A 120195-nucleotide genomic window follows, 5' to 3' on the forward strand; every position below is an offset into this window, starting at 1 on the left:
GTATCAACCGAACCACACAGCTTGGTGTCATCGGCAAACTTGCTGAGGGCGCACTCAATCCCACTGTCCATGTCACCAACAAAGATGTTGAACAAGACCGGTCCCAACACCGATCCCTGAGGGACACCACTCATTACCGGTCTCCAGCCGGACATCGAGCCATTGACCACAACTCTTTGCGTGCGGCCATCCAGCCAGTTCTTTATCCACCGAGTGGTCCACCCATCAAATTGATGTCTCTCCAATTTAGAGATAAGGATGTCGTGTGGGACAGTGTCGAACGCTTTGCACAAGCTCAGGTAGATGACATCAACTGCTCTGCCCCTGTCCATCAGTTCTGTAGCCCCATCATAGAAGGCCACCAAATTGGTCAGGCAGGATTTCCCCTTAGTGAAGCCATGCTGGCTGTCACCAAGCACCTTGTTGTTTTTCATGTGCCTTAGCATGCCTTCCAGGAGAATCTGCTCCAAGATTTTGCCAGGCACAGAGGTGAGACTGACTGGTCTGTAGTCCCTGGGTCATCCAGTTCTCCTTTCCCTTTCTCCTTTCCCTTTCCCTTTTTCTCTTTCCCTTTCCCTTTTTCTCTTTCCCTTTCCCTTTTTCTCTTTCCCTTTCCCCTTTCCTTTTCACTTTTTCTCTTTCTCTTTCCCATTTCCCTTTCCCTTTTCCTTTCTCTCTTTCCCTTTCCCCTTTCCATCTCCCTTCCAGCCATGCCAGCACCTCTGGAGGGGTTCCCTGAGGTCCTCCCCATGCACAGACGCTGCCAAAATGGGGCCTGTCCTCCCCAGCACGTACAAATTTACCACTTCACCCATGTTTTAGCCAAGAACGAGGTTGTACTTTAAGACCTGGGTGGTGCATGAGCAGAGGGGCACGGCACTGCCGGAAGGCACAGGGCACCACCAAAGTATTTCATATTTTGGCCCAAACCATGGCTCTTATGCAGCAGCTCTCCCTGGCTCCCTTCCCTCTCCTGTGCCCATGAGAACAGAGCTCAGCATGAGGCACAAATGCTGCACTCACCGTTTTTAAACAGCTTTTTACAGGAGTCTATGAATTTAGTAAAACTTCCTAAATATTCATGAGCTGCTCACCAGCCACATGAGCTGATGAAGGATGGAGCGGGCTAGATGGGGTGGGATTTACTATTTTGAAGAGTCATCACATCAGTTATTCAGCAGCCCTAATCTGACCAGCTGTATTTACTGCTATAGGCCAAGAGCTCCGGAGGCTGCTGCCTCCATCACTGGCCACGGATTTCACTGCTTTTGCTTTGGGCAATGGGTTAACATGAGACCTGACCCAGGCAGATGGGTAGGAGGATGTAGGGGGGCTCATCTGGCAGCATCCAGCCCAGTATCTCCGTCAGGCCCAATATATATTAATGATCTTTCCAACAGGCACTCTTGTGCATTGCAAATGAGCGGTGACAATGACAGAATTGCAGCGTCCCCAGATGTTTTGTATGTTTCAGTCTTCATTTATTTGTTTTCTGTGCTGAGTTACTTGGGATACTGAAAAATGTAAATAATGAATATGTGATCAGCAGCAAGAATGGAGCTGTGCCCTTCCAAAAAGGCTAATTAAACTGAGTACCAAAATAAAACCTGCTTGAGTCTGCTCCAGCATCAGCCATGAAAGAGTGCTCATGAGCAAATAATTGACAATTAAAGTCTGACTTACAGAAAAGAAGAAAAAAAACCCCTAATCATGTATACAGCTGATGCAAGTGCTTTCCAGCAGGGAGGATCTAAGCAAGGGTTGTGTTGATTGGAAATTAGCTATGGCTGGGATGGGGGCCTGAGCGTGCTTACACCCAGGTGCCAAAAACTGGCTCAAACCCTGAGTCAGAGCCACTGGTTTAAATTAGAACTGTTTTGGCGGGTTTTTTCATCTGAGGTTTTTAAGCTTCTTGTTGGTAAAAACATCATTGTGGTGGTGGTTTGGAGATGGGGAAACAGGCAGGGAGCACAAGCAGTGCTGGCTGCTGAAGGGACGACTGTGGCTGGGACAGGAGAGGATTTGTTCGAAATCAGTGCTAATATATACATTGCCTAATATACACATAGCCAGGGGTAGGCTTGTCCAGGGTGATGTTGATATGGGAGCTCAGTCTGGAGGACTGTATGTTTGACTGTATGAATTATAGGTGTGTGTATGTATAAATATATATATACACACATACGTATGTGTATGTATGTATATACAGCGATCTGATGTGCACTCTTCATAGTTTAATGCTTTATTTAGACTGAATTAACTTGCTTCACAGGGCTTTGTTTATCCATTTTAATAAATCAGTGCTCTCAGCTAAATCTTGCCTTAAGGGTTGATCATAACCAGAGCTTCTTAAAGAGCAGCAGATATAAATATTTGCTTTTACAACGGGAAAAGTCTCCTGAGAATGCTCAGCAAATGCTGGGTTTGCCTAAAACAGGGAAGCTGGTAATTTGCTGGGTTGTTAATAAGAAGTGGAGAAGCAGAAAGGTGGAGCTGTAGATAAGCGGTCTTTGGTCACAGAGCTAAAGGGACAGTATGTCATCAGGTAGGTTAAGCCTGAAGGCTTCCTCTGCTCCTCCCTAGAGAGGATGAAGCTGATGCCATTGCATGGAGGGAGACACACAGCACGAGTCCAGTGTCAATGGACAGAGGCAGCAGACTCAAGTAACTTAAACTTTCCCATTTTTTCCCTATTCAGAGGTCCAGACAGGCATTCTCATCGCTAGAAGTGACAAGAATAGTGTTTTGCTGTCTAACAAATGAAACACCAGCATCTAGCAGTACCTGCCTGGTAGTACAAGCTTGCTTTCAGTATTGTAAAACATTGAAATAGCTGTGGAAAATGGGAAGGTTTTTCTTAGGAGAGACTCTGGCAGGTGCCAGTGGGACTCTCCAAAGCGAAACTACTTCTGTGGTGATTCCCGCTTTGGAGACTGAATTAAGATCCAGCTCTTACAAGAAGAAAAATGTTATTATTAGGTACAGGTTATAAATGCACTGATATGTCACTTCTGGAAATAGGAGCCAGATCTCTAGAGATTTGTTCATGGCCCTTTATGTCCTTGGCTACCAACTCTCCTTTTCTACTCAAACAGGAGCTCAATTCCTGAATAGTTTCAAGGATCTAAGTTGAAAATGTGTTGCATTAAAATAAACCCCTTTAAAATAAAGTCCTCTGAAATTGCTCTTAGCTAATGAGCTTTCCCCTGGCCATGGACTATGGTCATCTAATAGGTGGCTGATAATATCCTGGAGAATGAGGACAGCCTAGATTTCTAGAATAGCATAATTGTATGTAAATGCAAGGAACTGGGATCTCTTTTTTAAGCCTGAAAGAGCAAAGTTCATCAGGTAACACAGCAGCTCCCAGCCCAGGAGCCCAGATTAGCAGTGCTGAGTTCAGTGCTGCCAGCCCCGAATGATGCATGGGAAGGTCTTTTTGGGCTATTAAATTGTGATGTTAAATATATGTCTCTTTCTCAGCAGCCCTCAGCCATCATCTAACTGCTCTCATTCATTAAACCATCACTCAATGCCGCTGTCTTTAAACTGTTCATAGGCTCTTCTTCATGAGCAACTGGGTATTTCAAAGGCATGGAGCACTTTGTGCTCCTGCACACCCCAACAGTACAGGCTGCTCACATCCTTGCTCGCTTCTGTGAGCTTGGCACAGGTTGTGTAGCCAGAGCCACTTGGGCTATTTGCAAATATGAGATTATCTGCATATAACCACTGCAGATCAGGCTGCTTCTGATTATTTCTAACCTCATACTTCCCATCTCTGCATCTTTCTGCAGAGGCTCTGCTCGTCCGATTGTAATTTATCTACACGGGTTCAAGGCTGTGTGACTTTTGGCTTCCCCAGAAAACAAGCCTCGAGTGCTGGAAGCTTCTCTGCACAGATCCAGTGGCTTCTAGGCCAACACATTGGCCACATCGAGGTGTTTCGTTCCCGGCGCAAAAGCCACGGTCAGCATTGCCAGGGTACTGCTGAAGCCAACCCTGCCCTGGAGGTCACACTGGGTGGGTCTTACCAAGGAGCTTTTTGGGGAAAAAAAGGAAAAAAAAAAAAAGATATTTTAAATGGAAGAAAATCATGGCAGCAACAGACCTCATCAACCTTTATTCTATTTCTTTTTAAGCAACATTGATAGTGCGACTCTGGGAAAGCAGTTCTCTGGGGCCCCAGCAAAACGCTTCCCACTCTTCAGGTGGTGTCACCTTTACTCAGGGATGTGAATGGAAATGGCTGTTCGTGCCCCCCGCTCCCATGGGGTGCTGGCACCACAGTATGCTCAGAGGGGTAAACCAGTGGGGCCAGATGGCGACGGAGCAAGATTTGACAGACGTGTAGCTCCATCCCTCAAGCTCAGTGGGTTTGTCAGGAATGGTTAATCATCCTCCAAATGGGCTAAGAAAAAAAGGTTTTTTTTCCTTTAAGCACGTGTAAGGGACTTCTGAAGCCCATACGAAAAATAGAAACAAGTTTGGAAGCTGCATTAGCACTTTTATTGTACCAACTCAGTGTTTGCCAGCACTGATTGTCTTGTAAAACGTGATCTGAGTCCTTCCTATTGTGCTGATGAAGGGCCTGGTGGAGGGGAGCATCACCCAAGATACTCTTATCTCCCCACTTTCTCGTCCATCTGTTCTGATTCCACTGTTGCATTAAAGCTCGGTTGCACACCAGTGCTCTGCAGGGATGCAGAGATGCTCACTGGCGAGTACTGGGTTTTGAAGAGCCATTTCCAACATGCACAAGGGCACTGGGCCCTGGATTTTGGTACAGAATTACTCAGAGAAAGGTGCTGCAATTCTGCTGCAAGGAGTCTTTAAGCTGTGTTAAGTTACCCCAGGGAGAGGCAGCAAGCCGCTGAAGGGGAAAGGCTGGGGATTGTTTCTTTCCTATTTGCTGAGTGATCCAGGATCCTGTTGTACAAAGAGCAGCTCAGCTGTACCAGGGCTGGTAGATAACACTCATTGTGCTTTTAATCACTGACAACAAATTAAACTGTACGTATTAAATGCCAATTATATAATAACCTGTAGTTATAGTGTCATACTTGCCGCTGAAAGCAATACCTCTACCTAACTTACCAGGTCTGTTTTGGAAAACAAGGAAAGATTTGTGATCTTCCTAAGGAAAAAGCCATTATTTATAAATTACATGTTGAAGTCTCCCCCAGCGTAAGCCCGAGGCCTGGCACCGATTTTGGCTGAGCTGTGCTGACTTACACCAAGTGAAAACTCCGCTTTTTCTAACACCAAAAAATGGGTCTGGGTCACCAACCCTGAGGAAGGAGGTGTGTGGTGTCCAGAAGATGCTCCTCTGTCAGCTTTCCCTGCCCACTGAAACCATGTCAGGATGGGACTGGGTTAGTTTGTGTGCTTTTATTGTAAGACCAGCTAAAGAAAAATCAAGTTTTCTAGTCAAAATTAACCAACTCTCCTTAAGAGCAAAAAACATACACATGAGACTTCCCTTTGGATTAATACTTCCATTTATTCCAACTGGAAAAAAAACATTTTCTTTTTTAAATATACTTAAGTGTCATTTCCTTTTTTTTTTGCTTTTCTTCTTTAAAGGAATAATAATTATCACATTGTCTTTTACAAACAACAAAAGATTTCCTAGCAATAGTCTGTGGTATGGAGACACCCATCTTCAAGATTTGTTTCTGCATCTGCTGCTTTGAGTAGGCAATGGGGCATCCCTGTGTGTGCTCAGGGGTGCTGGTGCCATCCCTGCACAGGGATCCTCATCCCGGCATGCAGGAGCACTCAGTGGAGGTGCAGGGGTATCCCAAGATGCTGGCAGTGCATGGGGCGAGGGTGATGTTGGCTCAAAGCCCAGCTTTATCTTAACACCCTCAAGCACTAGCCCACATCTCTGGGTGCCAAGAGCCCCTTTCGCAAACCTGCTCCTTTCCGGGAAGCACCAGGACAACCTGGCGTTGGTTTGCAATTCTCTGTTGGGATGTGCCACAATGGCAGTACCCCAATGGTTTAAAGCATACAGAGAACAAACTCACATCCACCATAATACAATACAGCTGAGCCCTATATATAGAACATTCTGCCACGATGGGGCTGGCAGCGGCTGAGCCCCACCCCAAACAGGGCAGGATCATGCCCATGGGGAGCGGTTTGCGGTGTTCTCTTATGTGTTAGGCAGTAGGCAATATTGAGACTTCCACTTCGTAATGAACAGCAGTTAACATAACCCAGGAGACTAGAGCACCATAAGACAAGTCTATATTCAAAACAACGTCATGCTGACATCACACAATTGCACCATTTACACTTTTATTTACTCCAAATAATAGTTCAACGTTTAGTAACTTCAGCGTTCTCTACAGAGGTGTAAGATTCGTTCTCTGGCTTTGGTCATTTACAAATTTGCAGACATTTGGTAGTTCTGTTCTTTCCTATTTAATAATAATAATTAAAATAAAAAGAAGTCCCTTTTGCAGCTATCAGGGTTCCTGTATCTGACTGATGGAGTGTAACCTGCAAATCACAGGCGTGAGCAGAACCGAAAATGCCACCAAGGCCTCTACAAGACTTAATGAATCAGGAAACGTTCCCTTTATTGACCAGGATCAAAAGAAACAAACAGAAAAAAAGGCTTAAACCAAACCAAAACACCTCAAAACAAATGACAACTCAAACTCTCACTGATAGACTTAAGAAGCTGGATGACAGAATGGAAAAGAGGGGGGTCCAAAGTACTGTTTGGTCAGCTCTGGCTGAAAACAACTCTGAATGTGCATGCATTTTCCCAGTGACTCCTAAGATATAGAAATTCCTCTGATATTACAAAATACAAAAATATTTTCTCCAAACTCTCATTTACATTGCATTTACAACAATCATGGAAATAACTTAGGCTCCCACACCGTCCGAGAGACAGATCACCTACCAACATGGCTAATGGAAAACAAAATTGTGGTGGAAAGCAAAAGCTACCGGCAAACTGATGCTGAGAGTCAACAGTGGTAACCCAAAACCTATGGACAAACAGAACTCAAACGGGTGGCAGTATCTGGGAGAAAGAGGAAAAACTACTGGGTAAGTATTACAGGCTAAAGTGAACTTTTCTGTGTTCTTTTATTTCTCCAAAGTAAGATGTGCAAAATATATTCACCGTGCCCAGGATTATGACTATTTCTAGAAGCCAGTCTACAACCTTCTCACAAATCCCTACTCTTTCGGGTCTTTTTTTGTTACAATAAAAGCACTTACATGATCTAAGCCAGTGCAAGTTTGTGAGTTAATTTACATTCTCCCAAGGTGCCTGGCAAGGATGCCATTAGGATATGATACAGTTTTTGCTCTTCTGTCTTTTCCGGCTGTGTAACTGTCCCCTGCCACCCAGTGTGGAAGACTTGGGCATGCTGTATGAGCCATACTTGTGCAGGAGCTCCTCACTGGTCACATACCGGAGGCGAGTGGGCTGGGGAATTGGCTCCCCGAGGAAATAGCCCTCGTTGTCAGACTCTGAAGAGGAGGAGCAGGTTGAGCACCAGTCGTATTCGGCAAAGTAGGGCCCCCACCTCTCACCCAAGTGGTTCTGCAAGGCGAGATCCGACACTGTCCGGGGACAGTGGCCGTAGACGTCCCTCCGGGGACCCTGCTCCACCGTCTCTCTGCAGCTCCTCTGGTGCATGAACTGGTCGTAGTCTTCCCTGGCTCGAAGCGAGGGTCTCTCCTTCAGCCGGTAGCACTGCTCGCTGGCCAAGTGCAGGGCGTTATCTGAGCGGGAACGCCGCGACCGCCGGGGCCGGTGTGGGCGGTAATGCCGGTCATCATCCTGCAGGTTAGTTCGGCGGCGCGTGCGCTCGCTCATGGGGGCATGCCTCAAACCTTCCTGTGCCCCTAGCTTGCCCCCGGGCACCCCACTGCCATAGTCAAAGCTCTGGTGCATCCGCCCGTGCGCCGCCCGCTCTCGGTACCCGAGGGGGCTGGCGAGGTTGTGCAGGTTGGGCTCCATGTCCTGGTACTGAGGCACCGAGAGCAGGCTGCGGACAGACTCGGCACTGCGAAACTGCACGGAGGAGTTCAAGGTGCCCATGTTGCTCATCTTCTCCGAGACGTTCATGCCCGAGTCTTTACTTAGGTCAGGCATTGAGAACCTGGAGAGATGCTCTTGGCGCTTGGCTCCACCATCTGCTGAGAGGCCTTTGCAGGGAACAGGCAAAGGAAGAAGAAAAAGAGAGTTAAGAAGGAGTTATTTCTATCAGTAGAGATGGGGGGGAGAAGGCTGGTTTTGGCCTAATACTTTTGCTTTAAATAATAACTCGATGGTTTAGATGCTGTCCTGAAGAGCCCTTTTAAGAGGATGATTTTATTTTTTCCTAAAGAGCAGGCAGTTCCTCCTTTGGGGAAATCACACCAATTTAAGGTGTTTCGAGTTGGACTCCGAGTTGCTTTTCACGACTTCCCTTCCCCATATGTCTACACTGCCTGCAACTTGATAGGAATAACTAGCAATGCCAGTGAGAAATTCTGCATCAGAGGTAACCTGAGGCCTCCTGCATGCTGAGATAACCAGGGTGCCATGATCCAGCACCCACACCCTGTGCAACAATATGTTTTGGAGGACTGAATAACAACAGGAGCAGCTTAAAATGGGGCCGCTAATTCAAGCTTGTTACTATGCTGCACAGGTCCCATTGAACGCGTTGCCCAGAGAAGCTGTGGTTGCCCCATCCCTGGCAGTGTTCAAGGGGAGGTTGGACACAGGGGCTTGGAGCAAGCTGCTCTAGTAGAAGGTGTCCCTGCTCGTGGCAGGGAGTTGGAAGTGGATGAGCTTTAAGGTCTCTACAACCCAAACCATGCTGTGATTCTAAGACACCACTGGTTCTTTCCCATGTGCCAGCCATCTCTCAGCTCCTGCAAGATGCTTTCCTCCCACCCAGAAAGCCTTCACCTGACAGCAGAGAAGTGGGGCATCTGCTCAGCAACCTGCCCATCAGTGAGAAACTCAACACACCCCACACTGCCCTAGTCCTTGGCCTGTTTTAAGGGTGTTTCCTGCCTATTTTGTGACTATCCCCATGTTAGCTTGACAACTGGCAGCAGTCAGCGCTTGCACTGCAAGCTCAGGACAACACGTTTAGCAAGCTATTTCAAAAGAGATCCATTTCATCCCAAATCAAACGCAGAGTGTTTGCTTTGGCACTCTTCTCCCAGTCCCTCTCCGACAGCCTCCCTATGCAGACGAAACACAGAGAGCTCTGCACCATCAGCAGGATTTTCCCCATGACGCACAGCCCTTATGCAATCACCAGGAATTTATGACTTTGTAAATTAATTAAATAAAACAACAACCCAGCCCACAATTCAAGAATAAACTTCTTTTTTTCCCCCTTCACAAAAGCTGCTTACATTTCATCGAGAGCTCAGCTCCTTTGGCATTTGCTGCTCTTGCCAAACCTGAACAAGAACAACGGCTGCTGTCACTAACCCTGCTCACGAGCTGCTTTAGGGTTTCTTTGGACTCAGACTTAAAAGATCAACAGATCCTGCAAGGATGGGCAGAATGTTTCCAAATCCTCCCCTCGGTGGCACCAGGGTGAGCTTTAGCACTTGAGCCCAAGCTGCTGCAGGGTTTCACACAATTTGGCTTTGCTTCCTGAATCCCAGCTGCCATGGCCATTTCTCTCTGCTCCTCTGCTTTTCTGCTGCTAATGGGGATGTTTCTGGAGTTTATGGAAGGTAAAGCAAAGGTGATCCCTGAAAGCTACAGGAAAAGGAGGAGGCTAAGTTAAAAAACCAAGAAAAAGCCATGTTTTGCTTTGAAAAGGGCACACTTTCCAAGCCAGCTTGACACCTTTTATCTTTTCCTAAGCCACACTGATTTTCAGTGACCCAACCCAACCTGCCTACTGCCCTTTGGAAACAGTCCTGCACAGGTTCTGTGCAGGTTCCCCATCCCTACATTCCCTGCTCCCATTATAGGAGTGAGTGATTCCTGGCACTCCTCCCTGCTGGACCCTCAATCTTCTGCCTCTGATTCCAGTGATGCTGTTCGTCACATCAGGCACTGCTTCCCATGTCCTTCCTGTGCCACCATGGAGGAGCCCAGTAGCACCTCCAGGAGGGAAAAGGAACTCGGTAACATGCACAAAGACCTCTCCAAAAAGCTAGAATAACAGTGGGATTGACAGCGGAGCTAACCCGAATGTGAATCATGGCTGCTGACAGCCGAGTGTTGCCTTAATCGGATCTGTCAGACAATAGCTGACGCCAAGGAAAATGAGCCTTTGGTGACATTTATGCAACCCTTTGTTAAGAGAACTGCAGTAAGAATGAGCAACAAGAGCACTGTGCAGGAATACAGCTCTAAACACCACAGGATGCTTCTGTGGTGTCAGCAGATGGATTTTGGCAGCATCATTTGAAAGGGACCAATCTCATCCTGCCTCAGGGGCACAGGGTGAGCTGGTGCTTCACCCCGGTGCACAGCATCTGCATTGGATGGTACCCGCAGGTTTTGGCTCTCCCACCATGGCCATCTCTATCCAGCCCCTGGAAAGGCACAGCCAAGGCTTCCACAGGTTTAACTTACACAGGATAAGGGTCTCCAGCCCCTTGCACACACTGTGAGTGCTTTTGCCTCTTTCCCTTCAAAGTGCTGGTCAGCACAAGGGGCAGCAATTCCATATGAGGAGCCTGTAATATATGTACAGCTCGTGCTTGGAGCGCAAGGTTTAATCAGTGATTATTAAGTCCAGGGGATGTTTCTGGCTGTTCAACCAGGCAGCCTAATTATAATTAAGCACACAAATTTTAAGGTCTAGAATTGCTGGGAAAATGTTGATTATAAGAGGAATGGCAGCACAGAGCACACACAGCTTAGGGTGGGATGGAGCCCATGCTCCTGAGGCTGCACCCAAAGCCCCCTTCACTTCTCAAGGATGCAACTTCTAACCCTTGTGAAACACAAGCCTTAACTTTACATTAACATCAATGCAAGGTGTAAAGCATCACAACTAGAGATTAGGCTCAGATTAATCTTTCAAAGCTCTCTAAATGATCCTGCCCATCCCTGCGGAGCCACAGAGCCTCAGCAAGGCATGGTGGGAGCAAGCCAGGAGCCCTCCGGTCTGACTGCAGTGAGTTCAGAGGATGGCAATAACCATTTGTCTAAAAAGTTTCATCTAGAAAATATAACCTAGGAATAAAGTTTGAAAGAGCAGGGGTTGTTTAGTCTAGAGAAGAGAAGGCTGAAGGGGATATAATAACAGCCTTCAAACACGGAAAAAAATGCTTGCAAAGAGGAGAGGAACACATTATTCTCCAGGTCTGCTGAACTCCTGCAAGGAAAATTTCAGCTTGGAAAAGCATAAAACTTCCTGTGCAATCACAGCGGATGGCTGGGGCAGGCTCCAGCACCTGAGGGTCTCCAGCACCCAAAGGCAGTGGATGTCTGGGCACGCGTAGGGTGCCTCCAGGTCTCCCTGGACAGGGTGAAGGTGGCACCGACCCTTCTCTTATGCAGTCACTTGCCATTTCAGAGCTGCACCAGTGCACTGAGGTCCAATTTTCCTGAATTACCAGTATTTATTTACAGCCGCTGCAGCTCCCTCTTAATGAAGTGTTTCATCTGGGAAACACAGCTAATACCCCTAGCAAGTCCTAACCTGGAAGAAAGAGCGTGTGAGGGAGCCACCACGCAGTGGTGACTATTTGCTAACAAGGAAACTTGAGAATCGTTTTTCCAAGGCCATCCAGGAGAGCAAGAGCCCTGATTTGGATGGTTCTTACCCCATCACCAAGCCCTTTCCATGGGTGCAAACCTTGGGGTGATGCACTGACCCCACCAGACCTCCCCTGTGTAGAATGATGCTCTTGAGCGCATCCACTGGCAGCTGCCCCAGAGGTTCTTGCACTGGAAGAGGAGAGATGGTACCTGCGGCGCATCAGCTGGGAGCTGTCCCATGGCCAGATTGGAGCCAGCACCGTGGCGCATGTGGACACAGCAGGTTATTTTGCTGCTGTTCTCCGCTGCGTGGGGCTGCCAAGCTCAATATTTCACTCTGGAGCCATGGAAACACCCGCCTTTTGGATGAACACAAGCCAAAGCTGCAGCTTGTCTGCAGGCATTCGATATAAAACTGGTACAGAACCAGGAACGCAAACCAGGTTTCTGCTTAACATTAAGGTTTGATAAGAACATGCTGTATGATCCCCTCTGAAGTCTTTCCCCACCCCTATTAGAACTATGTTTAATCCCATCAACATTGCCAAGGGAAATAACAAACAAATAAGGCACAGAGATAATCCTCATAAGCATCACCTCTACAACTTTGCCACAACAAAGCACTCGAAGGCGTGAAATCTCACTGGGTGCTTTGCTAAACTGGGGCTGCAAGTTGCAGTAATTATGAATTATTAAACCACTTGGTAAATGACAGCAGAGGGGCCGCAGGGAGCACGTACACTGGGTGGGAGGCTGGGAATGAAGCCCCCTGTGAGGGGAAGCAGCTTCCAGCCCTCATTACATTCAACTCCCAGTGAAGCTGTGCTAACACAGGGTGAGGCTCTGCTGCAGCCAGACATCCACTGCACAGATAGCATCGTCTGCTTCACCCTGCCTGGGGAATGCAAAATGCCCTGACTTACGATACTGCAAACAAACCAGGCTATGCTGACGCTTGCTTCTTGCCTTTACATTTATCATCGTGTACACATACACCTGTGCATCGCAGCCCTCACCACCTGAGCCCCTTATGGGTGCCTGCCTGCACCAAAACACTGCATCAAACCCAATGTTTAAATGCAGCTATAAAGATACAAGAGGGGACAGGATGAATCTCTCTTGTCCAGCCACCCATGTCAGAGCCTTCTCTCTCTCATAGCACCAGGTGGGCACATTCTCACCACCCCTGAAACAGGGTTTATTTCAAGTTCAACTCCAAGAACTAAAAAGGAACTGAAGGAGAAACAGCCTGCCCAGGGCTTTGTTTATAGCTCAGCCTTGTCTCACTTCTGAGTGACCTCGGGCCATGCAGAAATAAAGCAGAACCCTTATGTAACTGGAAATGAAGGAAACTAAACAATTCTGGGGAAAGCAGAGTACTCACCAAGTGGGTTGTGGTGCTGAGAGCCTCTATGGTGTGCCCCCATGTGCCATCCTGTGTGCGTCCACGTGCCGAATGGGGTGAAGGCATGCTTATGGCTGGCTCTCACAGTAAGCACGCCAAACCTCCCACTGCTGAGTGGCAAAAGGCGGGTGAGGGGGAGAAGAAACATTCCTGGCAGCTTTATAATGTTTTGGAATTGGTCATTTGGGATGGAAGACCTCTGTCTTCATGTCTGGTTTCAAAATGACTCAGCTTGGATTAGGGAATGTTGTATCTAGGTCTCAAAATCACAAGAAATTCCACCAGGGATTCCATCTCCTGACTTGGAAGCAGTTTTACACTGCCCATGTCTAGAGAAAAGAGGATGGTAGGAGCGTGTTGGAGAGCTGGGAGCCTCCTGTTTCTCAGAAAAAGTCAGGAACAGACGATGTGTCATTTTCTGGCTTGCATAACTCAGCTGAAGTGCCTGGGGCAGCTCACCTCTCCAGCCCCGGGGGAACAGCAGCACTGGTGGGATGCGGTGCTATGAGGACACGGGGATGGGGACCAGCCACTGGATCACTCACCTCCAGCCTCTTACTACCATCCCTGAAGGTGTCCCAAACCGTTAGTGCAGGAAAGGCTGTGCCATTGTTTCTTTGGAAAACATAACCCTGGCCCTGAGAAATGGGACTTTTTCTTCCTCCCACCCCAAACCTTTCAGCTCTTCCTCAAGCAGGAGGAAGGGGGTCTGGAGCCAGACGATGCTCTCAGGTCACTCTGCAATTCAGATGTACGGTGATCAGCACTAACTTGTGCATATAGATAGGGTTTTTTTCTCTCTGCTTTCTGGGTATATCCCAGTGGTTGTCTAGCCCTGGAAAAACAAGCTTTTTGGGGCTTTGGGCATCTCATAACACAGATGACAGGAGAAACATGCACCACACATGTGAAATCACATTCCACCCTGTAATGGCACCAGTTTAACATCTTTTTTTCCCCTGGATTATGCCTGTGACAGATGAGACTGTTACTCTCACGCAGACTCATTTTCCCCAAGGAATGCTCAAACTCTGTTTCTCCTTTTGCCATTCAACGTGTCACCATTCAACGTTACTTCTCCTTCCAAAGTACTCCCTGCAAGCTGCAGACAGAGACTGCTCCCAGAGAATAACATTTAGCATTCTGGGCTATTTGACCAGCTGGGATTTTGTGGATTTGACTGCCTGGAATCAGCAGAGATCAGGTCTGGGTTTCTAATTCAGCTGCTAGGCACATAAAGCACCTGCAAAGCCCTTTTAGAGGGCAGTGCGAGCACAAGCGGAGCAAGGAGGAGCACAAGCACTGGGAGCACGGCTGTGATGGACCGAGTATCTTCTGGGAAGTGATTAACTTCTGGTAGGGTCCTCCTCATGAGAAAAGCTTCCTGGACAAACTCCATCTCAGCATCATCCTGATTGCTTCATGAAGGGAGCTACAGGGTAAACATTGCTACAGCATCCACTGATTTGTATTGTTGCTAATGCCGTAAAAAAAAAAAGCCCCAAAGGAAATACAATATAAAAGGAAATATAAAATCAGCAAAAAATGAGCTCTCTTGGAGAAGGTGCTGGGAAATAGTTTTCGCTCTTTGCCTCTCAAGCTAATGGCCATGCTGGGCAGGAGGACCACTCAGTCTGCAAGAAGCTGTAGCAGATCAGTCTGTCACAACCTTCAGCTATGACAGAAAAGGGACTTTCAAACAGAAACATGGAAGGAAAGGAGAGATGCCCTCCACCAGCAGGAAACTGCCCTTTTTCAGTGGATGTGTTTAAAACGCATCAGCATTTGTGGCAATTACACAAGCAAAACCTAGGGGATGGTAGAGATGCTCCCATCTAATTTGAACCCCGAAACAGAGCACAACGAGGGTCAAAGCTACCACTGCAACTCCAGTGTCTGCTGGTGCACTACTACCCATGGTGAGACAGCAGAGCACAGTCCAGTGCTTTAACGGCAATGTTCAGGATTAACACGGTGTCACACAGCTTTACTAATCCACAAGGAACTGGCTTTCAGGTGATTGAGCCTGGTTGATAAAGAGAAAACCTGGGGTCTTGCAGGACACTTGGGATCACAGAGATCTTGACCTATCCAGTGGGCGACCCTGAGTCTGTCACTGAATGCATTACAAATATTATAGGGACAACATCTGTTTGCAGGAGGCAGCCTTCTGGCGAGGGACACAGGGACTGATGCTGCACACCCTATGAGTTATCTGCTCTTACTGATCTCTCTGGCTAGTTAGTTGTAATAGAAACATCACAGCAAAATTTGCTGCCAGGGAGGGTCCAGCTTTTAACATGTGCTCTGCAGCTCAGGGACTGTTTGCCCTTCAGCTCCCTACAAAGAAAAAAGGGGTTTCAGTGATGCCATAAAATGTTAGATGGATGCAGTGTTACTTCACTTTATAAGGTGGAGCAGCTGTAACTGAGGCATCAGCAGCTCGAAGGGACCTTGTGTGGAGTTTACAGGGGGAGCTTCATGGGGTGCCTGCTAGACCGCTTGCTGAGTGGCAGTGGGGATGGAAAAAGCATTGGGGTGCTGCACCCTGACATCCCCACCCTCAAACCACTGCCATTTAAATGGGATGATAATTGTGTCCTCCATAATTGCACACACAGCCCTGGTGGAGCTGCCGGTTAGTGCCCAGTGCCCGCCAGCTTGAGCTGAGCCAGGTCCCAGAGGAAGGCAAGTTATTAGAATCCTACACCTCAATAAAAATGTTATCACCTCACTCTACAGAGGAACTGCTTCAGTTCACTGCAAGCCCCATCACGCTGAGCCTCTGCTCTAGAAAGCAGGAAAGAAGCCAGTTGTTACAGCAGGCTCTGCCTGTAAGGAAAGTCATGCTTTGGGAACGTATGGGACAGGTCTCTTTGGAAGCTTTCCTCACAGCATTTTAAAAAGGGGTTTCTAAAATGAAAGACAATGATTTTCACTCTAATACCAAGGCTTTGCCACGTTTCCCATCTCTTGACCTGTATCCTCAACAACTTGTTAACACTTCACCTTCAAAGCATGCAACAACCCCTCCAATACTCAGGGATTGCTCATCTGAACTTGGTGTTGCTCAAGACTTCGTACTGATGGGGTTATGCAATAGGTGTTTTCAGGAACATGAACAGCTTTGGAAATGTGGAGCTTTGCTAATGGAAACCTTGTTTTGGAGAGCAATTCCCAACCCCCTCACCATTTCACAACTCTTTTTCCTCTGTGCCTATCTGAGGCTGTTTGAGCAAAACCCTCTCCAGCTCATTAGCTTCTCCTCTTCCCCTCCACTGCTTTGCCACTTGTCAGTTAGGGAGACCCTGGCTGAACACAGGAATCATTTCACATCTTGGCACAGGGCTGGCAACTTCCCTAAACAAACACACCAAGGAGCACGGTGAGGAGGAAGCACGGGTATAGCAGAGCAAACCTGTCTGTCCAGGCAAGGCAGAGCATGGAGCTCGGATTCAGCAATCTGGGGACCCGCTGCCAGCATCCCCATCTCTCTTTCCCAGGAAGTTTTCTGCTGAGGAACATGGAAGCAAGCAATAGCTCTGCCAGATGAGCTCAGCCATCTGGTAATGCAAACTACATGCATGAAGGATGGAGCTTACAGAGAACTCAGATTCCCCAGTGCTGAGCCGTGGACCAGAGCCTGCTGCAGACACGTCTGTGCACGCACAGCCAGCCCCGCGGCCGCAGAATGAAACCCAAACATGTTTGGGGTGAGAGGACTGAGAAATATTACCCTGGGATGTGCTCATGAGAAATGGGTTCAGCCTGACGGGACAAGCATCTCGCCTGGCTTTCCCCTGCAGTTTCTATCCGGGGACTGGGGAAGAGGAGAAACAGCCATGCATACAGCAGGAGGAATTTCTTTTAACTAGTCATATGCTCGAGGAGTGTACAACATGCAAAAGGGGCTTATTTCAAAGCACTTTAAAACAGTTTTAGCCTGCAAGGGCAGCTGACAGCAGTCCTTCAAAGTGCTGAAGGCTGGAATCTGCCTCTGCATTAGCAGCTGGCCTTGATTTCCCCTCCCTCTTCATAAAAGGGAGGATTAAAGAGCTTGAAAACATTTGTTTTGAGCTAACGTGGAAAAGCCAGCAGTCCATAAAGCCCTGCATTTGGTAGACCAGCAAGCAAAGCAAGAGGGGGGGTACCAGGCACTGAGCAGCAGTCCCCAAGGTGCTGGTCACCCCTGTAATGGGAAGACACCAGCCGTGACACTGACCCCATCACATGGAGGAGATCAGGGATGGTTGCAGGGTGGTACCCTGGGAGCAGGGGTGCTGTACCTGTTGCATTGGAGAGGGCGAGGGACTCCATGGAGCCACGGGGAGTCTGCTCGGTGGGTGTCAGGTCCTCCGTGAACTTGAGGGCATTGATGGGGTGCCGGGTGCGGCACTGAGGTGTCGGCATCTCACCTTCCTCTTCTTCTTCATACTTAGGGACTTTGAGGCTTCCTCTGGTCTCAGGGAAGCTCTGGCTGGACATGTCACTGTAGCTCTCCTGTGAACGAAGCCTGCCCGAGTAGTAGTCCTCTCTGCAGTCCTGGATGAAGCTGCCACTGTGGCTCTTCATGGCCAGCGAGGAGCTCCTCTTTTGATTGCTGAAATGTTTCGGCCATAAATCCTGCTGCGAGCCTGGGACCTGGCTGGGGTTATAGGAGGTCCTTATGTTGCACTGGCTGAGAAGCTGCAAAGGGCTTTGAGACTGACTTTGCTCCATTTTGCTCCCATAGTGATAGAGCTCGTCCCTGCTCCTCCACAAGTGCTCCCTGTTGAGGCTTGGCGTCTGGCTGGCCAGGCTCAGCAAATCCATCTGCAGAGACAGCGGGTCCACGTCGGTGGAGAGGCGGTTGGAGGTGACCTGCAGCTGGTTGCATGGGCTGCGCGCTCCCTCCTCACCTTTCCCCTTGTTCTTGCCGATCTTGGCGCTGCGGCGGGACTCCTTGGCTCGCGCGCTCTGGAAAGCTGAGTCGGAGGAGTCGGAGCCATTGGGGTCATCGCCAACACTGCAGGCCCTGGAGCAGAAGATCTGCCCCTGCTTGGGCAAGAAGGGCCGTCCCAGCAGCGACTTCTTGCACTGCGCGCAGCAGAAGCAGGTCTCAGTGGCGTGCCAGTGCTGGCCGTCGTATGTCATCTGGCCCTGGTCGATACCTTGAAGAGGAAGAGGCACAGCATCAGAGTCAGCCCGTGTACATCACCACACACTGCACTTAACATGTGCATCCCTATGAATACAGGCTGGGACAGCTGGGTCTGTTCAGCCTGGAGAAGAGAAGGCTCTGGAAGGCCTTACAGCAGCTCCAGTGCCTAAAGGGGCTGACAAGAAACCTGGAGAGGGGCTTTTCACAAATGCCTGTAGGGACAGGACAAGGGGAACGGCTTTAACCTGCCAGAGGGGAGATTTAGATTAGATATTGGGAAGAAATACTTCCCTGTGAGGGTGCTGAGGCACTGGCACAGGGTGCCCAGAGAAGCTGTGGCTGCCCCATCCCTGGCAGTGTTCAAGGCCAGGTTGGACACAGGGGCTTGGAGCAACCTGCTCTAGTGGAAGGTGTCCCTGCCCACGGCAAGGGATATGGCACTTTAGGTCCCCTCTAACTGAAATCACTCCATGATTCTGTGATCAACTACAAGCAACATGCAGCCTGGTTCACTATTGAAAGCCTTCAGCAGGGTTTCTCTGATGTGTGAAGTTAAGCCCATTTCTAATTCCTTGCAGGCTGCAGGCCTTTGCTTGGGAGTTACTCAACTCTGGGAAAAGCAGCAGAACTGAGCCTCAAGCTATTTCGTATTAAATGGGGATATTTCCGTTCATAAAGCAAAGGAATGCAAGAAGTTCTCCATAAAGTCCTTGAAGTCAAAGCAATAATATGCTGCCTATTTAAAAAAAAACAACAAAAAGCCTCCAACTGAACTGCAATGAGGAATTCCTACTGCCCTGGTTAAGTATGCAACAAAGCAGATGACATCCCCATCCCTCGCTGCTACCACGACCCCATCCTAACTTTATTTTGCTTACTGGGGCCCCTTCTCTAAAAGGGAAAAGAAAGACCCAGCCCCAGTGATTTGAGTGCACACCCCTGCCTTCCCCCCCTTGGCTTAACTAAAGGAATTGATGCAGCAAGCTCGTTCCCCACCAGCCAAACCCTGGGGAGCACATGCCTGCTGCATACACATCGTTCTTGGTCCGAGCTGTGAGCAAAAGCTCCTGAGGTTTCAACTATAACATTCATTTGCTGGTTTAAGCTGCTGTTCCTGGCAACAGCCACCGTTACCTGAGAAACTGCCTTGCATAGGGTGGGCTGGCCGGCATGGTGGGGTGCTGCACCACGTGTGCAGCGCACGGGCTCGCAGTTTACAAATGAACAATACATTAACAGCCTGTTTTATTCCAGACTAGGTTTGGTCTGGTGCAATTGGGCTTTTTCTTTCCCTTATAAAGAATGAAATGCTTTTAGACAGACTGGAGTGCTACACTTGCGGACGGTGGGTGGGATTTTATCAGCTTCTTTTCCAATGCGCCCAAGCCATCTTGCAGAGGAAGGACTTTACATCCTCAGCTATCCAACCCCAAGCCTTATGTCTTGTCTTTGATTTATGTAGCTCTTAAGCACAACCCTCAGTGACTACTACAAGCAACTCGCAGCAAGATGGCTGCAGTCCTTCCTTTGCTAGAAATGTGCAGATACACACCAAAACAGGCATTTTTTTCCCCCAAAACCTGAGAGTCAGCAGGCTCCAGCTGGCTGGATGGAGGGGAGAATAGCAGATGGGGGAAGCAGGAGAGAAGGGAGCATGTGAGAAGCATTAACAGCTGCTTCCTCACCGCTCCGCAGCTGAGCTTTGGGGAAAGATGTGATGCAGGTCACAGCAGAACCATCCTCCAAGTGCCTTGCTGAGCACTCAGTGCCCCCCACTATGCCATCTGGCTGCTGCACAGGAGCAAAATGGTTGGTTGGGGCTTTTTTCTTTCCCTGCAGCCTATGAAATACTGAACACGTGAGCTCACCTCTACGGACAAAGAAAGAGCTGCCCATGCACCCGCAAGCAAATGCTCAGCCAAGTGGCAAACAGGGCTGGGGAGATCAGCAAGGCAGCTTCCCAGTCTGCCCAGCTTACCACCCCCGAGTGCTGGGGTTCAGCTAGCCCCCAGAATAAAGCATATTTCAAATCACTGTTCTAGAAACCAAAACTGATTCTGGTGTGTTATTTCTTTCTGTGTGAGAACAACCATTTTTGGGTTGACTAGAAAAGGCTAACAGAAACAATAATGATGCCTAATGAACAAGCATCTTTCCTATCAGTAGCTCGTTAATTCATGTGATCCTTTGGCAAGCTTGGCTGGGAAATATCTGTGAGTTGAAGAGCCAGGCTGTTTACAGGAAAATGGGATTTAAAGGAAGAGAAGCATGCATTATATTAGGCCAGAGAAAGCTTTCAGTGGCTGCAATAGTTCATGAGGTTACTCTCTGATAGAGAAGAAACAAGAAGGGACAAGCACTGGTTTAACCAAATAGATTATTGTGCTAACTCCCTGGTGGCATGCAGTCCTGCCTGCAGCCCCAGGTTGCTGTCAAGACTTACTGCAACAGCTTTTCTTGCTAGAAACCACACCGCAGGCTGCAGGACAGAGGCACTTACCAATGTGCTGGGCGCAGGTATCACAGTACTCAGCATAAAGGGACTCAAAGCAGCTGCAGCAGTAGGGCCTGCCGTCCTTCATGATGTACCTCTGCCCCCCCAACACCGTCTCACATTCAAAGCAGCAGAAGTGCTTCATGTGCCAGTGCCGCCCTTCAGCCTCAGTGCATTCATCAGCAAAAATGATCTGGGGAGGGAAACACAAATATGGAGCAGAGGTGGTCAGAAATGGGATCTGGGATGGGGGGCAGCAACCTTCCTGTCTCCTGCCTGTGCACAGCAGATGTGCCCTTTGCTCATGCAGCCTCCCAGTTTTACAGCTAACCCCCTCATGATGCATGGGAAACTCCTGTTCTTGCAGGGCATCCCATCACTTCCTCAGGAAAGCCATTAAAATGCAAATACCTCAGGATCACGTTAGCGCAAGGACTATGAAGTGTTAAGGCAGAGCTCGCAGTAATGTGCTCCTAAGCACATCCATCAGCAGAGGGGTCGATCAGGGTAATAAACACACTTATATACAACCGATCGATCTGGTGGGCTTTTGAAGAACAGAGCAGCCACTTACTAAAACACATTTATCCATCTCTGACACAGGGACCCAAGTACAAATGATAAGCAAAACCACAAGAAGTGGCAGCTCTCTGGAGGAGAGAGAAGACAGAGCTACAAGGCTTCTCACTGTTGTCTCTTCCCCAGCCTGTGTGCTTATAAAGATGATCGCAGCCATTATACAAGCAGGAAAACTGAGGCACAGAGCGCTGTTAAGCGTGGGCTGGTGAAGCAGCCATCTCAACTGTTTTCAGCAGATGCTTTCTTGTTGTCTCTGCTTTACATCCCCACTCCCAAAGCCAAGCCAGAGGAGTAACAAGCGGCACAGCTCTGCTCCCTGGCTCTCTGCCCCAGCACAGGTCACACCAAAAGCTTTTCCTCTGCAGTTCCTCTTACTCCTGAGTTACTCTTTTCACAGTTAGCACTGAGTGTTTCAGCAGAAGAAATGTGCATTAAAGAAGGAGCTGAATGAAAGACTTACACGAGAATTTGCAGGGATAAAAAATACATGAAAAAAAAATTACACAGCCTAAGCCACAAAGAACTAGGGCCAGTTGAACGGTTAGGAGTTGTTTCTTTACTGGTAATGCTACATATTTAATTGGATACATATGTCAATGCTCTTTATATTTGAAGTGCCTATAGCCTTGGATATTTACTATTACATGCTTGCATAGATGGGGACGTGGTATTTTATAGTACATATGTTTTTCCACACTATGGCTTTCATAACTTTAAAAGCCAGAACAATTTCCTTCACCAGCTTTTTAAACAGAGATTGACACTTGAGAAATGCTTAGAGGCAACTCTGTATGGTTCTCTCTATTAGTTTTGTATTCCATTTGTTCAGCTTCCTTTAGCCCATTAATCACCTCTCTCAAAGCCTACTTCAGCTCAGCGCTCACTCAGTCACTACCATCTTGTAGGAAACACAGCACTCATCCCACCAGAAGCTTCCTCTGGGAAAAGAGAGGAGAGGGAGGACCACCACACACAGCTGGCTAGAATCAGAATCACGAAGGCTCTGCTGTTACTGGAAGTACTCACGGCATGTGGCAGAAGCCAGGGTGAGCTGGCTCTTACCTCGTCACATGCCGCGCAGCGGGGCTTGAGGCACTCGGCATGGTGCCTGCCGCAGTAGATCTTCCCATCTTGGTAAAAGTAGATCAAGTCGACCAGCAGCTCATTGCAGATGCTGCAGATGAAGCAGGGAGGGTGCCAGCAAACACCATGTCCCGCTCGAGAGGCGAAAACAGCCATATCCCCTCCATTGATCTGGCCACCGCACTGTCAGAAAACCATAGAATCATGGAATGGTTTCAGTTAGAAGAGACCTAAAGGTCATATACTGCCACATCCCTTGCCATGGGCAGGGACACCTTCCACTAGAGCAGGTTGCTCCAAGCCCCTGTGTCCAACCTGGCCTTGAACACTGCCAGGAATGGGGCAGCCACAGCTTCTCTGGGCAACCTGTGCCAGTGCCTCACCACCCTCATAGGGAAGAGCTTCTGCCCGTTATCTAATCTAAATCCACCCTCTTTCAGTTTAAAGCCATTCCCCTTGTCCTGTCCCTTGCCAAAAGCCCCTTTCCAGCTTTCTTGTCAGCCCCTTTAGACACTAGAATCTGCTCTAAGGTTCTCTCCTGAGCCTTCTCCAGGCTGAACCAGCCCACCTCTCTCGGCCTGTCTCCATAGCAGAGCTGCTCCAGCTCTCGCAGCATCTTTGTGGCCTCCTCTGGACTCGCCCTAACAGGTCCATATCCTTCTTATGTTGGGGGCTGGATCCAGAGCGGGATGCAGTACTCCAGGTGGGGTCCCAAAAACCTAGTGTTTACAAAGGAGCAGTTGAGCCCACTGCCGCCCATCACCAACAAGCTGCTTTCACAACCACAGCAGCAGAAGGTGCTAACTCACAGCTCCTTTCTGGTATCTCTCAATCTCTTTCCATCCCCATTTTGTGGCCAGGATATAAACAGCTACCCCCCTGCACAAGGCCAGGAGCTGAAATGACTGCTCCATGTGAAATATCGTGGGGTGCTCTTGGCAATGCACCCCAATGGACCCCAGTGCTCATAGCTGGTGAGGGGCATGGGGTGGGTGCTACTCCTGAGAGCTTCACCTAAGTGCTGATACAAAAGCTGCCCCCCTTGCACCAGTTCATTAGTTACTACCCACCTGCTCACAGATGGCTCCCGTCATGGTTACAGGGAACGGCCGGACATTGCCTCTCCCTAAATTTTCCCTCTTCCTTTGGTTGCTGAAGAGTTTGAGCTCCCTCTTCTCCTCCTCATCCAATGAATTGCAGTAGCGGACCTAAAAAAGACCAGTGATGCTCAGTGTTATGGGTGTCCCTGGCCAGTGAACCACAGTTCCAGGGGCTCTGGAAACCTCTGCATGTGGGTTACAGAAACAAACTGTGCCCTTGGCTTGGGGGAGGCTGAAGACAATCAGCTATCTGGGCTTCAGTCATTGCAGGGTTTGGTAAAACATATCAAGAGGCAGAAGTGAGAAAAGAGGGCAGGAGGAAGGTTGCTCTTCAGGTGCTCAGCTTGTAGGAAAATTGGGTCCTCAGCATCCCACCCAGACCACTAATCAGACAGATGGCTTCCATGCTTTCTCCACCAGCCTCCTTATAGCAAAGGTCTTACAGCTTCAAAATACTGAATTAGCATTTTAAGAGCACAGGCCCTTTTCCCAGTGCAAATGATGGAGCTATTTAGGAACTCCAGCTATTCTTCCAGCATGGGGTAAAGTCTGCACATTTGCCAGACCTCTACATTGGAAGGTAACAAGGAAATAAGTAGAATAAAAGAATACAAACAATGAACGATGCAATGTTTCCAAAGCTTATAAAACTCTGAGGTTTTCCTGACTATTTTAATTCTGCTTAGCTCTTGGCTGGTTGCATCTCAACGGAGAATCACAGAATGGTTTGGGTTGGAAGGGACCTTAAGATCATCCAGTTCAAATCCCCCTGCCATGGGCAGGGACACCTCACACTAAACCATGTCAGTGTGAGACAGAGCTCAAGGCTCCATCCAACCTGGCCTTGAACACTGCCAGGGATGGAGCATTCACCACTTCTCTCGGCAACCTGTGCCAGCGCCTCATCACCCTCACAGTAAAGAATTTCTTCCTTATATCCAACCTGAACTTCCCCTGCTTAAGTTTGAACCCATCACCCCTTGTCCTATCACACCTTGAATTTTCAAAGGAGCAAAACGGAGCATGAGGGGAAACTGGAAGCAAACCCTGCCGATGTGCACTAAACACATGGAGACTTGTGCCTCCAATGAGTCTCTGCTGCAGTAGCAGCGTTCATGTGTATCTGCTCTTACAATTTTCACCTGTTGGAGGCTGTGGGTTCTCAGTGGCTGCCAAGGAAGGCGGGCAGGCAGGTTGGGGCTCGAGGGTGTGCAGGAAGAAGCCCCTGCCCGGTGCCTGGAGCTCCCCTGGTGCTGGAAGTGCCACGCTTTGCCCATGGCACCCAGCCACGCACAGGCAAACTTGTTAAAATCTGACCTAGATCAAACACGTTACCTCATGTACTTTCCAGAGTGGTTTCTTCAGAAAGCAGCATGAAAATAAGTCTTTTTCTGTTGTTTACACAGGGAAATTTCATAGGCTACCAGAGGCCAATGTTATCACTGGTGAGAATGGGATGTCAAAGACTGGACCCTTTCTGCTCCCTCACATCTTTCTCGTGAGATGTGTGAAGGTTTGTTTACTCTGACTGGTTTTGGCTCAACACCCAGCTTGCCAGGCTCTCCCAGCTCACACGGCTCAGCCCAAGTGAAACCCCTCCTCAGCACATGTACTCCAATTCCCAAGGTGAATCGGAAGCAGCATTTGGAAAAAAGGCTTTGGATCTGGCTCTAGCTGATCTCAACAGCATTTCAAGTCACTCACAGCAAGCTCTGGCCTCCGCAGGCTGAGAAAATGCTTTTAATTCAGAGAACTGAAGAAAGATGATTTAAAAAAAGCTAACTTTGGAAACAAACAACTCCCTCCCCACCTCCAACACCATCGAAGCAGGGAGTAAATACAGCACTTACATAGCAACATGACCGAACTCCAAGTAAATAAACTCAAAAAGCAGAAAGGACTGAGAAGGGACCAGCCACAAGTACTACAAACAACTCCAGGAGGTGCCTGCCCACCTGCAGCCCTGAGGGATGTCCGAGGACCCTTTTTGGCTACTAACCTCATTGTCGTGTGGTGGCAGCTGGTGCAAGAGCTGCTTTATGCGAGATTTTTCTCCTGGGCTGTTGACGTAGGGCACCTTGTCCTCAGGCAGGCAGCTGTAGTACTGGTGCACCTATGGAGCAAGAGAAAGGACTGCAGTGAGGCTCCCTGGCCAAGCCTGTGCCCAGCCACCAGCCAACCCCCAAGCCAGCAGGCACTGGGTCTTCCCCGTGATTTCAAGCAGGGAAAACACATCCATGCTTTGCTTTGGTTCTATTGCCTTTTCCCCATGGAGAAAAGAGGCAGCAGAGCTTGTTACCGTTTGCTCGGTCAGCCTCCATAGCGTTAGCATGTTTTGCCAGCTGCAGGGATGTGTCGGCACCTGCCTCAGCAGGGGAGGTTAAAAAGGCTGCGCCCCAGCAGCCTCCGTGTTGCAGCTATCTCAGCCTCCACCTCCATCAAAACCCTCCGGGCTTTCTTCTGCAGCAATTTGTGGAAATAAACAGCAGATAAAATCTGTTGGGAGGCTTCATTTTTTTTTCTCTTTTGTCTCGAAGGGTGTAATTAAAACCTGCTATTATAAAGGCAGTGTGGTGGGGCACGGCACTGGAGGAGCCTGGTGGCAGCCCAGAGAGGAAGCACACCCTGAACCCCAGCGTGTTCTCTCCTCTGACTGCCACACCTGGGATGCGCACCTGAGGGCCGGGCCAGGCACCGGGATGGGACTCACTGGCCAAGGATCAGCTCTGAAATGGCAATGGTGATGTTGATGGCTTGGGAAGAACCAGGAGAAGGTAAGGGAAAGCTTGGCTGGGATCAGGAGCCTTTGCAGACCTGGATGCCTCTGGATGCTCAGGCAGGAGCAGAGGGCTGGATGACTTCCTTAAATCTGCACTTGGCTAAAGAGATGCAAACTCTTTTCCTGGTGCACACAGCTTTCTGCCTTTGCTGCGGTGAGATTAACCCCCGTAGATGCTCCCTTGGCTCTGAGACACTGCAGCAATTCATCTCAGAGCAGCTGCACTGCCTGCAGCTTTCGCAGGGCTTCTCCCAAATGATGTTTTGCAGTGGCTTCTGATCAGCTTTTCCTCCCCCTGTGTAGAAAGCAGCACTTGGGCTGGCTTTCCCTAGAGAAGCTCTCTCTGTCCACACAACCCTAGCAGCATCTGCAGGACGACAAGCCACCATGGGTGCCTGTGAGGGAAGGGGATATGGGGACACAGAGGCAGGGCTGGCAGTCAGGAGAGCTCACCCATGGGCTCGCAGGCTGCTGTAACCTCCCACGAGACATTTTTTTTATTCCGGAATAAATATCCAAACCTGGCATTATTCAGGAATAGTTTCTCTGCATTCAGCTCACTCCCTGGTCTCACTCAGAGCTGTTGCACTGCTTGCAGTTGCTTTTCTCAGTTCCCAGTTCCCCCAAACCAACTCTAACATTCACCTTTCCCCATCATTAGGTTTTGCAGAAAGGGTGATTTTTAGCAGATTTCTGCCCGTAACTCTGCGGGGTTGATGACAAAGGAACTGCTCGTGTCACGAAGCTGAGAAACAAGCTGAGCATACACCACTTCAAACCCTGAAGTTTGTTTTGCTAAGTCACAGCAGAAACAGACCCACCAGCTACAGAAACTGCCAAGGAACGGCTGCTAAGTATTTTGTTATGTTAAAAAGAAAAAAGCTATGTACATTAGAATACTTACTTTGCATTTATAGAGCATCCTTCACCCAAGGACATCAAAGTACAATAAATACACTTAAATTCTTATGACATGCTACATGAGGTAGCAAATACAGATGCTGGAAAGGACTATTTGCAGCATAATGGTGTTAAATCAGCTCCATGAGTTCATGCAGCTAGTCTGTAACAGAGCTTGAAGCAGATAGTCTCTTGGTGATGGCCTGGCTGCTATACCTCTTACCATGCTGCCATGCTGAGACTTCCCAGCTGGTACGGACACCTCCTGACTTCTCTTGCCAAATTCCTCACAGGCTGCTCACCTTCCCCTGCGCTCACGTTGGTTAGTTTGTGTTTTTATTCCTTTCAATGGCGTTTTTTTTGCCCACTGAGTCCTTGAAGTTGGCAGAGACCAGAAATTACTTTTCTTTGTTTTGAAGAGCTGCCAAATTCCATCACGCTGCTCTAGTCCCTAAAGCAATGAGCTACAAGACGCTCAACCCTGGGCGAAAAGCAGGGATGTGAGTTCTTCCCCGGAGCCCGACGCAGCGGGATGTACGTGCCTAGCTCCGCTCTCCTGCTTCCGCTGGGAAGTTTTCCATTTAGCCTCAGCAGGTCCGCGGGAACTGGCTCCCATCACACCAGCAACGCAGCTCAGCAGGGATTGGCAATTCGGTTTGAAAAGCAAAACAAAATAAATATTACAGGCTCCAACCTGTGTTCTGTTGCCTGAAATAACCTGAAAGGGTTTGCTTTGCATTTGCATCAGCCAAAGGGAACTTCTGCAGGGGTGCTTATGGAGGGGATGGAGTGGAGGCTGCTGCCAGTCCTCGACCAGCATCTGCAGGACAGCTTATGGGGAGAAAACCGTTTTGTCATACCTCTCAATGGCTTCCTCTGCTCTTGCCTTTACATGCATCATCCTACCTGGGGACAAATCTGAACCAGGAGGATGCACAGATCCTTGCACCAGGAGAATCACTCCTGTTCCGAGAGGTCCACCCAGAGTGTAGATAAAGAGCAGAAGGGCACCACTTCCCTGGGCTGACATTAACCCAGACTTGTGCAAATATGCTCTCTCATCCATCACCTATTCCTGACGCAAGGCACCCAAGTCTGTGGATGGGAGAGCCGAGCCTTTGAGGGATGGGGTCACAGGCTGCCAGAGTCCCTTGCCTCTGTGCTCAGCCAGCTGCTGACAGCATTCTCAACTCCACAGGTAAGCGGCTGGCAGTTGGGTTGGCACAGCCCAGTTGGGATGCTCAAGAACTAGTTACCATAAAGAAGGGAAGGGGGGATTCTCAGGTCAATCTGGCTTTGCAGGGAAAAGGCCTACAGAAAATTTTAACTTGCTGGAAAACTAAAACTGCTCAGTCTGCACTTTGCTTTTGTACAAAAGGTCACTGTTTTCTGCTAAAACAACTCCTCCACCATCCAGCTCTGGTCCGGAGCACGCACAAGCCTTTGTAACTAGCGAGCCATGCAGGGCCAAAGGGCCTGATCCAGACCCCCCAAGCACCAGCAGATGGCTCCTTGCTGACCTTATAGGCTATTCAACATGAGCTGCACGCAGATAAGGCAAACAGTGCGGGGCAATGACCCAGGATGGATAACATTTCCCTTCTAAATTGTGCAGTATCTTTTACTGTTTTATTATTAAATAGTTCTGCCTTAGACCACAGCAGCTCCACATCCTGCTGCTTCCCCTCACAACAGATCTGCTCCGCCCATGCTTACCCTAACAAGCATCACTAACACACAGGAGACACTTGTGGGGCCAGGCTTTCATCCTCAACTTCCCCGCATTGCCCCTCTTCTCTCTGACCTCTGCTAACATCTGGATGGGAGAAACCCCGGAGGAATCTGGAAAACATTAGGCTGGGTTAAAATAAGGCTTCAAACAATGTCATGAGGCCCCAGATGCCACGGGGATGGGCTGGCTGTGGGTGCTGTGGACAGCCAGGCAAGCCCCATCCTGCCTTGGGGAGATCTCCCAGGCACTCGAACAGGCTCTGTACCACAAGAACCGGCACAGCAGATATTCATCTTCCCATGGTGTTATTCTCCCCTTCAAAAGGAAAGTGTCCAAACACCAATTTTTGCTAACAAAAACCAATACACATTTTGGAAATTAACAGCTGCTTGGAGCTAAACGGGGAGGGCAGAGGGAAGGGAAAGACAGAAATTAAAGAAAGAAAGAAACCAGGAGAAAGGAAAGAACGTAACGTAAAATGAGGGTAGGAAAAAGCCTTTAAAGTGAAGCCAACTTTATTCAAAGGCACTGCGGAAAGTAATTACATTAAGTTTACAAATGCCTTTGTGTTCTGCAGTCTTCCTAAGCTTGGGGTGTGTTTCCAGTTTAACTTTGACAGTTTACAAACCTACCCCTGCTCCATAAAGGCAGGACTGCAGCTTCTCCTGGCAGCCCCACAGGTGACAAAGACAAAACGCACCTGACCATATTTGTGAGCCAAGTCTTACACCTTCTCCCAGAAGGAAAAGTTTGCAATCAACTTCTGAATTTAAGCCATTGATGAAGGATCTCTTTGATCAATAAATTAAAGGAGATGGGGTAAATATGTTTCTCATGCCACGAATTACTGTTGGGAAGTAGCATTTGGTTGTACTCGCCCTAGCACAACACTCCGACCGAAAGCACCCACCAAACCTGGCTGTTTGGGATGACTGTACCGCTGGGATGGACTACAAAGGAGCACGCGGTGTCCTGGCATGGCTCAGCTGATGAGTGCTGACTTGCTCAGCCTTAACATCTCCGGCACATCCAGCGGGGCAATCCCACCCAGCTTTCATGAATAACAAACTGCAAAAACAGCTCTAAAGTGCCCACTGAGAGCAGTATGTGCTGGCCTGTGTGCAGCAGAATGCCTGAACATGGGTGAACCCCAAAAAGAGGACCATGGAGGGTCAGCCACTGCTTAGGCACAGCAAACTATCACACCCAGTGGAGTTGGTTCACAACCCATGCATGCCAGCATTCCCCAATGCCCAGGACAGCATTGCTTTCCCTGGTATCATGCGCAGCAGCCCAGCCCATCCCACCCAGGGATGTACCACAGTGGTACAGCATCATGAGCTTGTGCTCACTCATGGCTCCATCCCTGCCTCGCTGCTCGTGAGCTCCCACGAGCTTTGGCTGCAGGAGGAGGAAGGCGGCCAGTGGCTTGACAAGCCTGTGCTGGCCCGGGCGAGCAGGGCTGCTCCTGCAGCTCGCCTGCTCCTCCCCGGTGTTGGCTTTTGAATGACACATCAGGCATTAAATGATCTTTAACACCAAGTGCTTAGAATTGACAGAGAAACAGTGTATTTGGTATGTCTCTCATTCCTGTTGGCCTCCCTTGGAGAAGCAGAGAGGAAAATACCTGAACAAGCCACATGCAAATAACCCTTTCTATGCTGCAAGTGGTTGTACACGCAGGCTCATACATGAGCTCCACAGATGATAGCACGTGCAAAACTGGAAAATGGGTTTAGTGTGCTTTGGCCCGAGTCTGGCACGTCCTCCTTGTCTGTGGCTATTGGCATACAAAGCACTTACTTATTTCTTGAAGCAAAACAATCCTTGCAGCAAGGCCAGATGCTCTGAAACAGAGATGAGAATGGGAATTGCTGGCTGGGGTTGCTGAGCGCAGGGTCCCAGCCAGGCATGCATCCCAGGAGGGAACCAGGGTCCCCTTGCAACCCTGCAGCCCTGGTTGGGAGCAGACTCTTATCACCCCCAGATCCATGTGCCAACATGCAGCAGTGGGAGGTGGATGTACCCCCGGCGCCAGGCAGTCCAGTGCCCCACAGTGCTGGGTTTGTTCTTGGAAACCCGCTTCCCAGTTGCAGGGACAAAGGCAGGGAACAAAGGAAAAACCATTTTCCTAAGTGCTATTTGTTCTGGCATGCTCTTGCGGCTCTCCTCGCACTTCTCTCCCATGGCTAACGGCAGCTGAGTTGTTTGAGTGTTGCTGCTCACCAGTTGACATCCACTCGTGCCAAGCCTTTGGAGCAGTTCTTGGTCTGTAAGAGATCCCACAGAAACACTGCTTCCTGCTGGCATCAAAGAGCAGTATTTGAATGAAGGCTGTATATCCACAAGTTTTAGACTTGTCAAAGCGCATGCCATCATTTTTCTTTTTTAGGCAGAAATTGAATTTGGATTAAAAGGAGCAAGAAACAAGTGTCTTCAAAAGCATCTGAGAGTGGCCTTTGTGCTGCAAGGTACTGATTGGCAGTTGCACCACTCACCGTCCCCTGGAGCACGAGCAATTATAATGATCATCTCTGCATTGACCAGAGCTGATAATTCATAGAATACATAGAATAGTTAGTGTTGGAAAGGACCTTAAGATCATCTAGTTTCAAACCCCCTACCATGGGCAAGGACACCTCATACTAAAACATGGGTTTGCCACTTAAACTGTTCTTGTGCTGGTAAGGCCAGGGGTAGCATACTAGAATAACAGCACAACAAGGAAAAGCTGCAATTGTATACTGGAATAAAGCTCCAGGACAAGTTCACTGCATCACAGAATGGTTTGGGTTGTAATAGGCCTTAAAGCTCATCCAGTTCCAACTCCCTGCCATGGGCAGGGACACATTCCACTACCCCAAGTTGCTCCAAGCCCCGTCCAACCTGGCCTTGAACACTTATATGGTGTAGTCCAGGGTTTGTCTGCTTTCTTTTCCACTCCCTGCTCATTCTCTGCCTCTTACCTCTGCTGACCACCACATAGCTACTTCAGAACTGAACAAACCACGTCGGGTGAGTGGTTTTGCTTCCATGCCCCACCAATTGAAGCTGATTCCCTCTCCAATAATAAGATTGTTCAAGGATTAAATAATTTCTACATTTGCTCACCATGACTAGGAAAACACCCAGGATACAGACACACAGCAAAATGGTTTTGTCATGGCGGCTATTTTGCAGCATGGGATGCACTCACACCTCCTCCATCTGCTCTGCTCCAGGGCAGAGAAAATAGCTCCAGGATCTCCTAACTCACCCCGGCTGCCCCCAAGTCAAGCAGCACTGGGACTGCACACTGAAAAAGCATTTCATGTGCGGGATTGCTGCTCCATCCAGCTGGGAAGCATTCCACACAGTCCTATGCCTGGAGGCTGGATTAGAAAGCTCCAGCCTCGAAATAAGAGTTACTAACTGCCGGCTATTTAGATACTGAAAGAGTTCACCGGGGAGGTGAGTCGGGGAGTTGATGGACTCACCGCTACCTCAAAGTGAAATCGGAGAGCTTTGAAAAATGTGCTGAAACACAGGGTTTGGGTAAAATACCATAGCGTGCATGTGTGCAAGGGGGCAGAGGGAGAGGCAGCTGCAGCTTGTGGCACCAGTGTACATGAGTTACAGCTCCTTTTCAGTACCCTCAGCTTTGCATCCACTGTGCTCTCCAAGTCAGGATCTATCAAGGAAGATCGTCATGAGGCCATATATACCTTATCTGCTTCCCATTTTACTATGCACGCTTGGAGCACAGGGTTGCTATGGTCTATCTTGTTACTTCCTTGCTTTAATCTCTGGAGGAGTGAAATAGTTTGTTGAACTTAAAGGGCTCAAGAAAGGATGAGAAGGTAAAATGCACTTGACCGTGACAAACAGGCATAACTGAGGTACACATCCCCCAGAGATGACTGGCCCAGATAATGTACTTTCTATCACACCAAGGTGGTGAAAATGGGTATCTTTAGGTAAGCTGCTAATGCATGTTCCATGTAGGTTCATCTCCGCTCTCCTTTCCCCACTTCGCAACTTGAACAGCAACTGATGAAGCCTGGAGGTTTTATAACTCAAGCCCTCGCTAAAGGTCTTGCAAAAGATCCAGGACAGGAATCAACACGTACGTTAGACTCTGAATAAATTCCCTGTGATAGCTACGAGCTTCACACCATACTGCAAAGCTCTTGAGGTCCAAGCTCTAATGTTTGCCTTAGAGAAAAACAGTCCCTGAACCTTCATGCTACTAATTTTAGCTCAGATGAGACATTCATAACTTTTTAAGGGACTTGATCAGAGCAACTGTGCTGACAGCTAGAGGGAATTAAGTTCTTACAGCACATACAAGGGTCTTGAATGTTGGCATGCCGGAGCTATACAGAAAGCCACACCGCAGCTGAAGCAGAGCCCCATCTTTTGTTTCATTAGAAATCTGTGCCTATAACCAGCTGCTCCAATTATTGAGACACAATCAAGACAGAAATCCTCAAAAATCCCTTGTATTCTGAAATTCAAGCTGGCATGTTCTAACCCCTTTGGATTTCTCCAAGCCACAGGCCCCAGGATTCCAAGGCTACACATTCATATGTATTTACATATGCCTTGCCTAAAAATGTGAAAAACACATCTTAAAAGTACTTATTTTTAAGCATCTGCACTCAAACTTATGTCAGAGGAAGGAGGATCAGCTGTTGGACTGCCAGCCTCAGCAGACAAACTGGCTCCTGAAGCTGCCTTCCCCTGTTTTTGCAGCCAGGTCTGGGATTTTGCTTTGCTAAGTATATGTTTCTCCTGGTGTCTGCCCAGTGCAAGACTTTCACACTTATTTCTTCATCTGGCCATCAAATGGCAGGAGGAAAAAAGAGCATTTGTCAAAGCCCACGTCCTGAACGTCTACTTCCCCTCCCATACAGCCATCTCTCCCATTCCCATTTGCATCCGTATCTTCCAGAAGAGAAGTCCCTCTTCCGCATGAAACAACTTCTCATTGAGGTCCAATCCAAGTGGGAATAGAGCCCACAGGAGCCTCTTGGCCATCCCATGTAGCGACTGCTATTACAAGAAACCACATTTTCTAATCACGTTGTAATTTATGGAGCTCAGTGCTGGGTTTTTACCCTTCGCTCTCCCTGTTGGCAGGTTGCCGCTGAGCCTTACACCTCTGATGGTTTGAAACCTCTTCCAATTTCCTGCCTGAATGCATTTGAAGCCAGTTTATATCTATGTTCTTGTGCCAAAGTTGGAGCTTGAATAACTGCTGTTCCTCCTCTAATGCACAGGGATTGATCACAACCCTTCGATTTGCTAGGCTGAACAAACAAAGCTCTTCTAGGCTCCTCAATGAAACATTTCTAGCCTCCTTCCAGTTTATACACCTCTTTCTAGAGCAGAGACGTCATAAATTTGAGCCACTTTTCCAGATGAATTTTTACCATACTTCATGCAGTGATATTACACTTCTTTATTTTACAATCTTCATCCCTGTGTTATAAACATATTTAGAAATACATAATATTTATGGCTGTTGTGTAAAACATTTTGCAGTCCTGCACACTGATGAGCCATAAGGGACAACTTCTGGCTCTGCTCTTCAATGCAGTGTCTGTGAACATTGGACCAATGCTTTGTTTTCTCTTCAGGAGTGGACATTAAGTAACCAAGATGATTTTCAAAGAGTTGACATGTACCACAGACCAGATGATGCCTGAATTAGTCTCCGGGAATCCAAAGAGACCTTGTAGGTTTGAGTTGATTCCCCTTTAGATTATACTTAATAATTTAAGCTCAGGACTGAAGGGACTCTCCAAATTCTGAAATGACCTACCGATACTGCCAAAAACCGATGTCATGTTTGCTGGCCAACTTCTCTCCCTGATACTCTGTAAATTGCTGCTTTGAGTGACACATGAACACTGTCTCCCAAGAATAGTGAGGTTGGAATGCTGTCGTCCAAGCATAATAAGAAAATTGCGTTAGTCTTTCTGGGGACCACTTACCTCCCCAGCTCATATGCTGTGTAGAGATTTTAATAAACTAGAATATTGCAGAAAAAAAGTTGTTTCATTTCATCTGTTTCATGTCAAAGAAATGCGACAGCAAAACAGTGGAAGGCGGAGAAAAAAAAAATCACTGCCTGCAAATCTGTATTTCCAGCACAGGCTGACAGCAGTGTCCTTCACCCGGAGCAGAGGCCATCAGCTGCTCCACAGCAGACATCTGCCCTTCAGAGGCTCCACATCCTACATGCACACCGGGCTCATCCACTAGAAAGCCGCTCCATCTATCTGGAGCCTTGCTAAAGTAAGTCACTGTAGAAGTACCTCATACCCCTGTGGGAGGCAAAGGGCATTCTCCTGCATCCCAGGGCACCTCCCAGCCGTGCAATGACACCCCATGGTAACTCCCATAGAAATTCATGGTGTTGTTCTGCACCCGGGGACACCCCCTAGCCCTGCATCATGGCTCTTTTGCAGCCCAGAGAAGTCACACCTCGCTTTTGTTTCCTTAGTGGCTCATCTGATGCGTGAAAGGTCCCAAAAAGGCTGTTGGATGAGCTATGCTTGAAGGATCTCAGTGCCTGTCTTCGGCTCTGCTTACGGCTCCTCTTCATCTCCATAGTGATTAGAAACAGCTCTGAAGTGGCAAATCTGCTAAAAGGCTCAGCAACGCAGACAGAGGAGCGCAGACAGAGGAGTGTAATTAGAAAGCAGGTGACTGAGGAGCACCGTGACCTCTGCAAGGAACAGATGCTGGAAGAACCTAAAAATACATTAACCTGAGTAACGCATGAGACATCAGTACCAACTGCTGGAGCTAATGGACTTTTATTTGCTCCTGAGCATCCCAAACTCCCTCACAACATGCCATTTCTGAAAAGGCACCCAAGGGATCAAAGAAGCATCCATGTCTTCTGGAATATGTCATTGCCACACTAGAAGTGGGCTTAAATTGCTGTCCATGACATGCTGGACTCAACAGCAACCATGTCTACCTGGACAGGTGCCACCTGGCACTAAATACCAGTATGTCCACCCAAAGCTACAGAGACATGGGCCAGCTTGGGCTCCAGAAGCCACCAACATGCCTGGACAGAAGGTGATGCTGAGAGCAGGTGGCACCAGCATGGGTATGGTCCTGCGACCGGATTCTTGAAACCCAACTGGTTCATGTCCCCACAGCATGAAGGACCAGCAGAGCTACTTCAGCACCATCTGCATCTCTCCATACACCGTGTCTTGTATCTCCTGGGGGGCACAAAGGAAGCCTCTGACATAAGGAATGTGACAGAAAACAAGGCTGCTGCCTGATATGCATGGTTGGATGGCACCAAATGAAACACATAGTGCTGTGCAGTTTCAAACAAACACTGAGCAAGGCTTGTAAAGACAAGCAGAGAAAAACCAAACCACCAAACAACTGGATTTTCTCTAATCAGACAGATAGTATTTACAGCCTACGGGTGGTGCCAAAATATTTCAGGAAATGCCTAAGCCCTTCTGAATAAAAGCTCAGGAAAACACAATATTTAAGAACAGAAACTACAACGGTAAGAATGAAAGCTTTCCACCCTCTCCCAGCCTCCTTACACAGTTTAAAATGATTGCCATAGCAATTATCAAGACTAAGCTCATTTTGCAATCTCCTCTGCAAATTAAGTTCTGAGTTGAACACATAAAAAATCAGCATAAAAAGCAAACGAATCATGTAAACTGCAAAGAGCAGAAATCAATGCGTGCTCTGCCCAGACAGCATGCTGAGGTCTAATCCATCCTGCTCAATTCCTGTTCTGAGAGACCTGAACAATTTGAGCAATTCCTTCCAGTAAGGCACAAACACTACGCTTGAAAAAGCCAATCCCAAAGATTCTAGCTTGTTTTTCAGTGTCTTTTACCAGCTTTGACTGTCTGCCCTGCACTGATTGCAGAACGGAGTGGTCAGGAGGGCAGAACACAAGCACTGAGTCCCTGGGGAACACTGGAGTCCCACCACATTTTTCTCCAATGAAGCAGTAGTAGGTACATCTGTATCCATTCCCTTGCACAACCACAACAAATGCCACCCTGGAATCACTTTGTTTCCCCACTCTCAATTACATCTACAGACACAGAAAACCACAAGTCCTGCAAGGATCGCATCTCTATTTTGTTCCATTTGTGCATTCAGACCAAACCTGTCTCTGCGAGTCTCTATAGTGCACGCAGAAACAGCCAGATGCAACAAGCGTTTGCCCCCGTAGAGAAAAATCAGGGCATCTATTTCCAAAAAGCATATTAAACCAGTTTATTTCTGGTGGTTACAACTGGGTGGTGTCAGCTTTACCTGCTCTGGCTTCAGGCCAGGGGGGACCCACGCGTACTCTTCCAAGGCACAGCCCGAGTCATCATCAGAAGTCGAGTTCCTCTGGAAGTCAAACATGAGCTTTGTGACGGTCTTCTCCATCTCCAGAGGCATAACTGTTACAATGTGCTCTTCCTGGGAGCACTTACAGTGAAGGCAAATCTTCCTGCAAGGTGAGGAGAGAGGAAAAATAGGAGGTGTCCCGGTGAGTTGCGCTTGAAATAAGACAGCAAAGCAATTCCTGCTTTAGTAGCCAGCAGCTGGCTTGCAGATCCTAAACTCAACCCTTTTTTATGCTCGTGCATTTTCTAATGCAGGATTTGTCTCTCTTACAAGGAGGAAATAAAAATCCATATTTGCTGTAACAACACTTGGCAATCAAGCTAAGTCAGGCTGCCCAATGTTTAGGGATATGTAATTGCTCTTCCCTTCAGTACACCATAAGGAGCATTTCCAGGGGCCAGTATGGGCAAGGGCCACATGCCCTCCTGGTGCAGATCACCATGCCAGCCAATAATTGCTGAGCACTTCCCGAATTTAGGACAGCTGAGAATTTCTCTAATACAGAAAATGGTGGTTTGACTGGGAAGCCGTGAATGGCGAGTCCCTTTAGCATGCTGATAGCATAAATTTGCTTATTAAAGTAGCATAAAAATTGATTATAGTCTGAACATATAAAGCTAAATTAAATTAAGTGAGGCTACAAAAACCACAGTCACACTACAACAGCATCTTAACCGCCTGGCTCAGCAGCACACCAGGTTGCATACTGCCTGAGAGCTGGATGGGGAGAGGGAAAGCACAAGAACTGAAAGAACAGCCCACAGGTTGCAATTTAACAGCCATTAACCTCATTCACTGCAAATATCACTTTTTAGCACTTCTTCTAAGGGTCTGCTCTTGCAGCTGATGGTCCATGGGGGTTTTCTTCATGGGCTTGAACCTGAGCATGTATCTGCAGGGCTGCAAGGACATTGCACCCCTTCACCTTCCTTCACAGCAAAGGACTAACCTGGTTGAAAACATCACCCAGCCCCACAAAAAAAGAGGTTAAAGAGAACACTGATAAATTGGCTTCTATTATAAAAACACAATGCTCTCCCACAATATGGGTCAATGGTATCTATTTTAAAGTAACCACACAGGATTCTGAATTAATTTGTGCTAATGACTTATGAGGAACGAGATACGGTTTCACCTGGGTAGCAGAAAAGAGACATCTCAGAAATAAAAAGGTACCACACAAAAATCAAGGGAAAAATTACCATTGCCATTGCAGATATAAGGTAAAGTGAAGAAATTCATAAGGCAGCAACAATTAAACAACCAGGGGCTGTGATTTTCAAATACCTTCCCTTCTTTTTCATCACTGCATCCGAGCCAGCTAAGCATACCAGTGCTCAGACCCAGATTCGAGTCTAGCTTTCCATTTGGCCACTGCAGCACAAAAAATGCACTCTAGCAAAAGTCAAGAGGCTCCGTTAAGTCAAGCCACGGAGATTTGCCAGATTTTCCCATTTCCTGCCTTTCATCAGATCTAAACCGCACCGCAACCCCCACGCACCCCTCGCATCTGGTTTGTGTCCAGTAAGAGAGTTTCAGCATTGCCTCTGGCTGTTACCTTAAGAAATAACCAAGGCACCATTTCATGTGAACACTTTAATTAATCAGCTACCGTGCAAAGGGCCCTCTGCCTCACCAAAGCTGCTCGCTCCTTTACTGTTTCCATCTCATTTAGCAATATGATGCAAAAAAATACGCAACAAGATGCTAAGCATAATTAATAGCTCCAGAGCTCCAGGTTCATTGGAGATGGTTACTCTAAGAAGGTTTAGGACTTCTTAGTTAAATTTTAGTTTTCAGGTATCAATAACAAGCTTCAGAGGGAAACAAACCCAACAATCAATGGTCGGAGAGCCAGGAGCACGAGCAGGGTGATGGGGAAAAAGCCAGACTGCACGTTTTTCCCTCCTCCCCGTTCCAGACACATCCCCTCCAGGAGACGGAAGATGGCAGGAAAGCATTGGAGGTCTTGGCTTTTAATAAATGACATAAATCAACTATCTCAAGAACTTTAAACAATGGTGTTAAACAAAAAGACTTAACAGGTGAGGTGTATGATTAATCAGAACTCACACAACCACCATCCCAGAGCTCACACCACATACAGCCAGAAGTGCAAGGATTGGGTCAGGAAGCTGATTTACTCCTGCCCCATCCAGGCAAGTAGTTACCAGCAGTGGATAGCTTCTGCTAGTCAGAAGAGCAAAGGATGAAAAGGACACAGGTAGCCTGTTTAGTCATCAGCAATGTCCTCATGCAGGGCCACAGGCTCTGTAAAAACTCTGCACCATTAAACACCGAGCATTTCCAGGCATGGGGTTTTGCCACCTCCCTGGGCAAACTGTACAAACTTCAAGATCTTGCCCCTGAGACATTCAGTTCTCTTCCTTTCCCCTCATTAAATGCAGAAGATTAACAGCTTTAATTACAACTCTTTTCTTTACATTAGGATATATAATTTCATGGGAACAATACTCAGTGTCCTAAGAGTGTCTTTCTACTTCTATCATATGGTTTCCATGACTTCTTCACATAGGTCTCACTTACTCAACTTCATTTTATCATCTTCCAGCTCGCTATAATTAAAAATAATTCCCTGCAGTAAAAAGTTAATATAAGAATGTACATTTCAAATGTGAGATGAAATTGAAAAAGCAGCATCCCCCCAATGCACTTAGAGCAGAGCGGGATGAAGTGAGATGATGCACATGCCAGTGCTTGGCCGTGCACACAGATGCTGCAGGGATCATGTGCTGTGGGTGCTGGTGCTGTGATGGAGAGCTGGTGGGTGTGGGAGAGGAAACAGGGCCATGGCCAGCAGTATGTCCAGCTGTTCCTGCCAGCAGTGGCTCGTTATGTATTCCCTTGTTACTTGTGGGAAGAGCGTTGGAGCCTGGAGACACTCAGTGTGCTGCATTCCTTACCATATAAAGGGAGCCACAGTCCAGGTGGAGTGGCATGTCCTGCAAAGTGAAACCTGCTAGCTTGGCTCTCGACAGACACAGCCTCACCTAACCACCACCAAGCTTCATCAACAATGACTTCAGCTGGCAGTGGGGCCAAGGAGCCCCACACAACTTGAGAAGAGTGTGGGCAGCTTTGCTGTTTGAGTTTTTTAAGCAAGAAGGAGCCAACACAAACCACTCCCTGGAAATCCTGTCTTCATTCTTGAGCCCTTCTCTCATTGCAGAGAATGCCAGCCTGGTTTGGGTTGGGAGGGACCTTAAAGCTCATCCAGTTCCAACCCCTTGCCAAGGGCAGGGACACCTTCCACTAGAGGAGGTTGCTCCAAGCCCCCTCCAACCTGGCTTTGAGCACTGCCAGGGATGGGGCAGCCACAGCTTCTCTGGGCACCCTGTGCCAGCGCCTCAGCACCCTCACAGGGAAGAGCTTCTGCCTAAGAGCTCATCTCAGTCTCCCCTCTGGCAGGTTAAAGCCATTCCCCTTGTCCTGTCCCTACAGGCCCTTCTCGAAAGCCCAGATCTCTCATAGCCCCTTTAGGCACTGGGAGCTGCTCTAAAGTCCCCCCAGAGCCTTCTCTTCTCCAGGCTGAACAACCCCAGCTCTTTCAGCCCATCTCCAGAGCAGAGCTGCTCCAGCCCTTGGAGCATCTTTGTGGCCTCCTCTGGACTTGCTCCAACAGGTCCATATCCTTCTTATCATGAAGAAGGGTCTGCAAGCTCATCCCAGGGAAATACTTCCCCTGGTGATTAAGAGAGGTCTCCAGCACTGGGGAGGACACAAAGCTGGAGATACTTTGGTGCTGTTGCTAAAAGTAACATCCTAGAGCATCACTTGAGGAGCTGAGGGCTGTTGAGGAGAAACCCATTGATGCTGCATTTCCCAACGAAGCAATGACCGCTGCCAGCACAACCACCTTCAGGCATGCAGGGTAAAAAAAGGAGCCGTGGAGCAGCTTGTGGAAAGAAGCGAGGGTACCAGCCATCAGTCATGCTGCTGCAGGAGGCACAGGATGGGGAGCACCTCGGAGCACTGCAGGGAGCTGCCCTGCAGTGGGGCCAGGATGGCGGGAAGCAAATGAGAAGAACAAGAACATTTCCTGGTGTCAGATTTAGCTGGAAAGGAGCCTGCCTTGAATTGACTTCACATGGTATAAAGCAGCAACTGGCTCAGAAACAGACTGAAAAGTTTGTTCTCCTCAAGGCCAGTGCCTGGCGTGAAGAAGTTACAAGATGGATGTATTTCACTTTGCAACGGCTGCTTTTACGTGGTGCTCTTGGCAACTCTCCTTAGAGGAAGCTCTAATCCCCACCTCCAGTTATATCCCTACCCATCCACTGGTGCAGGGGGATGGTGCTAACTGGATCCAACACCTCTCACATCATCTGCGGATGAAAACCAGCACACGAGGGGAATCTGAAGCAAACAGGGCCCCACACAGAAAGCGGAGAACCTGGCTTCAGAGACTCTCTTGTTTAGGATGCAGAAGCACGCTTCCAGCCCAGCTCCAACTACATACAGCTCAACACAAGCCCAATTGACCTGTGAGGTCTCTGGGATGAGGCAGTCTCTTGTTGTATGCCATGGTTACTGAAGCACAGCCTCTGCCATCTCTGGAGCCTCCCACAGCCCTTTCATCATCACAGTGGCACCAACAATAAGTCAAACAACGCTGAAAACACGAGTGCTGTGCAAGAGGCTCTGGAGAGAGCTGTGAGCGTGCCCCCAGCTTTCTGAAGAGAGCTGAGGTCTCTCTGCTGTGAGAATAAACAGGAAAAGCACAAGCAGAGCTAAAAAAAGAAGGAAGAAGGACCAGGGCAGCCTGAAGCCAAGGCAAAGTGCATCCTTGCAAATGCTCTGTAGCTCCAACAGAGGAGCATCTCCCAGCAAACAGTCTGCATGTGTTGCGGTCTGGGTGGCACAGGCAGGACCAGACCCTCTTGGGGCTGTGAGGGCAGCAGAATCCTGCCTGCAGGAAGAGCTCCTGGCCATAGAGCTCTTACAGACACAGATGCTGGCCCGGCTGGGTGGGCATGCAAGAGGGAAATACCATCAAAGCCAAACCTGCTCAGGCTGGGTGCCGCAGCTGTGTTAAACAAGGGCAGCAGAAGAGCCCATCACCTCTTGGCAACAGCAAGATTGAAAGTAGACTTTGAAACAGTGGCAGAAATGTAAAAATTCCTCTCAGACAAAGAAGGAACTCAGCAAACAGGCCTTATCACATCCCCCCAAGGGCTGCTTATCTCTGCTTCTCAGTTGTTTCTTCTGGGATGGAAACAAATGGGCTGTATCAGGGAGCAGCTCTATCTCCAGGCAATGCGAGGAGCATGAACGCCACAGCCCACAACGGGGCAAGCGATGCCTCTGCTGAGCCTGTAATAAAAGATTTGCATGTATTTGTGCACATGTTAACATGCAAGATTTGGAATCCCTCAAAAAAGCAACTGTCTGCTCAGCTCGGATGGGGTGCGTAACTCAAAGGAGCGATTCCCTTCCTGCTTGGCTTAAGACACACAGAGCAGCCTGATTTTTTTCCATCATCCTGATTGCAATGAGGCTTTTGGGTCAGTCACCAGTCAGCAAATCACAAGATGTCTCAGAAACAGGAGAGGCTGAGGATTTGGGGCAACTCATGTGACCCCTGAGTTTCTTAACAAGGGCATCTTATTATCCCTGCCTGTTATCTCCTCCCCTCATTTGAGAGTTAATGAGGCATCTTTCCACCCTGAGCAAGCTCCAGCTATGCAGAACCATTTCTCCACACCCCACAGGCATGGCAAACATTTATCTAACTGAAAAATTAACACAGTCCTTCACTGCTATAGGGAGAGCACAGCAGTATGGGCACCACTCTCCTATTTCACAAATGGGAAGCTGAGGTTTGAGGATACCCACAGGCAGCACCCAACCATGGCCTCCCCTCAGCATTAGCATCATCAGAGGAGCCCCAAGCTTTTGTGATCAAAACAGGCAGTGCAAGCTGAAGCTCTGCCTCCTTCTCCCACTTCTCTAACACTGTATTTTGAACCAAAAGCTCCTAGTAGCCCCAGACGCCATGAGTAGCACAAGTAGCTACTCATCTCTGGAAAGGTGTGCAACAGGCAGGGAAACACAGAAAGGATGGAAGAGTTGCAAGTCAGACTCTCATCCATCTTCCCCATCCATCTTCCCTACCCACTTGATGTGTTTGAGACACGTTATATTTCCAGTGCTGCTTTGTTTTAAATCTCCTCTGACCCCCACAGTACCAACCGCAGCAATTGCAAATGCATTCAGGGTGGCACTGAAGCTTTTATTACAAACCCCATTTCCACCCCTGGAAAAATCCTCCTCTCTGGCTGAAGTTGCTCATGCTCAGCCTCAGGTTGAAGTCTAATTTTATTTTTAAGACTCTTTAAAAATCCTTTACCATTCCAAAAGTTATTCTTGCTTAATTAAGAAAGGGAAAAATAGAACTATCTACAGTATTGCCAGTTGTAGCCATGTATGAGCAAAAGCTGTCTCCAAGTTGGTCTGCCTTCATAGTGAATCAGGACCATCAATTCAACAAGCAGACGGAACATCTGCCTCTAGGTCCCCACTGCCCGTCCCCGAGTCCCTGCTTCCCTGTGGCATGGCTCTGGGCAGCCTCCAGGCTGCTTCCAGTTTTGCTGTCTGGGGTCTTTGGCACAACATTGCAGACAACAATCACCAGCACACCAGGCTGTGCTCCTCCCAGATGAGACCAAGAAACTGGGAGGAAACACAATACAACGTACAGACCCCCAAATCCTTCATCTAGGCTATCTTGGTGCCCTCTTGGGCAAAAAAGGAACCAGGACCATAGCTCAAAACCATGGCCAGACGTTCCAGCAACACCCCAACATGAATTCAACCCCAACCAACATTTCCAACCTGTGGTTAAATCACACTGTGGGAGCTGGGGAGTGTCACAAGTCATTCTGTGCTCTGAAGTGAACAGAGGTCCCTGCTTGGGCTCCAGTTTCTCCTTGTGAGTTCGTAAGAGCCCCACTTACTTGACTTGAACCACATTGCCAGGCTGCTCCTGTGAGCTGCAACCCATGGCATGAATCGTGAAAACTCTGATGTATAAAGACGAGATGGTTAAATTAAGGGATATTAATAACTCAGCAGATCTCAAAAGAACTCTGTATTTGGAGCCGTCAAGGTATTTTGCAGTATAGAGGTTAGACAGAGGTGGGAAAAGTGCTATACCCATGTGAGCTGCAGATCAAGCAAGGGGAATAGAGAGAAGAGGAAAAACAAGGTGCTGTGAGCCCCAGCCTGTTTCCCATCCATGCTACCAGGAGAAAACATGTCCAACAGGCTGCTCTGTCACATCTGAGATGATGGAGGCAGCCTGCCAGCTCACAGGCTTACCACTCATCTCAACATATTTATATTAGGTTGCGTTGGTTGGTTCCCCCGCACCTCAAAGGTCTCTTAGCACACAGAAACAATAATAAACATGCATTTTATCCTGGTCATGGAGAAGAAATTAAACCCTTTGTTTTCAGGCTGAAGAGAACAACAGGCTCAATAAGAGCCATAACAATCCCAAAGCTGGTGGGCAAACAATGCTGAAGCCAACCTCATGATTTTGGAAGGCAGGGGGAGCCACAAGATGGGCAGACACAGGAGCTGTAGACACCAGAAAGGGGTTTGATGTCCCCCATAACAGGACAAACCCAACCCCACTGCCCTGAGAGCCAGCGAGCAGGGATGGAGCAGGACGCTCATCAAACCCTCCCTTTGGGCTGAGTTCAGCAGCACTTCCCTCCATGAGCAAAGCCCCTGTCCTACCCTGTGGGTCAGATGGTCAGATGTTATTTACACTATTTGGTGGCTTCTCAGCCTAACAAGATGCAGATCTGCATTACAGGGTGGTTTCTTTCTGCTGCTTAACTGAACGAACTTAATCACCTCCAAGCCTGTGGTTCTAGCAAGATTTAGGCTCTCCTTCTGGATTCCAAACCAGCTCTTCATGAAGAAGCCTGTCTCTGTTCAGCATGTAGGTCCTCACTGTCCCCTCAAGTTTGCAAAACCCTGGTCTCTTCAAGGCAGCATTTATCTTCCTGCCCCTCTCTTTCCCCACACTGTGCCAGGCCTGCAGTCCATCTCACTGATCTCAGCCTAAGCTAAGCAGGTTCCCAGTGATTTGCCCTGGGGCTGTAAGTTCTATTTTGAGGGACTCCACCAGTTTGCATTTGCAGCATGACAAGCAGAAACCATGGGAAGCAGTAAACAAGCTGCAATTCGAGCACCTCCCAGGCCATACATCCTAAAGCAAAAAACCTGGCTAACAGGCAAAATGCTCAGAAGCAGGATGAGCAGGACTGAAAATTGAAATGATTTCAAAACTTAAGGCTTAGACACATCTCCTGAGATAGGCAATACCAACCCGCTTGTGAAAGCAATCACTGCCAGCCTCATCTGTGTACGTGCTGGCTCAGCCTGAGCAAGTCTGCCAGCAGCAAGTGCGCAAGGTTGGGTCATTTTGCTAAGCCAAATGTGGCTGGTAGAACACACACAACGGGAGAAGATTAAAATATGCAGCAAAATATAATCTTGTTAGCGGCAGATAGCTTTACTTTACAAATCTTTATCACAGGCTCTAGCTGGCACCCTTATAAACACAACGCAGTGATGTGAGACATGTAAGTGCTCCCTCAGTAGGAGAAATAATTGCTGAATAAAAATAAGTGAGATAAGTTACAAGAGAAGAGAGCTAAAACTAAAAGGATGACACTGCATCTGGTGTGAGTAATTATTTTGGCATCATTCTATCCAGCGCTAATCCTCAACGGCTTGAAAAGATTCAATCAGTGTTTAGCACTGCCACGGAATCAGGGCTACAAAACAAAGAGTAACTGGATTAAAATCTTGCTATGGTCACAGGTCACGTCTGTGCCACATCTGCTTAAAATGTTCCTTCAAGGAACAAGAGAAAAAGGAAATTTGACTTGGAAAGATTGCATTGAAAAACATACCCCCAGGTTCCAGTTCAAGGTTGGTTTATAGTGAGGCATTCTGGCATGAAAAAAGAAGGACGTAGAAAGATTATTACTTTAAAACTCTCTACCCTCAGGAAAGCAAAACCACCACAATAAACATCTGAACAGTAATGTCCTCAGCCACAACACCAGCCTGCACGCAGCCTGCTCGCAAAATGCGCAGAGAACCCAGGCTTCCAGAAGCTGCATTTACCAGAGCAAAGAAATTAACATTGAGAGATGACGATTTTGATAATACTTATTCCTATTTGGAGCCAGCTGAGCCTTCCTGATTATCTCTTACATGAAAAATCCACTACGGTGGCATCAATGTTTCTCCCTGACTTCCTGCAGCTGCAGAAATGCAATTTAACAATTAACCTTTTCCAGTTGTAAACAACAAGAACAGCAAAGGCTGCGGGAAAAAAAGCGCAGCCCCCTCAGAGCTCACCACCAACAGCACACTGAGCAAAGTTAGCACGCAGCTACGTGCATCCACAGAATGCTCCTTATTCCTCCTCCTCTTTCCTACTTTCTATCCCTCCTGAAAATCCACGACAACTTTGAAGTTGCTGCCAAAAGGCACTTTCTTACCTGCTCGCACCGACGGCGACAGCACAAGAGAAGAGAATCCAGCGGGTTGCTCGGCTGTCCTAGTTGTACCAGTCACTGTTCGGCTGGCGGGCAGCTCCCAGGACCAGCCCAAGCACCGCAGTGCCATAAAGCATCCCACCGCCCCGACACACGCTGCCTGCCACCAGACGGGCTTTTGTTAGAGCCCTTCAGACCGCAGCGTGTCTCCGAAGGAAACCTGCCATGGAATAACATGCCATTCCTGCCCGCGTCCTGAGCTCTTGCTTCAATTGCCCTGCTCTGAAACGTGGCTCCGGAGGGTGCCCTCCGTCTCTGCTCCCAGTTCAACTGAATTCAGCAGCTCCCCCTTCCAGCCTGCCTCTTTGCTAAATGACCCTTCGAGGTGGCAAGAGGATGTCCGATTTGCTCTCCCAGCGCAAAGCATTAACGAGGACAGATGCAGCCCATGGAGAATAATTGCCGGCGCGGGGCTCTGCTGTTGCATTGCTCTCCTCTCCTGCATGCTAATGAGCAATGATGTCAGCAAGCCAAAGTCACCGCATCCGGACCACGCCACGGCCCGGCCACCCTCCCATTTATTTACATGGAAATCAGCTGCTTTTCAGAATCAGTAAATCCTGTAGGCTGCTTAGGGAAAGGGAGAGGAATGACACACACACACACACCCCCCCCCCCCAATCCTTCTCGCTGGCTTGCATGTTTTCAAAGAGTTGGCTCTGCACCAGCAGCCCGAAAAATGAATGGTGTGAAGACACTAATTATCCTTCCCCAAACTATCATCTTTATTTGATGCTGACCGAATCTCAACTTGCTGTCAAACTTCAGGCACCGTTTCTTAGGTATGCAGGCTATTAAAGCAACCATCTTTGAGCAACGTATCATTTTTCTCCTGGCTTTCAATGCCCTCTTAATTATTTTCTGTAGTCGTTTGCTATTGATTCCCCACTGGTTTTTAGACGCAGCGTGTTTGTGCACCAGCAGGGCTAAATATTCTGGGAAATATAAGTTATTAGCATGGCATTTTGGTTACCACGTATTTTAACACATTTTCTTTCATACAGCCCCGAGAGATGGAAGATTTGCACCTTTTATGTGTATCTCAGGTACTGTGAGCCGCAGGAAGATACCACCCCAACGGGGATGATGAAGACTCCTACCCCCATGCTCCCCTCGGAAAAGAAAAGGCAGAGAGGGAGCTATGTTGCCAATCTCTTCTGCTGCTCTTAAAGCCCGTTGCTTGGGAATTAGGTGGTCACAAATGAATCTCTAGTTCAAGCCAACTGGAGGAGAGCGTACTTCTTAGCTTTTGCGTTTGCAAAAAATGAGTGAAATTATAAAAGCTAGTTTCTGTGGGCTCAGAAACATACAGAAAGCAAATAAAACTTGCCCAACATGTAGTGCTTTTCTAGCATGCTCCTGACTTTTGGGGTCTGGCTCTAGATTTCGGAGGCCTTGATATTTGGCAATGTTAACTGTGTTTACAGAACACAGACGGATGCAGAAACTACAGCTGTGAGTCTTCCTGCAGTCTCAAATGCCTTAAATTATTATTATTATTATTAAGGCTCATAAATTAGGTTTCATTATCTGGAATTACACTCAAAATCTCAAGGTCAGACTTTCCTTTCATGGAGGAGAGTGCAGTGTCACCTCCACTTCTACAGGGGATGGCTGAAATGCAATGGAGAGGCCTTCCAACTACACAGAGCAGTAGAACTTGTAGGAAAAAATTCCCTTGAGCCTTCAGCTTCTTAAAGTGATGCATTTTGCCCCCTCCAGCTTGCACTGGGGTTGTGCATAGGCTGCCAACTGTCTCTTTATGGTTAATGTGACAAGGCCCCAAGATGATGCATTTTTCCTCTTAAACTCAGAGCATATTAATTACAATACAAAGGAAATGAGACAAAACTGACTTGGGCAAAAGCAAAGAAAGAAGCCTCCTTATAAAATGGTAATGTTGAGCAGAAGTGCTGTGGAGCAGAAATTACCCGTGTTTACTGTAACAATCTTCCCTGCAAACCTACTGCTAAAAGCACATAACAGTGACTCAGGGCTACAACTGGCACAAAGAATACGTGTCCCTCCCCACAGCAAGTCCTGTAGGTGCTAATTTTCCACAAACACAAGTAAAACACCTGACTTTATCTGCATTAACTTCCAAGGAGCAAAGGACCTTTAGCTATAAGGGGTCTTTTAATGCTCCAAGTGCCACTTGAGCAGGACCAACCAGGCCGCCCTGTGCTCACAGGGAAGGCTGACAGGGCTGTTTTGGCCAAGAGGCCAAAAAAGAAAGGGATCACCCAAGAAAGGGATCACACCAGAAACTGCAAACTTTTAAGTATAAATTGATCCACAAAGACAAAATGGGAGTTAGAACCATGAGCTGACGTAATCTTCTGTTCTCACTAAGACCAACACTTATAATATCCCAGCTATGAGCAGAAGAGCTTTATATCTCCAAACAGCATGTATCATCATCATCACTCCTGGCAGACTTCTTGTTCCAATACTTGCAAAGCTAAACAGCCACTAAATCCAACAAACTGGCTCTTCTGAGATGAGAAATCAGATTAGAAGCTGCCCCATTTGGACACACAGCTGTCTTTGGAAAGTGGAAATAAGCCTTCCTGCTATGAAAGCCGCTGGTTCATTGGCAATTGCTCCATATTGCCGTTACCTACTGCAAGGCTTGTGAAAAGGTCATGGGTTGGAATAACTCCAGAAGGCACACAAGATTTCTTGATGGATTCTGAACATTATGCAGGTGAAATGAGCGTCTCATTAAGCAGCAAGGAAAATACCAAACCAGTGGAGGACATTATCAAAGGTCACATGAAGGACTTGCACCATTACAAGGATGGACACTAATAACTGCCAGCAACAAAGCAAATGACCAGAAGTAAAACTTTAGCTACTGAAATAAAGAAAGGTCAAGAGCAGGAAGCCTCTGCTTAGGTGCAAAGGTGAGAGATGGGTAACTCTGCTTGTAAAGGTAGACACATCCTTCTGCCATTTGCTGCTAGTTTTAAAGACAAAGATCTAACCCAGTGAACTTCAAACTTTCTGCCATTTGCATAAACTCATCCCTTTGGCTAATTTAACAAATCACAAATTTAATTATTTTAACAAAAAAGCGCCCATGTTTCATAAACACTGTATTTTATCACTTTGGGATATCAATCATCCATCAATCAATAGAGCTCCATGTGACATTGTTGACTCTCCCAATGACAATGAGCTACACGGCATGGCCATGTGCAGTGACAGCAGACTGGTGCCCTCAAGGTCCCTGGGCTATTAACCTGATGAATGTCAGATCAAGTTGCCTTTCTGAATTATTTAGTGAGCATCCTCTGCTGCAGCGTGCCATGGCACTGCACGACACTGCTACCTTGGGAAGTCACAGAGGCTCCAGCCTCAGCTGCCCTGAAATGCTGCCTGTGGGGGGGACAAAGGCTGTCCCCTGTGCTGCACGCAACACGGGATCAGTGGGATGGCAGGTCTCCCAACAGTACTGAGCCCCTTCTGGCCCACAGTGACAGGCACAATAACAGATTGCTTTCCCATTGCTCTTTCTACCCACAGAAATGCAGAATTGGATACTCACAGTGGGTTTTTTTCCCTCCGTTCCCATGCTCGCCCCTGTAATTTGCACAGAAACCTCTGCTCGCAGAGCCAGTGCTCCCACCTGGGTGCCAGGATGGGTCATGCCCAGCATGGTCCCAGTCAGAGCTGTGCTCCCATGGCCATGGGGAAGGCTTAAGCAGGAGAACAAGAGGCTGGAGAGGCTACAGCTTAGTAAACATTGGAGGGGAAAGGCAGAGGTATCACAAAAAGCTGTTAGCAGTGAGCAGAGAAGGGAGGCAGGGTCCAGCCCACTCCTCCTGGCAAAATGCCTGGCTCTTTGGAAGGCACATAGGGATGTGCCCAAGGTATGAGGAAAGATCCTTGGAGAACTAAAGTAATGAAATACAGGTCAGGACTTTCAATGAGGTTAAGCTCTCTCTTTAATTCTTGTTGTGTTTCTAAGCAAGGCAGCAGATCCTCCCCACACCTCTCAATGCCAGAAGCAGGGATGTCTTACCTGAAAGAAAAATGGGATGGAGGGAGGGGCAGAGAGACCAACATCAACTCATTAATCCCCAAACCTTGGCCTCCTCCACTTTTCCTTAGGGCTGCTATTTGTGGCTGCTGCCTGAGACAGACCCTCTCCTACTGTCACCATTGCTGCACTTCGTTTTGTCAGAGCCATGGGTAAGGATCTGGCCTGGCAGTCTGCAAGGAGGAATTTAGTTTCTAAACCACCATGGAGCCCAGCAGCAGCTGGCACAGAAGGAGAGGTGCAGCCCAATCTGTGGCTGATTTTAGAGACTATTTTCTGTATTTCCTAAGGATTCACCCAGAGACAGGGCTGACCCTTGCAGCATCCGCCGGTGCATGGGCATAGCAGGGTGACAAGCCTGTGCCCTCCGTGTCCTCTGGCAGCACCGAACCACCCAAAGGCAAGGGTGATGCTGCAGCACACTGCGCTGCTGCTCATGAGCGTCACTGCCCTGCACCCCCAATGACAAGGCACCCCAAAATGACCGTCACCTATTGACTGTCCCCACCCCACCACGCACTCCGAGATCACAGACAGGCAGTGCGCACTCCGATGCAACACGTGGAGCACGCCATGGATGGTGATTCTATCCATCACTGTATCTCTATCTATTTTTTTTTTAATCAACTTAATGCAAGAAGCTTTGGAGAGCTTAACAATAATAAGGCCTCTGGCTTTAACTCGGCAATACCATGTTTTCTACTTTTGTACGCTGAAATCAAATTTGTAACTGAATGCGAACAACAATCTGGATGCGTGCGTGGTTTCCTCCCCTTTGCCAGCCCTGATCGTATTCTCATCTGAACACTTTTTAATCGTGTCCTTTAATGACGTCTACAAAAGCCTCATTAAAGCGCTATATTGTAATTTAAGCTAAATGAACTCAACACAGTTATATATTTTTTAATGACATATTTTTCTTGGGGCCTTTCCACAAACAATAAAGCGTTCACTGAAAATATGTTGTGAAGGAAGCGCCTAGATCTTCAGCTTATCTGGTGGTATGTTCTCCAAAGATCTAAACCGCTGATCAGCAACAAATTAACTTTCCATTTACACAAAATAGAAGATGTATTTTCAGGATAACCAACTAACCCTGCAAGTCTGCATTAACATGTGCCTTGGCAGCAGCTCAGGACTCCCTCGCTGCCGCCCTTCTCGCCGCCTGACTCTGTCAGTTGCTGTCACGTTAGATGGTTTTTATTCATCTTTTGGCTGCAAACCTGTCTAAGAGAGCATTTCGGGTCACTGGTTATGCCCTGAGGATTTCTTGCCTTTGCTTACTGAGCCCCCCTCTGCTTCAGCTATGCACAACCTGGTCCTTCACCCAAAAGCTGTGCATCCCCCCCACCAGGACTGGGATACGATGCTTAACCATCTCTGTGCTCAGAGGTGAGTCTCAAGTTCTGGCCAAGAACAACAAGTCTGATTTTTACCTCCCTAAACCAGACTGTTTATTGGGTCATGAATAGAAATGGGCTTTCATGATCCCTTTGAGTCTGGAATTTCCCAGTGTATTTGCAAACACAGAGAGATTGGCCATGGTTAGGAAGGCACCCAGCTCCTCACCTCCTAACTGCTCAGTGGGAAGAAAAGTGACAAAATAGGTGTTTATGTCATAACTGAGAGCATGAAGTAGACCTGGATGATATAAAACCAGTCAGGGCAAGCAGATGGACTGGAATGTGTTATTTTGGTCCATCCCAAGCTCCATCCATTACAAGACTTCTACAATCCAGCTAACCTCAATTTTAAATACATTTTAAATCCTCAACAATAAAATGACAAAAAGTGGCATCTTGATTTAAACCTGAATGTTGCCCATCCTAAGACCATGGCTCTGTATCCTGCCTGGAGCACACAGAGTAGGTCAACGTGTCTTGGGCTCTGTAGAGGTTTACAGCCTGGCTGCCCCACTGTCTGAAGCTGGATGGAGCTCCAGCATTCCCGAGACAGGCTGGCACTGCACACAAAAGGCAAGAGATGTTTGCTATTCTTCCCTTTGTTTTAATTAGTAATAACAATTTGTTATCGTGGCTTGACATTTGTTCATACTTAGGAATAAATTGCTTCCTTGAATGATACGCTGAGATTACCATGGGCTTTCTGTGTTTGTGTTGGTTTTAGTAGCTCATAACAAACCATGAAATCCATTACTCTTGCCACAAGCACCCAAGAGATGTGCCAACCAGGGTGTGATTTATACATAGCTCGACTCATGGAAATGAAAAGGTTTTAATGTTGCCTGAAAGAAGTCAAGAGTTTGAAATTTTATACAAATAAATTACCAAAAAAAGCCCATAATAATACTGGACATGAGCTACTGCATTGCTTTATCTGACTAAGGATAAATATTAAAGTCAGGGTAAAATTAGCTCACTAAATATTAATTAAGTGCCTAATTTGAACAGCCCTTTAAGAGAGAAGCTTTCTGGCCTGAAAATTACTTCACTCTCAGCTTTTTTTTCTTAACTGCTTGGAACCTATATATAAAAGAAGATATTTAACAGCAAAACTTCTCTGCTACATTATAATGGGCAAAACACTCCCACTGAAAGAAACCACTGGAAGACAGTCCCGTGCCTCACCATCCTTAATGAGAAAGGGCTGTCAGTCATACCCCAGCCCCATTTCTCCATGCTGTGTCAAGCCTCGTACATCAAACTCAATATACAAATCGCCAGCCCCATCAAGATCATTAGAGCTGCTCAGCCCGTCAAGGAAAGGTCAGCATGTCACTGGCTGATGGCTGCCTGCTTCCAAACGCAGCATCAATCACAGCCCTCATCAAAGGCAGCCACAGCAGTGAGAATGTAGCTGGAAACCTGCATCCCTTCTTTGTATAACCTGCCATCCTCTAAACCTGCTCCCCTGGTTGTAAAACATGGCTATGCTTTTATCTTATCGTGATCTATACAGAAAGGCAACTAAATCATCTGCTAGAGGAACAGGGGGGATCAGGACCCACGGAGAGGAATTAAGACTGTATCGGGAGAGGGTGAATCAGAAGCATGGGTGCTGACTCCAACGCTGGCTTCCTACTAGGCTGAGTCCCAACCAGTTCCCACTTTCCTTGATGGGTCCCAGGCAGGCGGGATCACAGGAGCATCCCTCTACGCCACACAAGCCCCAGCATCTAGAAACCACCTCTAGTGAAGGGTCAAAGCCACCCTGCAAGGAGATGCTGACTGCTGCCATCACAGCCGCATCGAGGCATGGCTCACAGATGTCCCCAGCCAGGGGACTTCAGGAGTGCCCCACACTCTTGGGGACATCAGCATCACTGTGCCAGGCTGCTGCTGCCCTCCAGGCATGCTGCCCCTAGCTTGTTTGAGCCCATGAGGGCATCCTGCCCACAGGTCGAGCACCACGAGGGGTGGAGAAAGCCAATCGCTTGCCATTAATAGGGGGGACATCAGCATTAGGGAATGCTTTTGCTCCTGTCAGCCATTGCTCGTTAAACATGCTGAAAACCACAGGCCATTTCTTCCCCTTTTTTCTCCCTACAATGCTGTGCTGCACACAGCATTATCTTCAAAGGGCGAAGCAAACATGTTTGCTAAACATGAGCAGGATAAACACATCAGCCTTCTAGAAGCAGTTATTGCTGCTAGAGATGTAGTGAGTCCCATTGTTTTGTGGTTCAGAAAGCATTTTGCTGGCTGCTTTGGAATGGGGCTGTTCCTCAAAGCAATTGCGACAAGGAATAAGCCCTCCCCAGTGAAATAAGAAACAGGTGGGCATCCAAGGGAGCGGAGCTTTCTTTTTGCTGAGCATTTAACTCACAGTGTATCCTTGCAATAAAAGAACAGCAATTTGGGGGTCAGGCTCTCATGGCAAAGAGGTGAGGACATTTCTGGGGAACAGTGGATTGGGTTAGAGCTGGAAACCTTCCTGCAGCATAGCCAGACTGGTGGGGATTGTTCTGACCGGTATTTAGACTGGTTGCACTGGTACAGTGCAAAAAACCCCAAACTATGGAGGAAAAAGGCAATGAAGCCAGTGCTGGACATTATCTTCTTCCCTCCATCCCAAACAGGTTGGGACGCTCCAGACCAGGGTAGCTCACCTGGCTGAGAACCTTGTAAATGTGGAGATGGGGCAACATCTCACCTTTCCATGGCCTTATTTCAGGGCAAACAGCTCAATCCCCCAAATTCCTTCTCTGTGCAAACCGTAATCATTCCCTTTTATCAGTGCAGGGTAGCAGAGGGGGGAGCGCAGCTGGGCTCCCTGTGGTACCAAGCACTTCAAGCATGTATGTCAAAAAGACAGACATCCATGGATGACCAGAGAGACAGCTGGGGGAAGGAGAAGGGAAGCTCACAATACTGGCGAGACTATTATAATTAGTGTAATAAGCAGCAATCACAGCTTGGCAGCTGCCTTCCTGCCCTGAGTGGCTGCTACGTGCATAAAGCCGTGGCTAAGAAGGATTTTGACGCTTGCTGTAACATCTCTGCTTTGAAAGAAGTTTTGACTTGGTGAAGTTTCCATTCCACGTAAGACACAGAGGAAACCACTTTACTGCATTCCCAGCCTCTCCACCTTCACCTGAGCAAGCAGCACCCTGTACTAATGGAAGGGACATGAAACTGGGTTTAGTTTTGGTGTCAACTCACTTCGCAAATGGCTTTGACCAAAACCTTGTCACCTTCGTGTTGAGGCAAACCTGCCATACTCAAATTTCTGAAGTCCCTGGAGCCTCAGAGATGAGCTCTTCTACAGAAAATGGCAAAACATGACCAAACCAATTTACATTGGGCATATATATCCATCCTCCTTGGATGGGCTCATGTCCAACATCCTTCTCCAAAGCATCCCTAAGATACATTCCTCTGAAACACACCTGTCCCCATCCTCACTAGGTTTGCAGAGAGTTGGCACTGAGTATATAGTACAGAAGAGTTGCTCTGCAGCTCACCAAAAGCTGAAGCAGCCGTGGTTTAACAAATGAGATGTCTCGATAGCAGAATATTTTAAAGGACTGGAAATCAGATACCGTATACTGGAGTGCAATGATTATTTGTACTATCAAGAGTTAATTGGTTTGGAAACATTTAAAATGGTGGAGAAGTTACAGGGTAGGATGCTCATTTGAAATCAGTTGGGGATTTAGGTGAAAATGCTGCTTGCTGGCAGCTCACCAGCACCAGAACCAGGCACCTAACCACCAGATTTAGGGGTTGGATCACCATCCACAGCCAACACGGGTTGCAAAGTTGCTTATGTGACAGGCTATGGGTCCTAAGCCGCAAAATATGCTGTGGCTTAGACCCAGACTAATTCCGACTCATTCCTGGTGCTCGTGCTCCAGGAGGGGTTGCCCCTCTCACTTCCTACTACTCCCTGTTCTAGTAGGGGTGGTCAAGGAAGCAGTCAGATGCTCAGAGTATCTGGATATTTTGGCAGTAGCCAAGGATTCAGCTCCCACTGTTTTTTAGTGGGTGTTAGACACTGAGAAAGCGCTTACTGGGAAGATGTTTGGAGGTGTGAGATCTAAGCTCTTCAAGCAAGGGACAGTTTCCTACAGTGCTTAAGAAATTGAGAAGATGGAGACAACAAGTAACATGCTTGGAAAGCAGGAAATGTTTGCATGGAGGAGATTTAACCCCTTGTGAAAGAATGAAGCCCCAGCCAGGCTGGGCAGGGGAGCTCAGGAGTAACTGCAAACAGGCAGTGAGTGACCAGGATGACAACAAACACTGCATCAACTGGTTAAAAACCACAGCATGTGACAGCAGAACAAAGATTTCTCTAATTTCCTAGTGCAGCATATTTGCACGTCCTTGACAAGCAGCATGTGAAAGCAACAGAGGAGCATGAGCCGTTTGCTGTGACACTGACCATCCCCAGCTCCTGGCTGAGACACAGCTCACCAGGGAGCTTCAGAAGAGAAGGCTCTGTGGAGACCTTAGAGCAGCTTCCAGTACCTAAAGGGGCTGACAAGAAACCTGGAGAGGGGCTTTGGACAAGGGCCTGTAGGGACAGTACAAGGGGAATGGCTTTAACCTGCCCGAGGGGAGACTGAGATGAGCTCTTAGGCAGAAGCTCTTCCCTGTGAGGGTGCTGAGGCGCTGGCACAGGGTGCCCAGAGAAGCTGTGGCTGCCCCATCCCTGGCAGTGTTCAAGGCCAGGTTGGACACAGGGGCTTGGAGCAACCTGCTCTAGTGGAAGGTGTCCCTGCCTGTGGCAGGGGTTGGAACTGGATGAGCTTTAAGCCCCTTCCAACCCAAACCATTCTATGACAAACGGATTGCAGAGACAACTGCAATGAGTCTATTCGTTAATTGGGGTTTATTTTATCCAATAGGCACTCAGGTTAAGGAGGCAATTCTCTTATAGCTGTATAAGTCCCTTCTACACTTGTTAAGAAGTAGGACAAAGCTGTCTCTCAGTGACAGTAACACCACGTTGAACTTTCTCTCACCCAAGGAAGGTGCCTGAGGGCATAGCCTGAGCTGAGCTTGCCACTTGCTGTGGATAACGGCATGGGACAGGATCAGCATCACAGACCTTAGACCCCAAATGTATCAGACCTGTGCCACCAGTACAGCCTGAGGCACAAGCCTGGGGCCGGTGTCAGGCTCAGCGTCCTGATCCAGAACAAGGTGTCCTAAAATGTGACATAAGACCCTGTCTCATCTCAAAGAAATATTTAACTCATCTGGCTGCTACTGCTTTGATCTTCCACTTATGCTGTGGGAAGTTTAACATCCTTTGTCATGATCCTGTATCTGAGGATGCAATGGCCAGTAAAATAAACCTATTGCAACCATTCAAATAGTTCCACTTAAACATAAGAAACACTTTAGATTTACAGCACCAGAGTAATTTGATAACTTGTGTTGTTAATGAAACAAGCATTAATAGCATTTTATCAGCAGTTTTAATCTTCCTGGCATCATTTCATGCCCACAGACAACTTCACTCTGTAACTTGATACTCGTAGCATATGCTGGACAAGACCCCCCGCCGCAGCCAATTTCCAGCGCCTTGAGAATCTCTGCTAATCCCAGCCCTTTACAGCAACTCAGCAATCTAAAAAGGAGACACATGCAGTCACTTAGGCTTATCTCTCTAATTGTCTGCCTGCGAACCAGGGGTTCGGTGTCAGTCACTTGCACACACCTAAAGACATGAAAGAAAAACCAGAGCTAAAATATTTACTGTGAGCATTTTCACTAAGTGAAACTATTGAAATCCTGCTTACTGCTGCAGGTCCAAATGCAGTGATAGCTGTGAGGAACACATCTGGCTAACAAAGCAAGTGTTCATGCCTTTCCTCTGCAGCAGCGCTTTCCAGGACTAGGGCTGTGTAACAGACTCCAACTCTCCTGACAGCTTTCTTGCACTGCCCAGTGCCAACAAAGTGAAAATGTTAATGAATGCCATCTTATAAATATTTAATGCACATTTTCCTGCGAGCCCCGCTGTGATTAAATAGCCACTTCCTTCCCCAGGCCCATCTTTCATTCTTATTTTTGCACAAAATACCAACAGTTGGAACTATACCCATGCGACTGAGCTGCTGGAAACACCACTGCCTAAACCAACAGCAAGAGGGCAAAATCCAAACACAAACTTTCAAGGAATGTGAAGAGAAATCTAACCCAGTCAGAGCAAATATTTCATCTCAGGTACCTCCTCCCAGGATCTGCAGGGAAAGAAAAGCAGAGGTGACAAGCCAGCAATATACTTTCTTTTCAAGTCCAGTTATTAGCCTGGTTTTATTGTCTTATTCCATTGCATTTGGAGGTACTGGCCACAACAGGGGTGCACTGCACACATCACTGTGATACGGGCATCCCTGGACTCTGCTCCTACGCCAACCCCTGAGCTGCAACTCTTCCATCTGAAACTTGGATGACGCTCATGATCATCCAAGATTACACAAGCAATCCAGGACAGACATGGAAAAGAACATGGATCACCCAAACGCGTCACCGTTGCTGCTCTGGTATTGCTACATCTGTGATGCTCACCCATGGTGTCGAAAGCACAGCTGACCACAAGATCTGCCTCGCATTCACGACATCACGGTAATCATGATTTAGAAATACTCGGTTATTGTTCTCCAAGCCATCAGAATTGATATATTCAAGCCTTTCCCACCAACCCTCATCTCAGACGCTATTTTGCAAACCAAACCAAATCAAAAGCTGCAGCCCTCCTTGGACCTCCTTGGGATCACCCAAGACCACAAAAGTATTGCCAAGTGTCCAGCACTAGCCAACACAGGCAGCACTGGTTACAGGGTCTGTGCATACTGCCAAACATGACACATGAGACTGAGTGCTGCCATCCAAGCACATCCCAGCTGGATCAAGTGCAGTGCTGGAGACATGTTCATGTGGCTTCCCACAGCTCTGCATCATGGGGTGATGCTCTGGCTTTTACATGGGCCATGGGAAAAGTTTCATATGAGAAAGGAAAGCTGTACAGGCCAAATTCATGCCAAACTGCTAAAAATACAAAAGACTCAAAGGAATAAGGCTTGCATGTGTCAGAACTTTTGGTAATTCCTCCCAAATACATAATTTTTTTGGCACAAATACTAAAATGTAACTGGAGGGCAAGCAGTTAGCTCTATTTTAGCTGGGAGAGTCCCAACTTCTGTCTCTCCAATTTATATATGGAAGCAGGCTCATCACGCAATATGTGTTTCAGCGAGTTCTGCATCAGGGAAGGGTGTGAAGCTAAGGCTAACAAGGGGAATATCATTAAGAATAATAAACAGTACAAAAGCATGAACAAATAGGCTTGTCTGAAGCACAGGCTGCTGTTACATGTGTCACAAGGAGCCTCCGAAGTGAAAAATCTGAGTCTTTCTACTCTGAGATATGGGAGAGAAAGCAACAAATGGTGGTGCGTGGGCAAATACTGGTGAAGAACTGGTGCCAACTGGTGAGACTGCTTCTGTAGTGCTGTGCACTAATGCATGGGAAATTTAAAGGCCACTTGAGATTAAAAGCTGCATTTTATCCTCTAGAACTGGCTTTGAAACACCACTCCATCCCCAGCCCAGTTAACACACACAAACAGCACATTCGGAGACCTCAGAGCAGCTTCCAAGAAATCTGGAGAGGGGCTTTTTACAAGGGCCCGTAGGGACACAACAAGGGGAATGGCTTTAACCTGCCAGAGGGGAGATTTATACCAGATATAAGGAAGTTCTTCCCTGTGAGGGTGCTGAGGCGCTGGCACAGGGTGCCCAGAGAAGCTGTGGCTGCCCCATCCCTGGCAGTGTTCAAGGCCAGGTTGGACACAGGGGCTTGGAGCAACCTGCTCTAGTGGAAGGTGTCCCTGCCCGTGGCAGGGGGTTGGAACCGGATGAGCTTTAAGGTCCCTTCCAACACAAACCACTCTGAGATTCTATATTTTGTTTGCATAACACTGATGCCAGGAATAAACGTACAACTACACTGTCTCATTTAAAATCCACTGCAGCCAGAAGAGCCAGCCCATGGAAAGCATCAACATCCAACTTGGCAGCACATCTGCAAACACTGCCACATTTCCCTGGCCAGTCTGAAACGGCTGGTTGGATTTATAGATCAGCACATCCACATATAAAGCAATGGTGCCAGTTTGCTCAGCCTCTGGAAGCAGCTCACTTCCAGCCCCGCCAAGGCATCTGTGCTGGTGAAGGACCTGCAGTGGCCAGCAGAATGCTCCAGTCTCCCAGCATGGTCCCTAGTCACCACGCTAACACTGTGACTGTATCACAGGCCCTTGATGTGGCATCACCAGGGAAGCAGCTCATCTAAGCTTCCTTATTGACCTAAGGTGACAGCTGTCTTCTGGAGAGGAAAAAACCCATTTAGAAGTGAAAAAAAGGAGCTTTTTCTCCCCCCCTCCTCCTCTGGGTGCACAAATTCACTCATTTAAGGTGTAAGTAGATCAAGTAGCTAATTAAGGAAATAACCGATAACTTAATCAAGATCATTAGAGGAACCAGCATGTTGCTGCCATTATTTAAATGGTAGCAGGGCAAAAAACATGCTCGTGCAACTGGAGCCGTCAAGACCTCCAGGTGGCCCAATCTTTGCAGGGGGAAGGCTCTCATGTCACCCCATCCCTTGTGCCAAAGCCACTGAGGAATATACTCAGATCTGGCAATTTCCCACAGACAGATCATTTAATCATTCCCCAGCTGCCACCACAAAAATCCCAAGGGAATGGTTCTCACGTTGAGAGGAATTCACTGTGAGAAGCACCATGGGGTTCTGCTTTAGGACACAGCCCCTGCCTGGTTTTGGTGCAGGGGTAGAACAACCCCTTTGCAGAAAGGAAGCCAAATACATTGGGACCATATGTGTTTTGCTTTTGGCATCTTGTATTGACTTTGCTCCTGGGATGGCCTCTGTGATTTCCCTACCCACCCCCACAAAAAAGGGGTTTGCATCCCAGAGCCACATCCCTCTTTCTAATTACTCCACCAGTTGCACTGATAAAACATCTGCTGGAAGAGAGAAGGGCTCCTAAAGCACACAAATGAAGGCAAACAGAGGATGCTGTTAAAGACCCCTACTCCATAAACAGCCCGAGGACCTCTGACCAGCACAGGCCTCCTCTGCCTTCTCCAGCAGGAATGAATCCTTGTTTCCAACCAAGCACATAGTTTGTCACTAACACAGCCTCCTATCTGCTTAATTTTTAAAGTATCCAAAAGCAATGGGATTCATCAAGTTTGATTCAGTACTTAAAAGTCTTTGTTTCACTTAAAAAGAAGCCTTTGTTTTGCCTCAAAGAAAACTGGACATTTTCTCTTGAACTCAAGTTAACAAAGACAAAAACAATCCAACATCCAAAGTTAATGCAAGATAAAGGGTTATTTTTAAACACAGGTGCCAAAGGTCCACAATTCACATTCTGTCATTCCACACAAATCCCTGCAACAGCTGAGAAGACACAGTTTGGGAACTCAGGGCTGAAGATTATCTCCAGCCTCCTGCAGAGTTTTACTCTTCAGGGGTTTTCAGAGTGAAAAAAAAGCAGGAACAGCTCAAGGGCTGGTGAGAAAAGTCATGTTTGCATCAAGGAAAAGTTTTACTATGTCCATAGGGTCGGATATTAAGAGAGGATACAGCAATTCCCAGCACGGAGGGTGGCCCCCGGTCTCTGCCTGCAGTGAGAACCAGCGCTTGCAAAAGGAGGCAGGAATCAGAGCCGGAAAGGAAACTCGTTTCCCAACGCAAACATTTGTACAGCATTAAAGCAGCTTATACTTTCATACGCTATAAATTGGGAACCACTAAGTAAGCGACCACTTACCCAGGCTAAACAGGCACACCGGAGAACCCTCATGGAGTGGGCAAAGGCAGAGGGGCAGGGTGGAGAGCGGTGAGGAGAGCGCCTTTGGTGCCGTGGCCCATGGTGCGTCCTCCGGCAGCGTTGCCCATGCCCGATCGCTGCCTGCACCCTGCCAGTGCTGCCGTCAAATGGGAAGGGAAGGAAGGCTCCGGCTGCTGCCCAGCTGCTGAGTGACGCCCACCACAGTTACAGCTTATTGGTGAAAGGCGTAAGCCCTAATCCAATCCTGTCCCTTTACCCAAATTTAGCTCTCCATGGAGTCAACATCCCTTCCAGTTTTGACTAGCAGAATGAAAGCAAAGTTACCTTGCCAATATATAAATCACACAGAGAGAGGCAATAAAAAACATCCCCCCACGCTCAATTTGCTTCACCTCTTTCTCCTGAAAGAGTTTCTTATCTACCCACTTTGAGAGGACCACAGCCTTCTGAGTGCAGCAAAGAAAACCAGCAACTCCCAGTGCGCCCCACTGGATTCAAAGTCAGCAAGGTAAATATCAACATGCCAATAACCCCAGTGTTCATCAGAGTGCCTAATGGTACCACTGACACATCTGGGTCAGGACTGCATCACATACAGAGGTTTATAGAACCAGTTAGCACATGGTTCCTAAATTTATACTGAATTTCACAAAGGTAACTACTGAATCATAAAGTGCTGCTGGCAAACAGCCTGCCCAGCTAACACATATGGTTTTCCTCGCTTTTTTTAACTCAGCCTCGTGCAGATATTAGCTGCAGAGACACGTCTTTCTCTGCTGCACTCAGATGTAGATGCTTGACCACAGCACTCACTTTTGACACTAAGGATTCACTGGGGGCTATTGACAGCACTTTGGGAAGCACAGAGCTACACTGCAGGAAGCTCCCTACTGCAGACCCAGAGACCCTGCCTTCATCTGCAAACAACAGCGATAAAAACCCCTGATGCAACTCCGCATTTCTGCACCCAGTTACAGATGCGCACCTCTGGAGCAGCTCCAGAAACTGGGCCTTGAATGCACGCATACAGCTAGCAGTATGTGATCCAGGTGTCCCGGTGGACAGGCAGCAGGATCCAGATGTGAGCAAGCTGCTCCATCCAGCCTTTGCAGAGGCCAGTGACTGAATGAGGTCTATTCATACACAAGTGAGCAGGGCTTCCATGAATGCAGAAAAAGCATTTCTGAGGGGTATTCCCATTGTAAGTCCAATAAGGCCCTTCTACATTTCAATCCCCCACTGTGGCAAGCTTTAAATACAGAAATAATCAAAACATACATTAAAAGAAGAATTTATTCTGAGCTTGGCAGTGTTCATCTAAGAACCTTCCAACTCGGAAGTGGGACTGGAAGAGCGCGGGCAGCCTCAGGGATGGCTGAGCTTGGCTCTCCTAGAACAAAAGCAGCTTACAAACCAGGTTTGCCACGTGAGAGCCTAATTAAAGACCGAAGCCCACACAGCAAACAGACAGACTACAGAGGAAATTGGAGTCTAATTTACATGGAGAACGATTACTTACTGCAACCAATTAGTGTCAAGCTGACTGACAGGCTACCCAAAATATGTTCTCCCCACCCTCCCCTGCAAGTCTGAGCTTCCCTCACTGCTGTATTCTCCCTGGGTTGTTTGGTAGGTGAGCAGTAGCACCTCACCACTAGACACTAGACGGCAAATGGAGACCTTTTGAGCTTCCCCATAACAAACATGCAGTTAGAGGAAACCACATCCCACCCAGAGCAAGCCTCAGCCAAGCAACAGCAGAGAGCAGTGCCTTGTACTTGTTTTCCTGGTTTAAATCCTTAAATGACATCCTGAGGGTCCCAACAAGAAATTAACCACTTATGAGAGGTGCTCCCCTTTGCAGAACAGATATTCTGCATGGAGGCTTTCACCCTATGGTTTGCAATCATGTAGGAGAGCTGCAGATAAGGGTGTGTTGTCAGCATAGCAATAGCATTTGCAATGTGCTCAGGCTGCAGGTTTTGGGTCCCAACCCATGCTGCTGATCTGTGACACCGAAGGGAAGCACCACCCTGCAGCATCGCTGCTGCCAGACAAGATGCCCAACTCCAGGCACCTGCTCAGCAGCTCACAAAATAGCCCTTTCTTTGCACACCAGTCCCCCTCCTCCGACTGAACTGTCCCCACAGTGAGACCATCACTGCTGAATGGGGAAATGGGGAATCCAGAGGGATTCTCACTGCCAGAGGGAGCTGACATGGACAGAAAAACTCCCCCTTGTCTGGCACTGCACAGGAGTGCCCATGGTACCAGTGCCTGTGCTGGGGAAGAACACTGCCTTCACTGAGGGCTTTCTTCTCCAGACGCCCTGAAAAAGGATGACTTCATCATGTTTCCCAAAGTACAAGCTGGTTGCTAATTCTGCACAAAACCTTCATATCAGATCAGTCCCAAACCTGGTAAACAGACTTTAAAAACATAGAACTGACCAAATGCCACTTTGTTTTATCGCTGAAGAAGAAATGACTCGTTCTATCATTGTTCTCCTCTTGCCAGCAAAACACTTCTTATTAACAGGATTGTTCAACAGTTGCAGTCCTTCCCTTCAAACTCTGGACTGCACATGCATTTTGAATGCAGAAACAGCATTTCAGTGCAACTTGCTGTGTTATTCTTCATAAACTCCTAAGGACAGTCTCTCTCTGACTGCTCTTCAGAGAGCTCTTGTGTATGTGTGTACAGGCATGCAGGGACTACATTTGGGATATTTAAGACCATGCAATCATCCCTTCCTTTGAGAAGCACCAGTATAAAGCATACTTAAGGACTTTTTGGGTCTTCTGTATGGATGAGATAGGTTATTCTTTTAATCTCTGCAGTCTACATGGATATATGGCATTTTAAAGGAAACTTATCCTAAAAAGAAAACCCAGAGGAAATGCTTTATAAAGTATCTAGTAGCTGTTTGGTAGTATCTGGAGGCAAGACAGGTCCTCAGTTGGTGTAAAGCATCAGCAGGGATCCTTTAATTTCGATTCGTTTCAAGTCAACGGTGCTAAACCAAAGTACGCCACGGGAGCACCATCAAGATAGGTTAACACATGACCATCTCACATGGGTTGTCTTTGGGTACAGCCACCACGAAGGCTGCAAATCTTGGTGGCCCTGGTCTCTCTCTTCTCCCTCCTGGTTAAATTAAAAGCCTCCATTGATTACCAAGTGGATGCAATGAAAATGCACATGTGCTCACGCTCCTCAGAATTAGGCTGTTAATCTGGTGTTTATACTCCGAGTTTATCTCCTCCACACCCCCTTTCTTCCCTGGGGACTGACTCTCTTGTCACTTTATCTGCAGCTCTAAGGACAACACAAGCTGCTTCCTTTTTAAACTCCCCTCCAGTGCTATGCCCTGAACCAGCTCTTCAGAGAGGGAGCCTCCACCAGCTGCAATTCCCATTAATTCCCCTTATGATTAACAGGTCAGCTCACGCCACCCTGATGACAGTGGGCTTTGGAAGTGCAACTCTATCCATATTATCTATGCATAAAAGACAATCATTACAGGAGCAAATGCCTCACTGAGACTTTTATCAGCTGCGTGCTTGCTGCTCACTTCTGTGCCGCTAATGACTATACAGAAAGCTTCAGCCCCATCGCCCTGCGGTGTCTCCAGGCAGAAGAACCTCTCCTCTGCGGTGATGTTGATTATAAAGGCAATCAGTCCTGGAGGGGGGTAGGAGCAGGCAGGAGCATGGGGAAATTAAGAGGAACCTTCTTCTGAGTGCATCCCATTAGGGCTGGTGGCAACTCCGCTTGCTGATCAAGTAGGTGGGCTTCCCAGAGCCCCCTCTGGAATTAGGGAGGGATGGTGAGAAGAAGGAAAAAGGAGAAAAAAACCGAAGAAAAAACAAAATAACCCTCAATAACAGCAGCAGACATCACCCTGCCTGGGAGCAGGGCACAGAAGAGCAGCCTCCTCCCTGCAGGCATCGCAGTGCTGGTGGTCACTCAGGGGAGACCCACAGAGATAAACGGCAGTAAGTAAGGTCAGTTGTAAAGTACTTGTAAACCAGCTAATGGTCTCAGGTCCTTTTAAACCATCAGAAGAACTGCTGAATCACTTCTTTTATTTGCTTTCTGGCCAGATTTGCTTAGATTTGAGCTCACCATGTTTACGCTGATACTCTGCGCATCCTAACGCACAGGTCAAAGATGGTTGTGGACCCACAAGCCAACCCACACCACAGCCATCACTGCCATGTCTGCAGACAATCCTTCCCCTCACCTTTCCAGTTTTAACTCTAGTTGCATGCGAAGAAAAGAAGAAACCAACTTAACAACATCTTTCTTTCAATATGCACTAACTGGAGCTGTTGTAATAATAAAAACCAGAAGGAAAGGCAAGATCTCCAGTTGCAAGCACCGTGCAGCCCTGCAGTCCTGACCCTCAAACTCCTGACAAGGTGACACGTTATTAAGAAATACCCATATTAATCCCAACTATAAAGTGCTACATTCAGGCAATTAAACCACTGGAGCGGCTGAGTGCTCCCGGAGACCTTTGTACCCCCCTTTCCTATAATCTTTTAAAATGCCCTCTTAGGGAAAGGAATGGCTTCTGCAGAGAGGAACCGCTCAGCTCTTTCCAGCCTTGCTCTATGTGTGTGTGTGTATAAAATGTTCTTGGCTGCTTTCAAACACTGCACATTAATCTGCGCAACGGAGCCTTGTTTCCTTCAGCGTTCAGATGATTTCTCTTAGAAAGAGAAGACAGAGCTGTTCCACTTGGCATCACATCCGTTCCCTGCCCCCTTCCAAGCCTTTATTTCTTGGTTTTCTTCAGCACTGCCAGAGTAGCTCACAAGCCATCACCCCAGACATGCGTGCACCCGGAGAACAATATATTGCTGTAGGAGCACACAGATCTATGAGACAGTCAGGATGCTCAGAAACAGAACTGGAAGATTATGGTTTTAATGCATCAAATTATGAAAAATACCACCACTCCCTTCCTGCAGCTTAGGACACATCAGTTAGTTCTCCCTCAGCCATTTCTTTGCCTGAATTTGTAGTGACAGGAACTGTTCCTTGAATTAAAGGCTGCCGGAAATGAAACCCAAGAGAGGTCCCACCTAGACAAGCCCCGTGCACCAATAAATCAGAGCATCCCCACCACGCAAAGGGCTCTCTGGTATAAAGCCAGGCATCTTTATTAACACCACTCTCTGGACTAGGATTTTTGTGCCTGTCTGCCCAACATTTACACATGTAAGGATCCCCATTGCGCAGGCTGCTGCCAGCCAGGCACCTCGCTGGCTGCTTTCCTGCAGCAGCTGGAGCACGCTCTAAACTACCCACGTGCCACTGAGACCCAGATGGGTGGATCATGATGTCTCTTCAAGTCTTTATTAAACATTAAAATGGTCTGTAGTTGCAGTCAACAGGCTTCCCACAGCTGAAACTTCAGCTGCAGCTTTGCCTGCTGGGAAGTGTAATCTCAGCTGTACTGCAGGCAGAGGGGAGATGCTCATTGCTGGACCGTGTGGTCCCTTGACATGAGTTACGGTGGACATTTCCCTTCTTCACCCCACTATCATCACCTCAGGCATTGCAGTCCACAGAAATTACCAGAGCCTGAGGAATGCAGCAGGAGCAGAGCAGAGAGGGACCTCAGACCTCCATCATGCCTGGTACCAGCAACTGCTTAATCACACCCAGGCTCACCATGGAAGGGATGAGCACCTCTCTTTGCTGTGGATGGGCTTCTCAGGAGGGTTGATGGAAGGGAACGATAAAAGCTATATGTGGATCATCATACAATGATAGAATCATGGAATGGTTTAGGTTGGAAGGGACCTTAAAGCTCATCCAGTCCCAACCCCCTGCCATGGGCAGGGACACCTTCCACTAGAGCAGGTTGCTCCAAGCCCTGTCCAAGCCTTGAACACTGCCAGGGATGGGACAAGCACAGCTTCTCTGGGCACTCTGTGCCAGTGTCTCACCACTCTCCACCCACTTTAGTTTAAAGCCATTCCTCCTTGCTCTGTCACTGCATTCCCCTAGGGGTAAAAAGTCCCTCCTCTTGTATGAGCAGCCCAAACCCTGCCAGTCCCTGGCAGCTGAAGCAATCTCAGGCTTCTGCAGCACATCTGGCATTTTTAAAGCTGCAACAGAACACTGTGCACTTTCCCTTACTTCCATGCATCTCCAAATCCCCAGCTCCTGGCATTTTTACAACAATTAAACATGCAGTTCACTGAAACCCCATAAACCAAAAAAAATCCATATGGCAGTGCCCCCACAGACCAGCAGCCATAATCTTGGTGCATCAGATCTGCACAATGAGCGAGTCTATTTTATCAGGGCAGGGTTTTTCTACAACTAAAATGGAAACAATTGTGAAGATGAACAATGCCTGTGATAGTTTTTTTGCTGCACTCGATCAAATACAGGACACACCAAATCCATTTTTCCCTCCTTGAACGACAAACTCCACAGTCTGAAATTAAGCCCAGCAGGGTCTGTAAGATCCTGTATAGATTTCAAGAGATAGAATGACTTTTTGGGAAGCCTGCCTGCTATGTATACACACTTTGCAAAATCACTCAAGTACCTCTGGCACCCAATATAAACACAAGGAAAGCTAAAAATCATGTAGTGTTTTTATCTCAACACAGCCGACACTGCAGAGCAAGCCATTGATTTGCCATCTCATGATAAACCAACTCCTTGCTTTTGATCATTTTAGTGTGTAACTGTGGATGTGAATGTACAATAGTATCGTAAGAAGAAAATGGGAGGAAAAAGCCCAATCAAAGCAGCACATCAACCTGAAACAGGCGCTTCCCAACCAAAGGGCATTTGTAGATACCAGAATTACCATTTCTCTTCAAGACAACTGATCCTTTTCATGAAAATATAAGTAGCCCTAGAGAAATTCTGGTTGATAGCTATTAAATGAACAGGCCTCGTGCTTTTTTTTTTCCTCCCAGGGAAATGACTGAAGCTTGGCTTTAGCATAATCCTGAAGATTATTTACATCTTCTGCAGTTTTTTCCACTGCTGCTGAATAATCAGGGATCCTTAGAAAACCACTGCCAGTGAAACATAAACCTTTCTTCCCCACCCCCCTCCTTCTTTTCCTCTCTTTTACTTGTTTTTATACATTCTTCCTTGCACAGGAGCAGTAAAAAGGCTAAAACTACTTGAGGCAAGCAGGCACAAGAGAAACCCCTGGGAGCAGTGGGGAAGAGGCAGCATTCCCACCACCACAGCACTGCTTGCTCAGCAGCAGAAAGAGAAATGTCTAAAAGAGGAAAGGATTGTGGCTCCTCAGAAGGCAACAGGAAGAGAAGCCACCTCTCCTCTTCATAGGAAAGGTGTCCAAAAGCCTGCAGGTTCCTTGAGTAATGGGATGCTTTGGGAAAGGAAACTTACAGGGATGCTTCAAGATGAGCACTTTGGTTTCTGCTTCAGCATCCTTATTGTTTCCAGTTACACCAACTCCCTTCCTCTTTTGTTCTCTCCACTAAAACAGCTGTACACAGGGAATGAGAACAATTAAATAGTCTTAAACATGCAACTGGCATGGCAGTGAAGTTGTTATGCTCCTTAACATGCTTTCTAAAAGTAAAATGACATCCAGGTACACAGATCTCCCAGCTGCACTGTGCCCAGGGAATGTCTTAATGCAAACTCTCTAACACCCTGGTTTGGTTTTGTTGTTTCAAAGCAAACCTGGCCCCATCAGCACAACAGCAAGAGCCTGGCTGATGTGCAGGGTCTCAGATTTCAGCCCCTCTTAGGTCAAAGGGAGGCGAAGAGACCTGATGCTCTGCGTGGCCAGGCACTGTATTAGAGCCAAGGGTCGCCTCTCAAAGTGCATGGGCACAGCCAGGCTGAAGGGACCAATGCTTCACAGACAAGTGCCGTGAGAGGTCAGGACCATGGTGTTATCCTGCTTCGTGTGACACGCTCCCTGTCACTGCCATGGGGACAGACTTCGCCAAGGTCTAGTTTGAGAGGGATCCCATCTGGTGAGCAGGACCGGTTTGAATTACACACCAGCCCCTGCTGCAGAAGGCTCATTTGCAGTAATTAGAAGCATCATGTGGGCACACAGGAGGACTTCAAAGAACACCGGTAGCCTCAACAGTCTCTTTTTTAGTGGTCAAGAAGCAAAAACCCCCTTGTGCCCTTGAACATCTCTTAATAAACCAAAATTATACAGAATTCTTGGGTTTTTTGGCAGGAACCAGACAGGTCACTCCAAAACCCACCCCAGGGAGAGTTAAAGGTAATACTTTTTATATAAAATATATCTTTTAACACACAATTTACATACACGCACGTCCCCCACCCAGAGGCACAGCCATATGCGCTGCTTCGTTTCCGCCAGCCTTCCAAACTGAATACAAACAAGGGTTCATGTATACTGAAATCTGTAGGAAGCTTAACATTTACTTGGCTTTTGTGTAAACACTTACATGAATTACACAAGTTTCAGCCAAGAGGCTCGGCACCCTGCCGTGCAGAGCCATATAATTTATTACAATTAAAAGCAGAGAGTGAGGCAATCAGGCTCACCCGACACTGTGCTGGTATGGATTTGTTCTTCCAAATAGTTTCCAATTTGCCTTTGCAGCAGCTCAGCCTCTCCGGGAGAAATCCTGCTGGCATTAGTCCCACAGTGCAGGGGGATGCTATGGTACCCCCAACATAAGAAGGATGTGGAGCTGTTGCAGTGAGTCCAGAGGAGGCCATGGAGATGCTGCGAGGGCTGGAGCAGCTCTGCTCTGCAGCCAGGCTGAGAGAGCTGGGCTGGGGCAGCCTGGAGAAGAGAAGGCTCCTGAAGGGGAGACCTTAGAGCAGCTCCAGTGCCTAAAGGGGCTACAGGAAACCTGGAGAGGGGCTTGGGACAAGGGCCTGTAGGGACAGGACAAGGGGAATGGCTTTAACCTGCCAGAGGGGAGACTGAGATGAGCTCTTAGGCAGAAGCTCTTCCCTGTGAGGGTGCTGAGGCGCTGGCACAGGGTGCCCAGAGAAGCTGTGGCTGCCCCATCCCTGGCAGCCTTCAAGGCCGGGTTGGATACGGCTTGGAGGAACCTGCTCTAGTGTAAGGTGCTCCTGCCCGCGGCAGAGGGGTTGGAAGTGGATTAGCTTTAAGCCTTCCAACCCAAACCATTCCATGATTCTATGTATCATCATCATCACCACCAAAAGAACCCCCCCATAGTACATGCATCACCCCAAAGTACAAGACAGGGTCTATTTTCCAAGTCTCTGCCTTCCTTACTCAGTATTCATAATATGCTAAGCTATTAAAACTATCCTGCAGACAGTGCTGCGGCTTACAGTGCTGCAGACAAGTAGTGTTATCACTTGGTATTTCTTCTTTTGTTATTACAGTGAATCTTCCTACATCTATGAAAATAATCCAATTATTGCTTACCACTGTTAAGGTCACCGTTGCTTTGAACAGAGATTTGGGTAATACTCTGATTACTCTTAAGCAAATATTGCTGGGACTCAGGCAGAAATTTCAGAGGGATTGAAAATCCATTTTACTGGAAACTACAGATGGAAAAATATTCACACTCTGGAGGATATAAACAACAAAAAGAAGGTACCATTTCTCTGCCATATTAGAAAAAATATTGGCTTATCTGAAATCAATAGCATAGGTATATATATTCTGCTATTAAAACCATATATGATTTCTCCTATCATGTAACCTCCAAAATATGGCAACCATCAAATCTTTATTAAATGTTCCCATAAAGGCTCCAAAAGGTATTGAACTACTCCAGTGCACTGTATGGAAAACAGCAGAAGGCTTGTATCACTTGTGGGAATAGAATTGCTCCCAGAGAGAAGCAGATATCAAAGATCAATCTGTAATAAGGAAAAGGAAGTTAACATCCCTTCCAGCAGCCTCAGAGATATTTTTTTCTGCACTGAGCCACAAGAAAACAGCAAAATCACACAAAATACAGATGACGCCAAGAAAAGGTGTCTATTATATTTCTTTTGGTGCAATTAATCACTGGTTCTTTACTGTCAGACCATCTTTGGTAACAGCAAAAAAAGGGGGGAAAAATACTCAAACCTTTTTATTTTTCCCTTAAAAAGGAATTAATCATATTGTCACTGAAAGATGGTTTCTCTGACATCACTTCTGTTGTACTGGCCAAGTGATATAAAAACAAAGCACTGCTAGGGCTTGCTGTCCTTCTGCTGAGCAGAGCGATGCTCAGAATTAACCCCTCAGTGTCCTGCCAGCTGGGAACAGACAGACACCCAAACTGGTGTCTCTGGACCAGGGGAAAGATGACAAACTCTAACAGCCTGTATGTATGCTTGTATGGCTTCTCATCTTCTTCCTCCTTCTCCCCTGCAACCGCATCACTTGCTGGACAGTTTCCTCCCAGCACCCCACAATACATCTTTACCCCATGGCTGGGGATTGGTACCAGATCTGAATCCCCCTCAGCCTTGGTGGGTTGGCCACAGCGACACCCCTATGCCCTTCACAAAGCTGTATCTTTATTTTGCCTCCACACTCGTTCAGGCTGATGAGGTTTCCAGCACTGTAGATGGATAACACCAGGGTAGATGTCACAGTGCTGAGCGACTCAGCCCTGCCATGGAGCAGAGATAGCGTTTGACACGCCACCAGGGACAGCAATGGGTGAGTAGGCACAGCGCTGCAGTCTCTCTCTTAGGAAACCTGTTCTGACTGCCTCACACACCAAAATCCCAAAGGGAAAGGATAGAGTGGAAATCACATCAAGAAAACCTATTTAAAGCAATACCCTGCTATCAAAAAGCAAAGGCAAAATGTGAGCGTGCCTCAGCCCTCCCGATAACTCTATTGACTCCAGCAAGCTGCCTGCCAGTGCAGGGCATGTTGCAGGGCTGGGGGGATGCGGAGCATCAGCAGCACGGCAGTGCCATCACAAAGCCTAACCCTGCCTTTGCCTCCTGCCTTCCTATCTCAGACCCAGAAGGTTTGGAGAGGAGGGATCACTGCTGGGGCAGCCTCTGCCTAGAAAGGGTGCTCAAGGGAAGAGGAGTGCCCAGGGGCTGAGTGAGAGCTCACACAAGGCTTGTTCCCCCCTGGCAGCCAACAAGCACCACGGGATGCCCATACACCTCCCAGCGCTGGCCTCACACCTCTCCCCCTGGTCAGGAGGTAGCAAGTGGCTTCAGGCACATTTGGCAGTGGGAGGTGATGCTCTTATCCATTAAGGTGTTATCTATTCTGAACAGTTCCAGTGCCTTTCTCCTGTTTGTTTCTTAATGCTTTACTCATTAATGCCCACAACCTACTCCGCAGCACAGACACCTGCATGCTTTTAATTGCTCCTAGACTGCCTTGATTAGATGGCTTTTAGGGACCTTTAGCTTTTCTCTCAAGAGGTATCCAAGAGGAGAACACAAGCTAACAGTGCCAATCCAGACTGCTGTGAGTGATTCCTTCTAGTATGTACACAACAGCCAGGGCTTAGGCTCTGCTCAGACCTTCCCTGGGCATAGGAAATCAGACAGCAAAGGGTACAAAATACTGTCTAACAGCAACTACACTTCCACTGGGCTAGAGATTCATGCCCTGTGTGCCAATTCCTATAAAAACATAAGTTGATAACTAATCCTCTCTGTTCTAAGTAATAAAAGTATTTGCAGGGTTTTTTGCAGCACAAGACCTGTTTTTATAGAGAAAAAGCAGCAATCTGATAAACTGAAAACTGAATATCTAACACAAATTGTATTAGTGCCTTAGGAAGAGCACTGGCCATTTTACAGACACTAGATTGTTAGGTTAAATAGCAGGGAACACGGGAAGAAAAATACACACAGTTTGTGCTCCCTGTTAATGGTACTAAACCCCAGCACACAGGAAAGCCCGCGGGACAGGGTTTTTAAAGCCATTTTGTGAGCTGCAGAATAACCCCCAGGTTAAAAGTGCATTAGGGTAACTATAAGTTATCCTGGCTGCCTTGCTGGGGCCAGCACAGGGACCCGGGACCCACTGCTGTGGGATGCAGGATGCAGGCACTACAGGGGCGCACAGCACACCAAAATGCCTAGGTGGCTCCTTGCAGCATCCCCCTTCCAAAAGAGTGAGACAGGCTAAACAAGTGATGGATGGGTCTGAGATAAATGAACAGATGCACCACCCAAGGAGAGACAGGGCAAAAAGCAGAGCCAGGTAGCAAGCAGAGCCCAGGATTATGCTGGCACAGCACAGCTTTGATGCTGGCAGGGTTTTCAAGGGAAAAATAATCATGATAAAACCCCCACCCAAACTCAGCTGGCAGACCCCTTTCTAGAGAGGTCTGCACAGATTCTGTAGGAATATAAAAAGTATAGTTCTGTTTAGTACTGTCAGTATACAAACAGCACCTGATAATGCTGACTGGTTACAATACCTCCCACCAAATAAACTTTAGAATCAGGAGGACTAAGAGAAGATCATTACACTTGTATCTGCGCTGCTGATTTTAACCAGGACTGCTTGAATGAAAGGAGCCTGAAGCACAAAGAGAAAATAGTACAGGTGGATTTAATGCAGAAACCCAAGATGGCTCATTAGCACGGGAAGCGAGTGTTGTCAAGGAACTCACATCTGCACCAAAGCACCAACCTGGTGTAATTGAGCCCAGCTATTTAACAGAGAATGAACGAGACTTCACCACATGGCAGTGAGATGCAGTCTGATGCAAACCCTGTTCTGCAGGTACCACAGGGGGGATGCAACCCAAGGTCATGCTATGACACCATGCAGACCTTACGCAGCCTGAAACAGCCAAACAAACACCACATAGGTTGTTTTCTCATAAATCTAGTCAAATAACCAGTTGCATAGAGCAAATGCATGTTGAAGTAATGCCACTCACACTACTGGGGTTCTCATTGGGGACGGGTATATCATGAATCACTGCTGAAGCCAACATTAAAATGATATTGATGTTAAGAATCCCAGGCGTCTCATTCGATGCTCATATAACATATGGCGCATGTGAATTTTATAGCTTTTGTATTCATCTGCCCAGAATGCCATCACTTTGCAAAGATTTCATAAAATATTAAAATTAATGAAGATAATTTATTTTACAGCTCTAGGCAAAGGCCCTGGAAATGATGAGAACCTCCCCATTAAATTCACACAGGTCTGCGACTCGCAGCCCTAATATCTCGAGTCTGTTTGCCAAGTGAAAGACGCGATGTCTTTCAACTCTGTTACTCGATGGATCAGTCTGAATTTGCTTATTAAGGTTTCTACAATCCATTATCACTGCAGGAAACAGAGAAGGAAGGTTGATAGACTAAGCATATTTATCAAACCATGCGAAATCCAGAGAGACACTCAAAACAAATCTTTACAGCCACTGCAGGAAAGTGCCGGGCATCTTTATTGACAGCCCAACTGTGAATTGCACAGTTGGCTTTTAAGAACCCAACAGAAGGCTATGACATATAAGGACAGTATAGTAAAAGACTTAATTTTCATGCCTTATGATAAATACAGCACTGCTAGAAGCATTTCAAAAGGACTCTGCTCACTGTATGCAAAACTGTATTTGAGGTATCAGCAGGTGGCCGAAACACTCGTGCACCAATGCACAAACCCAAGCAATAATGGATGGTTTTAGAAAGCACCAGGGCCAAGATATTCCCAGCTATAATGATTACTGTAGAAGAGAGTGATTTCTGCAATATATATCAGGAAGATTCAAAGCAAACAGCTGCTGGGAACTTTGAACAACCACAGAATTCAATAGCAAACCTCTGATGAATGGTTAACACCTTGCAGATCTCTTTTCAAGAGCAAAGAATAATATAAAACTAGTAGCCTGTTGCAAAACTATGTGCGCACCAGATATAAAGTCAGTATTTCAACCAACTGATCAGAATGGTTTGGGTTGGAAGGGACCTTAAACCTCATCCAGTTCCAACCCCTGCCGCAGGCAGGGACACCTTCCACTAGAGCAGCTTGCTCCAAGCCCCTGTGTCCAACCTGGCCTTGAACACTGCCAGGGATGGGGCAGCCACAGCTTCTCTGGGCACCCTGTGCCAGCACCTCAGCACCCTCACAGGGAAGAGCTTCTGCTTAAGAGCTCATCTCAGTCTCCCCTCTGGCAGGTTAAAGCCATTCCCCTTGTCCTGTCCCTACAGGCCCTTGTCCAAAGCCCCTCTCCAGGTTTCCTGTAGCCCCTTTAGGCACTGGAGCTGCTCTAAGGTCTCCCCTTAAGGAGCCTTCTCTTCTCCAGACTGCCCCAGCCCAGCTCTCTCAGCCTGGCTGCAGAGCAGAGCTGCTCCAGCCCTTGCAGCATCTCTGTGGCCTCTGGACTCACTCCAACAGCTCCAAGTTCCTCTTGTGTTGGCGATCCCAGAGCTGGATGCAGGACTGCAGGTAGGGTCTCGTGAGATCAGAATAGCCCAAAAAGAGGGTTCATGCAAGGTGCCCTAGTCCAGCCTTCTGCCCCAAGGGGTAAGTGCATTGACCACGTACATAACCACACACATCTCGGACCTTGGCTACATCCATGCATGCAGGAAGAGGCAGCATAAGAAATGAACTGCCTCATCACATAGTCATGCACCTGGGTTGTGCTAGTGTCTGAAAAAGTAGTTAGTAATTCCTGTACCTTAAACACAGCACACACAAACTTCTGCAACGTTTATTATTACCTTATTTTAATCTAAGTTCTCCATGCCTCTCAACCAAACAAATCATCCTATTGAACACAAAGTGAAGGGAATGGGTGGGGATGCATCTGCATAAATGAGCATGCAATTGGTAGTTACTGAGCACGCAATTATGAAAACTTGAGTCTGTATCTACAGAGATGTTTCCTATTAAAAAACATCTTGGTAATACCAAATACTCTTGGACCACTTCTCCACAATGTAAAAAATCATGTGCAAAACTGCTTTCTACTTCCAAGTTGCCATAAACATGAACAGCAGAAAAAAAATATTATGAAAAAGAAATTTCGAAGTTCACGTTATTGCCCAAAACAGCTGCGCTGCACCCAAATACACAGACAGTACCATCCACATCCTTCGCCCAACAGCAGCCCACAGGAAAAATCACAAATGATAAGGACAATGAAGATGATAAATGAAGTTGGACCAACAACGCTGTGTTCTGAATTACACTTTGATTCCATTATTCCCCGCTTCCTCAGCACATATGCTAAATATATTGAGAACGTGTCATGGTGACATGTGGATTTGTGCATTGATGTCAAAGGTATGTGGAATCACATAAACAGAGTGTGTGCTCGCTCCAGCCAAGACACTCTTTTAGTCTTCATATGCATTTACTGGTGGGAACGGGCTCGTCAGCATCGCTGCTCGGTTCATCCATAATTAACATCCGGATACCAAAAGAGAACAAAAGCTGACACAAGGACTGAGTTTTCCAAAACTGAGAGCTCTCTGGATCCTTGAAAACTAAACACTGAATTAAATAAGGTATCTCTTGACCTGAAAATGGAAATGTTCATCTCCAGTTTAAACATATTTTCTAAATTGTACAGATGCGCTAGTCCAGGGAGTTGACCCAACGTCTCAGCTGATGAGGGATGATCTAGCAGATGGAATGACCATACAGCATTGCAGAAACAAGAAGAGATTCTGCTTTAACACTCTTTTCCTGGAAATGATCAAGTGGAAATGGTCCTATTAGCTTAAGGGAAGCTGGAGAATAACAGGCAGATTTCATGCACCATCAAAACATGACAAGGATGCAGGTGGCCACTGCAGCTCAGGTTCCCGTGCTCCCACTGGTGCTCCCACATGGGATGCTCTTTGGAGAAACAACCATCCCAAGGGATAAATCAAGCCCCTGTTCATCACACTCCAGCCTGGGGCCCTGCTCTCTCACCAGTGCTCAGCTGGCTGGGATACAAAATGCTAACCAGAACCAAAGAATCCTGAATTGGCTTCACAATTTTGTTTCTAGAAACCCCAGACCAGCTTTGTTTTTCCTCGTTAGGCAGCCCCATGCTGCTTGTATATGGTTTCATTGATTCTTCTTGCTTTTACAGGTCCATCAGACATAAGCAGGAAATGGACAGACACACCTGGGAAAAGTCATTAAAATACTTGGAATGTTCCCTTAAACATTCATTGTTATGCTTTACTGGAGGATATCACATGCTGTCTGCATGCTGTGTTTTCTGACAAAGGATATAATCCTGGTTCTTCCATGCTTTAACCCACAGAAAATTGTACTTGTCCTGAGAAATAAGGAGGCACTTCTCCAGGTCACTACCTTCTCAGTTCAGTTCCTCTGGGAAGCCCCTCGGCATGGCTGGCTTGTCCCCAAGCACAAGCAAAACACCACTGCCCATCCTTTCCAGAGGCTTTCTTCAAGCCTTTAAGCACCCAAGGTCTAGCCGCTGTGATTTACTCCAGACAGGGCTCTCTCTTCACAGCACTGCTTGTTCAACTGCACCTCACCAGCAGTGTATCATACCACTATGACTATGCTTATGATGCTCCAAAATTATAGTTTATTTCACAGTTCCTGGCTAGTGTTTAAAGGTTTACTGACCTAACATCAAAGCCTCAGCCATCACCTTTGCAGTGCAAGGGCTCTCTCACCCATGCAATGCATCAGTGAAGTGTGATTATCCATTGATGTAACCAACACATGAGCAGACGGGATCCCTGCTAACACCTTCAAGAGATGCAAGGTTGAAGCTGGAGGACAGTTTGCTTTCGAGTAGCTGTTGGAGAAACTGTTGCTTCTATGACAAGCAAAAAGAGATGGACTCCATCCACCACAAACACGCTTTTCGTTTGCAAGCTAAACTAATGCCACAGCAGAATCTGTTTTCACTGATGATTCTTAAAACCAAGGCAGGAAAAGCATTTCGGTTTTTATCTTTTCTGCACTACACAGAATGTCAATACAGGTCTTTGAGATATATTTTCTCCTCCTCTGAAAAGCCATAGTACTTTTGGCAACTTACATTTCAATTAATAAGTCTACTACCCTATAAGTAAACCAAATCATCACCTACCAAAGTCCAGTTTCCTACAGGGGGGGTTCAGCAAATGAGGAAAAGAAAGCCTCACCTGCTGATAGCAGAAGGACACTCCATCTTTACCTTCTCTGCTCTGGATATTTGACATCACAATCACAATGCAGTAAATCAATACACATATGATACATACTACATATTTTATGCATTTTTATACATATATATGTGTGTATATACATATATATATATATGCTCTGGGTCTCTGAAGGTCCAGGACCATAGACCTCATTGACAGCAAAGCTTATGCATGCTATTTTCCATGCAATTCATGCTTCCAATCTGCTTAGCATAACTCTCTCGAGTGATTTAAATAAGAACTGAAAATCTTCCCACAAGACTGAAGCAGCACCATCGAATTGGTAAATACCTCAGGCTTCATGGAAGTCTGTTAATGTTAATACAGGGAATCTGTTTGATGCAAACGAAAAAGCAAAAAAAGAAGTACTCATTACACAGTTTCTTGTAATGACAGCGCTCAAATAGAACCACAACAGTCTGCTTTTGATTAGGGCAAGCCATTTAGTGCTGCTGCTATTATTTGTTGTTTCTATGGTTCCTCGGGCACACATCACTCTTCCCAGACAAACATGGAGAAAGGCTCAAACACTTCTTCACTGCAGTAACAAATCCTGCAGAATTTCAGCAAGGTCGAGCCCATGCACCCCTCTGCCCTCCTCCCGGCTCCAATACACTTTACAAACGGGTTTCTCTTTTTCTTTTTGGAGTAGGAGTGGGGTTCCCTCACACTTTCATCCACACTGCGAACTTCCCATGTTCTCCTATCTGCTTCCAGCAGAAAATGCTCCTATTTTTATTACACTGGGAAAAGTCATTCCCACCGTAAGGAGAATAGCTGGGGGTTCATTTAAATCAGTGTAGTGCCATGGATGCCAAGAGGGGGCCCAGATGAGCATCTCATATTAAGCACATGATCCCCATCCATCTGCCTCCAAAGTATATCTACGCAGACAGCACACAGCTACCTTATAGGCTGGCAAAGCTGTCTTTATCTATCCCAGAAGGATGCTGCTCTTCAGACTTCTCAACCTGAAGCTTATTTTGATTTTTTCTAAAGATGAAAACCCCAACAAAACAAAAACCTCCAGCAATCTGTCAGGTCAGAAGGTTACAAAATAGAAGTCCAACTTTAATTAGCTGATGGTGGTTAACGGCCCCATAAGCATGTTCCATGCCCAGATTTGCGACTTCAGCTCCTTGGCATGCTCTTTTGTTTGGTTGCAGGAGATGACACCAACCACAGAAAAGCATCTGCACATCTATCAGGTCAGTTTGTGCAGTATTAACAAAGCAATATAGATGATAAGAAATACATCCAGTGCCTGGATATACTGTATGCTCGAGGGAACTAGACTCATTAAACACCAAAATAGTGATCTATTGTGTAGGATGCATGTCTGAAAGAATGGTTTCCAGATGGGACCACGTCACTCATAAAAAGAGATTGTAAAAAGCTCTCTTTGTAAATAAAACAGAATAAAAAGACTTGTATGTATACATATACCTATAGTACAAGTACACATATATATTGCTTACATTTTTCCAAGCAGACTTTAAACAGCTGGCTAGTGTTTAATTTGTGCCTCTTTTGTACCTAAATTCCTTTTTTTGACCATAAAGTATTTTCTCAACCCAGAACAGGGCTTTCTACCTTAGAAGAGGATTTAAATGACAATTACCACACCTTACTTTTGCTCCACTGAGTTCTTCTCCCAGCTCTGTATGGCTGGGACAGATTGTGAGGCTGGAGTTCACGCAGCAAGGAAAACAAATGTCAAGTTGCTTTAATTTTTACAGTACTTCCATGTGCAGTACATAAACCCCTATTCAGAGTAAACAAACCCATTGCAGAGCTGGGGAGTGATAATCAGAGTACACACATCTCAATAAATATGTCAAACTCAAATCGTCAGACTTGGCTCTTTCCTTTGCTATTCGAAAGGGACCAAACAAACATTTGGAATTAATAAAAAAATCACTTAGAAAGGCCATATAGTAACAAGGCCAGTAATAAATCATGTTAGTGAAGCATCACAGTACAAACTGGCACTTGTGTGTTGGAGGAACAGATCTTAGGAGAAAAAGGCTGTTCTCTGCCCTGACGTTATTAGACACTTGTTTAGTTGCCATTGACATGTTGTTCCCAAAGCTGTTGAAATACTTCCTGTTCGTCAGTGATTTACTGTTCACCATGGGTTGAAGTTCTCACCAGAAACTCCTATATAGCAGGTCACCAGGTCCCTCACCTCCCATCCCTGGATGCTGGACCAAACGCAGACAGTAACCAGGACACCAAACAGCCTGAACACTATTTTACTTACTATTACTACTCCAGGGTTTGATTGCTACTCCATTTCCCACATCTGTTTGCCAAACCCAGCTATTTGCTTATCCATTTCATTTAAACATTATTTTCCTCTTCGATATAAACAGTTTATCACTGGAGAGCTACTCTACACCCAACGAGGGCTGTAAGCAATATTCCACCCTCTTACTTATGTAAATACTGTTTATTAACAGGCAGGCACAAAGCGCAGTGCCTGAACGGAGGCCTGCGAAGCTTTGCACCCACATTTTGGCAGAAAAGCTGAGAAATGTGGGAAGGTTTGATGGGGTATAAATCAGAGGGAATCCCAGCCTGCTACCAGGATGCTGCTGGAGTTCTGAGCACCTTGTTGCACCAGTCAAGGCTCACCGTGCACCACGAGACACTCAAAAATGCTAAGTCATCTTCTGTAAGTCCCAAACCTGTCTAAAAAGGCCCATTTTCCTGACTGGAAATGTCAGATTGCAGTTAAGTTGGAACAGCTTTTTGCTTTGTGTCGCCCTTTCATTCCAGAGTCAAAAAGAGCCTTACAAGAGGGGGCAAGGGGAACTGCAGCTTGAAAATATTATGGCAACCCATTTGTAGCACGGATCAGCTGCTGAGGTGATGATAAAGAATATTCCCAGTAAAATGGCATTCCCTGAATGACTGACTGGGCAACTGATACACATTTGGTACCAAACAACAACAACAACAAAAATCCATAGGAAAAATTATTTCAAATCCTGTCTAATCCCTCTTTTACTTCACTAATGACTCAACTCTTTGACTATTCATCTGTGTTATTACTTGTGTGTATCAAATATTTCAACAAAGAGCTTTTTTCTTCCCTCCTCCCATTTATTTCTTCTTCCTATTTAGAGATTTCAGGCTCTCGGGCTTCACCTTTGAACATTGGCTCCACTCTGCTGCTTTTCATTTTCTACACAAGCAGACTTGCAGGCGATGGAAATAAGGTAACCTCTCCTCTACCTGCCCCGGGGCAGAGCCCAAAGTAAGGTGCAGCTCCCTGGATAAACACCCTGTGAGTCACTTCGCTGGATGCAAGCTAATTAATTGGCTATATCTGTTCCTCTGTACTGCATTTATCCAATGCAGGCTCCCCAGAAAGGCTGGCTGCCTCGCAGTTACAACATTCAGATGTTATAAGTTCACGAGCCAGAATCAGTAAACATGATGCAATTATTAAAATAAGTTGACGTGGAAAATCAACTTTAAAGGGTCCTCGAGAGAAAAGGCACTTCTAAATAAAATGCCTCATAAAAATGCATGTAACAGCATCCTGGCTGCAGCACAGCCAACAACCTGGGATCACATTTTATTTCGCACTGGGTGAATTACACCCTGAGACGTCTCTTCCTTGCCTTCCCCATCACATGCATGTACTGGAGGTTCAGAGCTCTGGATCCGCTCTCACTTCCCAAGCTGCTTTGACTAGACCAGATCACCCGTGAGCATGCAGCTATTAGGAAGATGGACAGGATGGGTCTTCTCCTCTTGTGCTTCTTATAGCTTCCCAGGATTTCTTTTTGATTTTATTGCATGTTAATTCTTCTAAAATCCTATGATAATCACCCTTAATCCAGCTGCCAGGATCCCAGCATTTGTTACTTTACCATTTACTCTAAGGAAGGTGTGAAGCTGCTTTATCCCACTGGAGTCACAGACAGATGAGTTTCGAGTTGCAGAACCATTCCCAGGTTCTTTGTTTCTACTTGCAAACCAATTTCCACGTGGGAGACAAAAAAGCCTTTGCACAAAGCCTGTGCTTTCACACGGTCAGTACACGGCTCTCCTGGCAGCTCACAAAACCACTGACCATCAGGTTTACTGCAGGACGGGACAAGAGAGGACAGGTCTGTTCAGCAGTGGATTCTTCAAGTTTCAGGAGTCTTAAGAAATCTGAGGGGTAAATCTAATCTCAGCAGAAGGCTCCTGTGAATCGCAGCCTCCCACTCAGAGCCTGAGGTCACCAAGACGTGGTTTTGGTTGCAAGACCATCGCTTCAGAATGTTCTGCCCGTCACCTCCAACACAAGAGAGGGCATCTACATCATAGGCGAAGCCCAGCTGCAAAGCTTGCACCACACAAACATGCGTCAACAGTGGTATCTCTACCCTTAAGACCTTGTAATCCTCTTTAGGAGGGAACAAGTTTATCATAGGATTATTTAGGTTGGAAAAGAACTTTAAGGTCATTGAGTCCAACTGTAAACCTAACACTGCCAAGCTCACCACTAAACCATGTCCTTACATGCCATATCTACATGTCTTTGAAATACCTCCAGGGATGGTGACTCCACTACTTCCCGGCGCAGCCTGTTCCAGTGCTTGATAGCCCTTTCAGTGAAGAAATCATTCCTAATATCCAATCTAAACCTCCCCTGGGACAACTTGAGGCCATTTCCTCTTGTCCTATTGCTTCTTACTTAGGAGAAGAGACCAACCCCCATCTGGCTACACCATCCTTTCAGGCAGTTGTAGAGAGAGATAAGGTCTCCCTGAGACTCCTTTTCTCCAGGCTAAACACCTCAGCCCCTCATAAGACTTGTGCTCCAGACCCTTCCCCAGCATAAATCCAAAAAGCAAAAGCAGTTAGGAGTGCTCCTCCCTTTCACTTCTACCAATATCTTCTAAGAAAGTCCTGCAAGCACCGTAAGGAGCCTTATTCTCTGGAGCTAGTATTACACCCTCCTTGCTCACAGTTCACCCACAGAAAGAACTGGTAGAGTGCTGATACCATGATTATCTGAGCACTGGCACAGCCACAAAGGTCGGGATGGAGTGTGAATCCAAGGAGGGTCCTGAGGAAGGTGCTGCAGCTGAGCACAAGGTTGGGGGTCTCTTGGTGGAGAATCACCCCTGTGTCCCCTCCCTGGGCTCCTCAACTCCCAGCACTCCCCTCCTCCTTGTGCTGAGGAGCCACAAGCTCTTTCAGATCAGGACTGGGGACACCTCCTTTCTCCTGGCTCCAAGCAATGAAACAAGTTGGCTGAGCATTTGGGCAGGGAGCTAACCCGGCGCTCACGCCAACATGTGCCAGATGCCATGGCAAATGCTGTGCTGAGCTAATTATGTCCAGCCACAATGCTTAATAACCAGGCACTGCATTGCCTCATTAGAAAGCCTTTGCCTGGCTCCATCCCTGCGCTGCCTGCAAGGGGAAGGGACGACTGCAGCCATCGCTCTGTGGGGCCCTTCCCACACCCTCCTGCCAGCTAAAAGGGCTTTTTCAGTGACAGGCACCCCATGGAAGTGATGGAGCCAGGCCTGGCAAACTCTGACACAATAGAAAGAAGAGATAGGCGAGCTGGAGGGGTGATGCTGCCCCTTGCATCCAGCACAGCCCCTCTGCCTTGCCAGCAAAGCGCCAGCTCCCACCACCAGTATCCACACAGGATCTGCTCGGCCAGCACCAGTGATGCAGGTCTCTGTGTGTGGTCCCTGTTTAAGCACCATCTGTCTTGAGTTTAGCACAACAACGCTGCAGCCCCACCAATTAAAACAGGCTGACGGAGTTAAACCCTGAATAAATGCAAAGTTAAGTAAATGATCAGCAGAGAAGATAAACAGCACAGGGATAGGAGCCAGAGGGGCCATGGCACCATAGGAGGTGAGGACAGTCACCCCAACCTAACCCCAGGTAGAGTCAGTCCCTTTCCCGGCCCTTAGATTGCTGACAGTGGCAGCAGGGCATCACTCGCTGTCTAATCCAGACATAGCTGTTCATCAACTGATGCCTTGCACCTCACTACACCAGTATCATAACAGGGAGAAAACAGCAGAACATTACAGGTGAAAATGCAGTTTACTGCAGATCCTCGAGTTAGGGGGAAAGCATTGTCAAAATGCAAACCCCTGTTTATTCAAGGGTAGAAAGGCTGAAACATCAGATCCAAGGGATATCCCCTGCACATTCTCCTTGCCTTACCACTTGCCGAAAAAGCCAGCAGCAGTGCAAGGCAATTCAGAAACGACAGAACCAGGCATGGGCACACCATAGAAGTGCAGCCCTGGCCTTCACTCTGTTTGCGTAAGTGACCAGACTAATACAACATGAAACAATGCCCTCAAAATGTAAATAGTGAGTGAACCATCTGTATCGGATTGGGAGATGAACTTCCCAGCATTCATCATCAAACTGGTGTTACCATTTGATGTGGTTTCCAGAAACCCTTCAGAAAACCCAGTGTGCAGCTGTCCCCTGTTATTTTCTCCTGCTTAAAAATATGTGTATATGTGTATATATATCCAGAAACAACAGTTTCATCCACAGCTCTCTGAAGTCTTGAACAGAAAAGTAAGAGGATATGAAAACGAACAGAGGGTGGCTCAGGCTTATGAAACCAGAGACAGAGTGCGTAAAGCAGCAATCACAAAGCTTGGGCACCAGGCTGACCTGCCAGCACCCCATCATCACCCAATTCCTCGAAATTAAGTGTTGTCTGAAAAATAAACTGTCATGTACAGAAGAGCACACTGCAGTCCCTATACCAGAGAGGCTTAAGGCTGCTGGCTCCCTGGACAACTCTTCATGTGAGCATCAAGATGACTTTGTTACACTGCAGGGTGCTTTACGCATGCAAGGATGAACAGATACAGGCACACAATGGTAAACACATACATCCAGACCCTGAGCCACTCAGTGCTTGGAAGCCTGTTTGTGTTAACAGGAATGATGTCCATGAGGAATACGGAGTGGTGAAACAGCATCAGGAAACACCTAATCTGCCAGAGTACCGTGGAACCTATTTCCAGCTGATCTCATTGAAGCAAGCAGAAGATGAACCTGACAGTCTTCACTCAAGTGAGGCTCCTCCAAGAGCCAGCAAGACATCCTCGTGCTGCAAAGCCAGGATGGTGGTGAACACTGAGCCAGCCCTTCTCATGCCCTCAGGCATTACAGAAGATTTGGGATGTTTGACTGAGGAGGAACTGAATCTGGGTTGGAGTTTGTTTGCAGAGCATGAAAACTCAGTTAGCTCTCATCTTCCTTATACTGTCATTACTGCTCCACCACCCGCTGCCAGGTTCTGACACGTGAAGCTCCTGTGGTCCCCACCATCCCCACCACAAGGCTGTGTGTGTGTAGATGGGAACACTTTTTTTGGCTGTCTCCACCAGTACTAACTCTGGAGGCAGTGCCAGTGGAAAAAAGCCTAAAGCACCCAGCCTGCCCATCATTCTCACCATTCCAACACTGGGCCACGTCGCACTGGAGAACAGGGTTGGATGCTCCCAGTGCCTTCATCCAGCCCTGGCTGCATGACAGCCTGTTTCACGCACCTAGCTCTGCCTCGCTCTCTCATAACCACATCTATAAAGGATTTTAGAGATGCAGGACCTCTACAGATACTCTCAGAGAAGCAGCCCCATACCATGCTCCCAGTGCACCAGCTCACCCTGTGGTCCATCTATGCCACGGGCAGGACAGGACATGCACCCTTGCAGCAGCACAGCCCATTGACCCTACTGGAGATGTCCCACTGGCACCAGTGGGAATGGGACCACATCCTAACACAAGCGATGCAGGTGGGAGCTGCTCAGTGGGGATGGTTTAGATAAACATCATATAAAATAGCTGAATCCCGATTCCTCTACAGAAATGCATCTGCTTGTATTTACCACCCACATACTATTTTATTAAGATACAATCTCAAACAAGAATTGCTGCCATTGCTAAAGTTTATTTTAACATATGGCTCTAACTGTGCCTAAGAAAAACATGTAAAATAAATTTCAATGTGCTATTCTTGCCTATTGGCTTTTATAATTCTTTCTAATGCACAATATATATTTACACATTCCAAATGTGAGGGAGGGTACACGAAAGTTAAAAAGTTATATCAGTCACATGGTGACTGTTAAGTGTAAAAAGCACTGTGGTTCCTTTGTGCCAGTCCACAACCACAAGCGCTGTTTTAATTTTCAATAGGCAAAAGGTAATTTGTGGTTTCATAAATTCTGTTCAAGACATTGTAATTCCTACCTGGTCACAGCTGTCAGACATGGATATGCTATCCCCTGGTGATGGAGTTTTAAAACCAGAGATGGATGTAAAAATACTGAGGTATTTAAAAGGCAGGAACATTCTTTCAGTCCACAAAGAGCACAGCTGAAGTCCTGACAGGGGTTAGCTGCTTTTGCTACAATGCAACCAGGTACATAAATGCACACCTAATATCAAGCACAGGAGTAGACTCTGCTGCCTTTGATAAACCACCCGTGTACACATCTTTAAGCACATGATTTGCACCATGATCACGGATATCACGACACCATTAACTGGAAACCATCTGCAGAACGAGCATCCCTAGGGTGTCCAGCTCCCTCATCCCACTGGCACACACACAGGGTGTGGGCACTCATCCTGCTCCCACAAATGGGAACACAATTTGCTTCCCAAATTATTCCTCCAGGCCTTAGATGAGTGGCTGATGGCACCGATCGCCCCTGCAAAAGTGAAATGCAATAACACATCGGAATGATAACCCTTGGACTGGCACAGACAGAGCGCCATTCTCACATGGAAGCAGCCCCTCTGCCCAGGCTGTTCAGAACTGCTTATTCCAATGGAGGAGCATCCTGATGAGGGACTGGTGTGTCCCACCCAGCCAGAAGGGTGCCTATGCCTCAGCGGGATGCAGCCCATGGAAGGATACCACTGAACAGCCCAGGCTTTCCCTGGGCTGGACTGCTGTGATCCTCTAACCCTCCACAGCTTGGTTTCTCATCCATACAATGCAAACACTGATGAAACCAAGGGTGGCAATCATAGAATCATTTGGGTTGGAAAAGACCCTTAAGGTCATCAAGTCCAACCATAAACCCAATGAGTCTTGCTCCGTCCATGAAGCCATACAACAAGAACACGCCAGCCATTCCCAGGTGGAAAATGAACTCCCAACTCATGAGCAAGCACACCCAGGGCTGGAAAAAGCTCATGTCACAAACATGGATGAAGTTACACCAAAACACCCCTTCAACAGTCCCTGCTTTTCATGCTTAGAGGGACACAGCCCTAAATGTATTTATCCTCATGTGAAAGAGGAACCTAACTGGATATATTCTAAAGTATCAGCTATGTTTCTTCACCCATAAAGCAGAAAGCCAGTCTCTCACATGTTTATTTGAAATAGGGATTTAACAAGTATTAAATGCTCTCCTCTTTGCTATGGCTCCAGACCAGGATTTAAGTATCTCTGTTACAAGACAAATTTGAGTTTTAAACCACAGTAAGCACATTCTAAAAACGGAATAAAATAATCAATTCCATGTGCAAATCTCTGTCCTCCCCCCCAGTAACCCTCCTGACCCAAACACAACCGATGCTCTGACCTGCATGGGATGGTTCCCTTGCCTTGCTTAAAGAAAAAAAACCAGAAAGCCAAGGCAGAAAATACTCTCAAATATTTGCAGTTTTCAGCTGATTTCCCTCAAAGGACAGCATGAGGAGGATGAACCCTGAGACCACTTGCAAAGGCCACTTTGCAAAGACACAGCATTCTTTATACAGTATTTATATATCTACCCGCATCCTGTTTTGATGTAAACTGTAACGCTGCTTCACCACTGTCTGCTAAAGGAGCAAATTCCAGCAGATCTGGCAGAGCACTTAAGCCATCGCTTAACTTCCAGCCCAGCAGTTGCTCAATGGGGCTATTCATGGGCCCTGCATAGACTTTGGTCCTTCCCACACCAAGCGGTGCTGAGCTCTTTTCCTGGCTGCAATCTGGAGTTCCCAGCAGGAGATATTTTCACCTCTGCCCGCTGGCTTTATCTCCTCTCTTCATGCTTCACGTGATGCAACGGCAGGGGGAAAAAAAAGGGAAATCATACAGAATGCAATGACTTTCATTTGTTTTCAGTGTTGTTGGCCTGAAGGCAGCACAAGTAATGGGCAGCAAAGGGTGGTATTGCTGATCGCAGCCTGTCTCACCATTACAGACACAGTAGGACTAGCATTCTGTTTATTCCTGGGACACCATTCATGCAGAAGACACTCAAGATTAACCTTACGTCAGATATGGGGTTATCATTTTATGGTAGGTGTGTCTTTTTTATCTCTATTTTTTACAGAAAAAAAAAGAATTATATCTTTCTACATCCAGTGAATCAAACTCCTTATAATTAGGGCTGCTGGTTTCCATGGTAACAAGGATCCAACTCTGTTTTATGTGAAATAAGAAAGAAAGAATAGCTCCACTCCAGCTGTTGGTGTGGTCTGGGCACTGGAAGCCAGAGACAGGATGGTGCTGATGTTGCTGCAGATGTGGTGGAGCCTGGGGCAGATTCGCTCTACTTCCAGTGCCACTGTACCGAAGGAGGGATGCACATTGAAATACTCCATCTCCATCTGGCCAAAGTGATGGATGTGGGCAAAAGGCAGATGGGAGCTTCTCCAGTCTCCCCAATGGCACCCGTGTCCCCTTGTCCTGGGACACGCCACCACCATCCTCACCATCACACTTTCTGCAAGAGCAGCATTGCCCACACCCTTTCCCAAGGGTTACAGCCTCCTCTGTGATGACTTCACCTCTAATAACAACTTCCAGGGCCCCACGGGCTCCAGAGGAAAATAAACTCAAGTTATTTTTTTCCCTTTTACAGAGCTCTTATTTTAAGCATTTGCTGTGGGTGTAAAAAAGAAAAAAAAGACACACCTATGGTAGCTGGAATAAAGCACTGTGGGTATGATGTGATTCTGGCAAGCACTAAAGTGAATCACAGGAGTATCTGCGCCGACTTTCTAAAGCAGCAATTTGCCTGGGCCAGGCTTCTGTAACAGATGTTGCTGTTTATATAGATGTTTTTGTGTTGCTTTTTCAAAGACAGGGGAAGACAAACAAACACCAGCAATATAATAATCCCCATCATCACGCCAACACTGCTCTGCACATACAGGTCTGTAACACGGAAGATGAACACAAGCAAAAAACCAAATGCACAATGAATGCCTGCTGGTGTGGAGATGCAGCGCTCAGCAGCATCACTGCCCATCTGCCAGGATGCAGGTCCCCACAGACCACAGTTTGGGGAAAAGAAGGAGGATTTTACCAAAAGGGGGTGATAAAGAGACCATGCAGACACAGTTGTGGTGCCACACCATGTGCGGTCTGCCATGAACTTCACATGCAACAGGAAATCAATGTCGGCATCAACTGTCTCCACTAGCTTGTGGCTGATAATGACGTTGCCCGAGCTCGATTTGATTTCACAAATCAATACTGAGTGCTTAAGGAGGGAGCTGGCTGGAAAAGGCTTTGTGTGCAGATTTCCAAGGGGAAAAAATGGGGCATTTTCCATCATAATTTCAACATTGACATTTTGAACAAACAAGCCCTTTTCTTCTGCCCTCTTTTCTTGGAGACACTGTGACATGCACGTGAGATGCAGGGCTCAAGGGTTCCCTGGGTTGGTGGGGGGGAAAGCAGCATCTCCTGCAGAGCTGCTCTGTGTCCCCAGGAACCCCAGTCCCTTGCAGAGAAACTGAGGAGAAGAATAAAAATAGAAGCTAATTACACGCTTCTGAACCAAGACCTGGGCACCCGGAAAGCCAAGAAGACTAAAAGCCCTCAAGTCACTTTTAGAAATGGTTATTTTCTAGCTGGCTTTTCCCTCTCCTCCTACATCTGGCAACCCAGGCCAGTGCCTGTCTACATAGCAGCTCAAGGGACACTGGCTGATGGGACGGCCCCTCTCACCCACAGCTAGGCTTTGTGCACCCCACATAATTTGGAGGAAGCTCCTGGCCTCCCTTTGTCACCAAAGTTTTGGAGGTCATTTCCAATCAAAGCACCACAGACTCATGCAGCCCTCTTTATATTGTGCTCCAGGGCCAGAGTTGTTCATACAGTCAAAAAGGCTGGTTACATCCACAAATTATCCATGCTAGCAAATGTCTCAGGAAAGAAACAAAAATGTTGGGAACAGGTGTGTTCACTTCTGCTGAAGAATGCCTGTGATTTTTAAATGCTTTCCAAGAAAACGTTTTTCACTTTACCTTCAACCAAAAAGTCTTCCTTATCCATAAGGAATCTTAATTACAGATAAACTCAAGAGAGAACCAGTCTGGCTGTAGCAAATCTGCTATCGCTACTACACTATAAGCCAAAATGGAAACAGAACACGGTTGAGCTTCCATGTGCTGCTTTGAGGAGAACCTTGGCCATCATTGTGGCCCCAGTGCTGGCACACACTCCTCAGTCTCCCAACCTGCAGGCTGAGGATGGTGTGACCTTGCTGAAGGAAGCTAACCTGGTTCAGAGCAATCCAAGGTGGTCTCTCACACAAGGGCACCGAACTGGTACAAATGATGCTGCAGATGCAGAAAGATGCCTGGGGACACCAAACACCTAGAAATCAAACCTGGCTTATAAAGTGTGTAACTTTGGGTGCGAAGGAACCTCAGAGAGACATTCACGCTACTCCCCTCCTCTCAGCACTACTGCAAACTGTCCTGTTTACCTGACTCACCTCCTCCTCTCCACTCTGTGCTGCTGCAAGAACCAGAGCACCTCATAAACCACCAAATTACTGTCTGCTTGTCTGTGGTTTTTAGTAGAAAGAATAGAAACGGTACATTTGAGGAGTCATCCCGTTTGCTTCCAGACACTTGTCAGACCTGTTTTTTCCCCCATGAGCCTTAGCAGATTACGAGCACTAAGGAAGCTTTAGCAAGGAAGTTTTTCAACCCAAGTCTAACATTAAATACAGCTCAAGGTCATGGGACACTCAAAGCCAGCAGGGACATAACATGGCACGAGGCATTTGTGAAATTCACCTTGGAAACGCACAGAGGTGCTCGCAGAGGTATCGAACCCGATCAAAGCAACTTGTATTTTTCATGAGCAAGCAATTTACTTTACCAGGAAAGAGACAAACTTAATTTTCAATCTGATCTCCAACAAAACAATATTTTCTCGTTGCTATGGCACCTGAAAGGAAAACCTCTTGCCTCGGTGACAGCCAGCTAACGGCACTGCCGCACGTCCCCCAGCAGCAATAACTCAAGGAAAGAACGCAGCCACGTGCATCATTTTTGGCTCAGGGTGTCTTTGATTTGATGGGGACTTTTAAAAGGATATGCTGAAGCCAAGGACTAGAAAGCCTCCTTGGAGAGGCTGAGGGAAAAACATGGGAGTCTCATAATGCCTGTGGGACCAGGGACCCACCAAAGCCCTGCTGATCCATACAGGGACCCCCTGGGTTCCACGTCAAGCCCTGCGGACCAGCTGCCCTGCCCCATAACCCAAGCTGCACCTCTAATCCAAGATGCATAATGCTCGAAGGGGAGAAAAAGACATCTGCTGACCATCAGTAGATATGGCAAGAATCCAACAACAATAAGAGAAAGGGCTTAAATACATAACCATTTCTTTTCCTTACACCCCTCCTCCATGGCTACCAGCCTCACAGTGCTGAAGAAGTGCCCTGATGAATAAATATCTCCTTTCCCTTAGCAACAGTTAGCAACAGAGTCAAGTTCTTTTTTCCTCCTTGCTTAAAAGAAACACGTCCCAAGCTAACACAGACGATTTAAACAGCAATAAATATAGGCCGTGGGTGTAAGCAAAAATCGCTGAAACGCAAATCGCACTTTTTAGCCTGGGTTATTTTAAAGCACAAGCAGGGCTGTCAATGATCTGTAGAAAGAGGGCTACAGGGGAAAGGAGAAATGCAGGAAGATTCTGAAGGAGGACGAAGAGATATTGCCCATTCTTCCTGAGCAAAGCACAGGAACAGCGATGATACCCCAATGTTTGCCTTCAGCCTTTGGTACAACTTGAGTTTCTGCAGCAGATTGCCCTGTCTGAAAACTGCAAAGGTCACATCTAGGGAAAAATCTGTTAAATGCATAACCCCAGCGCACAGCAAACGTATTCTTTTCACGGCTCTATTCCTTTAACAGTTCATTTAAGGCGTCTGCTTTGCCTTTTTCCATTTGGTGTTGGGAAAATGTTTTCTTTCACCTGGCATAGAGCCCGATTCAACAGAAAGAGAGAGATCTCCCCGTTTCCATGGGGCCCTGCAGTATAAGACACAGGACTAATTTTACCCTTAAGCTAGGCAACTTTCAACTCTGTCACTGGGTATTTTGTGCACTTCCCTTTTGCCCAAGCTCTTTTCCTCCACTTTCATTTAGAGATTGAGTTGATCTTTTGCTGGTTCGCTGATGGTACCACCAAGGGTGATCCCCCACCACCATTTCTGCTTCTCCAAGCACTGTCACCATGACCACCAGCCCTGGTGCCCATGCAAGCCCTTTCCCTGCAGCCCTTTGCCATCCCACCTCTCCAAGCATCAGTCCCACAGAACGCAAACCTCTGCTGCCATCATCCCAGCAAAGCACTGTGAGATGCAGGTGTAGCTGGGCTTTTTGGTGATACCTCATTGCTCTTCCTCCACCGAGAGAAATATTCCCAATGTCAATGAATCATAGAACGGTTTGGGTTGGAAGGGACCTTAAAGCTCATCCAGTTCCAACCCTCTGCCATGGGCAGGGACACCTTCCACTACAGCAGGTTGCTCCAAACCCCATCCAACCCAGCCTTGAACACTGCCAGGGATGGAGCAGCCACGATTTCCATACCAATCACAATGCCTTAAACAAGCAAGACCACAGAAGGCAGCCTGGTTTCTACCCAAACCCAAACAAAGCCTAATATCACTAACTGCAAAACAAAACCATGGTGTGCTCCTGCGGATAATGCATTGCTAGAGGGCATACAGAGGGCTTGGTGGTTCCAGGGGGAAAACCAGCTCTTCAGAATGCCTAGGATACAGGGACAACAGCGGGGAGATGGTGATGGAGCCAGGCAGCTCCAACAGGCCCAGATTTTATTTTCCCTGGAGTCCCCGAGAGCTAACAGCATTTGGTTCCTGTTGTCTGAGGCTTTCAGGATAAAAGGTTGTTTCACTTTTATTCATTTCATTTTTGAAACTGAAGCTGAAGCAGGCAGAGGGCAGCTCCATAGTGGAGGATGCCCAACTCCCCGCTGACACTGTGTAACACCATGTCCCCTTCTTCACCCTGTTCTCTTCCAATAATGGAAACCTATCAGGCGCTTTTCTCTAAATAGCTTCCAAGAAGGAGAAGCCCTCTACCTGATGATGAACCTAGGGCTTATCCCCATCTCTTCCACCATCAGGACAAGACCTCACACCGTAATGCATGTCACAAGGCCATGCTGCATGGATTTGTAGCTAAAAAGACTCGGCAGAATGATGCCAGCTGTGCCGGCTGAGAATTGGGCTGCTTCATGTTTATCTATAACATGTAGATATTTAAATCCCTAAGCCTGAAGTAAAATAATTTAGAAGCTCCACCTATAAAAGATCTGCTCCCAAATCCTCATCGCTTTTCAATCCTAGTCTCCAACACATTATGTTCTTTCTGCATTTAATGTGCCCTTAAGGTGGGGATTAGGTAGGCATTTGATTATGTCTTTTATGTTTATAGCAATTCATTTCCAAATCCTTACAAACTTTAATTAAATGCTACATTTTCACTGCCTCATCCTGAATTGAGAGAGAAAAATCTGTCCTCAAACAAAATTTACATTTCTAAAGCGCTTTCTTTTCCTGTGCAAGCACCTTGCGGCTACTGTATAAAATCATTCTGAGCTGCCTTAAGATGTATCAGTGCAGACATCAAAGCAGCTCTAATACCGAGCCTCATGCAGCCCTGCAGACAGCTGAGATCACTACATTTGCAAGCAAGAAATAAAACAGCTCCTGCCAAAGCCAACCATTGATCCCTTCTAAAGGTGGCCATGGAGAAAGTGAGAGCAGCAGCTGAGCTCTGAAGTGAAGGCTGGTTTCTGCTTCTGGAAGAAAGCTCATAGGAAGGGCCCCAGTAGCCACAAGCACGGCCCTTTATCCAGGCCCACAGCATCACTATCCATGAGAGCAGACACCATCACACTCCCATGTAGCCAAAGGCATGCTGAGCATCCTGAGTGAGGAGCAGAGCTCAGCACATCCAGCTTTCCAGAGTTGGCAATCATCAAGCCATCTCCAAAGGTAACCCCCCCACCCCCACCATAAAGATTTCCAGTGACTGGAAAATGTAATGCCATTGCTTTAAAACCTGGACCCTTCTCTTAGAGTTGGTAACAGTTAAGGGTCACCCCATCCCTGTGAAAGGTCACACACCAACATGCACCCTTTCTGTGGTTGTTTCGCAGAGGGGACAGTGTAAAATTCGTCTCTCTTCAGTATTCAGGAGCTGAGAGACTGGATTTAGAGCCAATTTTTAATTACAGGTTGAAAATTGGGAATTTGACCCATTTTTAAAGTCTAGGTGCAGCAGAAACCATCTTCAGAACTGTCAGCTCAAAAAAAGACATGGATTTCATAAGATTAGCTGAGCTCTGCAGCTTTGCCCTTTGGGGCCAAGATAGAAGAATGATATCAAATTTTTATCAGCTAAGAAATTCAAGCCTAGCTTGAACACCACCACATCTCTGCAGTCCATCAGAACAAATCCAAACTGCACAAGAATACTAAAGAGATTTAGTTCAAAATCTCGCAGGTTGGGTAGCATCAAGGTCAAAGCTGAGGATACTCCTGTGCACAGATACACAAAATGTTGAATCAGTAGCAAGATACCTGTTTTCTGCTTTCCCGCAACTCCCTGCCTGTGCATTCAACAATATGAAGGGGTTCAGCTTCCAAGGATTCTGTGCCTCCCCATCCTACAGGCTTCACGGCAGCACAGGGAGATGTGCAGCTATGGATGGTGCATAAAACCCACTCAAGCTTGCAGGGCACCCAAGCTTATGGGCACACTTAAACAGTTCGGGAGGTGGGATTTAAATCATTGATCAGCCTTGTGCTTGCCCTCTCTGCTTGGCTGAAATTTCACTTGGGGGGTTACCATGGTTAGAAACACCGGGTGTGCACGCACTGTCCCGCTACTGCAAACTCATCCATCGCTCATATTCAAACAGCTTAACTTTTTCTGGATCACACAAAGGCATTTCCCAGCGAGAACCACGGTCAGGCCAAATTTTGGCCTTTTAGCTGCAGTTGTTGCCATCACAGAGTATTAAGAAGATGTAAAGCTGTATTTTTACCTTGCCTAAAACACCAAGCACAAAGGCCAGACGGCTTTTATTTGACGGCTGTCATCACAGGTGCTGCACTGAGCACTGCTTTCCAGGTCCCTGGGAAATTCATGGCATGTCTCCCAGTAACTTCCCCAGGGCCAGGATTTCACCCCAAACTTGGAAGAGCTCAGGCCAAAAAGAAAGTTCAGATAGTCACTGCGAGTGCCTGCAGCAAGCGGCTGGAGCAGAAACACAGTGTTTAACAGCACCAGCAGCCCTGCAAAGTTTTACAAGTCACAACCCTCGTGTTAGAGGATCCATTTTCTTTCTTTGTAAAGTATACTGGGCCTTTCCACAAGCTCCTTTTATTGGTCCATTTGCCTACTTGCTCCTTTTATGAACTACTTAAGTTCCTGGATCATCTGGAAAAGCCCATGAGGACATGAACCACGATGTGCTAGCCATCGGTAACAACATTCTGTGCTACCACAGCCTGGGCACCCTGCATGACAGCACGGAAGAGAAAAGCCAGCAGGCAGGGCAGCTGGATTTCATCACCTGAAAGGAAGTACACAGCATCTTTTTAACCCACTTACTGCCTACAAGGTTTTGGAGGTGCAAAGTGACAGAAATATCCCAAGCCCAGGGGCCTTTCACCTCAGCCCCAAATCCATTTGGCAGCAAACAAGCAGTTAAGACTGGGAAATATTTTTACCAGCCTCCTATGTCTCTTCCACGGGGGTCCTTTAATGGCTACAGTTAAAGAACAATCTTGCATGGAGGTCCACATGCTAACATAACAACATATTTTAACTGTGTATTTAAGTAGTTTCATTTCTATTGACATTGGCTAAGGTGAGTCCTAAGGCTCACCAGTCTCTAGCACAAGGCTGGGCTGCCCATGAGCGCAGCCTTCTGAGTTACACATTGCCAAATCTCTTGTAATGACGACAAGCTCCTGCAAAACATCTCATAACCATTATTTCCCAAGGAGACGGGTGCCTGAGGCACTTGCTGTGCTAAGTCTGGTGCTTTGTGGCATGGTCAGCGCTGAAAAAAAGGCCAATAAAGCCTTACAAGAGAAGAAAAGCCAAGCAGCAGGAGCAGAAATGTGCCTGGCTCCTGCCCGAAAACCTGAAGCCAGTGGGGCAGAACCAGGATCCTGCAGTGGTATTCTGCTTTCGGTCCCAGTCCCAGAGCTGCAAGAGTTCATCCCAAGCAGCATATTCCCAGTACCTCCCAGCCCAACAGCCCAGGCAGGAGCATCTGGTAGTGGCAGGACCAAGCTGCTCTTATAGCTCCAAAACGTGCCATGAGGAATCACTGTAATGGGACAAATCCTTCCCAGAGCCTAGCTCCAGAAAAGCAATTATCCAGGCACATCAAGACAACAGCATTTCTATCCCAGCGAGGTGTTTAGCAGCACACAGACCAGCCTCTACCCTTGAAATTACTCACGTATTTCATGTCTTAGCTGTCCCAAGCTCTTGTGAAATAACAAGGCAAGGGTGAACGCTGCTTGCCACAATCCTGTGTAACAAGGAGCTCTGCTGCCCTCCCAAATAGCAGGGCCTATTTAAGAAAAAGCCTTACTACTGTAATCTTGGATTACTCTCTACCACCCAAATCCACTTCATTTTAATTAGCACCCGTTATTACAAAGCCCCTCCAACATTTCCATATTTCTCTGATCATTACAGTCCACAAATACTCAGCAGCAAAATCCACCCAGCTGTGTATTTTGCATAAACTGGTTATCTTGAACCCCATGCCCTCTCACTCTTCTTACCAGCCCCATATTTTATACAACAGCGTTGACACTTTCAGCTTCTTGCAGGAACGCTGCTTTGAGAGATTTAGATTAAGCCCAATCCAAGCAGCTCGATGGGGGAGACAAGAGGAAATCCAAATTCCTCTTGAACTAATGACTGAAAATTCAGCATGGTACCTTATGGTTTCACCAGGAAAACAGCACAAAATCCAGCTGCTCTAAGTCTTTTAACAGCACCACACTGAAGCCAAAAGCTGAGCGCCTAAAAAACCCACAAGGTGCACTAAGAGTTCAATGAGAAACACATCTTGGTAGTGTCTGTGCAGTTATCTAGAGGACAGGAGAAAGAAAGAAAAAATAAGTCTATTTCTATTAGAAAACTCATTACACAAGAAGAGGCTCCAGCTGTAATGACTGGCTTTGCCTATAGGAATGGGTTCCTCATTAGCAAACAAGTGCTTCATCTTCCAAGTAATATGCCTCAGGCAGCACACAGCCCTGCTTCCTTGCCCCTGGGGCCAGGGCTGCTTCCTGCTCCATCCACCAAACTCAGTATTTTAAGTGTCCTTAAACAGCAGATAACTTCCAAAGGGAGGGTAAGAACCATCCCGCAGACTTTCACAAGAACCCTGCAATTCCACCAGATTGGTTCTGCCAGGAACCAGACCACAGCACTTCAAACTCCAGCACAGAACCCCACAGCCCCCAGATGTGCTGCTGCTTTCCTAGGAGGAACAACTCATAATTTCACACACCTCAATTTTATCCATCTTTCAAGATATTTCCCTGACTTTGGGATAGTTCCCAATGTCATAAGATGTCTCCAGACTCTGTCTTTGCAAGGAAGATGAAGCCTGCAACCATTCACTAGCTGGGGCCTCTTTGTTTTCCCCTCTCAGCATGCCTCAATCCCCTCTGAAGCTTAACGTAACACCAGGCTGAGCATTAATCAACACAACATGCGCTCCATCCAACTTCAGCAACCACTACGAATATTATATTTTATATTATGTGCTGGGATTATTTTTATATATATGCCACCCTGTGTCTTTTTATAGGCACACTCACACACATATATAAGCAAATATACACACACAGTATTTTATTTCTGCAAAATTAAAGCGTAGTGATTTTTTTCTTCCCTTCAGACAGCCCCAAGCAGCAGCGATGCCGAGTGCCCTCTGCTGTACACAGCGACAAATGCTTCTTTGTTTAAAAAGATTTATTAATTTTTTATTTAATACTTCTAACTTTACTTCAGACAAAATATTTATTCAACTTCTATTCGATCACTTGGAGTGCAATGCGCAGGACTAATGCCGCCAGATTTCTCCTGTCAGACTGAAAGATTCCTATCTCCTACAGGCTGCATCAGCAGAAAGTAAATAGTCTGGGCTGGAACTGCACAGGGCACAGTGTGAAAATGTTTTATTTATACGTTAGAAAATAGCAAAGGGAAATCAGAACAAACAATATAGCTTTATTATGCAGGCATTTATCAGATAGCCTTCACACTTCAGCACATCGCTCCTCTATTAGAGGTACAAGCTGAAACTATCACGTGGCAACATAAAATCATTTTTCTTTTGTAAAGCAGCATTGTTCCTGCTACTGGAAGGAAAGATAATATTAAAACATATTCAAATGTATGTATTTGAAACTGCTACATCTTGTAATAAATTATGCACTCGATATTGAAAATCCAAGCTACACTGCACAATCCCGACTTAAGAATATTAACTTTATTGTCTTCTCACGTCCCAGCTCTTCTCAAATCTGACATTTAAAGGGGCTGCGTTTCCAGCACATGGTCTTTATGGCACCAAACACAGATTTAATATGGCATGGGCACAGCTCCATCATGAGCGTTCCCATTTGTTTGGCAGGCAAGAAGAAGAAGGGAATCAGGGAATCAGGCTTGTCCCTGCCTCACTGCCACTTCTTCAAATGCTGCATCATCTTAAGCAAAAGCCTGACCTCTGTAGGGTTGTGGGTTTGCAAAACCAGGGATCAAATCATCTGCAAAGAGCCAAGGCAGGTTACAAGACAACAAACCCATCAGCGTCCCTGCAAAGAGGTCCACATCCATCCAAGGCAGATGGGTCAAAGACCATCCAGGTCTTCCCCCAAGGACCAGTCCCTGACACGACAACCTGGGGAGGACGAAGCAGCACCATGCAGTATGCAAACATCCAAATCCAGTTATTGGCATCATGATGTATTTCCCCCTCTCTGCTTCATGCTCTTGCAGAAGGAGATGTCTTTTTTTAACCTGTCTCTGTGCAACACCTTGGCTTTTCAAGCAGGGCCCATCTGCTCCGCAAAGCTGTGGGCATCTCCATATTGCCCTGGGAGAGGGGCCCTGGGGCCAGAGCACCCATAGGTGCAGTCTCCAGTGATGTCTAAGCCCCTGGGTGCTTCCACACAGCCACCCTGTTCTGTTGGTGGATGAGCTGGTTGCCAAACAGCACAGCCACACCAGCACAACTGGCTCCACATCCCTTCCAGTGACTCACTGCAAAACCTCTCCATTTCCAGCATTTGTATTCACTTCACAGCTTGGATTTCCTAGAGGAGGCAATACCCAGGAAAACAAGCCTCCTCTTATGCCCTCCTGTAAATGTGCCCACATGAAGCTGACCAAAAATATCCCAGTCTATTTTTCTAAATGAAATCTTTTACCAGCACTTTTTCCTCAACAAAATGCTGGGGTTTTTTTATAACTTTTCATCTTGCTTTTCTCAGGGATTCTTGTCCTAGATTCCCCATCTTGGTTGAAGGCCAAGCATCATGAGCTGAGCCAGACGGAATATAAAAGCATCTTTCTAAGACACTATAGAAAGGAAGAAGAATTGGACCCTGGGAGCCAATTCACTTTCATGCCTTGGGTATTTAAGGATCAAACACGCATTTGTGAGCTGACACTAGGTAAAAAGGTAGTTTTGAGACTTTAAGGCGTCTAAAGAAGCCTCTGAAAGCATCCTTTTACCAACTAGAGTGCAAGAGAAACCCAGGAGCTGTGATGCATGCTGGAGCATGGCTGCTGAGCCCCTGGGGACAGCCTGTGATGGGGACAGCCGGGCTCACACACCACTCCTGGTGTCACCACGGCACGGAGCACTCGTCACCACTGCTCACTGGCAAAGCAAACAGCTAAAGAAGAGGAAACAGGAACCACCTGAGACACGCTAGGGAGGTTTCCTATGGTTACTGCTGCCATGGAAATACTTTTTTGTTAGCTTGATCTAAATAATATCTGGCTCCTTGGCTGCAAGAGGCTTCCTGCATGCTTGGGTTGGGTCCTTAGACCTGCACCCTGCTATCAGGGTGCGACCGCATCAAGCACAGGCCGCCTGTAAGAATCTCAAACTCAAACTGGGGGTTTCCTCCCAGCTCTCCCAGCCCATGGCTTGGCTTCAAGGAGAAGAGGAGGAGGAAAGAAAGTGGAAAGAAGCAGGGAGGAAATAGACATCTTTTACTAATTGCTCACAGATGTGGCCAAACAGCTCCCATTTCAACTGCCAGCAGCTCCTGCTCTTCCCGACGGGCTTTGGAGCAAGAGAAACCCCTCATACGGAGACGGAGTCTCCTCCATCCATCCACCACAGGCCCTGCACAGGGATTTCAGTAATTATATTTATATACTCCCCTTATCAGACAGAGCAGCCATTATGTCTGTTATCACCACGGCAGCAGCATCTGCACGACGGCAATTGATAGGGGATGGAATATTTGTTGCGATGGCTGAGTACAAAGTGCCTCCTTCCGCGGTAAGAATAATAATTGTAATACTTAGCTCTCCAAGCTCTAGCATCAGGGCCCTGTGGGGAGCAAAGAGCCACAGGCAGGAAGAAATGGCCTCTCCAGCAGCAGAGAGGAGCACCCCGAGGTTTTATATTCACCTCTTGGCCCCAGCACTGGTGAACCTCAGAAAGGCTTTGCACCAACGCCTGTGAGCTCACAACAGCCCACCAGAAGTCTCTTCACAGCCATGCTCAGGAGGCTTGCCCTGAAATTAGTTTTCCTCCCATCAGACAATTCTGCTAATGTTACAAATTCTTCAGACATTAGATAGTGACCACAGAGACGCTGCGTGCACAGGGAAGAGTCCCCAGCCCGGCTTGGCTGGGAGATTATTCATCGGGGGGAGGAGGGGGGGGGGGAAAAGGCAAATATCCAAACGAGCATCATGAATTGCAAAACCATCTGTCAAAGGTCTCCGCTGATACTATCGGCCAAACTTAAGCTTGGTGATAGACTTACAACCCAGACAATGAAAACGCAATTGATTATTTGAAGAGTGACTCACTGGTGTAATAAGGATGGATTACTGGGCAGGGTGGGGAACAAGTGGGAAGAATGTCTTTGGAAAATAAAAGGCTGCAGACTGACTTTCTAAAGACAAACAGAATGGGAACAAAACCAGAGAAACACTCTTGAAAGCACTGAAGAGACCTCTACAGTGGAGAGCAACAAAGAGGAGAGCACTTGGGGGTCCTCCAGTTGAGGACTGGGGATACCACCCTTTATCCACCCAGTTTGGCTTTCTTTCCAAATTGGTGGCCAGGAGCTTTTTCTTTCATGCCATACAGTGCTCGTGACAAAGGCCTGTTGCAAACCCTCTATTAAAGGAGTAGGAGTTTTCCCTCCTCATTGAACATGTACTGCATGCCCTGATGGGTGGGATGCATCCTGCAGAGAGAGCAGACTGTGCACTTCTGTGGAGCCAGCAAGAGGGACCAAGAGGGATGAGGCTTGTGGCAGGACAGCAAAACTCAATAAGCAGATGGGGATGCTAAAGGCAAGGAAGACAGCTCAGCCTGGTGTGCCACAGTACCAATGAGATCCTTCATCTCCAAACTCCTCCAGCCTCCTCTCATCAGAGGCTTCAAAAACTGATTACTCTGGGCTCAGGACGATGCATAAGAAGCTCAGGACTTTACACATCCAGCAGCACTGAGCTGTTAAATCAATTCACCACATCCTACTAAATCACACGCTATGCAGCACCCAAATCCATAACCACAGCCTTCAGCACCAATAGGTACCACTGCAAGCCAATCCATCCTGCTTCCGAGCTTTGCAGGTCTGTCATGATGAATTCCATCCCAAAAGTTTCTGTGAAGAACCTGTGCTTTGCCAGTGTCCAGCAGCAGAGGTCCATGGCTGAGGCACAGGGAAAGCACTTACCAGCTGCCATTCTCCTTTCAGGATGGCAAACCCCACTTGCTCACACCAGGTGACATTTTAGTCTTTGCTTACCAAGAAACAGCTGTAGTCACTGTCTCAAAAATTTAGTGCAAAAACACCCCACAAACTTTTAAAAAGATTCATTTAGTTGTAAAATGGTAAATTTTTGGTATTTGTCTGCTCTTCCCCCTCCCTCATCAGTGTCATTCACATCACTCAAACAGAATAAACCCCCAAAACCCACCACAGCTTATTAGTGGTTTTTCACCCCATTCACAAAACTAGAATTGCACAGAGCTGCTTTAAAACAGACAGAAAACCTACCCGCACTGCTCTTTCTCTAGGGGAAAGTCTGCTTTTCCAGCTTCTGCCAGCAATGGAGCAGGGCAGAGCCCAGCAGCAGAGCAACACCGCTTAAAGCAGCTGCAGACTAGGGCTCTGTGTTCAGCTGAAATTTAATCAAGAAGTGTCTCAAACTCCTTTGAGTTCTTGCAATACAATCCCGAGTGGCTTGTAAAGGACTTCAAACAGGCTCTGCGGGCTTGCCCGGAAACAAGTACATACCTCACCTGCTCTTTCGTACATAGCATACAAAAATTAAAGAATTCATTTTAGGCTTTTCGCCAGAGACAGCACTGCCTCCAATATTGTAATGCTCTGTTAATGTGCATATCATGTCTCCCAGCCAACACAAACAGGATACCTTATCAGTCTCGGCTGTTCTAAGTGCTGTTTCAGCAGCAGGGCATGCAAACGTGGAAAGGACAGGCCAAAAAATGGGTTGGGAGTTCCTTAAATTCAACTGTGTGCTCGACATTTATTAAAACATAAATTGTCCCTGGGCAGGACAAAGCTCCCATCCCGACGGGTTGGCTGCCCCTTGGCAGAGATGCTGTGGGAATGCTGACAGCAGCATAGGCCATCACTAGTTTCCCTGCTTCGTCCTTACTGCCACAGGGGTTGGAAATGCAAAGAAAAAGTAGACCCTGATTTTTCAAACACTTATACAAGTGCTTAATCATGCAGGAGTGAGTAAACAGGTCAGCTGAAGCCACTGATGCCAAGCAAAGTCCATGCCCTGCATCCTCCTGAGCTGAGATTCAGCAGCCACCGATACCAAACTCCCCCAGGCACTGAGGCTGAAGGACACTGACTTTGTCAATGAGTAACCTGAGGGAATGACTTCTCCTTTCTGAGCTGCTTATGACAAACAAAACCCAAACCCAAGCTAACAACACCGACGCTTTTGTGAAAGGCTTGAAAAATCAGCAGATGAGACCACCTTTATTTTTTGCATCCCCTACAGAGGGTGAAAGCATCCTTCGATACAGGCAACTCCTTGCCACCCCTGGGGACAGGCACAGGTCCCCTGGGGACAGCAGCCTGCTGTCCTCAGGGATTCACCTCTGGAGCAGACCACACCAGCTGAATTTTACCTATTTCAGCAGTTTCCCCACTGCAAAATGAAGAACTAGCTAAAACCCACTAGGCCCAACACAGTTCCCTGCAAAAGCGATGCAACCATGAATCCATTCAAGGTAAAGTATCGCTATTCTCACATCACCAAAGCCTTTCAAATAAACAATGCAGGGTAGTGTGGAATATCTGAATCTTAAAGGAGACAGAGGCACAAAGCAAGTTATTCATGAAAGGCAAAAACTAGGAGCGTGCGTGTGAAAGATACATAACCTACAAAAAATGCTGAAAACATATGGAAGCAATAATCTGTACTCTTTTTTTCTTTTTTTGAAAGTAGAAACAAATGCGTCAGAATTCAGTGTTATTTGTTCACGTGCTGTGTTACAAATATCATTGTTTCTGCTCTCTGGTTAAGGCACTGTGCATCAAACCAGAGACTCAAATGTGCCTGGGATGTGCACTGAGCCTCCTGGAATCTCCCTGTGCTGGCGGGGCCAGCGTCAGGTAATGCAGATCCAGGCTGCAAACACAGAGTTTCTCATTGCTCCCCACACGAGCAGATATATCCAGAGCAATGGGCACAGGACAAACATGCAAAGAAAACAAACATCCACTGCCTGACAACGCTTGCTTGACTGTAGGTAACTCCCTGCCTACAGTCAACAAGGCAGAGAAAGAAGCAAAGCAACCTACCCACCATCACCCAGCAACCCCAAACATCTCTGTCTGGAATTTACCAAGTCACCATCTCATGACACACATCTCTTTTCTCGTTCATCAGATGCGCCTTGCCCATAGTTTTTTGTCGTGAATCACAAGCCTTTGGGTGACCCAGGGTGGTTTTGGGAACCCAGGTGGTCTCTCCTAAAAAGCTTGTCCTTGCTAATGGTCCAAGATCCAACAACGCTGAACGAGATCAAACTTCTGCGGCACTGGCCACAGTACATTACAGTGGGATGCTGAGTTATGGAAACACATAAATGCTCAAAACAATTGTAGGCACCAAAACTTCACTTGTTAATATGTCGACAGTCACATAAATTTGCCTTGGAAGGTAAGGGCCAGGCACTAAGTGCCGTATAAACACACATCACTGATATTAGGACCATGATGTGTGACAGCAACGCATGAAAAGAAGCAGATCCCTTCCCACCAAAACATGATTTCAAGGGACAGATTACGTGGCATACGTGAGAAAAAAAAGAGAGACTCCAAGAAGAGATGTAAAACATCTCACACTGAAACTAAAACCCCAGTAAACCAGTCTTTATGTCATGTTTATTACTGTTATTTAAATGCTTCTGCAAACCAGAAGAATAACTATGGCAACAAAGACTTTTCCAAAGGTTTTCAGACACTATTTTTAAAGTTATCTTATCTGCTACAGCATCTGAATGCCTTCCCTCTGAAATCAGCCGCATGCCACTGCCTCTGCAGGCTTCGCAAACCAGGTGGTACATCCTCCTTCCTCAAACCAGAGCGCAAATACCATCTTGAGATCTAGGTCTCCTCCATCTACAGCTTTAGCTGGTGCTTTTGGACAGAGAACAGGGAACAGGAAGGTCTGTTGAATTGCAAGAGTATCATTCTTTTTTGCATGGCTTTCTCAAGGAGAAAACAAGCCATGCCTCTGTGTTAAACACATGCCAATCTCCCGACACGAAGGATCCGCTATTTTAAATACAGGACTAAGGCTGTAATTTTTCTTCGCCCAGAGTAAATCCGAAATTAGTTCTTCACAGTAGGCTTAACAGCAGCAAAAGCCACTCACTCCCTTCCTGGAGCTGCCAACCATTTGTCACCTTTAAGGTTTGCATATTCACACTAATTGCACTAGGAGAAGGTTATAAATTCCCTCCCTCCTCCCGGACCACCTCCCTCGAAGGCTTTTCTCTGCAAGACATTATGCAAAAGACACTCTTAATGGCTATTCATTCACCGAACTCCAGTGACAGCTTTATTTAATGCCAAAGCTTGTTAACAAGCTGAATGGCGCACAGTTTAATGTAATGCAGATCTGATTAGAAAACAGCAACTGGGCTCCTAAGGAGCTGAAAGATTTTTATTGATTTTGATTTCACTTTTTTCACACAAAAGCCACCTTTCAAGTATTGATCTGTTATTAATGAGGCTTTGGTTATGTACACCCAGATTCCATCCTTCATACCGCAGCCCACACAGATGAACTTTGCAGTCCTTACGTACTTCACTAGCAACCTACCGTAAAATAAAGGGATGAGATTAGAGGAAGGAGTCACTTTGCTGTTCAGGCCATGAGAAACTGGGGGTTATACCGGTTATAGTTCAATAGCTGCGTCCTCACAGACTACACACCCAAGGATGGTGGAACTCAATCTTCATTCTTTTCACTCATTTTCACACATTCACAAGCCATTACCTTCTCCTCTTTGAGGCTAAATGATTTCAAACTGAAAACTGAACTTCTGCCTTACTACAAGAGGCAGGGGGTCTGTGGCACACAGGAGGTATGAGAGCTCCAGCTTAACTGTGTCTGTAACATGGGGTGTTTCCAATTCCTTGCTTCCACCAAAATAGTATTAAATATGCCAACACTTTTACAGGATAAATCACTCAAATTTGAGATTATAATTTCAGAGCATAATTAAGAAGATTCAAAAAACAAACTCTAAAACCAGGGACATTTTTTAGTCAGTTAGCAATACGCTTTCATTATCTTTTTGCACATCACCTACACCACAGAGAGCAGTTTTATTCTGAAAAGAAAACAGTTCTGCAGAACACAATTCATTTTTGAGTGGTTTCCCTGGCTCAGGAAGCATCTATGTGCTTCCAGGAATGATCAATTCAACCAGTGCTTAAAGTCAGCTCTCAAATCTGAGAAAAGTGGCTTTTAAGGGAATGTACGGGCACAGAAACCTTTGGTGTCTAACGAAGCCATTTGCCTGCTTGACAGAGTAGCTGCACAGCTCACACCTAAAATCACAGGTAACTAGAAAATGCACAGTTCTGCAGAATTATGTACATGACAGTGCTGTATCAGCAATGGTTTCAGTGCCTGAGAGCTTATAAATCCTTTTTCTTCTCCCTAAAGCATATCACCAGTTCCCATCTTTGAAGCAGAAAGGTCCCATTTACATTTATCAGCAAAACTCTGCTATTAAAGGATTATAAAAAGGCTTACAGATCCCTAATGGTTAATTGATCAGGGTTTGTGTCCTTAATCTGTAGATCTCCTCATAAACCCTTGTTTTCTTCCAAGCCCATTCTGCATGTTAAGGTGGTGGTGAGCATCCCCAGCAAGAGCTGGTTACACCACAGAGGGCACAGCCTCTCGAGCACGTTTTCAACCTTCAAAGCTACTATTAATAATTGCCCTTCTTATATGTCCCTGGCTTTAATAGACCAGTAGTTAGTAAAAAATGAATGTGCTTCCTCTCAATTGTGTTCTGGCAAATAGGTTGTCTTTATTTAATTGCCTAATTATTCTTCTATCAAGGCAATTAAATGTGTGTGTGCAGGAGACCTCCCAGCCTGTCCAGCCCCCAGTGTAAGGTAACATGGTGTAAGGTCTAACTTGGCTCAGTGGGGTGCAAACCTGGAGCACACAAGCTGCAATGCCTCTGGTTGCTGACTCCCACTGGTACCCAGTGGGCTCCCATCCTTCTCCTGCTCCAGGGGAAGTAGCCCTTCCTTCCTCACAGAAGGCTGCTGGTAAATTCCATGCAGTTTTATCCAAAATCAAGGAGGGTTTCTGAGGGTCAGGGGTCCCTCACAGAAGGGTAGCCAGGAGACAGCTATGAGTGGTCCTGACAGGCTGGAGCCTCCTGCTCCACCTCCTCCTGCACTTAGGGCTTTGCAGTGTGCCAGTGCAGAGAGCACAACCTGGAATGAGCCACGACACCACTCTCACCTGAAGCACCCCAAGTAGCTGGGAGCCTCTTCTGCTGAGCCACTTGGCCTTTGATGGGATGCAACCAAAATTCACTTAATTCATCAAAAGCCACAGGACAGTTGCACCCTCTGACACAGCGAAACACAAACCACAGCACCTCGTAAGCAGAGGAGAAAGTTTTGGCGACCACGGATTTTCTTACCCTATATTTGAAAGTTCTCCTTGACACTTTTAAGCATTACAAAGCTGCTCTGCAACAACTCCAGGTAACCTGGGACAGTTCAGGAAACCATTTATAAGCCCTGGAAAGAAGACAACTCAGGGGTGACCTTATAAATCTATTAACACACTTGTGGCAGACTCGCCCTTGGCAGGGTGTTAGGACACCACAGCTCCCACAGCCCAGGATGAAGGGGACACATTTACACCTTCATCTTCTGAAGGTCTGTACTGAGACACAACGAACCTGGATGTGCCACCAGCACCTGCACAGCCGGGGACCACAGTGAAGCCTCACATGCCACCGCGCATCCCTTGGGGCAGACCTCAGCCTACAGACCCTGTCCTACCACCCCTCAGAGTAAATGCATCAGGACATGATGATTTGCAAGGCTGAAGCTTAAGATACAACTGAAAGGGAATAAATCAATCCCCATCCTCGCCTTGAACCCACGCTTTAATCTGCTAGGATGCAGCTCTGAGAGTAGGGCAGAAGCCTGGAGGAGTACCAAGCGTGGCAGATGCAGGAGAAAAGGGTAAACCCTATAAAATCAGGTTAAAGGGTCACCAAGGGCTCCATGGCCTACTAAGTCTGTGCACAGCTCCCAGAGCCCACAGCCCAGATTTAACATCGCCCTGTCCCAGATCGCCCACAAGGAGGAACTCATTTCTAGGCAGCACAACTCATGGAGGAGAGAAGGGGCAGATCTAGTATGAGGTCAGGGCTCGCTGTGCCTCATAGGCACTGGCACTGTTGGGCTTGTAAAGAGACACAACAGACAAGAATATTTGATCATCCTACACATCCCTCATCCATTTAAACAGCTGCATCTCTTCTTGGCATCACAGAGGTGATAAATCTCACCATGGGGGGAGACAAGAGTTCCACGCAGTGATCTGGAGCAAACCATAAAGAACCCTTGCAGCCCAAATCCCCCCTTCCCACCTCACCCTGCACAGGATGTCCCCACCAGGTGATGGTGGTTTTGGCCCCCAGCATAACCAGGGGCAGCAGGATGAGCCCCTGACCGCAGCGGGGAGCAGACGGGCTGCAAGGTGGTAATTAGCAAACCAGTTACCCCAGTTCCGGTCCGGATCCTGCTGTGCCCCGCACCAGCGGCAGGCACGGGCAGACCTGCGTGCTGCATGGCAGGGCTGGCAAACCCACTCATCCAGAGCACCGGCCAGCGTGGGGAACATGTTTAAGATTAACACGAGTGCTCCTCAAAGAGCCACTTTCACACCTCGGATGCGCACAGAGTTGGGAGCGAGCCACAAATCCCTGCGAAGGGAGAGGCGGAGCGAGATCCATCGGGATCCCGCTGCCCTCTGGGGAACGGGGAGAGGGGACACGGGAGTCTCTTCGGACCTTACCTCCACTTGTGCAGGGCGAAGCCGGGACACTGGTCCCCGCAGGTGTTGCAGGGCTGGCCCCGCTCCGGCTCCCCCGACGCCGTCAGCTGCAATAGATCGAGAAAGTCAGCCCCGGCCCCTCCGCTGCGGGACGGGGGGTGCCTGCGGGACAGGAGACACGCACTCGGGAGAAAGGAGGGACCGATGGGGAAAACGGGTGAGAGAAGAGGCAGGGGAGGGAGCGAGGGGGACGCACCCAGAGGAAGGGGGCACTGGAGGGCTGCGAGGAAGGGGATCCACACGCACCGCACCGGGGGCGCAGCCCGAGCGGGCGGCGGGACAGATCCACAGGTTGGAGCGGGGCAGGGAGGGGGATGCAGGGAGAACCCCACTTCTGGTACTCACCGACCGGCTGGAGAGCCGCTTGCGGGAGCCGCGGCCGAACATGGCACCGCCACGCTCCGCGGAGCCGAGCGCAGCCCAGCCCAACTGCACGGCAGCGGCCGCCCCGTCCCGTCCCTCCGCCCGCAGCGCTCCCGCCCCTTCACCCCGCCCCTCGGCGCGGCAGGCACCGCCCCGGGAGGGCTCGGCCGCGCCCCCACCCCGTGCCGACGGTTCCCGAGTCCCGCCGGAGCTGTCATCGTTCCGCTCCAGAGTTAACGACTCTCCCTTGTCCCGCCGCGCTCCGGAGCGCAGCGCTCGGACAGCTCGTTACGCTCCGGAGCACGGGTGTTAATCAAACAGGGATGAAGGGCACGGATGGGTTCTGCAGCGCTGAAGTTACTGCTCTGAGCACGTCAGAGGGGCTTCTTTTGCTATGGGCAAAGGCAGGGAGCAAACAGCCCGGGTTCCTGCTGGGCTTCTGTTCCTTTCCTCATGGAGAGCAGTTCTAGTCCACAAACATGGTTAGGATGCTGGAGAAACACTGTCATGTGAAATGTGTTTGCAGCCTGGGATGTTGGACCTGGGCACAAAGCACTTGTAAGAGCCCCAGAGCTCCTTCCTGAGCTACATGTGGGGCTAGGAGCTGTGGGGCATGTGGAGCCATTGAGCAACCATGACACCACACATCAGCATCCTCTTGTTAGGTCTACAGTGTGCTGCAAAGGGATGCCCACAGCCAACAACCAGCCCGTACCCCTGGGGATTTGCAATCAAACAGCACATCTGGCACAAGGCAGAGCAGAAAGAAACAGGGAGAGAAGGGGGAGCAGAAAACATGCTTCACACAGCACGGGGGGCCTCAGGAACTTCCCAACGGGGATGGAGCAGCTTTGCCATTAGCATTTCACAGCTTCACCCCCTGGTTGTAGTTGTTCACAGACCCTGCTTCTCCCTCCCCTCCTTCCCTGCCTCTTTGTTCCTTTGCCTTGCTACCTCACAGCTGGTTAAATACATAATGCTTTGATTTTTCTCCCCCCCCATCAGTTTCCATTTTTGTCAATTTTTCACTTTTGTCTTCCTCTCTTGGAGTCAGAAATGAGGCTGGGAGCTGTGTGGTTTGAAGAGTCTCAAGCAAAAGTTTCAGGGAGATTTTCAGCCTTTCCTCCCATAAATGTTGGGGGGAAAAGGGAAAAACCAGGGAATTTTATCATGGAGAAAATGTTCTTTTTCCCAGGCTTTCTTCATGTCATTTGGAAAATATTGACATCCCTCCTGGCTCTGTTTTTCTGTCATTGCTATTTTTACTCTTCCAAAACCCTCCAGCTTCCCTCCATTGCTTCCATCTGCTAATTTTCCTCATCATTTTCCTTCTCGGTTTCTCTCCCAGTTCTCAGCTCATACAGTGGTGCATGAATATGCTATAAGCTCTCGAGGGAGGAGGGGATCTCTTAAATATACACACACTTTATCACATAGTGGGGAACTGGTTGCAGATTTGACCTCATATTAAAATATCCCTACCTATAAGCTGTATCTAATGTCAAATCCAGTAGGATGAGGGCGATGAGTTACTGTTAACTCCACTGAAGGTCAATGGGATTTCAGGGAACAAGCATCATGCAAGAGAGAGCGTGAAAACCTGCAGCATTTTAGATGTCTTGTATGAGATTCAGAATATTTAAAACTCCAATTAAAACTGCCAAAATAAAAGCACTATTGGATACAGAACTCATAACAAGATTCAACGTGCTGTGGGAAATGCTTTAAAGGTGACCCGCAAATCCTTTTTAATTGCTTTGCTGTTGCAAGAGATGCTGTGTGCCCTCAATAACAGGGCTGGTAAGGACATCTGCTATAAGTTTAAAACAGCAAAAGTAAGTCAGAGTTGGAGGGTAAATTCCTTGGAGGTGTGGCTGCACTGAATCACTGCTCCAGTCTTCTGATGAAGAGGCAGGTCCTAAATTGCTTCTTAAAACAAGGCAGGTTGGTCCAAGCTCTTCATGGAACTTCCCTGCTACCCTGCATGGCTTGTATCTTCCAGCATTATTTCAGCAGATACCGCAGACGCTGGTGGGTGACTCCTCAATATGCAGGCAAGAGGCAGGGAAGGCTCTGAGCATCACAGCTTGCACCAGTGTGTTAGTGGGAAGTGTTCCTGCCCGTGGCAGGGAGTTGGAACTGGATGAGCTTTACGGTCCCTTCCAACCCAAACCATTCTATGATTCTGCTAAAGAATAGGGGAGATAAGGGCTCAGGCTGGGAGTGCAGAAGATGCAGATAAGGGGAGTGCTCCCATCCTGGTATGCCTGGGAGGGGTCTGGGGAAATCATGCACCACCCAGAGCCATAAAATATGTATATACCAAAGACTCCAATGGAATCAGGTCCTTAGTGACTTCCAGGTTTCTAAATGTCTCATGGAAACAGCAGTTTCCCTCTGGCCCAAGATATCCAGAACAAATGAAGGGCTAGTCAGGAGGTCTCAGTCCACATTTTAGGGATGCTCAGATGCTGCATTTACATAAGGAAACAGCCAAGCCAGCACATCATCTCTGGGATGTATTTGGGAAAAAGAGGGGAAACGTTATCTCACTGGCCTGAACACTCTTCTTCTCTTTCCTCCCCCAGAAAAGCTGCCAAGAGTAAAGATCTCTCAGGAAATAAACTCCCACTCCCTTGTTGTCACCATGTTCAAAGGGGATGATGCACACATTCTGGCATGTTCCCCTGGGCAGGGGACAGCAACACAGCTTCAGCCCTACTTGTGCCACCACAAAAAGTCCTTTCGAAAGTGGTTCATGTAGGTTTGCTTTTAGGAACATGTAGATCTTGCTCTTAAAAGAGACAGACTCAGCTTGGAGGTAGGGGGTGTCAGATACTGCTGTCAAATACGCTCAGAAACAGACACACATGGATAATATATGCCAGACACTTTGTCTGACAAATTATTGTTTCTGCTGTCACTTAAATTGTTCTGTACATCAACTTCCCCTCCCATTTCTCTTTCAACCAAACCTGCCTAGATATGACACTTTCCCCAGCCCTTCCCATGACTAAACCCGCCTAAAACCCAGTTTGCTCCATTCGCGCACTGTGAGATGCGCCCCCTTCGTTTTTGAAGTTATGGATGAGTGAGAGGAGGGAAATGACAGAGATGCTCTTCTTTTCCTGCTTGCCATTGTAGCTGGTACTGCAGAAATAATTATGATTAAAAGCAAGGAGCTCAAAGAAAGGTAAAATGCAGCTCCTGTGTTAGTGTTCCATCATGGTCAGCTGTGCAGGGGCTGACATCGTCTCAGCCTTCCTGGTCAGATAAATACATTTCTTCAAGCAAATTCAGCCTCTGGCAGCAGAAGGTGGAAAGAACAAACCCATGTTGCTGCAGAGCTGTTCTGCTTGCCTGGTCTCAGGGTTTGTTCCCAGTCTCACAGCTCTGACGAGTCTCATTTGTAGTGTTGCCTCATTGCTGTACGTGGAAGAAAGGAGATGCTATTAGGACACTGCTCTCCCAGTGACCTCCATCGCCTCTGGGACATCGTCTTGAGCAATAGGAGCACTAAGCCACTTGTGTCCAAGCCCAGTGAGCAGTTCTTACCACCCAGGAAGAGGAGCTGCATGTCCACAGTGGTAGCTGCAACCAGGGGTTGGGAAATACAAGGACAACTCATCCCACCAAAGGCTATGGAGTCTGTCTGCAGCTCTGGCCCAGCACTTCTGGAAGGGAGTTAGCTGGCAGACACAACACTTTCATGTATGGAGCCAGGAAAATTTGCTAGTCTTTCCAGGAAAGTGCCCTCAGCTCTTCTATCCTGCAATCTGTGCTTCATGTTAAGAAATCACCTCCAAAATACCTGCGGAATGCTCTTACCATCAGCTCTGATACCCCTGTGCCTCCTATAGCCTAGCCCTGACTGTCAACACTGGGGCAGCAATACCATCAACAGAAAACCCTGGAGTAAGGCAGAAAACAGCTCCTATTTTGTCTGCTGGACCCATACACTGCTCCCCTCCTCGATGTCAAGGTGGATTTGGCTGTTCCTCATGTTTCCTCCTGCTAGCAGCCTGTGCAGTTGAATTACAACTCAACACGAAGCCTGTTGCCATCCAGTACACTGAAGGTAATAAATGTCTGACTGTTATTAGGCAGTTACTGTCTGAAGCCCTTCAACAGCAAAAGGAGAGCTTAAAGATGCCTCTACGTGCCACAGCTGACGAAGGGGCGTGCTAGGGACCAGGCATCTATTTTACTTCATAGCTCTTCCACCAAGCCTCCTTCTTCCTGAATAAACGTGCCCCCATGAGGGTCTTTTAGGAGGGAAACAATTCAGTGTTTCTGCTCATTCCATCTTTGAGATTTGTAGTTACTGCAGGCAGAAAAGGCTGTGCCTAAACCCCTGTCTGAGGTAGGGATATGAAATTTCAATCTGTGCTGTGCATAACAGGAACCCAGGCCGGCATGAATCATGCTATGTTACTTTGGTTTTAAATGTTTCTTGCACTGCGTAGGCTTTTCTAGGGCATATTCCATCAGGCACATACCGGTCAAATTCCCTTTGAACGTTTATTACACTGTTAGCTTGCAGTACACACACTTCAGATGTCAGAAACGGTAACAAAGTGGGCTTAGCGACTTAACAAAACCCTTCCATCATTTCTGCAGATCACCATACATTTTCCAAGTGCTCTTTATCACAGCCATTTGACTACTATTTTTTTGCTGTATTTGTCAGTTCTGAGGTATTTTGATTAAAGCCCTACTGAGTAATTTCACATTTTTTCCTTCATCAATACACTGATTTGTAAATATCCCAGGAAATTCTTTTTTGTCCTCCCACCCAGGAATGCAAATTGCCATTATGTACTCCCCAAGGTATCTCCCAACAACCCTTCTCCTTTTAACCTTAGGATTTTATTGTGTTAGTTGCTAGGTAACTGAGTAAGATTTACAGCCAGCTACTGTTAATTTTGAAGGTGGGCTTTAATTTCCTTGTAAATAGCATTTGGGAGTTGGAGTCCACACCAATATAAACTTGCAGCCCAGTCCCACTCTGTGCACTTGTTATGGAATGTGGAGCCAAGGGGACACATAAAGCTTATCCTTCCAAAAAAGGGCTCTGCCTCTCACAAACTGGGTACTGAAGGGACCCCCAGTGAAGTGTTGGTGGTGGGGCATGGGCTATGCCATGTACAAAGGGCATCCCGTCTGTTGCCCTGCTCCCGTCCCTCCCACTTTTCCAGCCCCTTCCACGTCCTCACTGTAACTCCCCAAAATGACAGCGCTGCAGCTTTCCCCACAGCTGGGTTTCTTTGCTGTCAAGCTCCAAAGCCCTCAAGCACAACTCTACCTCACCTCCCTCTGAGGAGAGGTGGGTGGTTGATAGCCCCAGTTCATGCAGTTCCTTAATGCTTCTCAATTTGAGGCTAAACAAAGCAATCAGCTGGGGCTCTGACAATTTGCACTAAACCTCCTTACGCTATAGCAACAAGTAATTTTCTGCTATCCCCAGCCCTCACTCCCTCGTGCTCTGTGGTTCAGCAGGATTATTCACTTACAATGTAAATTCACACTCATTCCATGATACCTCTACTTTTCAAGACCATTCCTGAAGATGAGAAAAACCAAACCTATTTAGGGGAACTCACGGAGAGGCAAGTGCCAGGAGCCAAGGCAGGAGGTGAGCTGCTGGGAGCAAAGCCATCCTGCCCTTTGATTGCTGGAAGTATCACAGGTGCTGTTCAGTCCTTCACATTAATCATGTACTTGTCATTCCACAGGTGGAAAGATCCTTTTATTCATTTTGGTTTAAAACTGCTTTATTGTCTTTTCTCATTGAGGGAAAAGAAAAGAGCCTTTTTCTTAGTGTTTAATAATCTTGAAACCTGCAGATACATGAGGGAGTGAGATACCTGACAAAACTAGACTGACAGTGGTTATGGCACTCAAATCAGGCAGAACTTAGGTTCTGTGGAAAGGAAAATTCAGAATACTGTGCCTGAGGTCCCCAAGATGCTATAAATGGTTTCTCTTCTGGCCATCAATGTTGTCAGGTTTTACATTTCTGCTATCTTTACCTGCTGGAGATACCAATTCTTTAGCTAAGGCAAACAGCCCAGGCTCTACCTTCTGTCTAAAGCTTTCAATACTCCCAAGTCAAATGCTTCTGTACATTTACGCTCTTGAAATGCCCAGGCCATTAGGAATGATTAAATGGGAAAAATTAATGAAATCTGAAAGCAAGTCATACCTGGAAAGCTTCACACACCACCTGCACAATGTGGAGGAAGGCTGATGAAGAGGAGCATATTATGAGATTATCTCAGGCACCTGAGGAAGGCAGCTTCACCCAGGGCAGGCATGCAGCACTCCAGGGTTATTCCAGGTGAGATACACACCAGCACAAAGCACACTCCCTGCATTTCACATACAAAGCACAATGAAGCTGTGGATGTTCGAGAGCAGGTGGAAGGACTTGAAGACACCCCACTTTGTGTAGTTCAGTCAGCAGAATCCAGGAATAACTCCAAAAAAGGACATTCTCTCTCCATTTGCCCCTCCTGGATAGGGAGAGCACCTCAAGATAGAGGCAGCAGAGCAACCTATTGCCCTTGTCTGAGATTTCCTTAGATTATCTGCCACTGATCCTGGTGGGTTGTTCCCTGAGACATTTGAACAGACCTGATATGCTCAGGGATCCCCCGGGAAGAGAGCAGTGAAGGAGAAAGGAAGACAGACAAGTCTTTCAGCAGCTGAGCTCCAGCACAGATGAGGAGAGAGGCCACTGGCTCCTGCTCTGACGAGGCAAGGCTCAGACTCATCATGTTATTCCTTGCATGAAGCAAACCTCCGTGGCTGAACGACACCTCCTTTCATCAGCTTGGCCCGAGCCATATGTGGTTTATTATTTCAGAGCTCAGTTATTTGCTGGTTCAGCTAAATGTGGGTATGTTTTATCTGTAGCTGTCTTCTCTCAAGCAGGGCTTGGTTTCCACTGGTGGATACGTGTTTCTAGCTAAGCTGCGGTAAGGCACCAGCCTCAGGGGCAAGTGCACAGTGGTGTGCTCCCAGCACCACAAATCTGGCCCCTGCTCCCAAGGGCTGTTCAAACCTCAGACCTGAAGTTAAAACAACTTCATCCAGGGAACACAAGCCATGCGTGAGACCAGAGCTCCAGCCCCTGGCAGCATCTGGTACCTGCTCTCATCCTTTGCTGCAGGCAGCTTCACTCACGCCTGTCAGGGCAGGGGGGATTATAGAGGCACAGGAGCAAATAAGCCCCCACTTGTGTTTGCCGGCAGCTAACCTGGACACGTTTGTTCTTGCCATTCATTTTCCAGGGAGCCATCCCTGGTACCTTGAGCAATTAAAGTATTTCACAGCAAATACTCCTTTCTGCATGGAGGTGGACGAACGCAGGCGGTGAGCAGTGAATAACTTCAAAGTGGAAGGTCACCAAGGCGACCAGGATGGATTAGTAAAGGACAATATAGCAAAGACCTGATTAATTTAATTGCTCATCTGAAGCGTGGCTGCAGATTAAAGAAGGATGAAGAAATTCTAAGCATATAAATGGAGCCGGGTAATAATATTAAGGGAGAAAATACATAGAGCCCTGCCTCCCCTTGCACCCTCAGCCCGGCATACAAAGGGGTTTGTATTCAGAGATTACTCCAGAATTTTAACTCTTCTCACACTGTCTTCTCAGAGATGGAGACACTGACTACTGACAAATGCTCAAGTAACTGCAGCTTGATATCACTGCCGATGGCTCAGATTGAGCAGGAGCATTAAATTCAAGCATGTGCATAAGCCTGTGTGGAGATGCAACGTGGAAACCATTGGGGCTCTTATGCTCCCAGCGAATTGAGGCTTTTCTGGTGGAAATGGATTGATATGTGAGGCCTCAGCCTCTGCATTTCATATCCAACTGCTGCCTTGAAGGGCCTGAATCAGCTTCATAATGGAGAAATGTATTTCTACCTTCCCTTGGCTTAAAATGGTACCTGTAAGAACAGTCAACAGATCATGTCTCTAAACACTTCGGAAGTAGCTAAAGGAGGCAGAGCTCATTTAACGGAAAATTTCACAGGTTTGTGTGTTGGTCTTTTTTAGTTGGAACAAGCAAACAAAAAACTCCATGAAATAAAGTACAAAGAGCGTATGGATTAGGTCAAAACACTATTCTCTTCTCATTTTGCTTTTTCAAAATCTATGCCTTATGTTTGGTAATATAAAATAGCTGAGAAATTAAACCAACTTTGAAGTGGAAACTCAGGCTTTTCCATGAAGGCCAAAAATAACTTCTCAACATTCTTCATCTCGCTATTGCAAAGAGAGGTCAGAAACTTGTCAACTAAGCCTCTTTCTGGAAAGCTACAACACTAATTGCCTGGATTACTCCAGCACAGGCAAAAATACTTGGAAAATACTGGAGTGAGACTGACAAGCACCAGTTTTGGCCACTGGCTCCTTCCTCCTGCATGATGCAAGCTGGAGAGCTGCTGCCAGGAATTTGTTCCTCAAAGGAGACTGGTCCCCTCCCACTAAATGACCATCAGCTAAGGTTAGAGGCTGCTGGATGAACTCAAGGGTATTTCTTAAAAAGACTTGATTTGAAGAGTTCTTCATTTGAAGAGCTCAAGTGATGGGAGCACTTACCACATGGGTTGAGTTGCTTCAACAGGTAATAACTCCTGGGTTGGGTGGAATTTCTGCCTCACCTCAATGCTGTTCCCCCAGCAGAAATGCTTTCTCCAAGTTAGCCCTCAATCATCTGTTTGGGAAGAGGAGTCGTGTTGGAAAGACTCACTAGTCCAGGTATGGAAGTGCCTCAATGGAAAATTGTCTTTCAAGCCCAGACTGCCCTCTTCGGTCTTTTCTGCCTCTCCCCATGTTTCAAAGCATGGCTATGAAGGTGAAGAAGGTTTTCTACCAACTGTCTGATATAAGACTCGTTCCTTGTGTTTCCAACAGTCTTCAACAAAACGCATTTTATTTTTCCATAGAGGAAATAATGCCCATTGTTGAGGCAGAAGAGAACATTGAAGAGATGAAGCAATCACCTCAATCTCTGAACCACTTAGTCCTGCTAGGCTGTGCAATGAGGCTGAAGAAGAGCATTGTAATTTTCATAGAATAACTGGATCAAAGCATCAAAAGTATTAAAATGACCCTTTCATTATACAGTGCCAGAAGGTTAAGTATGATTCAGACTCCCTGTTGGCTTAATTCCACAGCAGCCCACATTTTAAATCTTTGTAATCATTTGTTAAGGATAAATGATAGAAAAGAAAGACACCTTCAAGATATTTAAACTAAGAAA

The 120195-nt window shown here is 47.2% G+C and overlaps 1 protein-coding gene across 1 annotated transcript; it reads right to left on the reverse strand.

Moving 5' to 3' along the window:
• Positions 1 to 7312: 7312 nt before the first annotated feature.
• Positions 7313 to 110939, reverse strand: PRICKLE2 (prickle planar cell polarity protein 2; the record flags this gene model as incomplete). The annotated part of the gene is made up of 9 exons (XM_080625766.1): positions 7313 to 8181; positions 17399 to 18262; positions 20753 to 20939; positions 22388 to 22591; positions 23479 to 23616; positions 25508 to 25621; positions 37221 to 37404; positions 110514 to 110599; positions 110898 to 110939. 9 exons carry the CDS (start codon positions 110937 to 110939, stop codon positions 7313 to 7315), a joined length of 2688 nt encoding a protein of 895 aa, XP_080481892.1.
• Positions 110940 to 120195: the final 9256 nt, after the last annotated feature.

This window comes from Psittacula echo, assembly GCF_963264785.1.
Source record: "Psittacula echo genome assembly, chromosome: 9".
Classification (NCBI taxonomy): Eukaryota; Metazoa; Chordata; class Aves; order Psittaciformes; family Psittacidae; genus Psittacula; species Psittacula echo.